General features: G+C 47.7%; 5 protein-coding genes across 6 annotated transcripts; all 5 read left to right on the top strand.

The window, feature by feature from the left end:
- Positions 1-1,772: 1,772 nt before the first annotated feature.
- Positions 1,773-8,096, top strand: Mrps21 (mitochondrial ribosomal protein S21). Its single transcript, XM_051156887.1, has 2 exons — positions 1,773-1,937; positions 7,895-8,096. The coding sequence occupies exons 1-2, from the start codon at positions 1,855-1,857 to the stop codon at positions 8,073-8,075; spliced, it is 264 nt and encodes an 87-aa protein (XP_051012844.1). The 5' UTR covers positions 1,773-1,854; the 3' UTR covers positions 8,076-8,096.
- Positions 8,097-15,670: 7,574 nt separating this feature from the next.
- Prpf3 (pre-mRNA processing factor 3) lies at positions 15,671-40,777 on the top strand. Its single transcript, XM_051157717.1, has 16 exons — positions 15,671-15,882; positions 18,465-18,595; positions 21,011-21,157; positions 22,173-22,256; positions 22,470-22,690; positions 25,067-25,373; positions 25,933-26,099; positions 27,081-27,090; positions 29,457-29,529; positions 32,246-32,389; positions 34,776-34,875; positions 35,044-35,157; positions 36,669-36,787; positions 37,018-37,101; positions 38,475-38,536; positions 40,461-40,777. Exons 1-16 carry the CDS (start codon positions 15,738-15,740, stop codon positions 40,605-40,607), a joined length of 2,055 nt encoding a protein of 684 aa, XP_051013674.1. The 5' UTR covers positions 15,671-15,737; the 3' UTR covers positions 40,608-40,777.
- A 7,384-nt stretch (positions 40,778-48,161) lies between these two features.
- On the top strand, positions 48,162-91,802 carry Rprd2 (regulation of nuclear pre-mRNA domain containing 2). The gene is made up of 11 exons (XM_051157714.1): positions 48,162-48,425; positions 66,874-67,003; positions 69,215-69,315; positions 70,184-70,261; positions 71,519-71,571; positions 72,622-72,748; positions 74,764-74,939; positions 79,268-79,550; positions 81,337-81,597; positions 83,378-83,578; positions 88,487-91,802. The coding sequence occupies exons 1-11, from the start codon at positions 48,209-48,211 to the stop codon at positions 91,225-91,227; spliced, it is 4,368 nt and encodes a 1,455-aa protein (XP_051013671.1). The 5' UTR covers positions 48,162-48,208; the 3' UTR covers positions 91,228-91,802.
- Positions 91,803-100,359: 8,557 nt separating this feature from the next.
- Tars2 (threonyl-tRNA synthetase 2, mitochondrial) lies at positions 100,360-116,579 on the top strand. 2 transcript variants are annotated; one of them, XM_051157715.1, is made up of 18 exons: positions 100,360-100,455; positions 100,686-100,882; positions 103,017-103,140; positions 104,905-105,029; positions 105,512-105,629; positions 105,707-105,771; positions 105,986-106,064; positions 107,659-107,805; positions 108,296-108,394; positions 108,738-108,955; positions 109,728-109,890; positions 110,232-110,369; positions 111,008-111,085; positions 114,065-114,165; positions 114,294-114,395; positions 114,573-114,645; positions 115,311-115,425; positions 116,364-116,579. In XM_051157715.1, the coding sequence occupies exons 1-18, from the start codon at positions 100,375-100,377 to the stop codon at positions 116,510-116,512; spliced, it is 2,172 nt and encodes a 723-aa protein (XP_051013672.1). In that variant the 5' UTR covers positions 100,360-100,374; the 3' UTR covers positions 116,513-116,579. The 2 variants fall into 2 exon arrangements, with proteins under 2 accessions (XP_051013672.1, XP_051013673.1); XM_051157716.1 differs by lacking the exons at positions 108,738-108,955; positions 109,728-109,890; positions 114,065-114,165; ... (2 more) ...; positions 115,311-115,425; positions 116,364-116,579 and having other exon boundaries at positions 111,008-111,121.
- A 791-nt stretch (positions 116,580-117,370) lies between these two features.
- Positions 117,371-123,125, top strand: Ecm1 (extracellular matrix protein 1). The gene is made up of 11 exons (XM_051157718.1): positions 117,371-117,440; positions 118,454-118,516; positions 118,683-118,790; positions 118,944-119,021; positions 119,080-119,181; positions 120,096-120,149; positions 120,400-120,683; positions 120,969-121,343; positions 121,843-122,063; positions 122,374-122,461; positions 122,803-123,125. Exons 1-11 carry the CDS (start codon positions 117,371-117,373, stop codon positions 123,031-123,033), a joined length of 1,674 nt encoding a protein of 557 aa, XP_051013675.1. The 3' UTR covers positions 123,034-123,125.
- The last annotated feature ends 1,998 nt before the right edge of the window (positions 123,126-125,123 follow it).

The following is a 125,123-nucleotide window of genomic DNA, read 5'->3' as shown; positions in this document are numbered from 1 at the left end:
GCCACCTCGCCCAGCCTATTCGTTATTTCTAAACCCATATAACCATACATGGATATGTGGGTGTAGCATACACATAAGGTTGTCAAGACAGTGAAGAAGAAATGAGAGAGAGAGAGAGAGAGAGAGAGAGAGAGAGAGAGGGAGAGAGAGAGAGAGAGAGAGAGAGAGGGAGGGAGGGAGAGAGAGATTTCTACCAGCTCTTACTAGGCAACAAATGGCAACGTTGGCATTTAAAGGAAAACAAAACACAATGATTTTTAAATCCTGCAAGTGTTTTCCATATCTGTGTTTAATGATTCTACTTTATTTAGTAAAATGGCTTAGGCAGATGATGCGATGGGTTTTTGTTGTTGTTCGTTTCTTAACTTTTAGGAAGATTGAAGGTGCTTTTTAGTTAGAAAATATTCTCAGGACCTTTCCCATCCACAACGAAATCGCTCAGACCTAGTCAAGGTTTGATAGGATTATAGCCACGGATCGGGCTGACCTTCCCGCAGACCCTCGGACACAGGAAGGCGAGGACGCCGTGGAGTCCAGCGCGGGCGCCCAGAAGCGAACTTTTTACAAAGACAAGGCTGGAGGAACCGCTCCGCAGACGTCTGCGCCCGACTTCCGGCTTCCTCCCGCGGGATTCCGTAGCTTCCGCTTCCGGTCCGGAGCGTCGGGGAGTCCGAGTGCTGAGGCCCAAGGTAAGGAGGACGCAGCTTGTCGGGCTCTGAAGTGCTTCGCGCGTGGGGCGAGAGGGCAGGAGTCCGCGTGGCAGCCTGGCCCCGGTGACGGACGAATAGTCCTTGCCAACTCGCAAGGACTATTATTTTATTTTTCGTTTAGTTTTTCTAGTCAGGGTTTCACTGTCCCTGGCTGTAGACCAGGCTGGCCTCGAACTCACAGAGATCAGCCTGCCTCTCAGTCTCCAAGTGCTGGATTAAAGGCGGGCGCCGCCATCGCGGGCTGTTTATCTACTTTTTGATGCGGCAGGGGATTAGGGGGATGAAAGTCCCAGCACAGCTTGCAGGAGTGCGGCTCGACCCTAGGTCGTCAGGCTTGGCGGCGGCAAGTGCTTTTATTTGCTGAGCCACACTGCCGCGCGGTGAGAGAAACGCTGATGACAATTCGCTTGTACTTTTTCTTCTTCTGCACTCGGGAGGCGGAGGCAGGTTGATCTCTGTGAGTTCGAGGCCAGCCTGGCGGGCAGGCACACATGTAAGCAGAATGTTGTATACATAATACATAATAAATAAATAAGTTAATAAATCAAACTTTTAAAAAGTTATTTAATATTTTATGTGTATGAGTGCTTTGCTTGCATGTATATGCCTGTGCATCACAGAGGCCGGAAGAGGGCCTGGGCCTGGAGTTACAGACGCTGTGAGCCGCCCGATGGTTGCTGGGAATAAACCCTGGATCCTCTTAACTGCTGAGCCATCTCTCCAAAGCTACATGTACTTTCTAAAATATGAAGACTCCCCCCTGCCAGGTGCCGTGGCTCCTGAGAGCGCCAGTTTCTAGATTGACTAAAACTACCCACGGCAATGTGGGACTCCGCTCAACTTCGTTTTCTTTCTTCTTCTTTTTCTTTTTTTAAAGACTTGTTTGTTTACTGTGTACACAGTGTTCAGCTTGCATGTACACCTGCATGACAGGAGAGCACCTATAGATCGCATTACAGATGGCTGTGAGCCACCACGTGGCTGCTGGGAATTGAACTCAGGACCTTTGGAAGAGCAGACAGTGCTCTTAACCCCTGAGCCATCTCTCCAGCCCTTGACTTTGTTTTCTTATATTGGTTCTCTGGCTTGCACACTCCTTGTCCGGTCTATAGGTCTTGAGGAATGAAGATTTGAATATAAGGCCATGGCTAAACACCTGAAGTTCATTGCCAGGACAGTGATGGTTCAGGAGGGGAACGTGGAAGGTGCATACAGGACCCTGAACAGGTAAAAAGAACCAGAGCCTCGCCTAGACCATCTGTGCACAATGTAAGGTTACCCCCACCCAACCTCCCACCTCAGAAACTGTTGGCACACTGGTGTCAGCCATTTGTTGTTTAGGCTCTGGACACTTCCCGGCCCCTCAGTTATTCGCTTCATCCAGCAAGCAGACGTTATTCTTTTTTTTTTTTTTTTTTTGGTTTTTCGAGACAGGGTTTCTCTGTGTAGCCTTGGCCATCCTGGACTCACTTTGTAGACCAGGTTGGCCTCGAACTCACAGCGATCCGCCTGCCTCTGCCTCCCGAGTGCTGGGATTGAAGGCGTGCGCCACCATGCCCGGCCTGCAGACGTTATTCTTAATGAGGACCCCGAGTTCTAGCCAGGGTTTTGAGAAGAACCCGTTAAAACCTGCTTGTGCACGTCTGTAATCTTGGTGCCTGGGAGGTGGAGGCAGGAGGACCCTGAGAGCACTGTGGACAGTGCTGACTGGACTCTCTCAGTTGGCCCCTCCCACATCAAAGAAGAAAAAAAGGGCCGGGCGTGGTGGCACACGCCTTTAATCCCAGCGGGAGGCAGAGGCAGGGGGATCGCTGTGAGTTCAAGGCCAGCCTGGTCTACAAAGAGAGTCCAGGACAGCCAAGGCTACACAGAGAAACCCTGTCTCGAAAACCAAAAAAAAAGAAAAAAAAAGCTGGAAGGGAAACGAGGAGCCAGAAGCGGAGGCATAGCGCATGAGAATCAGCTGAGACCGTTTCTGCAGAATAAAGCCACTGGAGACGAGTAACTCCTTTGTGGTTTTGTCCATCTCATGTAGCTCAGGCTGGCCTAGGCAGTGTAGCCAAGGATAGCCTTGACTCCTGATTATCCTCCTGCCTCCATCTCCCAGATGGTGAGATTATATGTCCCCCACCACTTCCGCTCCTGGCTAGAGGAGATGAAGTCTAACTGGGCTCTGGGAGAAACAAGTCAAATGGAGAGGGCACCGCAGATTCCAAGAAGAGTTAGCGCATGCAGGAGTACTCGGCGAGGGGCTGGACACATGGCCCGGTGGTAAGGAGCGCTTGCTACTCTCTCAGGCAGTCCAAGTTCAGTTCCCAGCACCAACCGCTGCTGTCAGGGATCTGCCGCTCTCTCCCAGCTGCCATCTGCAGTGCCCACATGTGACCCAAACAAGCAGGCATGCACTTAACAACATGACAGCAGGAGAGGAGGGCCCTGTGGATCGGCAGCTGACTGCCAGCCTGTGGGAGAGTGAGCAGCCCTGGTGAAGCTGACCCATTCTAGTTCTTTTAGGCTTCCCTAAGCTGGCATGTCTCATTTAACATTTCTTTTTATTTTTAATTATGTGTATGCATGTGGGGTGTGTGCACATGAGTGCAGGTACTGGAGGCCAGAAGCCCTGGGGCCCTGGAGCTGGAGTTCAGGAAGCTGTGGGGCACTGACTGGGCGCTGGAAGAGAAGTGCACCTGTAGCTAGCTAGCGAGCCGTTGGTCTGTGTGGCTCTTGTGTGTATTGTTTTGCTCTGGTTGTTGTTGTTTTGGTTTTTTGAGACAGGGTCTCTCTGTGTAGCCTTGGCTGTCCTGGACTCACTTTGTAGACCAGGCTAGCCTCGCGCTCACAGCAATCCCCCTGCCTCTGCCTCCCGAGTACTGAGATTAAAGGCGTGCGCCACCACACCCGCCCCCCCCCCCCCCGCCTTTTTTTTTTTTTGTTTTTGCTTTTTTGTTTTTCGAGACAGGGTTTCTCTGTGTAGCCTTGGCTGTCCTGGACTCACTTTGTAGACCAGGCTGGCCTCGAACTCACAGCGATCCACCTGCCTCTGCCTCCCGAGTGCTGGGATTATAGGCGTGCGCCACCACGCCCGGCCCGGCCCATTTTTTGTTTTAATCCAGGCGTGGACTATGGAGCTGCTTCAGACTGTCTACTTGCCTCGCGCTCTCATGCAGGAGTGTGGCTGTGCTAGCTGCAGATAGTTTCCGCAGGTGTGTGACATTTGGGATTCTGAGGACTTTTCAGAAGTGATAAATATCAGAGCCCAGAGAGAGGCCAGGGAGCTCTGAAGAGAGGCTGCGGTACTTATGGCTGTTTTTGCTGTTGCTCTTGGCTAGTTGGAATTTGTCAACTAGTCCTGTGCGAAGAGACAAGGAAATGGAATATTCTGGTAGTGAAGGTCAAACTGGCCCCAAGGCACCTGACACCCCATCAGCTGGAAGTGGCCTACAGAGCTCTACACTCCCTCCCACCTCTAACCTCCTTTCTCTCCTACCCAGTGTTGGGAGTTGGAGAAGGTGGTAAATATAGGAACCCAATAAAGTGGCTAACAGGCTCACCCAAGAAGACTTGTTTAAACAGAAGAGATGTTTAGAGAGTGAGTGAGGAAAATCAGGCCCCTGCGCTCAGAACCTGAGATTTAATCTTCCTCGTGAACTCAAAACTGGCTTGGGAACCAGTGTAGGGAATGTGTTTAAAGTCATACTTCAGAAAGCTGCATTTAAAAAATAGCAGATTCTCAAAAACAAAGGCTACATTGTTTTAGTATAAAAAGATAATTTGCAAGGAAGAAAAAAAACGCTGCATTTCTGTTCATTTTTTAAAGAAAAATCTTGGATTAGTATGGAAATGATTTATAAATTGTGTCTTCGCCTAAGGTGCTGGCTGGCGTGGGGAGTGGACACATCCTTTGCCCGTGGGGAACTTTCCTAGGCGAGAGCTTGTGAGCTCGCGCAGATACAGCGCTGGCTAAGCGCAGTCTGCCCTGACTTCGCACCTCCTTCCCTCGGCTGGTCCCTACCGCCTGCCTTCCCCTTGGGTCGCTCCTACACACCTGTCTCAACCTGCCTTCTCTCGTCTCTCTCAGCTTCAGATGGCAGTGGTTAAACTAAGTTGCTTGTTCTGTGATCGGATCACTGTAGCAGTGCAAGTAGGAGAGAGAAGGTTGGACCTTCACAGTGCTCAGGGCCCAGAAGGGAGCCTTTCAAAGGAAAAGCCAGTGTGTCTGCCCTGGGAGACTGCCGCAGAATGCCTGTTATGTAACCAGGGGCCCTCCCCGGAGCCCTGGAATGAGGATATGGAGAGTGGGGGTTGCTAGGAAGCCTTGTGTGATTGGCTGGCCCCCAAACCAGGAAAGACAAGCACACTGGAAACATGCCGGCTGACCCCTTTCACTCCTGAAGGGCCGTCCTGGGCTCACCCAGTCCTCGTACACAGCGGCTGACGTAGGCTGGCTACCCTGACATGTGAGTCTGCCGCCCCCAGGTTCCCCTTGTGAGCAGCCTGGCTCCTTTTACATAATCAGTTGAATTTTACTAAAACTGGCAGCTGGTTTCTCCTTCACGTAAGGTTGCCAGGCACCAGAACTCCACGCTGCTCTGTTTACACTAAGCTCATCGTCTGCTGGTCCTTGGACTAACTTTGTAAACAGACATGACACTAGCAACACCTTCCCCAAAGTGCCACCCCTGAGCTACATCCTCAGCTTTAACTGGCCTCCCCACCCCCAGCCTCACCCCCGGATCTAGGAACTAGGCCCAGGGCCCTTGCTTGTAAGCTATGCCCTCAGCACCATCAGTTGTTTAGCTGGGGTGTAGTTCTCGGATTATTTTGGGTTTGTTTATTTGGTTGGTTTTAGGGCTTTTTTTTTTGTTTTTTTAAGACAGGGTCTCATGTATCCTACGCTGGCCATGTATGACCTTTTAACTCCTGCGTCTACCTCTCACTGGCACTACGGGTGTGCAACACCACACTGTGTGGTACTGCAGATCAAGCCGGGGACGACTCCACCAGCCGAGCCACGCCCAGCCCATACTTCTGGAGTTCTGCTACAAAGCCTGACCCGCATCCTTGCCTGCTAGGGGTGAGGTTGAAGGCATTAATTGTAGGGTGCGTGTGCATTACTCATGTGCGTGCTCACGCATGTGGGTTTAGAGGCCAGAAGACACATCAGCTGGCCTTCCTCAGGCACTGCCACCCATTTTCTGTTGCTTGTTTAAAACAAGGTCTGTCTTAGTAGGCTGTGCTGCCGGGCTCTGTCTCCCTCCCCAGCGCTGGGATGACGCGTGCTGCCAGCACACCCAGCCTTTTTACATGGCTTCTAGGAGCTCAGACCCTGTGTCAGCTTCACTCTTTCCTAGCCTAATCTGTGCTTTCAATTTAATTTTTCTTTTTTGTTTGGTTGTTAGAGACAGGGTCTCACTGTACAGTCCTGGCTAGCCTGGAACCCACTGTTGCCAATCAGGCTGGTCTCGCACTCAGAGCTGCGCCTGCCTCTGCCTTCCACCATGCGCCACCATGTCTGGCCCTATTTTTTGGTTTCTCTCTCTCTCTCTTTTTTTTTAAAAAGATCTATTTATTTATTTATTTATTTATTATACAGTGCTCTGCCAGCATGTAACACCTGCAGGCCAGAAGAGGGCACCAGATCTCATTATAGACGCTTGTGAGCCACCATGTGGTTGCTGGGATTTGAACTCAGGACCTCTGGAAGAGCAGCCAGGGCTCTTTAACCTCTGAGCCATCTCTCTAGCCCCTATTTTTTGGTTTTTCAAGACAGAGTTTCTCTGTGTAGTCTGGGCTGTTCGGGAGCTAGCTCTGTAGACCAAGCTGGCATCGAACTCACAGAGATCCGCCTGCCCCTGCCTCCAGAGTGCTGGTATTAAAGGTGTGCACCACCACCGCCCTGCATTGCTCAGACTTTAATTTTATCAATTTTTTTTCTCTAAACCTGGGCCCATACTTATGAGGCAAGTGCTCAACCACTGAGCTATGCCGCTTTTATTTAGTTTTTTTAAACAAACAACAAACATGATGTAAATTGCCAAGGCTGATCTGAAGTGTGCATCAGCCTCCCCCATCCTGGGCTGATGGACCATCACATCAGCCTCCCACATCCTGGGCTGATGGACCACCACATCAGCCTCCCACATCCTGGGCTGATGGACCACCACATTAGCCCTCAAATACAAAGAGGAAGGAGCTGCCTTCTTCACTGAGGGCCAAGTAGCAGTCACCCCACTGAGCTCTTTTTCAATTACAGACGGTTTGCCCCATTTGGGGTTTGTCTTGGGTTGGTTTTTGTTTTTTTGAGACAAGGCCTCTCTATGTAGCCCTGGTTGGCCTTCAGTTCACAAGAGAGCTACCTGCCTCTGCTTTCCAGTTTCTGGAAGCAAAGGTGTGCGCCATCCCACACCCAGCTCCATACGTAGTTTCCCTCCCATGGTTGTAAAGCACTGGGCCAGGCTGGAGAGATGGCTCAGAGGTTAAGAGCCCTGGCTGCTCATCCAAAGGTCCTGAGTTCAACTCCCAGCAACCACATGGTGGCTCGCAGCCATGTATAATGAGATCTGGTGCCCTCTTCTGGCCTGCAGGTGTACATGCAGGCAGAACACTGTATATATAATAATAAATAAATCTTTAAAAATAAATATGTCTTACTTATGTATACAGTGTTCTGCCTGCATGTACACCTGCAGGCCAGAAGCTGTCGTATCCTTCAGGTGTGTTGTGGTATTCCAAAGTTTGAGAGTCCGACTCTTATCAGCTCGCAGGAGTAAGAGCGTCTTATTTCTAACTTTGCCTCCTGGCTTCTCACTGGGGCCCAGGAAAGGCTCAGTGCTACATTACTACTTCACACTCTAATTTTCCAAACACAAGTTGTTTTTGTCCCTTGACCTCTCCTGGGCTGTAAAGAACTGCTAAGCTGGCAAAGAGCAGCAATGAGGGGCTGGAGAGATGGCTCAGTGGTTAAGAGCGTCGCCTGCTCTTCCAAAGGTCCTGAGCTCAATTCCCATCAACCACATGGTGGCTCATAACCATCTGTAATGTGATATGGCACCCTCTTCTGGCTTGCAGGAGTACATGCAAGCAGAACATTGTATGCATAATAATAAATAACTTACTTAAAAAAAAAAAAAAAAAAGAGCAGCGATGAGCCACAGCCGCTAACGCCATCCCCTGCCTTTCTCCAGAATCCTCACCACCGACGGGCTGACTGAAGTCATAAAGCGACGACGCTACTATGAGAAGCCTTGTCGCCGCCGCCAGCGGGAGAGCTACGAAACATGCCGAAGGATCTACAACATGGAAATGGCTCGGAAGATTAACTTCTTGATGCGGAAGAACCGTGCAGACCCATGGCTTGGCTGCTAAGGCCTGGGGTAGACGGCGGCCCACGCTAATCCTGTGTCCCAGGGGTAGACGGCACACGCTAATCCTATGTCCCGCTCTTTTCTATCTCGCTAGTCCACAGTGGACACTTTCTTCTATTAAAAAGAAGAGTGTGAATCAAACCATGGAACAGGCTCAGTGTTATTGCTTGCCAGCCTAGGAGGGCCAATTAGAAGGCACATGTCACAGGTGCAGTCTGTGTTTATAAAGACTTGGAAAAGTTCTAGAAACCATGGAGAGATGACTCAGCAATTAGGAGCGCTTGCTGTTCTTTTGTAGCAGACCTTGGTTGGGTTCCACCACCCACCAGGTGGCTCACAAGGTCTGTTACTCCAGTTCCGGGTGACCTGTTGCCACCGCGTGGCCTCTGGGCACTTCATGCATGTAGTACACGTACTTGCAAAACACTCAAACATGCGAAATGTAAGTAAGACTTTAGTGAGTGTGGGGCTAGAGGTATGTCTCAGCTCTTTAAGAGCGTTGACTGCTCTTGGGAGAGGCTCTGGCTTCAGTGCTCAGCACCCGCCTGGCGGCTCACAGCTGTCCATGTCTCTCATCCCTAGGGAACCTTCTGGGCCACAGGCACCAGATACACGTGCACAAACATGCAAGCCAGACCCTCATCAGTTCCATCAGCGTACTGAATACACTAAGCGGGACACTTGCTTAAACTGCCGTGTTTTGTTTCTTTGTTTGTTTTTGGGGGGATGAGTTTTTGTTGTTGTGTTTGTTTGTTTTTTGTTTTTGAGACAAAAATCTCACTTTGTAGACCAGGCTGGCCTCAAACTCAGAGACTCCCCTGCCTCTGCCTCCCTGAGTGCTGGGGTTACAGGTGTGCACCACCATGCCCAGCTAAGTTGCCATTTTAGATTTTGTTTGTTTTTCAAGACAAGGTTTCTCTGTGTAGCCTTGGCTGTCCTGGACTCCCTTTGTAGACCAGGCTGGCCTTGAACTCACAGGGATCCATCTGCCTCTGCCTCCCGAGTGCTGGGATTAAAGGTGTGCGCCACCACGCCCGGCTGTTTTTAGAATTTTAAAGCCCCTTTCCAGAGTCTAGGAGAGGCAAGGAAAATTTTCAACTGTAAAAAAAATATACTGCATTTCCTGCGATTTTTACGAGCCCCAAAGCAAATCTCACTGGAAATGCAGATGTTATGCCCCTGAGCTACCGTTCTCTACCCTTCAGTAGAGAAGAACCATATGTATGCTTACTAAATTCTCCTAAAATACCAAACTACTAGAGCGCTGTGATCCTTGTCCGAAAGAATCCCAAGAAGAAAGCTAACCAGGCTAATCCTGTCCTGTCTCTCAGTTTTCCTGAAGGGGCTAAGAGAAGGATGGCAGAGGCAAAATGCACTGGATGGATCGCAACGCAGACGGAAGGAGCCGAGGAGGAGTGTCCGCACTGGACCTACCTGCGGACGGCACCTGCCGCGGCCCGGCCAACCGTTGATGGGGCCGTGGAGAGCTGTGTTTCCAGCTAGGGCGTGGGCCTGTGTCGCTTCTAGCTGAAATTCCCACCCCGTGTGCCTCAAAATCAAGTGTTCTGACACCAGCAAAGAAATTGCTGCAAGCTGAGTGGTGGCGCATGCCTGTGATCCCAGCACTCGGGAGGCAGAGGCCAGCCTGGTCTACACAGCGAGTCCTGGACAGCCGAGGCTTTACACAGAAACCACTACTCGAAAAAAGAAAGAAGGAAACGTGCTGGTCTTTCTCTGTTGCTGTCTGCTTCCTCCTTTCTCTTTCTCCAGGCAGCTGCACTTCCACCATTGCGGGAACTGGCAAGTCTGAAGGTGGCGGGATGGCTAGCCACCCACCCCCCAGCTCTAGGGTTAGTGTGTAAACACCGCCCCCTGGTGGTGGACTCACTGCATTGACTTCAGATTTGTAGCCTTCACTTTTATTCACTTTTGAGTTGGGGTCTTAGGTAGCCAAGGCTGGCCTCAAACTTGTCGCCTACCTGCCTTATCCCTGGCTCGCCCGTCCTTTAATGGCTAATGCTGTTGGGCATTTTTGTGAGTTTGTTTACGATTCCTCCTTTGAAGAAGCATTCAAACTGAGGCCACCTCTGAAATCTGTCATGGCTGCCGAATTGCTTTCTTTCATCTTTGACTAGACGCAGATGCAGATGTTGCCTCCCACCCTGTGGGGTTCCTTTTTATTACTAGTTTCCTTCTATGTTTGTTGTGACAGGGCCTCGGCTGGCTTGGAACTTGCCATCCTCCTGTCTCAGCTTCTCAAGGGCTGAGAGGACTGTCACCTGCCACTGTGCCCATCCAGTGACAGAGGTTTTACATATCCATGAAGTTCACTTTGCTCTGTTGCCTTTGTTTTTGGTGTCACAGCCAAGTCCAGTGTCAGGAAGACCAGCCCTGTTTTCCACTAAGAGTTGTTGTTTTCGTTTTGTTGTTGTTGTTGTTTTGTTTTTTGTTTTCCAGACAGGGTTTCTCTGTGTAGTCTTGGCTGTCCTGGAACTCACTTTGTAGATCAGGCTGGCCTTGGACTCAGAGATCCGCCTGCCTCTGCCTCCCGAGTGCTGAGATTAAAGATGTGTGCCATCATCCAGCTCTTCTAAGAGTTTTGTAAATTTTTTTGCCCTTAATTTTATTATAGTTTAAAATTTTTAGGTCTTTGAATCATTCAAACTAATGAGAGTTGAACTGCATCAGTGGGTGTTCTGGGTTTCAGGGTCTCTTGCAGCATAGACTGACCGCAAAGTCATAGTTGAAACTCGTCTTGAACACCTCATCTTCCTGCATCCACCTCCGGGTTTTCAGACAAAAACTAAAAAACAACGAAACAAAAAATACAGGGATTCACAGTATAGCCCTGGCTGTCCTGGGACCAATGTAGAACATCCTGGCCTAGAAATAAGATATCTGCCTGCCTCTGCCTCTCATGTGCAGTGGTTAAAAGTCTGCCAACATGCCTGGCCATCTTTCAGTGCTTCTTAAGGATCTGTGTTCGGGGCTGGAGAGATGGCTCAGTGGTTAAGAGCACTCGCTGCTCTTCCAGAGGTCCTGAGTTCAATTCCCAGCAACCACATGGCAGCTCACAACTGTCTGTAACTCCAGTTCCAGAGGATACGACACCCTCTCACAGATATACATGCAAGCAAACACCAATGCAAATAAACTAAAAAAAAAAAAAAAAAAAAAAGAATCTGTGTTCATGGGCTGGAGAGATGGCTCAGAGGTTAAGGACACTGATCTTCCCAGCAACCATATGGCGGCTCACAACCATCTACAATGAGATCTGGTGCCCTTTTCTGGCCTGCAGGCAGAATACTGTGTAAATAGTAAATAATTAAAAAAATAAAAAGAATCTGGGTTCAGTTTTCTACGGGAAAGGTCTTTGGAGGAACGGATTTTATTTTCTATATTTAACCAGATGAGTTTAAGGTAAGTCTGAGTTACTGGCTTTAATTCCTCCATGTTTTTTCTGAATTGTTTCCTGTTAGAAAATGACAAAAGGAGTCAGGCACACAGTGTCCTCATTACTCACACTGAGGAATGAGGACCACCTGAGCCCAGGAAGTCAAAGGCAATCTAGAGAGAACAGACCCTTTCCACTGGGAGAAGGGGGCGGGGGACTGAGGAACCTCTTCTTCAAAGGGGCAGCAGGAGGATTAACTGTAACATCGAGGCATACCAGAAGGGGGACTGGCGTAAGGGACAGATGTGGATGAGTAGAGCAGAGTGTAGACTGTGTGTGTGTGTATATATATCAGATTGTTATGTTGACAGTATGTTATGTTAATATATTAGATTTTTTAATTAATTAATTAGTTTATTTATTTTTGGTTTTTCGAGACAGGGTTTCTCTGTGTAACCTTGGCCATCCTTAACTCACTTTGTAGACCAGGCTGGCCTCGAACTCACAGTGATCTGCCTGCCTCTGCCTCCCGAGTGCTAGGATTAAAGGCGTGCGCCACCACACCCGGCCCTAGATTTTTTAAAGATTTATTTTTATTTATTACATATACAGTGTTCTACCTGCAACCAGAAGAGGGCACCAGATCTCATTACAGATGGTTGTGAGCCACCATGTGGTTGCTGGGAATTGAACTCAGGACCTCTGGAGGAGCAGACAGTGCTCTTAACCTCTGAGCCATCTCTCCAGCCCCAATATATTATATTATGTTGTTATATATATCAGATTGTTGATATCACTGTAGTGCTGGCATCAGACTCAGGGTCTGGAGCATTCCGGGCAAGTGCTAGGCCACTAAACTACATCCCAAGTACTGGTTTGCTGACTTCAAATAGTTTAAGATATGTGCACGTGTGCATATGGAGGGAGGCCTGAACACAACTTCAGGGGTCTGTTTTCTCCTGCCACCTTACTGCATCTCGGAAGTAAACTTGGGCCATTGTCAGACACCCCTGCTTACAGGGCAGGCCCTCACCCGAGTTTTGACAAGGCTGCCAAAACTACTCAAAGGGGAAAGGACAGCCTGGTGAACAAACATTGCGGGAACTAGGTTGGATGGTTCAGGCCTGTAATCTTAGTATTTAAGAAATGGAGGTGGGAGCCGGGCGAGGTGGCGCACGCGTTTAATCCCAGCACTCGGGAGGCAGAGGCAGGTGGATTGCTATGAGTTCGAGGCCGCCTGGTCTACAGAGTGAGTCCAGGATGGCCAAGGCTACACTGAGAAACCCTGTCTCAAAAAACTAAAAAAAAAAAAAAAAAAGTACCAAGTATCACACACAAACACGAAGGAGAGTAGAGTGCAAATCTAGTAGGTTTCTTACAGAAGGCGAAAAGCGACAAGCCAGGAAGTGGTCCAGATTCTGAGGCGGAGTAAGCAATCAGGATAAGTGTTGATGCCCAGGTGAGGAAGCGAGGCAGGTCTTGGTGTTTCGATGGCGAGTGGAAAGCCCGAGAAAAGCTCTGAACGTGTTCATTTTTGTTACGTGGTCTCTAGTGCCGCTATTAGGGAGAAAAAGCTAAGGAGAGATAGCTGATGCTAGTGATCATAACTTTTTTTTTTTGCTGCATTTTGAGCATGAACGTTTAAGTCCCCGCTTTTAGTTCTAGCAATAATCCGAGCGCAGCCACCCGATTTCTGCTCCGGGTAATAAATACTGGACTAAGCACCTCTCCTTCCGCATGTCAAGTGGCTTTAGGATCCCGGCGCGCATGCGCATCTCCGCCGACACCGCGCTACTGCGGCTGCGCGGCTGGGCCCCGCCCCCTGTGGTCACGTGCCGCAGGGGCCGCAGCGTGGCGGCGGCAGTGGCGGTAGCGACGGCGGGCCGTAGGGCGACCAGAAGGTTTCCGGTTCCGGTGTAACGTTCGGGCTCCGTCTCAGGGGCTGAAGTTTGTGAGGTGAGTAGTGGCCCCGGCGCCCCGAGAGGCGCTTTAGCCTTCGGTCGGAGCGGCTGGACAGGGCGGGAGCGCTCGGCGGGAAGCCGGCTGAGAGCAGCGCCGGCTCGTGTTGGGGGAAGGAGTCCGCATGGGCTAGCTGGAGGAGAAGGGCGGGGGCGGCCAGGAGGGCGGGCAGGAGGGCGGGCAGACCCGCTCTGAGGTGAGGAGTTAGGTCGCACTCGGTGGGGTGGGAGCCGGCGGGAAAGACTGTCAAGGTGGGAGCATGGCGGCTCCGGGGGCTTACAGCTGAGAAGAGTCAGGAATCCCTTCGGAAGATGGCATTCTGCAACCTGCTCATTCAGAAGGGAACGCTCCGCCTTCTCCTTTCCCTCCGGCCCCTTCCCCTTCCCTCCCGCCCACGCCCACGCCCCCTCCTTACCCCCCCCCCCCCATGGTTGGACATTTGGTTAGTGGCAACTCCAGGGATTCAAACTTTTCTTATGCGTTGACTGTTCGTTTGCACGTTTATGGAGAATCGGGTCGAGTTTAAAGTCACCCATTTGATAGGATCGAGCTTGGGCTCACATCCAATCTGCTAATACGCCTCGCCTGTTACTTTGGGTTTTGATACTGCGCAGACTTTCTAGCCTGTTCCTCAGTTGTGGTGGGTTGCTGAGTCCCGTTACCAAGAGGCTTCTTGCCTGGTTTTGTTCGCTGCTGTATGTGTCCCTACATGCAGTAAGCATTCTGCTTGCAAGTGATAGTTACTTAAGTATTTGTTGAATGGAGTGCTATGTCAGGTGTTCCCATTTTTCTAAGATGAGTAAACTAAAGCTCTGGGGAGTTAGCTTGCTTGCTAAGGGCTTATAAATGGTGGTGTTTGCTCTGCTGTCTGTTCAGTGAGCTTTTTTCCTCCACTCTTGTTAGTGCCCGAGTTTGCTTTCTCTTTGGTAGACTACACTGCTAGCTCATGACGGCCTAGAAGAACTATCACAGGCTTATTTGTAAAACTTGTCACAAAGGCGTAGCCTTCCCGCTTCATTCAGATATGTCAGACTTAATACTGCACGGTGACAGATCTTATGAGAGGTAAGTCTGTCAAGAATGTAGGAGGCACTTTGATTACATGTTTTTGTTTTATGTCAAGGTCTCATGTAGCCACGGGTGACTTTGAACTCTGTGACCAAGGCTGGACTTGAACTCCTGTCTTTACCTCCCGTGTGCTGGGATTACAGGCTTGTGTGAGCATGCTAAGGTTTTGTCTTTTAGATGTCGTTAGATATCTTTAACAAGTCAGTCCCAGGTTATGGTGTGATGCATGGCAGAGCTAGAGTGGGTCCGCTGGGAAGATGAGGCCCGTGTAGTTCACTGATTGCCATACAGCCATTAGGAAGAAAACCAGACGTGAAGTTCTCTCTATGCTTGTGAGGATGTTTGAGATTTAACATTTACATTTTACACAAATGTAAGCATGAATAGTGTTGAAATTTTATTCTAGCTTGCATTAAAACTAATAAAGGTAAGAAGGGAGAGAATTGAAAATGTGAATAGTCTTTTTCTGAGCTTAGGCTTTATTCTCATTAAGTCAGCTGACAGAAATCTTATAGACTATGATATGAATGACTGACATATAGAATGTTCACCACCATGGACAAACTACAGAGAAATGTGACAGCATTCTTAAACATGAGAGTTAACATGGGAGGACTGACTTGGATAGACCCTCTTATTTGCATCCCTTAGAAAAGTCTCAGGTCAAAGCTGGGCCAGAGAATGGCTTCCAGAAGTAGAAGGAACAGCGAAGCTGACGTCTGGGTTGACTCTGCGTGTTTTTTGTATGACAGGATCAGAAGTCAAAACTCATTTCTCACACTAGGTTGTTCGTAGTTTGTTTATTCTTTAGGTGCATTGATGACTGGTACTGAGTTAGAAGTAAAACATCAAATGAGAGGCCAGATGTGGTCGCGCACGCCTTTAATCCCAGCACTCGGGAGGCAGAGGCAGGCAGATCGCTGTGAGTTCGAGGCCAGCCTGGTCTACAGAGTGAGTCTAGGACAGCCAAGCCTACACAGAGAGATCCTCGAAAAACAAAACAAAACCCCCAAAACCCAGTAGGCGCTTCCTCCTGCTTTGAAGCTTGGCCTTCAGGGCGCGTGCTTCCCTTTGTATGAAGTGGAGGGACATGCCTGGGGCTGACAGCAGGACCAGGAACGCACTCGTGTTTACTATTATCTTGATATTTTTGCTTTGTTTTCCTGTTCTCTGAGTCTTGCTTGGTTGCTTTTAGGTGTAGTATTTCGTCCTGTTTGAGCTGGCGTTCTCCTTTCCCCCAGAATGGCGCTGTCTAAACGAGAGCTGGATGAGCTGAAACCGTGGATAGAGAAGACGGTGAAGAGAGTGTTGGGCTTCTCAGAGCCCACAGTGGTCACCGCGGCGCTGAACTGTGTGGGGAAGGGCATGGACAAGAAGAAGGCAGCTGGTATGTACCTGTCCGAGTCCTCTGACCTAACGTGTATATCGGTTCCCATCACTGACTTAAACTTCCCGTGTCTCTATTAGCGGTGTCAAGAGAAAGGTAAGGCTGGCCCCTCCCCGTTTTGTTTTGTTTTGTTTTTGAGACAAGACCTCCTGTATAGCCTTATCTGCCCTGGAGCTCGCTCTGTGAACCAGGCTGGCCTTGAGCTCATAGAGACCCATCTGCCTCTGTCTCCTTAGTGCTGGCATTGAAGGTGTGCACTGCTCCCTTCTCATGGAGCCCAGCCTGGCTTCCTACTCACTGTGTAGCCGAGGCTAGCCCAAGACTTAGGATTCTATCTACTTCCTCTCCTTCAGAGGTTCTCAGCCCGTGGATGTGGCTCCACAGGAGTCAAATAGTATTTACACCACAATTCCTAACAGTAACACAATTACACTTCGTAAGTCGACACAAAGTAATTTTATGATTGACAGTGACCACAACTGAGGAACTGTATTAAAGGGTTGGAGCCTTAGGGTGAGTGAGAACCGCTGGCCCACATCCTGAATTCTGGGATTACATGTGTGCACCACGCCTGATTTTGCAGTACTGGAGATTGAGGAATCTAGGGCCTGGACAAGCCTCTACCAACTGAGCCATGGCCCCCCCCCTTATTTGTAGTACATTATTCATTACAGTCTTTGGCACGAATGTCAAATTCACATAGGAAATATACTGCAGCCGAATGGCCTGATTCAGGCTGACGTCTCAAAATATAAACATATAAGATACGTGAAAAAGGTGGGCTGGACATGGTGGTGCACACCTTTATTCCCAGCACTCGGGAGGCAGAGGCAGGCGGATTGCTGTGAGTTCGAGGCCAGCCTGGTCTACAAAGTGAGTCCAGGACAGCCAAGGCTACACAGAGAAACCCTGTCTCGAAAAAACTTAAAAAAAAAAAAAAGAAAAGAAAAAGGTGCAGGGAGGTAGCTCTTATTATTGGTAGTCTCCCATCATTTGTTGTATAGTAAATGTTAAGATGATATTTATCTTAAGCTGTTTTTAGGGTTCTGGGGATTGTACCCAGGTCCTTGTGCCTGCCAAGCAAAGGACTCTTCCGCAGAGCGAGCTGCATCCCATGCCCTCATCTTGAACGTCGATGCTCAGTTGAAGCAGATTCCTCTGCTTACACTGCTTTCTACTCGGAAAAGAAAGAACCTTTAAGCCTCATGCAGCAGGGTCATTAAGTGCATCATAAGCTGGGAATTCTGCAAAGACAGCTATTTAGTTACTATGGAGACAGGTTTCACTATTTATCCCCAATTGGTCTCTGTCTCCTGAGTACTGAGATTAAAGACATGTGTTATCATGCCTCGCTATTTCTTTGTGTGAGAGTGTTTTGTTTACATTTATATATATGCCCCACAAGTGTGTCGGTAGCTAGAAGGTGTCATCCCTTGAAATTGGAGTTACAGCAGACTGATGGGAGCCTCCATGTGGGCACTAGGAATTGAACCTAGGTCTTTTTGGAAAAGCAGCCCATGCTTTTAACTGATAGGCCATCTCTTAGCCCCTCAGTTTTTGTTTTAAACTATGTGTCTGGGTGTGTGTGCACATGAGTGAAAGTGCCCTCAGAGGGATCAGATGTTTTTGGAGCTGGAATCATAGGCAATTGTAAGCTGCTCATTGTGGATTCTGGGTACCAAACTTAGGTCCTCTGCAAGAGCAGTATGGGCTCTTAGCCATCTCTCTAGTCACTGCAAAGAAGTTCTTAAAACATTTTTTTCTCTAGCACCCGGGAGGCAGAGGCAGGTGGATCTCTGAGTTGGAGGTTAGTCTGGTCTACAAAGAGAGTCCAGGACAGCCAGAGCTGTTACACAGAGAAACTCTGTCTCTAAAAAAAAAAAAAAAAACCCAACATTTTTATTTCTGCTGGGCAGTGGTCACGCACACCTTTAATCCCAGCACTGGGGAGGCAGAGGCAGGTGGATCTCTGTGAGTTCTATGTCAGCTTGGTCTATAGAGCATGTTCCAGGACAGCCAAAGCTATACAGAGAGACCTTGTCTTGAAAAACATAAACAAACAAACAAGCAATGAAAAATAATATTAAAAGCCGGGCGTGGTGGCGCATGCCTTTAATTTCAGCACTCGGGAGGCAGAGGCGGGCGGATCGCTGTGAGTTCGAGGCCAGCCTGGTCTACAAAATGAGTCCAGGACAGCCAAGGCTAACACAGGGAGACCCTGTCTCGAAAAACCAAAAAAAAAAAAAAAAAAAGAAAAGAAAAAGAAAAATAACATTAAGATAAATGAGGTTAGGTCAGGGAGGAAGATGGGAGATATTAAGAGGCGGCTGGGCGTGGTGGTACAAGACTTTAATCCCAGCGGTTGAGGGGCAGAGGCAGGCGGATCTCTTGAGTTCGAGGCCAGCCTGGTCTACAAAGCAAGTCTAGGACTACACAAGAAACCCTGTCTGAAAATAAATAAAGAAATAAGAAATAGTAAAACCATTTCTCTTCCTATTCTAGTCTGTTGTGTTACGTGTCTGGTCTTGGACTGTATAGTTTTCCTTTTCAGTCTGTGGCCTCTTTTTTTTTTTCCCTGTCAGATCACCTGAAACCTTTTCTTGATGACTCTACTCTGCGGTTTGTGGACAAGCTGTTTGAGGCTGTGGAGGAAGGCCGAAGCTCCAGACATTCCAAGTCCAGCAGTGACAGAAGCAGAAAACGAGAGCTAAAGGTAGGTTACGGTTCACGATCTCAGCTCAGGGGTGTCTGCAGTGACAAGAAGTGTGCTGAGCGCACCTGGCTCACACTCGACACCAGCTATTAGAGCTCCTAGTGGTGGGGCTGGGTTAGGTCAGGGTAAGAGTGCTTGCCTGGCATGCATGAGGCCCGGGCTCAATCCTAGTAGTGCAACAAGTAAATAAAGAGCTAAAACCAGGAACAACAAAGTAGACTGCCCAATGTTCAAGAGAGATCCTGAGACATTAGAGGGCTAGGATTTGTAGTATCACTTTCTTTTGGTTATGAGCAAAGTTTATTTGAAGTAGTTCAAAGAGGTAATAGATAGCTTTGTCCTTTTTTCCACACATGGTTTTATTTTCACCATTTCCTTATTACCTATAAGTTGATTGCTCTAAAATGTTGGACTACTTGAAGCCTACTAAGTTGCTTCCTGACTGTAGACATCATACTTGCTTATTAATAGATTTCTATTTAATGTACTTGCAGATAAATGCCTAAAACCAACTACCATACAGTCTACATTGCTGTGTGCCCTGTTGAGGGTCACTGGCTCCTTGAGTGATGTGTGAAAGAGTTAGAAATACTCCCTTTTCTACCAGGTGCTCGTTCTGTGGTTGCTGTGTAGTCGTGGCCATCTTGTATATGATTAGTGTCAAGTGGCTGATCTCTCCTACCTCAGTTCCCTAATGTGCTTTGTTTCTGTCTCACTTCCCTTTGGCTCTCTTGGATTTTTGGTTGGTTATAGGGTCTTGCTGTATAGCTAGCTTAGGCTGTCTTGGAACTGGGATGCGCCCAGTGCCAGGGTTGCAGGTGTGGACCACCATGGTTCACTTGTCTCTGTCTTCAGTAAGTCTCATTTGTTTGTGGATCTTTCTTAAGATTCACTTTTATTTATGTGTGTGTGTGTGTGTGTGTACACACAGGTGCCCATAAAGGTCAGAAGAGGACGTCAGGTCCCTTGGGGTTGGAGTTACAGGTGGTTGTGAGCGACTACATAGGTGTTGGGAACCAAACTCTAGTCTCTGGAAGAGCAGTGCTCACTCTTGACCTCTGAGCATCTCTCCAGTCACTCTTCTGAGTTTTGACACAGGATCTTGCTACCAAGCCAGGGCTGTCCTCAAACTCGGAGGTGCTCCTGGCCCTGCCTCCTGAGTGCTGACACGCAGCATGTCTGTCAGGCCCGCTCTGCAGTGCTTCTGATACTTGGGTGTCTGTGTTTTTCCTGAGACACAGAAAGGATAATCAGTGTCTGCTGGTGTCTGTGGCCATGCTGCAAGGACCACGACAAGGAGAAATTCCTATCCATTTTGGTTTTAGAGCATTATAGGGTGATTGCCCTACAATTTAGGAGTTGTAATAAATCAGCCGCAGGTTATACAGTCTGAGTACAGTTTTATATAAATTTAGAACTGACTCTAGAACTTCAGACTTGCGTTAAACTTAAATGATCAGTCCACATACTTTACAGAGCAACACAGTGAAGATTGTGTTAGGACAGTACATGCCGCTGTAAGTGCCAAGCTCATGTGAGGAGTGAGTTGACTATATTGGGTGGGAGTAGACATGGTGTCTTGAGGGAGATATCTAGATAGCATGGGATATGGGTCCCATTTTTGGTCCATTCAAGTCCCCACTCCACACAATATATTATGGGAGAGTCCTTTTTCTTGAACTGTAGGAGTTCCAGGAAGCGCTCGCCCCTGGCTGAGGATATGTCCTTGCAAAACACGAGCCCTCCTAGTGAAGAGGGGATGTCACCCAAAGCCTACCACCGGTGTGTACATTTGCTTTTTCCCATTGTCCCTTCCAGTTGGCCACTCTTGGTCCTGTTAAATTCATTTTGCAAATTATTCAACATATTTGAGTTCCCATTGTATGATAAAAAGAAAATGTTATTGGGGAATACTAAAAAAGAACAAGCCTCTTTTCTGGAAGAACTTAGGTTTTAATTGGGAGAAAGTACTACCTAACCCTTGGCAAACAGTGTCAGCAATGTAATGTAATCTAATACGAACCAAGCCCTAAGTGCTGAGAGAGTGTGAAAGAACAGTTTGATCAGAGTGGGGTGAGATAATGAGGAAACTTCATGGAGGAGGTGAGTTTTAGACAGGCTCTGTGGGAAAGGAGGAAGGGCTTTGCTAATGTAGACAGTAGCATTGGCGGAGACCTTAGGATGGGAACATTATAGAACATGGGATGAGGTTTGCTTGGATGGGGCAGGAGATTGATGGCGTTGGGTGAAGTGGTCACTGCTGGAGAGTCTAGAAGACCCTGCTTCTTGCCAGTAGTTATTTGGGAGCTTGTCCTAGTCCCCTGGGAAACCATGGGATGCTGGTAGAGGTGGGGCTGCTTCTCCCCTTCCCCCGTAGGGAGGGCTACAGCTCTTCTCTCTCTTGGGCTCCTTCAGGAGGTGTTTGGTGATGACTCTGAGATCTCAAAGGAATCGTCAGGAGTAAAGAAGCGGCGGATACCCCGTTTTGAGGAAGTGGAAGAGGAGCCAGAGGTGATCCCTGGGCCTCCGTCAGAAAGCCCTGGCATGCTAACAAAGCTCCAGGTTCGTCAAAGCAGCAGATACACGGGTCCAGGTTCCCCGTGATCTTGACTGGAATTAGTGTTAACCACTGGGGCAAGGCTTATTTTCTGCTGTGTGTTGGAGCAGTCCTTGGTTTGACGAGAACTGGTCCAGCTGAGGGTTATTGGGATCGTGGTTCTTGAGCGCCTGCTGTGTTACATTACTGTTTGCCCAGTTTCCTGCCGCATCATCATGGGAAACTGACACAACAGTGGCTCACAGGAACACCTCTAAAGCAGCCTGTACCACTACCCGTGGTTGCCTACAGTAGGAAGTTAGTGGCTGATGGCATGATTAATACTGTTTTTTGAGACAAGGTCTCACTATTTATTCTGGCCTATGACTCCCTGTGTGTACACTAGGCTGGCTGCAGACTCAGAGAGATCTGCCTGCTTCTGCCTCCTAAGTGCTAAGATTAAAGGTATGTGCCATCATGCCTGGCTGATAAACATGATTTTTAAAAATAATATGTATTTTATGCATATGTACATGTGCATGTGGGGGCCTCATAGAGTGTCAGGTTCCATGGCTCTCTGAGCCACCATGCGGGTGCTGGGAGCCGCACTCAGGTCCTCTGTGAGAGTGACTGGTGCTTTAGCTCCAGACTGTCTCTCCAGCCTCCTCTTCAGTGTCGGGCTTTGTTAGGAAGTGTGCATGCACCGCTGCTCCTCTTTCTAGGTTCTCGAGAGGTTAAGATATTTACACCTTATCCAAAGAAATGAGGCAGAACGTGGCCCAGGGCTAGGCTCCACTGTCTGAGTCTCAGGCATCACAGTGTTACTTGATACACCTACCAGTCCTGTCCTGGGGGAAAAGACTGACCAATTCCAGACGCTTAGGCGTACAGGCTTATTCTTACAGGTTTTCTAGTTGGTGGTGTGGGTAATCTGTGTGTTGTGGAAACAGCCATAAGCTTACAGGTCTGTAGAAGTGAGCACTGTTTCATTTAAAACATTTATGGGGAAAACTAATCTTTGCGGTTTCTCCCCTGGAACAGATCAAACAGATGATGGAAGCAGCAACACGACAAATTGAGGAGAGGAAGAAGCAGCTGAGTTTCATCAGCCCCCCCACACCCCAGGTACTGTGCCCACGCTACTCTGAGAGGGAGTACTTAGCACAAATTTTTTTTTTTTTTTTTTTTTTTTTTTTACTTAGCACAAAATTTGTTGTCATTCATTCACACGAGAGTCCAGAAAGTGCCCCAGTTAGCTACCGCATGCGCCATGGTGTGCGTGGATCTGTGTGCCTGCCTGTCACAAACCCTGCGTTTCTCTTCATCTCTGTCTTGTAGCCAAAGACGCCTTCTTCTTCCCAGCCAGAGCGGCTTCCCATTGGCAACACTATCCAGCCGTCCCAGGCCGCTACTTTTATGAATGACGCCATTGAGAAGGCAAGGAAAGCAGCTGAACTACAAGCCCGGATCCAGGCCCAGCTGGCTCTGAAGCCAGGCCTTATTGGCAATGCCAACATGGTAGGCCTGGCTAATCTCCATGCCATGGGCATAGCTCCCCCGTGAGTATCTTTTCACCAATCTTAGCACCTCTAAGATCTCTCGAGAAGTAAAGGCAATTTACTGGAATGTTATGTTTTACCTTCAAAGAATGTTAAATAATTTCCTACAGTTCCCCCCCTTATTTATTTATTTATTTATTTATTTATTTTTAAGACAGGGTTTCTCTGTGTAGCCCTGGCTGCCCTGGAACTCACGCTGTCAACCAGACTGACCCCAAACTCAGTGATCCTCCTGCCTCTGCCTCCTGAGTGCTGGGATGGAAGGCACACGCTATCATCGCCCAGCTATAGTTCCGTATTTTTAATAATTGATGTAAATACCAGTTACATTTAGTTTTGGCTTTGTTGTAGAGTTTGTTGGCTGTTTGTATGTAATTGGTAGAACAGTATTTCAAGAGGAGGTAAGAATAGAATCAGGTTTCTGCGCTTACCACTCAGGCTTTAGCCTTTGACTGGGACCAGATGTTGGACTTGTGTGGGACACAGTAGCACATCTGCAACTTCTTAACTTAGGAGAGAGAGGCAAGAATAGAGAGGCAAATATGAGTCTAGCCTGGTCTACATAACAGGTTCTAGGCCAGCAGGACCCTGTCTGGTTTGTGATTGATCTGCTATCCTAAGACCGATTCAAGAATTTAGGAGCAGTAGCCGGGCGCAGTGGCACACACCCGTAATCCCAGCACTTGGGAGGCTGAGGCAGATGGATCTCTGAGTTCAAGGCCAGCCTGCTCTACAAAGTGAGTCCAGGACAGCCAAGACTACACAGAGAAACCCTTTCTTTAAAAAAATAAATAAATAAAATAAATTAGGGGCTCGAGAGATGGCTCAGAAGTTAAGGGCACTGACTGCTCTTCCAGAGGTCCTGAGTTCAACTCCCAGCAAGCACATGGTGGCTCACAACCATCTATAATGTCATCTGATGCCCTCTTCTGGCCTGCAGGTGTACATGCAGGGAGAATACTGTATACATAATAATAAAATTAAAAAAAAAAAAATTAGGGCCTGGTGATAGAGGTGTATTTCATGTATCCAGTAGTAGAGCATTGGCCAGCATGCAGGAAGTCACGGGTCTCAATCCCCAGCACCACCACCACAAACGATGCGGCTCAGGGATTAAATGCCCTGGCTGCTCTTCCAAAGGACCCAGGTTCAATTCCTAGTATCTACAGCTTGGCTCACAGTTGTCTGTATCTCCAGTGCTGGGGGAATCCAACCCGTCATACAGACATACATGTAGGCAAAACACACCAACGCACATGAAGTAACAGCACGGGGTGGGGGCTGGAAAGGTAGAGAAATCGAGAATAAGCTGGGGTGGTGGGCACGCCTTTAATCCCAGCACTCAGGGAGGCAGAGGCAGGCGGATCTCTGTGAGTGCAAGGCTAGCCTGGTCTATAACTTGAATCCAGGACAGACAAGGCTACACAAAAAAGAAAGCACCCCCTCCCCCCAAAAAAGACTGTTTTCAGCCTCCACACCTAAAAGGCAGAGGTAGGACGTCTCTCTGGATTGGATGCCCACTTGGTCTAAAGAGCGTTCCACAGCAGTCACGGCTACACAGAGAGACTGCTTCCAAAAAAATTAGATGACAATTTTTCTCAACATGATTTTAGAATTAAGTTCGTTTGTCCGGGAACTCGAATGTGTTGTGCAGATGCTCCAGTCCTGAGGTATAGCCCCGCCCCTCCCCGTGATGGCTGTTACTCACTCCTAGCTAAAAACAGAACTAATTTACATTGTTGGGTTTTGGTTTGCTTGTTTTGTTGTTGTTTGTTTTTTGCTGCTGTTTTTTTTTTTTGAGATTTACTTAATTTGACGTGTATATGTATTTAGCCTGTATGTATATTTGTGTAGCACACGGGTAACTGGTGTTCTCAGAGGTCAGAAGAGGCCATAGGATTCTCTGCAACACCAGTTACAGACAGTTCTGAGCCCCAAGTGGGCTCCGGGAATCAAACCCAGGTTCTCCACGGCAGCAGCAAGTGCTCGTTTGTTTGTTTATTTAATGTATATACAGTGCTCTCCCTGCATGTACCCCTGCAGGCCAGAAGAGGGCATCAGATCGCATTATAGATGGTTGTGAGCCACCATGTGCTTGCTGGGAATTGAGCTCAGGACCTCTGGAGGAGCAGGCAGTGCTCTTGACCTCTGAGCCGTCTCTCCAGCCCTGCAGCAAGTGCTCTTAACTGAGGTCTCCCCAGTGCCCTGCTGTGGTGCTTTAAATCCAGACTCTGTTAAACCCTAATGAGGCTGCCTTCCTTCCCTAAAGCCCTTTAACAGTTGTCTTTGTTGGGCTTGGTTTCCTTAGTCTTCTGTTGGGTTTTACTTGCTTTAATGCTGTATGTAGATTGATTTCTTTGTGGGCTGTTTTTTCAGGAAAGTAGAGTTAAAAGATCAAAGTAAACCCACACCCCTGATCCTAGATGAGCAAGGCCGCACTGTGGACGCTACGGGCAAGGAGATTGAGCTGACGCACCGCATGCCCACCCTAAAGGCCAACATTCGAGCCGTGAAGAGGGAGCAGTTCAAGCAGCAGTTAAAAGAGAAGCCATCAGAAGATATGGAATCTAACACCTTTTTTGACCCCCGAGTCTCAGTCGCCCCTTCCCAGCGCCAAAGACGCACTTTTAAATTCCACGACAAGGGCAAATTTGAGAAAATCGCTCAGCGATTACGGACAAAGGTGATTTAGAAGCTGAGCTAACAGAAGACAGTGTCAGGTCCATATTTTGGGGAATTAGATGCATAATTTAAAACAATGAACAATTGGTTTAAGTGCTGTAATTTTTGAATATTTGGTGTTTACTAGATTTCTCTTCCTGACTATCATATGCTTGTATAGGATTTTTCTCCCATTGACTGATAGTTGAGGAAACAGTTCAAAACCACTGTCTTGACTTCTTTTGGTGAAGGATAGCCTGATGTTAAATTTACTACAGAAAACCCACGTACCTGGGAGAGTTGGACTGACTGTAGAGTCGGTTAAATTGACCTTTTTGTCTTCTCAGGGTGGGGTTTTTATAGAATTCCACTAATGCGCACCTACTGCAAACCCTTCGCAGTGAAGAGAGAGAGTGAGGCTTGTAAGTAAGCTGAGTAAGAAATAAAATAAAGCAGAATTCCTCTTTCTCACCTCTCAGAAGCTGTGAATACATTGCACTAGGTGTAAGGGCTTTGGTCAGGGGTGGTGTCATGTTGGTGACTCTGCGCTGACCGTCCTGTCTCATTTTATCTGCCTTTAGGCTCAGCTGGAGAAGCTGCAAGCAGAGATTTCACAGGCTGCTAGAAAAACAGGCATTCACACTTCAACCAGGCTCGCGCTCATCGCTCCTAAGAAGGAGCTGAAGGACGGCGACGTCCCTGAGGTGGAGTGGTGGGACTCCTACATTATACCCAGCGGCTTTGACCTGTGAGTGCGCCCTGCTCGGGAGGGCAGGCGTGCAGCAAGTTACACTGTAAAGCCGGCGGGAGTAGGCAGCTGCACAAACATTTTCAAACTGTCAGGCAGTATTTTTAGCTTTTGGGGTTAGCATACCAGAGTCAGAGACAAGTAATACAAAAGTGAGTCTGCAGGAGGGCTGGAGAGACGGCTCAGCGGTCAAGAGCACTGGCTGCTCCTCCAGAGGTCCTGAGTTCAACTCCCAGCACCCACATGGTGCCTCACAGCCATCTATAATGAGATCTGGTGCCCTCTGCTGGCCTGCAGGGGTACATGCGGGTAAATAAATAAATGAATCTTTAAAAAAAAAAAAAAAAAAAAGGTGGGTCTACATTTTTGTATTTCTTGGAGATGAACCCAGGACCTGTTTTCTTTTGGCATATTTTAGAGTTGGTTTTTTCCTTACTCTGTACTCTGTATATTTTAGATGTTTATACAGATCCATTTCTAGGGCAGCGGCCTAGGGTAGTGGCTGGACACTTGTCTTGTGTGTGGATGGCACTTGGGTTTGAGCCCCAGAACCAGGAGGGGAGAGAAAAGACAGGGAAAAAGTGCATCATTGCATTTTTTCCCTTTAAATTTATTTAGCTTGTGTGTGTACACATGGCTACTACATGTGTAGAGGTCAGAGGTCAACTTTTGGAGTCAGCTTTCTTTTCCACTTTGTTGAGGCCGGGCCTCTTTGGTCACCTCCAGTATGTTACACACAGGACTCTGCCCGCTCTTCCCTCCTGTCCCCATCTTGTCGGAGTGCTTAAATTTTAAGTGTGTGTCGCCACAGTCGGCCTACATGTGTATCTGTGTGCACTACATGCTTGCCTAGTGCCTGAGGAGGACAGAGAGATTTTGGATGCTGTGGACCTGGAGTTACAGCTGCTTACAAGTGGGCGCGAGGGACTGAGCCTGGCTTCCCTGGAAAGCAGAGTGTTTTTTTTTTGTGTGGGGGGGCAGGGTTGGTGGGGTATTTCTGTTTGTTTGTTTTATTGTTGGCTTTTTGTTGTTGTTGGTTTGTTTGTTTTTTGAGACAGGGTTGCTCTGTGTAGCCTTGGCTGTCCTGAACTCACTTTGTAGACCAGGCTGGCCTCGAACTCACAGCAGTTCTCCTGCCTCTGCCTTCTGAGTGCTGGGATGAAAGACATGTGCCACCACGCCCAGCTTGTTTTGGGTTTTTTAAGACAGTAGTTCTCTGTGTAGCCCTAGCTGTCCTGGAACTCACGCAGATCCACCTCTCTGACTCCTGAGTGTGGGATTAAAGGTGTGCACCACCGTGCCTGGCCCGCAGAAGTGTTCTTAACCGTTAGCGATCTCTCTAGTCTTCTTCAATTAAACTGATTTCTTTTGCAGTTTTGTTTGTTTTATTTTGTTGTTTTCCAGGGAAGAATTTTAGATAGGATGTCACTTTATAGCCATGGCTGGCCTGGAGCTTGTTATGTAGAGCAGGCTGGCCTTAAATTCAAGGACACCTGCCTCTGTGTCTGGGTTCTAGGGTTGGAGGTGTGCACCATCGCTCCTGGTGTCTTTTTGAAGTGTTGGTGATTGGACCTAGAGCCTTATCTAGTTGAGTAAGTCACAAAGGTGCACCCTACCTCCAAGTAGGTGCAGGGTTTGAAGTGTGTGGGGTTAGGGTTAGGGCTGGTGGTGAAATAACCATAATAAAGAGTTAATAAAGCTTTAATAAAAGCCTAGACTGGAGAGCTGCTTGGCTGCTAAACTGCTACTTGCTGTTCAGGCTAGAAAGTGAGGTCAGCAGTTAAAAAGCCAAGTATGGGGCTCAGAAGTTAAAAACACTTCTGCTCTTCCCAAGGATCTAGGCTCAGTTCCCAACATCCACACATGGCTTAGAACCACCTGTGTAATTCCAGTTCCAGGGTGTCTGACTCTCTCCTCCAACCTCAGCAGATACCAGGCACACACATGGTACACATGCATAAATGCATGCAGAGCAAATAAAAATGTGAAAACCTCTGGGGGATGTATGTGCCTGTGATCCCAGGGGGATGTGCCTGTGATCCCAGGGGGATGTATGTGCCTGTGATCCCAGGGGGATGTGCCTGTGATCCCAGGGGGATGTGCCTGTGATCCCAGGGGGGTGTGCCTGTGATCCCAGCTTAGGCAAGACAGGGACAAGAGGATCCCTGGAGCTCACTGCCAGCCAGTCTAACCAAATCAGCAAGGCTCAGTGAGGATGGACTTGTCTCCAAAGACAGAAGGTTGACAGTGTCCACCTGGCCTCCGCTTGTGTGTGCACACGTGCACGACATACACATGAACACAGGCAGGAGCTTTATTGGAGAACTTTGTGTCTTTTCCTTTATTCTGAATGATACATGACTTTAGGAGCCTGTGTCATAATGGTTTTTTTTTTTTTTTTTTTTAACCATTTGTCAGCCTGTTTCAATGGTGACTCGTTGTTACTAGTGAAAAACACATTTCGGGCTGTAGAGATGGTTCAGTGGTTAAGAGCACTGACCGTGCTTTCAGATGACACAGGTTCACTTCCCAGCACCCACATGCATGGCAGCTAGCCGTTGTTTGTAACCCACTCCAGAGATCTGTATGAGCTGTCTGGCACCTCTACACAGACATGCATGCAGGCAAGCATCAATGCACATAAAATAAAAATAAATTTAAAAAATATGCTGCCTCTCGGTGATACTGAGGTTGATGTTATGTTTGGGCATGGCTAGTATAAAAAAAATGTCCAGGGCTGGAGAGACGGCGCAGAGGTTAAGAACACCGCCTGCTCTTCCAGAGGTCCTGAGTTCAATTCCCAGCAACCACACGGTGCCTCACAGCCATCTGTAATGAGATCTAGTGCCCTCTTCTGGCAGGCAGGTGTACATGCAGGCAGAGCACTGTATACATAATAAATCTTTTTTTTTTTTTTTTTTTTTAAAGAAAGAAAGAAAACATGTCCAGCTTTTTTTTCTTCTTCTGGTTTTTTGAAACAGGATTTTTCTGTGTAACAGAGCTCTGGCTGGCCTGGAACTCTCTTTGTAGACCAGTTGTGAACTCACAGAGATCCACCTGCCTCTGCCCCCCAAGTGCTGGGATTAAAGGTGTGCACCACCATGCCCAACTTTTATGAAACCCTGTTTTCTCAGTTTGAAAAATATGTGTACATGATTGAACAAAATGTCATTTGTAGTAAAAACTAAAATTACAAAAAATTATGTGTAACCTAAGTACATAGTCCAGGCAGTACATAACCAGTCCACTAGAGCACAGAGAGAGTGGGAGTCCCTTCGTTGTGTTTCTAGGCTACACTTGATATCATCTCTGCCCAATTATCTTGTTTTCTCTTTATCCTCCAATTTTAGTACAGAGGAAAATCCCAAGAGAGATGATTATTTTGGAATCACAAACCTTGTTGAACACCCAGCCCAGCTTAACCCTCCAGGTAATGTATAGATTGTCCAACCAAGGCCCCAGCGCAGCCTTAGCCAGTAGAGCTTGATTCAGCATGGCGTGCCCTCTGCCTGGGACTGTTACATATTTAAAAACTGAATTGCATCAGTGAAGCGGGGAGCTTTGCGTTTAATTGTTTTTTTTAAGATTTTTAAGATTTATTGATTCATTTTATGTATAAAAGTGCTCTTAAATTTTAGTTTAAATTTGAGTTAAGTTAAATGGTCCAGCCAGCTAGTGGCTCCTGAGCAACACTGAGTCATCTGTTAGGCCTCACTGATGGCTGTTACAGGGGGAGTTTTGTTATAGTGCTGATTCCACCATCACTGAAAACTGTTGCCATTTCGTTATTGCTTTTAATATTTATTTATTTATTTTGGTGTTTTATTAGTTTGTTTTGAGTAAGGGTCTCGCTATGTAGCTTTACTGGCCTAAAGTTCACTATGTAGAGAATGCTGGCCTGGAACTTGCAGCAGTCCTCCTGCCTCTGCGTCCTGAGTGCTAGGCTCAAAGAAGGGTGCCACCAGGCCCCAAACACTTCCCTTGCTGTCTGTTTTGGTGTCTTCATATCCTGGCTTCTGTTAGCATTGTCAGCATCAAAGCAATAAAACCTGACTAACCCTCCAGATGTGCCCCCCCCCCCCCCCAGGAGGCACATTTCGTTACTGAGCTGTTTGCTGTTAAATGTCAGCCTCTTTGTTTGTTCCTGTGCCTGGTGGGGTAAGGGGTGTGGGGTGGTGACAAGTCTGTTGGAAACCCAAAGGTCTCTAGCCCGGGACATGTGTGCTAATTCATGTTGAATTAAAGTGTCCGTCCCCGTGCCCCCCCCCCCCCCGCTCCCCCCCCCCCCCCCCCCGCTCTAGCTCCGAAATAATGAGACAGAGGCCTGTTAGATTTGTTAGAAAACATTAGGCACTATAGCTGGGCAGGTGCTCATCTGTTCTAAGCCTTCTACTCTGCTCTAGACTTTCCCAGCCACATGTCTGCTAGCTGTCTTCTAGTCTTGCCTTGGTCACTCCTGCTCCACCCTGTCCCCATGGCAATCTCCTCCTTATAGCCCAGTGACTATCTTCTTCTCTTCTCTCTCTGCTTCACCTGTCCCCTCACTCCCACCCAAAACCAGGATTGCAAGTCCCACCTTAACTCTCCTGCCCACTATAGGCTGTTCAGCGCTTTATTGACCAGTCAGAGATGATGGAGAGCAAGTTTTACATAGCATTGAGACAGGAGATTCTTCATAGAAATGACAGTGCCAGAATCAGTTAGCAAATGCCAGTTCAGTTAACAATGGAATATACAGAGACGCACCTTAATACAACGTGGATGAAGGTCCCCTTTTAGTGCAAGAAGTAGCTTTTCGCCAGGCATGATGGCGCATGCCTCTAATCTCAACATCTGGAGGTGATTCGCTGTGAGTTCGAGGCCAGCCTGGTCTACAAAGTGAGTCCAAGACAGCCAAGGCTACACAGAGAAACCCTATCTCAAAAAATAAAACAAAACAGAAAAACCATCAGGTAAGAATTACATTCACAATGTCCAGTCCATTTGTATTTTGCAGCCCTGGAGAAAGTATTCCCTTACCTACCCTGTCTTGGTGAGCAAAGTTCTGTACCTAAGTCACTTTCTTAGTACCATCAGCACTGAGACAGAAGATTCTTCAGTAGTAATGACAGTACCAGAATCTGTTAGCATTTAGCTCCCTGCCATGCACTGCACGCATGCACGCGCATGGATGTATATACAGGTGCTTTTGGAAGTCAGATCTGCACAGCTGGAGTTCATAGGCATTTGTGAACTGCCTGATATGGGTGCTGGGAATTGAACTCAGGTCTCCTGGAAGAATAGTAAATATCTTTTTCTTTTTTTAAAGATTTATTTATTTATTGTTATGTATACAGTGCTCTGCCTGCGTATACACCTGCAGGCCAGAAGAGGGCATCAGATCTCATTATAGATGGTTGGGAGCCACCATGTGGGTGCTGGGAATTGAACTCAGGACCTCTGGGAGAGCAGTAGGTACACTTAACCACTGAGCCATCCCTCCAGCCAGTCCCTTCCAGAGGATTTTCCTTCATTTTCTAGTGCTGAAATTGAGACATTGGTTGAATAGTGGTTAGCATAGTTGCATTGCCAACACAACATTTATTATTAATGGTTTTCAAATTGAATTCCATGGAAACAAAGTTTAGAAAGCAGTAGTGCCTGAATGACATTCTAGATGATTCTAGATGATTCTAGATGATTCTAGATCTTCAAATCCAGTCCTTGTGCTACTCTTAGCACGTTGCATTTGGTGAAAGAAAACAACTTAAAATATTATTTATAAGAGATAATACTTTGATTTAGTAAACCAACCATATTAACCCTCTCACCACTTAACAAGCAACAATGGAGCTGAGTTGTGGTGGCGCACACCTTTAATCCCAGCACTCGGGAGGCAGAGGCAGGGGATCTTATGAGTTCGAAGCCAGCCTGGTCTACAAGGCAAGTCCAGGACAGCCAAGGCTGCACAGAGAAACCCTGTCTCGGAAAAACCACACACACACACACACACACACACACCACACTCAATAGGTCAGGCACAGTTAGTAAATGTCTGTAAACCCAGCAGTTTGAGGTGGAAGCAGCAGGACTGAGTTCAAGGCGAATGATGGTCGTCACCTGAGTCCCTCCGATTTATGCTTTGCTGACTCGTCTTTTTCTGACAGTCGACAACGACACACCAGTTACCCTTGGTGTGTATCTTACAAAGAAGGAGCAGAAGAAACTTCGGAGGCAAACGAGGAGGGAAGCACAGAAAGAACTGCAAGAGAAAGTCAGGCTCGGGCTGATGCCACCTCCAGAGCCCAAAGGTATGTGCGTGTGTGCGTGCGTGCGTGTGCGCGCTTGTGTGTCTCTCTGTGTGTGTGTGTGTGTCTATGTCTTCTAGAGAGACAGACACTTTAACCCCTTTTTCTCTGAATCATTTGCAGGTTCTCTTTTTACCTGTGCTGTGTTTCCTTGTGACAGAAGGAAACATTTCATTACAGAAATCATTTAGGGTTTATACGTATTATTTGTTGTACCTGCCCCAACAGGGTCTCTCTGTGTAGCCCTGGCTGTCCTGGACTCATTTTGTAGACCAGGCTGGCCTCAAACTCACAGAGATCCACCTGCCTCTGCCTCCCGAGTGCTGGGATTAAAGGTGCGTGCACCACCATACATGGCTTGCTGTATTGACTGTTAAATTTACTGGAAGGATAAAAAAAGTATGAAGACATCTAGGTGGTAGTGGTGCACGCCTGTAATCCAGCTCTTGTATTTGTATTTGAGGCCCGCCTGATCTACAGAGTGAGTTCCAAGACAGCCAGGGCTATTACACAGAGAAACCCTGTCTTGAAAAAAATCAAACAACTCTGGACGTGGTGGCGCACGCCTTTAATCCCAGCACTCGGGAGGCAGAGGCAGGCGGATCGCTGTGAGTTCAAGGCCAGCCTGGTCTACAAAGTGAGTCCAGGACAGCCAAGGCTAACACAGACCCTGTCTTGAAAAACCAAAACCCCAAAAAATAAATAAAAAACTGAAAAACACAAAAATATTCTGAAGACAATAGTTGTGTTACTTGTGGAGTTTTAACGTAACTGTCAGCATATAGACAGGTATGGTGGCACTGGCTTGGTAATTCTAGGACTTTGGAGACGAGGCGGGAGGCTCTCCAGTCTAATCCATGTTACACAGGAAGTTCCAGGCCTGTCTGAGCTGCTGAGTGAGACCCTATCTCAAGAATATATAAAAGAAGCACTCGGGGAGGCAGAGGCAGGCGGATCGCTGTGAGTTCAAGGCCAGCCTGGTCTACAAAGCGAGTCCAGGACAGCCAAGGCTTCACACAGAGAGACTCCGTCTTAAAAAAAAATTTTTTTTTTTTGAAAAAATTAATCAGGCGTGGCAGTAAACACTTTTAATCCCAGGATCAAGAAGTAGAGGCTGGAGAGATGGCTCAGAGGTGACGAGCACTGGCTGCTCTTCCAGAGGTCCTGAGTTCAAATACCAGCACCACATGGTGGCTCACAGCCATCTATGATGTGGTCTGATGCCCTCTTCTGGCCTGCAAGTGTATGCAGGCAGAGCGCTGTATACATAAGAAATCTTTTAAAAAAGGAAATAGAGCCCAGCCTAGTTTATATATCAAGTTATGGGACAACCCTGGCTATATAGAAAAAGACTCTGTCCTCCCCCTCCCCATAAAAAAAGATGGCCTTTAAGAAACAAACAAATACAGAGCTGATCCTCACCTGTATTCCCAGCACTCAGTCTGGGTCTGGGATGGTAAGTGTGGTGCCAGCTAAAGCTCTATAGGGAGACTCTGTGTCATGAAAACAAAAACGGAGACTGGAGAACTGACTGAGCAGGTAAGAACATTGCTTACTCTCGGAACAGACCTGCATCAGTTCCCAGTGCATAGATGGCAACTTGTAACCATCTGTAACTCAGTTCCAGAGGATCTGATGCCTTCTAGACCTCGTTAGCACTACACACACATGGTGCTGTTAGAAACACACAGGCAGAGTGCTCATCACACATAAAATAAAAATAATGTCTTTTTTCTTTGTAGCCTGGCTGTTCTTAACTTACTCTGTAGACTATGCTCCCTTCAAATTTAAGTGATCCCCCTGCCTCTACCTCTCAATGCCAGGATCACAGGCATGCACCACCGCGCCCAACTGAGAAATGTTTTTAAGGGAAAGAGGAGAAACAACCTTTTATCCCCCTTTTAGTAATATGTAAATGAACTGGGTACTAATTAAATACATGAGGGTTTTTTAATGCTGATGAATGAGAAATAAGAAATTAAGTTCGCCAGGCGTGGTGATGTACACCTTTAATCCCAGCACTCGGGAGGCAGAAGCAGGCGGATCTCTGTGAGTTCGAGGCCAGCCTGGTCTACAAAGTGGGTTCGGGACAGTCAGGGATACACAGAGAAACCCTGTCTCAAAAAACAAAAACAAAAGATTAAGTTCATGCTTTCTCATGATATAAATATGCTGAATTTCTTAGATAGCTTGAACTTGGACAAAATGTGAGATAACCAGGTGAGATTTCCAAGGTAGGAATTATTGTAGAAAGTGAATTTTGAGCAGAGATTTGAAATAAGCAGTGTTTGAAAGCAAAAAACAGCCAAACAACAATAAAAGCCATGTTGTCCTAGCTAGAGAAGTAACTCTGATCGGGAGATTGATCGCTGTCCTCTCCTCGTCGCAGTGAGAATCTCAAACTTGATGAGAGTGTTGGGAACAGAGGCCGTCCAGGACCCCACGAAGGTAGAAGCCCACGTCAGAGCTCAGATGGCAAAGAGACAGAAGTAAGTGGGTGCGGTGTGGTGGGGTGGAGCCAGGATGCTGCCTTCCAGACCCTCCTGGGGTCCGTACTGGAGGGAGGGGAGAGTCCTCTGTTGCTCTCTCTTTCCCTTAGCCCTGCCTCTGATCTGCAATGCCTTTCTCACTTGTGGATGTCCTTCCTGTCACGACAGAGCGCACGAAGAGGCCAACGCTGCCCGAAAACTTACAGCAGAACAGAGAAAGGTCAAGAAAATTAAAAAGCTTAAAGAAGACATTTCACAGGGGGTGCACATATCTGTGTATAGGTAGGTGTCCACACAGGCACATAGCTGTGTATAGGTAGGTGTCCACACGGGCACATAGCTGTGTGTAGGTAGGTGTCCACACAGGCACATAGCTGTGTATAGGTAGGTGTCCACACGGGCACATAGCTGTGTGTAGGTAGGTGTCCACACGGGCACATAGCTGTGTGTAGGTAGGTGTCCACACGGGCACATAGCTGTGTATAGGTAGGTGTCCACACGGGCACATAGCTGTGTGTAGGTAGGTGTCCACACGGGCACATAGCTGTGTGTAGGTAGGTGTCCACACGGGCACATAGCTGTGTGTAGGTAGGTGTCCACACGGGCACATAGCTGTGTGTAGGTAGGTGTCCACACAGGCAGCTGTCTCTACGTTTGTTTCTTTTTGAGATGGGTCTCTACATAATCCCAGCTATCCTGGAATTCACTCTGTAGATCAAGCTGGCCTTGAACCTAGAGACCCACTTGTCTCTGCCTCCCCAGTCCTGGCATTAAAGGTGTGCTCCATCATGACCTTCTTGCACTTAAATTCTCAGTATTTTCCCAGTGCTTAGGGCAGAATCATTGTGGCTTTAAAACATACCTACCGCATTATTCATCCTTTGTGAAATATAAAACACCTCATTTCTCTAGAAAGCACGGTCCTGTCTTTATCCTGATGCACTGTAGTAAGCCTTTCACCCTCCTGAATATATCTGTGCCCTGGAAATACAGTTTTACTTTTGTATTGGTGTAATGTTTTATTTTTCTAGCTTAAGTTCATGTATGCCTTCTATGTTTTAGATATGCTTATTCCTATTAACTAGTTTTTTATCGGAAGTGGCATATCATTATAAAACTAGTGTTTATTCAGATTAAACTTTCTGTACCACATGGGACCATACATGCCTGTAAATCCAGCATTTAGGAAAAGCAGGACAGTTTTGAGTTTGAGGCTCACCTGGGCCACACAGCAAGTTCTCGGGTAGCCCAAGTTGGAAAACCAGACAAATTCTAATAACACAGAGGAGCACTTAATGAAGAGTCCCCTTTCTATTCTCCGATCTCTTAGGACCACTAGCTATAGTTAATTACTATTTATAGTTTTTGATGTTTCTGTTTAGAAAGTTTGGTGAATATATGGTATCGACATTACAGGTATCTAGAGGGGACAATTTAAAGCTCTTTCTACCTTTTGGAACAAGGAGCTTATAAACATTTTTGGATGGTAGGTAGTATGTACCTCTCTCTCATTCATAGAAAAATATTGTAACTACTTACAATGAAGAAATGTAAGACCAGCACTTGGGAGACAGAGGCAGGAAAATCTCTTGGGCTCAAGGCTACACACATCGTGAGACCCTGTCTTTGGATGTGAACTAGATGTGCATTTACAAGAGCATAGGCAGGGAACCCACTGCCCCAGGGTCCTGACTATAGAAAGGTCAACATTTACATCCTTCTGCATCTGCCATTCCATCCCGGCAGCTTCTGGTGGCAAAACTGAAGACGTAACTAAACTTTCCCTGCTCTAGAGTTCGAAACTTGAGCAACCCATCCAAGAAGTTCAAGATTGAGGCCAATGCTGGGCAGCTGTACCTGACAGGGGTGGTGGTGCTGCACAAGGACGTCAACGTGGTGGTGGTGGAAGGGGGTGAGTGTGCACAGGGTTGGGAGAAACTGTCTCTAGACGGCCCAGCCTAGCGTGCCTGCCACTGGGGAGAAGGGAGAGAGACGTCTGTGAAACTGGAGCTCTGCCTCGGTTCCCTGTGCGCTGGAGGAGGAGGCTGAACTCTGCCTCCTCGGGTTAGTTCTCTTACCCAGGCCCATCTGGATTCTTTGTTCTGCGTCACCTTTGCAACTCTCCCAAAATTCTTTTTCCAGGCCCCAAGGCCCAGAAGAAATTTAAGCGTCTGATGCTGCATCGGATAAAGTGGGACGAGCAGACGTCCAGCACGAAGGGAGATGGTGAATTGGGCAGAAGGGCTGAGTGGGAGGCTGGGGAGGAGAGCGTGGAAGCCCTGCTGTTCTTCTCTCATCTGTCCAGAAATAGCTAGTCCGGAGACAGGTTTGTTTAATTGTGTGTGTGTAAGAAAGAGAAGAGAGACAAGGGCTCACTGCATAGTTGTGGCTGGCCTTGAACTCATGAGATCCGCCTGCCTCTGTTTTCTGAGTGCTGGGATTAAAGGTGTGTGCCACCATGCCCAGCGAGGCTGACTTACTTAGGCAGTCCTGATACATACTTATGAAGTATTTACTGCAGTATTATTCATATTTGCATGAAATTATTATTCTGTGTGTCCTTTTAAAGATTTCCTCCCAGCTGGCTGCCTTCTCTGTCTCGGTTATCAATCCTGCCTGCAAGAGTACAGTCAGAGCACTAGGCACTCATGTGTCTATTTGCTTTGTTTCTTTCTTTCTTTCTTTTTTTTTTTTCTTCCCCTTTTTGAGACAGGGTTTCTCTGTGTACCTTGGCTGTCCTAGACTTGCTTTGTAGACCAGGCTGGCCTTGAACGTAAAGAGGCCACTTAATCTCCTAGGAGTTTGAGGCCATCCTGAGCTATGGAGCAAATTTTTATTTATTTATTTATTTTTTGGTTTTCGAGACAGGGTTTCTCTGTGTAGCCTTGGCTGTCCTGGACTCGCTTTGCAGACCAGGCTGGCCTCGAACTCACAGCGATCCACTTGCCCCCCGAGGGCTGAGATTAAGGGTGTGCGCCACCATGCCCGGTTTATGGAGCAATTTTAAAGTAGCCTAGGCTACATGAATCCCTGTCTCAGAAAAAAAGTTGGTAATTGTTTTTAATCACTGTAGACCTAGTAGTTTCAACCCATAACTCCAGCACTCAGAATATGGAGGTAGGAAGATCTTGCATTCGAAACCAACTGAGGACACATGCCAACTGAGAGGAGATATGGACTGCTTACGGAGAGCCTGTCTTCCCCACAGCACGTCTCCCTTCCTCTGCCTCCCAGGGGCTAGGACTGAAGGCATAGGCCACCATGCTCAGGCACGGGAAACTAGGCTTAGAGTTTATTGGTTAAGCATTGTCTACACATTCAAAGCCCTAGACATTGGGGTTGGGGGTGGTGGGGGCACAGGGGAAGAAAGAAAAGATAACAATGGCTGATGGCTGAAGCTTGTAATCCCAGGAGGCTGAGCCCGGAGATGGCTCTCAAAGTGGAGCCAGCCTGAGCTACAATGTAAACCCTGTCTCAACCCTAACCCAGCAGCTGGGGGCTGGATGTAGCAGATCTCTAAATTGGAGGCCAGCCTGACACACATATGAGACCCTGTCTCAAAACACAGAACAAAGATGGAGCTCTTTTGTCTTTTCCAGATGACGAGGAGTCTGATGAAGAGGCTGTGAAGAAAAGTAACAAATGTGCGCTAGTGTGGGAGGTTGGTGATCTTCCTGAAGTGCTGAAGTACTAAGTTAGCTGGGGCGTTAGAGCAGCTTCTAGTAACTGCTCTTCAGCATGTACCAGCTGGAAAATACTGGAATTAGAAATACAAATTCTCAACTGGGAACTATATATTTCCAGGCTTGAGTGTGAGAGGGGAGTAAATGTTTCCCCCTCTGGGTGTAGTGAACCCTGGACTAAATCTAAGACTCTGATGTTGGGTGGGTGGGGCCTGGCAGTGCCGCCCAGGGGCAAAGTGCTTATCTAGCTTGCATTAGAGTTTGATCCTTAGCTCTGCAGAAAAACAGACTGGATGCTGGCAGTGTGTCAGGCAGTGTCATTTTTTGTCTATGAAATACGGGTGTCATTTGATGTCCCTGACTTGCTGGTATTGTTGGGAATAAATTAGAGCAGGCCAGACTCAACCCAGCTCCCTTTGGAGGCCTTTACAGCCTCCTGTGACTCCAGCTCAGGCTCGGACCACAAGCCTTTGACAAGTACCTGCACTCACAAGAACACACAAACCCATTTCTTACTGTTTAAAAAGGTTTGTGTGTGTGAGTGCTTTCCCTGTAGGTGTATCTGTGTATTTACATCACTTGCGCGCCTTAATCCTCATAGAAGCCAGAAAACAGGCCGTCCGGTCCCTGGGACTGGAGTTACAGATACTTACAAACCACTATGTGGGTGCTTAGAGCCAACCCTGAGTCCTCTGAGAGAGCAGTAGTTATCTTAATCCCTGAGCCATCTCATATATATATATATATATATATATATATATTTTTTTTTTTTTTTTTTTTTTTTTTTTTAATCTTTAAAAAACAGTTCTTAAGTCTGGTGCTGTTGCTACTGTAGAGTGCTTGCTTTCCTTACATGCCTGAAACCATAGGTCCAATCCCCAGTACTGAAGCAAAAAAAGTTGTTTTAAGTCTCTGGTTCTCTTTAAAAACGGTAATAGAGGGCTAGATAGATACCTTAGTGGTTAAGACCACCGCCTGCTCTTCTAGAGGTCCTGAGTTCAAATCCCAGCAACCACATGGTGGCTCACAGCCATCTATAATGTGATCTGATGCCCCCTACTGCAGATAAAGCACTCATATACAATAAATAAAATAACTCTTAAAAATAAAAGTGTCGGGTGTGGTGGCGCACGCCTTTAATCCCAGCACTCGGGAGGCAGAGGCAGATGGATCGCTGTGAGTTCTACGCCAGCCTGGTCTACAAAGCGAGTCCAGGACAGGCAAGGCTACACAGAGAAACCCTGTCTCGGATAAAAATAAATAAACAATAACAGAAAAAGACAGAAATGCTTACATATAATGATGCAAATATCTAAGACATGGGTTATAATTATTTCATATAGAATCACACTTCAAGCCGGGCGTGGTGGCGCACGCCTTTAATCCCAGCACTTGGGAGGCAGAGGCAGGCGGATCGCTGTGAGTTCGAGGCCAGCCTGGTCTACAAAGTGAGGCCAGGATGGCCAAGGCTACACAGAGAGACCCTGTCTCGAAAAAACCAAAAAAAAAAAAAAAGAAAAATAGAATCACACTTCAGTTAGGCATATTGCTACACAAATGTTACTAGGTCTTTTAAAAGAATACTATGTAGGGCTGGAGAGATGGCTCAGGGGCTAAGAGCACTGTCTGTTCTTCTAGAGGTCCTGAGTTCAATTCCCAGCCCTCTTGTGGTCATACATGCAATTAATTAATTAAATAAAAGAATGCTGTGTCCTCTCTAAATAAATTGAAGTGGTAGAGTGCTTGCCTAACATGACTAAGGCCCTTAAGTTCAGTTCCCAACACTGGGAAGGGGAGGTGTGTTAGGACGCTTAGGTAAGATTTTCAATTCAAGGGCAGTGTGGGCTAAATATCAAGCTATTCTTTTCAAATAAGTAAATAAATACAATGCTTCTTACCTAGGGTACAGCCAAAGACCGGAGCTTTGGAGAGATGAAATTTAAACAGTGCCCTACAGAGAACATGGCTCGTGAGCATTTCAAGAAGCATGGGGCTGAGCACTACTGGGACCTTGCGCTGAGTGAATCTGTGCTGGAGTCCACTGACTGAGGCCACTGCAGCCCTGTGTGTCCGTCTTCTCATTCTCCTTCCCAACCTCACCCCACCGTGCGTGTGATCTCAGAACTGTGCCAGGCTGTGATGGGTCACAGAGACACCGAGTCACAGCCTGGTGCTGCCTTCATCCTGTATGTGCATATGATTAAAGAGTTATTTTTAAACTTAGTATGATATTTTTCATATCGTCATAGGTGTTTTGTGGGTGATTTTTCCCATTGTTCTAGGGTCCCCGCAGTTGAAGTCTATAAATGTCTGACCTCTAAGCACAAGTGATAAGTACAGTTTGCTGGAGCAGGTGGTATCAGGTGGTGAGTGACCAAACACAATGTGTATTTCTTAACTTTCATAGCTGTGTAACAGGGTAATATGCTGGTTTCTTCAGGTCAGATCCTAGGAAATTAGTTCTTCAAATGGGTATGCATGTTTTGATTGAAACAGACACACATTGAGCTGGAGAGATGGCTCTGCAGTTAAGAGCATTGGCTGCTCTACCAAGGTCCTGAGCTCAATTCCCAGCGACCACATGGTGGCTCACAACCATCTATAATGAGATCTGGTGCCCTCTTCTGGGTGTGCAGGCACATATGTGGGCAGAATACTGTACAAATAATAAATTTGTCTTATATTTACACAAGTGTTCTGCCTGCAGGCCAGAAGAGGGCACCAGATCTCATTATAGACGGTTGTGAGCCACCATGTGGTTGCTGGGAATTGAACTCTGGACCTCTGGAGGAGCAGGCAGTGCTCTTAACCTCTGAGCCATCTCTCCAGCCCCCAATAAATAAATAAATCTTTAAGAAAGAAAAAGGCACATACTGTCCAAGGACACCAGTATATAAACTGTATGTGAAGCTGGGATTCTGTAATTTAGCCCAATTTTCCTGGTGGATCTGTTAATGATGTAATGTGACTTCTCTTGGCAGTATACCAAATAGACTTTTAAGAAAAAATTTAATCCCGGCACTTGAGAGGCAGAGGCAGGCGGATTGCTATGAGTTCGAGGCCAGCCTGGTCTACAAAGGGAGGTTCAGGACAGCCAGGGCTACACAGAGAAACCTTGGGGTGGGGGGGGGGTTTTAAGGTAGGCTCTCATGCAACTTAAATTACACTCAAAACTTGCAATGTTTAAGGGCTGGAGAGATGGCTCAGTGGTTAAGAGCTCTGTTTGCTCTTCCAAAGGACCTGAGTTCAGTTCCCAGCACCCACATGGTGGCTCACAACTGTTAACTCCTGTTGGAAGAGATCTGACACCTACATAACCAATGCACATAAAATAAAACTATTTTAAAAAAAAACAACTTGCAGCCGGGCGTGGTGGCGCACGCCTTTAATCCCAGCACTCCGGAGGCAGAGGCAGGCGGATCGCTGTGAGTTCGAGGCCAGCCTGGTCTACAAAGTGAGTCCAGGACAGCCAAGGCTACCCATGTACTGGGATTACAGCCTTTGTGTTAAGGATATTGAACTCAGGATTTTGTGCATGCTAGGCTAGCACTGTACCTGCTGAGTTCATCTTAGTCCTTAACTTAACATTTTGTCTTTGGGGGGGCAAAAAAATCAGGCATAGTGTTTTATTTAGGTCCGTAACTCAGCACTAAGGAGGCTACATCAAGCAGATCCCTGTACATTTAAGGCCAAGTCTGCATGATTCCAGGGCACCTGGGCTACAGAGTGGCATCTTTTCTCAAACACCCCTGCATTGTTGGTTGTGAGCCTGGCCTTTAACGGCTGAGCCATCTTCCCAGCCCTCAAACACCTCATGTATTAGTTTTTTGTTGTGATAGAACACCATGATAAAAATTTATTTTGGTTTATGGTTTCAAAGGAGTCTCTTGAAGGCCCTGCAACAGATGTACAGAACAGAACAGGAGCTGGCTCACTTATTTTACCTGCACACCAGAAGCAGGAACATCAGGAGGTAGAGAGGCAAAGCTGAGACCCTCAAGGCTGGCCCTCAGTGACATTCTTCCTCCAGCAAAGCTCCACGCCCCTCAACAGTACCACCATTAAATCAGGGGTCAAGTGTCCAAGTCCATGAGCCCACGGAAGTGTTTTCCCATTTGAACCAGAGCTCTCCCTCAAAAACACAACAAAGCCGGGCGTGGTGGCGCACGCCTTTAATCCCAGCACTCGGGAGGCAGAGGCAGGCGGATCGCTGTGAGTTCGAGGCCAGCCTGGTCTACAAAGTGAGTCCAGGATGGCCAAGGCTACACAGAGAAACCCTGTCTCGAAAAAACCAAAAAAAAAAAAAAAAAAAAAAAAAACCACAACAAAAAGCCGGGCGTGGTGGCACATGCCTTTAATCCCGGCACTCAGGAGGCAGAGGCAGGCAGATCACTCACTTTGAGTTCGAGGCCAGCCTGGTCTAAAAAAAAAAAAAAAAAAGGCTCTAACCATAACCCAGCAGAGCACCCACAACACTAGTACATGGGAGAGCCCTGTAAAGTACTACTGGAGCAAGTAAATATGGAAAAACGAAATTTTAGGGGGAAACTAGTACAATCTCTCAAGTTTCTGTTGTTTTCTGAAATAGCTGGCCTAGAACTCAAGATCTGGCATCTGCCTCCTGAGCGCTGGGAATACAGCCATGTGCCATCATGGGACGTATACACTTAAGTGACCCATCATGCCCACGTGGGATGTATACACTTAAATGAAACCCATTGCTTTGTACATTTCTAAAATGGTAAAGATCAGGGACTAAAGAGTTGGCTCAGCGCCTGAGAGCACTGGTTGCCCTTGCAGAGGACCTGGGTTCAATTCCCAGCACTCATACGATGGATCACAACCATATTTAACTGCAGTTCCAATTGACCCAGTGCTCTTTTCTGACCTCTGGACATTACATGCCAACAGTGCACATACACACAGGCACACACTTGTGCATGTGAAATAATCTAAAAATAAATGCAGATTAAAATTGCAAAGAAAAGTAATTATGAAAAGCTAAGAGGCTGCATGTTACAATAGATTTGTCCAAACGTAGAATGTTCAGGAGTGAACCCTAGCTGTGCAAGGCAGCACAAGTCTGTAATCTTGCCACTAGAAGGCTGAGGCAAGAAGACTATGAGTTTGAGTCCATCCTGGGCTACAAGAAACCACATGGGTTTTTTTGTTTTTGTTTGTTTTTTGGTTTTTCAAGACAGGGTTTCTCTGTGTAGCCCTGGCTATCCTGGACTCGCTCTTGTAGACCAGGCTGGCTTTGAACTTACATCTATCCACCTGCCTCTGCCTCCCAAGTGCTAGGATTAAAAGTGTGTGCCACCATGCCCAGCTGTTTTTTGTTTTAAAAAATATTTATACAGTATTCTGCCCACATGTATGCCCACATGCCAGAAGACAGTACCAGATCTTGCTATAAATAGTTGTGAGCCATCATATGGTTGCTAGGAACTGCATTTAGGACCTTTGGAAGAACAGTGCTCTTAATCTCTGGTCATCTCTACCTTGTTTTGTTTTTATTTATTTTATTTTATTTATTTGGTTTTTCGAGACAGGGTTTCTCTGTGTTAGCCTTGGCTGTCCTGGAACTCTCTCTGTAGACCAGGCTGGCCTCAAACTCTAGGAGATAAGCCTGCCTCTGCCTCCCAAGTGCTGGGATGAAAGGCGTGCACCACCATGCCTGGCCTTGTTTTCTTTGTTTTGTTTTTTTGTTTTTTGAGACAGGGTTGTAAGCGTGCTTTTTCTTTGTTTGGGTTTTTGTTGTTTTGTTTTTTGAGACAGGGTTTCCCTTGTAGACCAGGCTGGCCTGGAACTCAGTGATCCATCTGCCTCTGCTTCCCAAAGGCGTGTATTACCATGCCCAGCTGCTTTTTTTTTTTTTTTTTTTTTTTTTTGGTTTTTGGAGACAGGGTTTCTCTGTGTAGCCTTGGACATCCTGGACTGAATTTTTTTTTTCAATGACACAAAATTTTAACTCCATCAGTCGAGAGGCAAAGGGAAGTGTGTTTCTAACAGTTTGAGACCAGCCAGATCTTCATAGTTCCAGGACAGTCAGGGCTACAAAGTGAGACACTGCTTCAAAATAAAATCAAGGGCTGGAGAAATGGCTCAGACTTTAAGAGCATTATCTGTTCTTCCAAAGGTCCTGAGTTCAATTCCCAGCACACATATGGTGGCTTACAACTGTCTTAACACCAGTTCCAGAGGTTCTGACACACTCTCACAGATACACATGCAGGCAAAACACCAATGCACATAAATAAATCATTTTTAAAAATAGGTAAATAAATGGGCTTTGGGTATAGCCTAAGAAAGGCTGTGACTTTGACCCCAGGAATAAAAGGAAAAAAAAAAAAAAGGTGGTGGCAGGAAGGAAGAGATAGCTCAACCATTAAGAGCACTTGATGAAAGCTGGATGTGGTGGTGCACGCCTTTAATCCCAGCTCTCGGGAGGCAGAAGCAGGCAGATCTCTGAGTTGAGGCCAGCCTGGTCTACAAAGCAAGTTCCAGGACAAACAGGGATACATGAAGAAACCTCTTCTTGAAAAAAAAAAAAAAAAAGAATGCTTGCTATACTTCCTGAGACAGGACAGTCAGGGATACATGAAGAAACCTCGTCTTGGGGAAAAAAAAAGAATACTTGCTATACTTCTGAGACAAGCCTTCACCATGATATGTACTTCTCAAAGCACCCTGCATGCACCAAACTCATCTAATAATTATGGCAAACTGGAGAGGTTTTGAAAAGATACCTGAAATTGCAGCTGCCAGTGAAAATGCCTGAATTTTAGTGGTCTGATTTTTATTTTTTTTTCCTGGTTTTGTTTTGTTTTTCAAGACAGGGTTTCTCTGTGTAGTCATGGCTGTCCTTGAACTCACAGACCCACCTGCCTCTGCCTCCCAGAGTGCTGGAATTACAGGCATGTGCAACAGTGCCAGTCCCCCCACCCCCACCCCTCGCCCCCACTGTGTTTTGAGACAAGGTTTCTCTGTTAACAGTCCTGGCTGTCCTGGAACTCGCTCTGTAGACCAGGCTGGCCTCAAACTCACAGAGCTGGGATTAAAGGCGTGGGCCACCACATCCGGCCATGTCTGGTTTTTAGCTATCTTGTGTGATAGCCTGTATATGAAAGCTGTGAGTCTACTGTGAACTATCGATGGAGCAATGTGCAGAATGTTCGCCCCACAAGGTGGCCTTCTAGAAAGAATTGCATAAACTCTGATAATTCACTTGAGAGCAAGGACATGGAGGGAGTGCCCTGGTGTGTCCACTTTATCTCTGTGGGAAAGGCCGAGGCCTGGGAAGAATATTCTTGGCTCTTTTCACATGACCAAAGATGAAAATGTATCCTCTGGCTGTCCTTGGGTTCCTGTCACTGTAAACATCTCCTCATGCTTTTAGAGCTCACACAGGAGGTGCTTTGTCACACCACTCTTGCACTCTACAGTCTTGCTCTAAAACCTTTACACTATCCAACAGGAAAATGGAGAGTTAGGACCATAAAAGGCCATAGAGAAGCACTCCGTAAATCCCATCACTCAGGAGGCAGAGGCTGGTGTAGCTCTTTGAAGCCAGCCAGGTTTACGTTTCCAAGCCAGGCAGGACTACACAATGAGACTATTTCTCAAAAAACAAGGAAAACAAAAAGGCAAGCCAGTGCGGCAGCTAGAGTCTGTAAACCCAGAAGCCCAGCTTGGGCAGACAGGAGGACTGCTGGAGCAAAGCAAAACGGAGTGAAACTGAGACAGAGCAGGCCCCTGGTCCTCTTCTCGCCTCCAAGAGTGAACAGACACAGGCACACCCCAGCACTCTTCTCTGGGTAAAGGGGCTTGCTTACTCCTTCAGGTAAAGACTGTTAGAACCTAGAGACCACTATTGGTCAACGAAATCAAAATGGAGCCTCATGTTATTGCCCCATGTGATCAAGTGAAAATTTGCTTATTTTGCTCTCCCAAGAAACCAGGAAAGAGGTAATAGTCAAATTCCAACCAGGTCAGGTACAGCTGGCATCATAAATTCTGCTTTGGAAGGAAAATAACTTGAAAACAATCATATCTCTTTTGAGTTCTTTTATTTCTTTCTTTTCTCTCTCGCTTTTTTTTTTTTTTTTTTTTTTTCCCGAGACAGGGTTTCTCTGTGTAGCCTTGGCTGTCCTGGACTCACTTTGTAGACCAGGCTGGCCTCGAACTCAAAGAGCTCTCTGCCTGCCTCTGCCTCCCGAGTGCTGGAATTAAAGGCGCGCGCCACCACACCCGGCCATACTAAATTATGAAATAGCCTCCTTGCCTCAGAAATCTCTTGTCTATTGAGGCATACTTAAAATGAAGTCGCTGTGTTCAGCAGGAAGGCACGAACCTCCCAAATCTTCCCAAAAGGCTCACAGGGGCGGATGATAATGTAATGGTTGATCTTCACCTACAACGCACTACACCACTGTGAGGTTATCATAACCGACCAGAGAAGCTGCATCTTGTCAGTTACTCTCCCCTCGCTTCGAGAACTTCTCGGAGGATTTTGTTGTTTAATATTTTTAATCCCCCCCTTTCTAGAATGCCGCCGGCCAACGGGCTGAGAACCGTACCACCCGTTTAGTCTAGGAGTCTGCGTGGAGGAGAAACGGCTCCACTGGACCTGACGCATGCGCACCTCTACCACGCCGCCAAGATGGGTGCCAGCCATCTTGTCGCGCGTAGGTCCCTGACGTGGGGTGGTCACGGAGGACAGCAGCGGCTGCCACGGAGCAGCGGCCGCAGAGCGATGACGCTCTCCCAGCCTGGTGCGAGCTGCGTAAGGCTCCCAGGGAGCGACCCCGTCTAGGAAGCGAAAAGCAGGGCCGAGCCCCGCACGCCCCAGGCCTCCCGGGTCGGCCATCCCAGGTCTTCCTCTCAGCCCGCTTCGCGCACACCTAACGCGCAGGCGCACAAAACAACGCAGCGGTCAGGTCCCGCCCCGCCCCACCCCCGAGGACACGCGGTCTCGCGCGGGCGCGCGCTTCCCGGACCCTCTCCCTTGATTGGCCAGCTTGCCCCGCCCATCACGCCTGCCCCTCCCCTTCAAGGTTTGAGGCGGAAGCGGAGGGGGCGGGGCCTGCTCGCGCGCGCGTGCGCACTGCTTCCGCTGGTCCTCCTTGCCGCTATTGCGTTGCAAGGGGGTGGGGGGGAAAGGAAAAGAGAGAGAAAAAAAATATTCCGGCTAAGGTAGCTTTGGGGCCTTTCTCCCCCGTGGTAGAGAATCGGAAGGAAAGGCTTTCTGCAGCGGAGGGACGGTCGGGTAGTACTAACGCTTCCCGGTAGCACGGCCTCCCTGGCTCACGGGGCGGGCGGGGAGAGGTTGCCCGGCGGGATGACGGGGGCCTAGAGAGTAGAGGGCCGTAGAGGGTTAAATAAAAATAAAGCACGTTAGTTCCCGGCGGCCGGGCGTTGCGGGCCCCGCGCCGGCCTCTCCGTCCCCGCCCCCGCACACAGCCAGGCCGGGCCGCCCTCGCCAGGGAGCCTCGGCGCGCGCAGCGTCCCCACCCCCTGGCCGCCTCCCCTCGGCGGCCGCCTCCACGCACTCGCAGTGATTGTTTTGCCCGCTCTCCGCCTCCCCCCGCGCCGCCGCCGCCGCCGCCGCCGCCGCCACAGGACCTGCGGCGCTAGCGCAGACCGGGAAGATGGCGGCCGGCGGCGGCGGAGGCAGCAGTAAGGCCTCCTCGTCGTCCTCGTCGTCGTCGGCCTCGTCCGCTGGGGCCCTGGAGTCTTCGCTGGATCGAAAATTCCAGTCGGTGACCAACACCATGGAATCCATCCAAGGCCTGTCGTCGTGGTGTATAGAGAACAAGAGGCACCACGGCACCATCGTCTCCCACTGGATAAAGTGGCTCCGGAGATGTGAGTGCGGGGCGAGGGCAGGGGCGCGCACCCCAAACACTCGGGGGTTTTGGTGGGTTCCCCCCCACGGATCCTCTGCTGCATGCAGTCGCGCGGGGGGTCCGGTTCACGTTTAAGCTGGGACGCGAGTGTTCCCCAAGCCCAGGCTCCGCTCTCAGGCACGGTTGCCCCGATCTGCAGGAGTCGGGGTTTTGGGGGGCAGGGAGCCTCGTTGCTTGGAATCTTTCAGCCTCCCTTTTGGCGTGACCTTGGCCGTTGGGCCTGGCTGGACCCGGAGAGATTGACTTGTTTTCCCTCCGGAGCCCTGTGAGGTGTGGTGTTGGGTTTTAAAAAAAATTTTTTTTTTTTCCTGAGCCCTCACGGAAATTGTCGCGTGCGTTTGTTCCTTAAAGGCCTTTGACGTGTTACCGATCCCTGGGCTTCCCTGGTGGCGGGCAGGCTAGGTTGTAAGCTTTGCGCTTTCCTGGAGTGTGCTGGCCCGGGCCAGTGTTTTCCGCCGACGTGAAACTTGGCGATCTGTGAGAAAGGGGGCCTGCTCTAGATGACGGTGCGCAGAGCTTGGCGTGTGGGGTAAGGAAGGACTTCCCTGCGCGGACCAGAGCTGCGCGAGGCGACCACCTGTTTTCCTCTTACCTGTGTTTGCAACAGTAAAATACAGACTTCAGGACACTGCCGAGACACAACTGCGAGGCTGTAGTCAGGACCCTCCGCGGTGCCGAAGCACAGAATGTGTCCGGACACTTTTAACCACCCGAGGCACGTTTTACAGAATTGAGTCTGTTTGCATAGGCAATCAAAATGGGAAATGTGGATTTTATTGATTTTAGCATATGAAACACCCCCCCCCGTTATATTTTTTTGCCTTCAGCCTTTGGGGTTCTCACCACACCGCTACTTTAATATACAAATGATGTCTTTTTTAAAAAATACGGATTCTTAAACTGGGCGTGGTGGCTCATGCTGCTCTGGGGGCTGAGGCAGGATTGCCACAAGTTTGAGGCCAGCTTGGGCTGCATAGTCCAACCAGCCTTAACCCGGAACTCCATACATATTTATTTGAGTTTTAGTTTGCTTTCTATCTATAAAGCCTTTTGCCAGTGGTACCCATTTAAGTTTTTTTGTTTTTTATTTCATGACTGTCTTTGCTTCTAAAACATTTTTGAGTTTACTTGTTGGTGAAGAAATGGATAAAACTTAAAGATTAAAGGCCCCAAATTTGAAATATTTTGCATTTAAAGTTACTGATGGGACAGTTGTTTTGGTTCTTTGAAATGTAGTGCTGAGGAGGATGTCAGAGAAAAAGAGGCAGGGTCGGCCAGTCTTCATTTACGGTGACCAGATCTTTTGTTTATTTCTTGCCAAAAGGTAAACTTAGTATCTGCAGTATCAAATGTGCTGTCATCTTCAAAGACTCAAATATGCATCTGCCACATGTCAGCCATGTCCTTGTCCCTTATAATATATCTATTACATGACATACATAACATGTAACACCGTATATGTATATTATACACCATAGAGGCTACTGAAGTGTAGAGAGGAAAGGAGGGCGCAGAGACGTCAGGTCGCTATGGTTACTCAGGAAAATGTAGTCGGCGACATCAGTGTAGCAAACACTGTGAGGAGGAGAACATCTTCCACCCTGTTTTAAATCATTTTACCAAGTTAGGAAGCATTTTTACGTCCCCTCCCGCTGGTCTCCCCAACCAGACCTTACATTATTTTCACGAGTGGGTTGGTCCCTCTCTCAGCCTTTTGGGATCACAAGTGACAGGTATCATACTTTTTTTCCTAGTCAGCAATAATGAGAAATGCTAGGAAAATTTTCCTGCCTATGCTGTTGTTTTGTGTCTGAGCTTATTTCCTTTGTTGGCACTAAGGGTAGGAGGGTGATGTTTTATCTGAAAAGTGCATTCTGCATAATTTAAATTAGGTTAAATGCATTTGACTTTTTCTTCTTTTCTTTATTTTTTTATTTTTGGTTTTTTTGAGACAGTGTTTTTCTGTGTGTAGCCCTACCTGTCCTGGACTTGTTCTGTAGACCAGGCTGGCCTAGAACTCTCATCAGAGATCCACCTGCCTCTGCCTCTGCTTCCTGAGTGCTGACTCCCCCCACCCCCTAGGAAATAGGCTTGATTTATGTAATAATTACTGAAGTGTTTGACTTTTTTAAACCTATCAATTTCACAATGAAGTGGAATTTAGCTTTCTAAAATGGCTAAGAATAATTTGTGGACATTAGTATTTGCACATGATAAATATTTGTCTCATAGGTAAAGCCTGAGTGATGAAGGCTAGGATGCAAATAGTTGATACAGTAGGCCTCTAGACTTCACAGTTGGAGTTTGGTTGTTAAGTTTGTTTAGGCAAAACTGTGAGGTAGATGGATCCCAAGCCCGCCTGCCTTGGCCCATTCTCCAGGAGCCACCTCTGCTTCTCCCTCTTTTTCTTTTCTCTCTCTCTTTCTTTCTTAAAGATTTATTTATTACACATACAGTGTTCTGCCTGCATGTGGGTTTTTTTGTTGTTTGTTTTTTGAGACATGGTCTCTCCTGTGTAGCCTTGGCTGTCCTGGACTTGCTTTGTAGACCAGGCTGGCCTTGAACTCACCGGGATCCACCTGCCTCCGCCTCCCGAGCACTGGGATTAAAGGCCTGCGCCATAACATCCAGCTGCTTCTTCCTTTTCTTATGACATCCACTATTTACTCATTTAGGCTTCAGTTAAATTTAAGTGACTGTGCTAGGTATATCAGGAGACGTTTTTTTGTTTTGGCTTGGTTTTGGTTTTTTGAGACAGGGTTTCTCTGTGTAGCTCTGGCTGTCTTAGACTTACTTTGTAGACGAGGCTGGCTTCAAACTCACATCAATCCGCCTGCCTCTGCCTCCCAAGTGCTGGGATTAAAAAAGGCATGCGCTGCCAGGCCCGGCTCAAGAGATGTTTTATTTCTGTCGTTTTGTGGTGCATCTAATTCATTAAGGATACTGAGTGTACCCTTAGTCTGATGATGTATAATAAGAACAGACTTTGTATTCATTGTAAAGGAAAAAAATTAATGAGCAAGCATGCTTGTTTCTTACACAAGTTTCACTGATTTCATATTCTGTAACACTCACCTTCTGTCAGTCTGGGTTACCCTGGCTGGCTGGTTTGCTGTTAAGTGTGTAGCCCACATTGGTCTCCAGCATCTTCCTCTCTCAGCCTCCCTGTTGCTGGGTTTGTAGCTATTCACCACCATACTTGGCGGCCATCATTTGCTGAGTGGTCTTTTTATGGTATGAACAGGCACCGCGCCTCTGCTTTGTTGTTGGAGAGACTCAGGGTTTTCTGTGCGGTCCTGGCTTCCGTGGAACTTGCTCTGTAGACAAGGCTGGCTGGAGTAAAGGTGTTGGCTACCGTGCCCATCTCGTGGCTCCACTTTTAACCTTCCGCTGATACACTGTTGCAGTAGGAGAAGTTAGAGGTTTTCGTACTGTGGTCTCTGAGGGCCGGCATCACCTGTGGTGCTTGCTTCAGTCGCTGCTGCCTTCATCGAGAACATTACCCTCCTCAGGAACACCGTTTGTCATTACCTTCAATTGCAGTTACATCTTTTTTTTCTTTTTCGGAGACAGGGTCTCATTGTGTTGCCCTGGCTGGCCTGGGCTAGCTCTGTCTACCAGGCTGACCTCCAGTTCACAGAGCTCCACCTGCCTCTGCCTCCTAAATGCTGGCATTAAAGGCGCTCAGCACATTTGGCAGGCAGATCATCTTATTTTCAGCATGCTAAATTAGTGTATTTACTTGTTATTTTTTATTGCCTATTTTTCTCAAATGTCAGGGCGGTGTCTTGTTTGTCTCTTTATCCCCAAGCACTTGATAAGATCAGTAAATGTTCGCCAAAAGGCGAATAAAAATACTTGTTCCTGGCTTAGTGGTACATGCCTGCAGTCCTGGCACTTGGAATTCTGAGGCAGAAGGGTTATAAGTTTGAAGTCAGCTTGGGCTATACTGTTTTAAACCCCCACGCCCCCAAAGAAACTTGATCAATTTCTTTAAATTCCTTTTTATGAAGATACTTATATTTAGTGAAACTGTAGGGATGGCTTGCCTGCTGGCTCAGGATATGACTCTTACTTGGACTTGATGTGTCATTTAACCAGGTTATCTTGTTTGTTTGTTTTGTTTTGTTTTGTTTTTCGAGACAGGATTTCTCTGTGCAGCCTTGGCTGTCCTGGACTCGCTTTGTAGACCAGGCTGGCCTCTACCTCCCCAAGTGCTGGGATTAAAGGCATGTGCGACAGTGCCCAGCTACGTCTGGGTTTCTACCTTCCTTTACTGACTCTTGTTTTTCAAACTACAAATAAAATGATAACCTGGGGCAGACATTGTGGCTCATGCCTTTAATCCCAGCACTCAGGAGGCAGAGGCAGGCAGTTCACTTTGAGTTCGAGGCCAGCCTGGTCTACAAAGTGAGTCCATGATGGCCAAGGCTAACACAGAGAAACTCTGTCTCAACCAACCAGAAAAGAGGGGCTGGAGAGATGGCTCAGTGGTTAAGAGCACCACCTACTCTTCCAGAGGTCCTGAGTTCAATTCCCAGCAACCACATGATGGCTATAATGAGATCTGCTGCTGCCCTCTTGTGTAAAGCACTCACATGCAATAAATAAAGTAAATAAATCTTAAAGAAAGAAAGACAAACCAGAAAAGAAAAAGAAAAAAAAAAAAAAAAAAAGAGTAGATATAGATAGGTTAGATCTTAGCTCCATCCCTCCATCCTGAGGGATGCAGGGTGCCAATTACTTAAACCATGGACTCTATCTCTTAATCTACAGGGAGCATCGCACTCTCATAGAATTTGTGGCCTGGGTTTAATGAACTAATGCAAGTTAACCTCAGAAATGTAAATTATTTACTGTGGAGACCCTGAGCATTCAGGAGGGTCACAGCAAAGCCTAGCCTGGAGAACAGGGTGGGGTCATCCGGTCAGCGGGAGAGAGCCATCTTGTCTTGTCTGGGCACAGGGCTGCAGGCTGGCTTACCCTTACCCTCCTGCTTCCCGTGCGTCACCATAGCAGCGTGCTGCTTGCCTGGCTTAAAACAGCAGCAAAACCCAGGGCTGAACTGTGTGATGTTGGTTGTGGTGGAACTTAACACGACCAGGAGGCTAAACTTACTCAGAGATGCTCCTGCCTGGGCCTCCTGAGTGCTGGGTTGAAGGCCTTTGCCTGCACCACCACACCTGCAGACCTAATGGTGTGTGTATTTGTTTGTTTTTAAGTTGACATAAGATTGTCCATACTTACAGTCTGACTATATAGACTATATACTTGCACGTTTATATTGTATATAATGTTCAAGCCAAGGTGAATATTATCTCCTCAAACACATTTTTTTGTGGAGAATGTTGAAGCTTTAATTTTTATTTTATGTGTATGAGTGTTTCCCTGTGTGTGCACCACTCGAGGGCCTGGTGCCTGCAGAGCCAGAGGAGTGTTGGAGCCCCTAGAATTGCATACAAGTGGCTGTGAGCTGCCGTGGGGTGCTGCTCTCGTTTCGTTGCTGTTTGTTTGTTATTTTGACTGTATGGCCCAAACTAGCCAGAGTCCTATCTGTTGTCTCTGAGCTGTGCAGTGACTCTCCCCGGTCCTCAGTGTGAGCAGCGTTTGCTCTAAACACTAAACCCTCTTTCTAGCCCCACAGTTTTGATTTTTTTGTTTGTTTTATTCTTTCTCCACTGTGGTAAAAATAATTATTTGATGTTCTGAAAATCATGTTTGTTTTTAATCTAATAAAAAAGGGAAAACAAGTTGAATGTATTTAAGCTGTGTAAAAATCCCCGCTGAATGTGAAGTTTACTACATTAAATAATAAAAGGAAGTTTGGGTTATATAATGTTTGGAGTGCAGGAGGGAGTTCAGTCTGTTACACATATTTTGTGAGGTAAGAGTGTTTGGGACTGAGCCTCCACTTTGAGCTGCCAGCGTGTGGTCTGTACCACTGAGCTAACTCTCAGCCTCCTTACTTATCTTTGATTATTATGCTTACTGAAGACCCAGAACCATTTTCTGCAGTCTGGTCTCTGAAATGTAGCTCTTCCCTTAACTACTTATTTTCTATGATTGTTTGTTTGAGACAGGGTTTCTCTGTGTAGCCCTGGCTGTCCTGGACTCATTTTGTAGACCAGGCTGGCCTCGAACTCACAGAGATCCACCTGCCTCTGTCTCCCGAGTGCTGGGATTAAAGGCGTGCGCCACTGTTCCCGGCCTATTTACCTTCTCTGTAATCTGTCTGTTGTAGTAGCTAGCTTTAGGCTAGATCTGTAGAGTATGCCAGTACAGCTATAGCTGTGCAGTGAAGTAGATACTACATCCAACTTTGAGTTGAAATACTTTTTATGTGTTTTGAGATGGAGGGTTGTCTAGGCTTTAAGATCCTCTTTTTTTTTTTTTTTTTTTTTTTGCTTTTGGAATATTGAAAATCCTCTCCAAGAGGCTGGAAAGATGGCTCAGCAGTTAAGAGAGCTTGTTGTTTTATCATGAGAAGCAAGTTTGTTTTGCAGAAACTATATTGGATATTTCAGACACCTGCAACTCAGCTCCAGGGAATTGAATCTCTCTTCCTGGCTTCTTTGGGCACCGGCACGCACACGTGCATGTACGTTCACAGACACAGATATATGAACAATACAAATGAATATTTTAAAAAACAAAAACTTTTATTGAAACACAGTTAGTTGTTGTCAAGCTTAATTACCTGACTGTGCTGTAGAAGAGGGGATTTATTCCTCTCCTGGCTGCGCTCCTGTGCCTGTTGGCCATCAACAAATATTTACAGAACACCTACTGTGCCACATACTGTCTATGTGAGATATAGCAGGTGAGCAAAAACAGGCCAAGCGCTTTCCTGTCAGACAACTCAGTTGGTGAGGTAAGACAGACAGACACCGGATAAAGTGAAAACGTAGTTAAATCTGTTAGACGGTGGTAAATGCTATGAAGCAGAAATGGGGAGTACAGAGTGTTGGGGAGGCTCGGACTGTCAGATCAGAGGTAGAGAAACTGAGAAGGTGACATCTGAGTAGGTAAGTCCGCAGTGTTCACAACAGCCAGAGAAGGTGGCTCAGCTGGGAAAGGTGCTTGCCACCTAGTCTGACAGCCTGAGTTCTGTCCCCAGGACCCATGGCTATAAAATAAATACAAAAAAAGTTAAAAGCGGAAAGAACAGAAAAACACTAAGTTCCTGAGGCTAGAGTGTGTTTGGTGAGCTGACGAAGGTTGAGAAGCATTTGGGGTGGAGAACAGTTACAGAGGAGCCTCACCAGCAGACAGGTCACAGCTTGTGATGGGATGGAGAGAGTGCAGGGATTATTTTAAGTTTTATTTTTTATGTATATGAGAGTGTGTGTCTGTTAGTGTGTGCGCACACCCATGTGTGTGCGTGCGTGCACGTGCATGAATGTGCCCATGGAGGCCAGAGAAGTATCAGATCTGTCAGAGCTGGAGTTTCAGAAGGTTGTGAGCCACCTGACAGGGCACTGGGATCGGAGCTCAAGTCCTCTGGAAACATGAGCAAGCACTCTTAACTGCCTTAATAGGCAGTGTGAGGATTTTGGATTGGTGGGGGAGGGGGGAGGTTGTTGTTTTTTTTATTGTTGTTGTTGTTGTTGTTTGAGACAGTCTCTCATGTAACCTAGGCTGGCATCACCCTTACCTTGTAGCTGAGGATGACTTTGAATTTTTGTTCTTCCTGCATCCAGGTCCTGAGTGCTAAGATTGTAGTCATGGGCCACGATGCCCAGTGTGTGCAGTGCCTCAGATTGAACCCTGGGGGCCGTGTGAATTCTAGGCGAGCCATATCCTTGGCCCAGGACTTTTATACAGAGAGCCGTTTGCTCAGAGGAGGGATGTTATCTGCTTTATGATAGCCTGTGCGTGAGTGTGTGTGTGTGTGTGTGTGTGTGTGTGTGTGTGTGTGTGTGTGTGTGTGTACACACATGTGCACGGACATGTGATTGAACCAAGGGCTGAATATACGCTGAATGATGATTGGTTTTTGAATATATGCTAACTGATGATTGTTTCTGAGACAGTCTTATGTAGCCCTTGGTAGCCTTCATGATCTTGAGCTGATCTTCCTGCGTCTGCCTCCCAAGTGCAGGAATATTGATGTGTTACCGTGGCAGGGTTGCTGACGTGTTACCGTGGTGGATGTAGAATGTGGTGAGTGCTAGACAAACATTTTACAAACTGAGCTAGACGAGCACTTGGTGACCAGAGAGTTGGTGATTACCGGGGAAGGCTGAAAATGGAACAGATTTTGAAAGGTATGTTAAATTTGGGATGCTTGCTATTTAAAATACCTAGAGATATAATTCACAGATGTAAAATTCACCCGTTTGAAGTTGTTTTAGTGTATTCATAATAATGTTTAAGTCACCATAGGATCTGGGTAGTTGAGACATGGGGCCTGTGAACCTACAGCCAGCCAGAGCTGCATGCCAACAGCAGAAAGCATGCTTAGTGTGTTCTAGGCACGGGAAATTTCATGCTTGGGTGGGAGCTGGCTGTGAAGTCCATGGGTGGGGTGCTCACACTGAGACTGATTCGGAAGTCAAGAAACATGGAAAAATATCATCTGTATCTCCATGAACTTAGCACACTGCAATAAAGAAAAGGTGATGCAGACATTCAAAAGGACGACAGGGTGGACGGATGGAAGGATGGACGGATAGCCCTGGCTGTCCTGGGACTCACTCTGTAGACCTCAGTAAGCCTGGAACTCAGGGATCTGCCTACCTGTGCTTCTTGGGTGCTAGGATTAACAGCGCACCGCCATGCTTGGCTCCCAGCTCTTTTTTTTTAAATGGCTTATTTTTCTTTTTTATGTCTGTTGGTGTTTTGCCTGCATGTGTGTCTGTCTGTGTGTCCCTGAAACCTGGGTCCTTTGGAAGAGCAAGCCAGTGCTCTTAGCCATGATGAGCCAGCTCTCTAGCCCAAAATGCCTGATTCTTAGACCAGGCATGGCAGTGCACCAGCACTCTGCAGGAGAAGCAGGCAGACCTCTGTGACTCTGAGGCCAGCCTGGTGTACAGAGAGAGACCCTGTCTTAAAACAGCATCACCCCCACTTTGACCTCCCCCACAAAAGGCTAATTTTTCATCTCGGTCTCTGATTTTGTTGTTGTCTTTGTTTTTAAACAGTCTTTCTCTGTGTAGCCCAGGGTGGCCTTAAACTTGGAGTCTCCTGCCTCAACCTTCTAAATACTAGAATTGTAGTTGTGCACCTCACTGGGTGAGAATAGAGGCTTTTGTTTTGTTTGAGACAGGGTCTGTCTGTGCTAGCTTGGAACTCAGAAGATCTCCTGCCTCTGCCTCCTGAGTGACGCCTCAGTAGCTAGTGACAGAGTTAGATAGATGCTTTTTAGTGAAACAGACTACATGGTAAGCACTGGGTATGATTATGGTCTGTTTCCTCCTACTCTTCATTCTCTCCTCTGTCTTACTCTGCGCTAGAGCTCGCTTCTAGTTCTTGGTACTTACTAGCAGGGATACATGCTACTCTTTGGTAAAAGTTGCACTGCCCAGGTGTCCTGGCACACACTTTTAATTTCAGCACTTAGAGGCAGGTCAATTCAAGGCCACCCTGGTCTGCAAAGGACAGCCAAGGCTACACAGAAAAACCCTGTCTCGAAACCCCACCCCTACCCTGCCCCCAATAAAAAAGAATTCCTTGGAACTGGAGTTAGAGATGGTTGTGAACTCTCACAGGGGAATTGAACCTGTCTCGAAAAACCAAAAAAAATAAAAAAGTGTTAGTTGTATGTTTAGCTTGTTTTGTTTTGTTTTGTTTTTCCCCAAGACAGTGTTTCTCTGTGTAGCCTTGGCTGTCCTGGACTCAACTTTGTAGACCAGGCTGGCCTTGAACTAACAGCGATCCGCCTGCCTCTGCTTCCCGAGTGCTGGGATTAAAGGCGTGCGCCACCACACCTGGCCCTAAGAATACAGTGATCCTCCTGTTTCTGCCTCAGTGTAATCTCAGTGCTGAGATTACAGGTGTACACTACCAAATCCCTGAAACTCTAAGTGGATTTACTCAAAACCTTTAGAATTCATAAAGCTGAAATCAGTCTAGCAAGGCCCAAATATTTAATATATCCTAATGAAATCATATCTAGGATATAATAAAAACTTGAGTTTATAAAAACATAAGAGCAAACATAGATTATCATAACATGAAATCCACTGCTGGGGGTGGAGTGGTGGCTCAGCAGTTAGGAGCTCTTGCTGCTCTCCAAAGGACCCAGCATCCACATGGCCCCAGAACTCCCTGTAACTCTAGTTTAGGGACTCTCCTGGCCTTGGCACTGTGCACACATGTACATGTAACATAGACGTACATACAGGCAAAACACCCTTACTCATAAGAATAACTTTTAAAAAGATTCCATTTTAAGTCAACTGTTAGTGGCTGCAGTGGACTCCTGCGTTCCCTGTGGCTGCAGTGGACTCCTGTGTTCCCTGTGGCTGCAGTGGGCTCCTCTGTGTTCCCTGTGGCTGCAGTGGACTCCTGTGTTCCCTGTGGCTGCAGTGGACTCCTGTGTTCCCTGTGGCTGCAGTGGGCTCCTCTGTGTTCCCTGTGGCTGCAGTGGATTTCAAGGTCTTATGCTTCATTTACTCTTTTGAGGAAGTTGCTCTTTCAGAACCATTTGTTTGGTAAGCACTTCAGAATTTCTATATTTTTAAGTTGAGGCAGAGAAATTCAGGGTCATTTCTGGCTTCGTAATAAGTTTGAGGCCAACTTAAGCTACATGTCTCAAAAAAAAATAGAAAAAAATAAATAAAAAAAGGAAGAAAGAGAAGGGTGAACTTGTAATTTTCTCTTGTCTGACTTTGGAAAGATTGCCTTAGTCATGAGACACTCCCTTCTCCTCAGGTCCACAGTCTGTGAAGCGTGAGGGCGGATGCCTAGGGCGTAGTAGTGCTGGGCAAAGGCTCTGCCACGTGCATCTTGACTTGTAAGTCAGAAGGGTAACACAATGGAGAAAAGTGAGTGAGAGGGGTTTCCTGAGCTGGGTGGCAAAGAGGACAGGATTTGTGGTGAAAGTGGCATCCGGGATAGTTCACATTAGAATAATCAGGAAAGAAACTTAGTGTGGTGGCAGAGGCAGGTAGATTTCTGAGTTTGAGGCCAGCTTGGGCTAGTAGGTGAGCCCCCCCCTTTTTTGTTTTGTTTTTTGAGACAGGGTTTCTCTGTGTAGCCTTGGCTGTCCTAGATTAACTTTGTAGACCAGGCTGGTCTCGAATTCACAGCGATCCGCCTGCCTCTGCCTCCCGAGTGCTGGGATTAAAGGCGTGGTCCACCACACCTGGTTTTTCAGTGCTCTTTTTAATAAAGGACCACAGTATTTTTTCCTCCTTTTATTTGAGACAGGGTCTATGTAGCCCAGGCTGGTCTTAAACTATAGAATCAAGGCCAGCTTTCAGCTCTGGAACCTCCTGCCTCCATCCCCAGTGCTGGGCTACACAGTCTGGGGTACAACTGGCTTCATAAAACACAATAATGTTGATGAGATAAAACTGGAGCAACGCCGGGCGTGGTGGCACACGCCTTTAACCCCAGCACTCGGGAGGCAGAGGCAGGCGGATCACTGTGAGTTCTAGGCCAGCCTGGTCTACAAAGCAATTCTACGGCAGCCAAGGCTACACAGAGAAACCTTGTCTCAAAAAACAACAACAACAACAAAACAAAAAAAACAGGAGCAGCTTTGCATCTTTTCCACTAACTCAACGTCTAGCTCCGGCTGCCCTGTATCTTGGTCTGTAGCTTATAGGCTGGCTGGGATCTTGGTTTGGCTCCCTTGGTGCTGGGATTACAAGCATGCACACCAAGGGTCATTACTTTCTTGTCTTTGTTTTTAAATAGGGCCTCACAAGCCGGGCACTTGGGTGGCAGAGGCAGACAGGTCTCTGGATAGGAGACCAGCCTGACTTACAAGTCCAGGACAGCCTGGGCTACACAGAGAAACCCTGTCTGGAAAAACCAAACCAAACAAACCCTGTCTCAAAACAAACAAGACGAGGTTTTACCATGTACCCCTACAGTAACCCTCATTTTGTAGACCCAAGGTCACAGAGATTGCCTGTCTCTGTCGCCTGGGTACTGGAATTAAAGCATGTGGAATAATACCCAGCAAGAAGTAAATATAGTGGGAGAACCGGAGCTTGTCTTTCCCCTGAAGCTCCTGGGATTCACCTGTCTGTACCCTATATAGCACTAAGGTGAGTTACAGGCGTGTCTAACTTTTTTTTTTTTTTTTTTTAAGATTTATTTATTTTTTATTTTGTATACAGTGCTCTGCCTGCATGTACACCTGCACACCAGAAGAGGGCACCAGATCTCATTATAGATGGCTGTGAGCCACCACGTGCTTGCTGGGAATTGAACTCAGGACCTCTGGAAGAATAGGCAGGTCTCTTAACCTCTGAGCCATCTCTCCAGCCCCGTGCCTAACTTTATATGGGGACTTTAATTTAGACCCAGGTGCTCATGCTTCTGCAGCAAGCACGGCACCCGTTAAGTCATCTCTCTAGTACAGAGAGAGGTGTGTGTGTGTGTGTGTGTGTGTGTCAGAGAATGACTTGGTGGCTTTCTCTTTTTGCCATGTGAGGCCCAGCAAGGTGTTCAGGCTTGGCAGCTGGTGTCTTTACCCAATGAACCATCTTGTAATACTTTACTATTTTGAATTTTAGTTTGGATATGGTTCCCCCTACTTTTTTTGTTTTCAAGACAAGGTTTCTCTGTGTAGCCCTGGCTGTCCTGGAACTACTCTATAGATCAGGCTGAACTCAGAGATCCACCTGGCTCACCTTTTTAACATAGATTAAAATCAGTTTACTAAGAGGAGATTAGACTTGAAAGTATCTGATACTGTTTGCTATTTACAACAATCTATCTATTTATCTATCTGTCGTTTTTGTTTGTGTGTGTGTTTCGAGATAGGGTTGCTCTGTGTAGCCCTGGCTGTCCTGGACTCACTATGTAAACCATACTGGCCTTGAGCTCACAGAGATCCACCTGCCTCTGTCTCCTGAATGCTAGGATTAAAGGCATGCGCCAGCACATGTTTGTTAGTGTTATTTTTATAAAGCTGTGTTTGCTTCTCAGTTTTTCTCTTAACCCAGTTATCACACAAATAATTAAGATTCTTTTTTTATTGGTCTAATAATAAAGTCCGCAACACAATAACTGAATAGTTATTAACTTTTTTTTTTTTTTTTTTTTTTTTTTTTTGAGACAAGAGTTTCTTCTGTGTAGACCAGGCTGGCCTCAAACTCACAGAGATCCGCCTGCCTCTGGCTCTGCTGGGATTACACATGTGTGCCACCATACCAGCCCTATTACTCTATTCTTTTTTTTTTTTTTTTTTTTTTTTTTTAAGTTTTCGAGACAGGGTTTCTCTATGTAGCCTTGGCTGTCTTGGACTCGCTTTGTAGACCAGGCTGGCCTTGAACTCACAGCGATCCGCCTGCCTCTGCCTCCCGAGTGCTGGGATTAAAGGCGTGCACCACCACACCCGGCTTCTCTATTACTCTATTCTTAACCCTCTAAGCTAATCTGGTTTCCTCCAGTTTTACATCCCAGAGATGACTTTTCTTCTCCAACTCCTCCTGATGTCTCCTGGACCTCTCCCTTGGCTGAATCCCTTACTTTGTCCTCTGACTCCTCCTCCCCTGCTCAGCGATTGGCTGTCAGCTGCTTTATTGGCACATCAGGGGACAATTGGGGAGCAGTGTTTACACAACATTGAGACAGGAAATCTTTAGAACAAGGATTGCAACCAGATATGTGGGGTACAAAAATCAGCATTTGAATTACCTTATGCCTACACACCCAGCTAATATTTTTCATAAAAATATTTTTAAGAAATATGAGAATATATAATGTAGTTGGTAGTATTTCATTCATCAGTAAACAGCTTAATTTTTTTTTTTAAGATTAATTAATTTATTTTGTATACATGTGAGCCTGCAGGCCAGAAGAGGGCTTTAGATCACATTATAGGTGGCTGTGAGCCACCATGTGGTTTCTGGAAATTGAACTCCGACCTCTGGAAGAGCAGCCAGTGCTCTTGACCTCTGAGCCACCTCTCCAGCCCCAGTTAAATATTTTGCTTCTTGGTACAGATTTAGGAGGAAGGACTGCACATCCTAGTCATTGTCTGTCTTTGTAAAGGGAATAACTTGCTTTTCCATCTCTTTTATTAGTATTTCACTATGGCCCCAGATTTATTTATTTATTTATTTATTTATTTCTGTCTGTCGTCTGTCTGTCTGTCTGTCTGTCTAGTTTTTTCCTGACAGGATTTCTCTGTACTGCTAGTTGTATTGGAACTCACTCAGTAGACCAGGCTGGCCTTGAACTCAGATTTGCCTGTGTCTGCTAGAATTAAAGGTGCACACCAACGCTGCCAGGCCAAAAATGTACGTGTGTATTGGATGAGATGTGTATAGGTATTTTGCCTGCATTTATGTCTATGGACCATGTTTGGGTCCACAGAAGCCAGAAGAGGGCATTAAATGGCCTAGGACTGTTGTGAGCTGCTATGTGGGTTCTGGGAATCTAACTCAGGTCCTCTGAAAGAACAGCTCTTAACTGAGAAACCATTTCTCCAGCCTCCATTTAACTTTTTTATTTTTTTTAAGGATTTATTATTATTATTATTATTATTATTATTATTATTATTATTATTTGCTGTGTGTAAATGCCTAAATATGTTTGTACTATATGTCTGCAGTATTCGCAGAGGCAGTAAGGGGGTCAGATCACACAGCCACAAGCAGTTGTGAGCTTGGTGGTATAAGTGCTAGAAACTGAACCTGAGTCTCCTAGAAGAGCAGCATTGTTCTTAGCTGCTGAGCCATCTCTCAGTTCTGCCCATGAACATTTTTGGCAGGTACACGGAAAATGTTAGTTTATAAAAAAAAATATATATATATATATATATATATATATATATATATATATTAGTTTATCATTGTTAAAAATTACCCAGCCTTGGTGGCGCACGCTTTTAATCCCAGCACTTGGGAGGCAGAGGCGCGTGGATCACTGTGAGTTCCAGGCCAGCCTGGTCTACAGAGTGAGTTCTAGGACAGCCAGAGCTGTTACACAGAGAAACCCTGTCTTGAAAAAGCAGAAAAAAGGGGAGCTGGAGAGATGGCTCAGAGGTTAAGAGCACTGGCTGTTCTCCCAAAGGTCCTGAGTTCAATTCCCAGCAACCACATGGAGGTGCACAACTATCTATAATGAGATCTGGTGCCCTCTTCTGGTATGGAGGTGTACATGCAGGCAGAATATTATATACATAATGAATAAATAAATCTTTAAAAACAAAAGAAAACCCGGAATGGGGGGGGGGAAGCCAGCCTTTCTGACACCAGATTAACAGCTTTATTTTGATATTGCTTAAATTTAAATCAGCAGCTCAGGAGTTGGGACTGTAACTTATTTGATAGAGTGCTTGCTTGGGGTGCTTCCCAAAGCCCTGAGTTTATGCCCCAGCGCCTCTTCAAACTGAGGAGGGTGGTGCACACTCACGCTTCCCCTACTAGGGGAGTGGGGAGTTCAGATCAAGGTCGTCCTTAAATACATAATAAATTCAGGCCAGCCTGAACCACATGAGACTGCCTCAAACAAACAAAAGGAGCGAGCAGCCTCACTTCCTGCTCCTCCTCTCTTCCTAACCCTCGCTTCCTGCTCCTCCTCACTTCCTAACCCTCGCCTCCTGCTCCTCCTCACTTCCTAGCTCTCGCTTCCTGCTCCTCCTCACTTCCTAACCCTCGCCTCCTGCTCCTCCTCACTTCCTAACTCTCGCCTCCTGCTCCTCCTCACTTCCTAACCCTTCTACTTGTCTACAGTGATTTATTACTGTTGTTGTTTTTGTTTTTGTTTTCCAAGACAGGCTGGCCTTGAACTCACAGCCACCCATCTGCTTCTGCGTCCCGAGTGCTGGGGTTTAAGGCATGCACCACCACGCCTTTAATGCTGTAACAGCAGTGGCTTTGTGTCTGGGTTCATTTCTGCTGTCAGCTCCCTACCTTGGACAGGGTGAGGGCTCTGCTCAGCCTATAGCCATGCCAGCAGCCTTACGGGGTGACCGACCGAGCTGCTTCAGAACTACTCATTCTCAGCCCAGCACTTGGGAGGGAGGCCGAGGCAGGAGGATCGCTGTGAGTTCGAGGCCAGCCTGGTCTACAAAGGGAGCCCAAGACAGCCAGGGCTACACAGAGAAACCCTGTCTTGAAAAACAAAAAACAAAAACAACAAAAAAGCTACTCATTTTCTTTCTTTTCCCCTGTATTTTCCTTCTCATTGTCCTTCACTGGTTCATTTAGGAAATAGAAACTGGAGTAAGGTGGCCCACCCTGGAGGCCAAGACAGGGACACCCCGAGTTCAGCCTGGGCAGCTCAAGGGAAGGAGGCCCCCCGTGTGACTAGCAGAGTGCTGGTGTGGTAGGGCTGAGTCCCTGAGCTTCTGAGGACTTAGCCCACCACGGCGGCCTGAGTGCTAGCATTTGCAGATCTACACTTCAAGAGCAGCCTGGGCTAATTTAGCAGACCCTGACCCGAGATGTAAGGTGGACTAGCAAAAAGTAGATCCAACAATAAGTAAAACCGGCAAAAAAGCAAAACAAAGCAAAAAACCCAAAAAACTTCTCCCAGTCAAACCAGAGTCTCAGTGCTCTTGCTTTTATTTTATTTTATTTTATTTTTTTTGAGACAGGTCTCTCTAAACCTTGGTTGCCCTGGAACTTGCTATGTAGACCAGCGTAGCCTTGAACTCCTGAGTGCTAGTATTAAAGGCATTGCCACCAGCAGCTTTCATTACTCTTAATGTAGGTATCTGACCAAGTCACTGTATCTCTAGTCTGGTTTTGGGAGCTTAAAGTTCTTGATGGTGCAAGACAGGGTGAAAAATAAATTAAATATAGAACGTTGAGAAATTATTCTTGAAATGTGAAATTTAATCCCATCCTGTAATCCAAGCATTTAAATTTCACGTTTCAAAAATACTTTAAGAATGTTACAAAGAACATGTTGTCCAGTAATTAAAATTTTAGAAGTTTTATTGTTTCAAGACAGGCCCTCAGACTTGGTATGAATGGCCCTGAAATTCTAATTTTCCTGCTTTTGTTCACTCCCCAGGGCTGGGAATGTAGGCATGTGCCTGGCCAGGTGTTTGGTTTTTTTGTTTTTGTTTTGATGGTTGGGCTTGGGTATAGTGTTGCACGCCTTTAATCCCAGCACTCAGAAGGCAAAGGTAGGCAATCAGATCTCTCTGAGTTCAAGGCCAGCCTGGCATACAAAGGGATTCCAGGACAGCCAGGGCTATACAGAGAAACCCTGTCTCAAAAACAAAAAACAAAACACCAGAACAGAAAAGAAAAGTACAGTAAAAGCATTCATTTAGAGTAATCTAAATTTAGGATTTTGTTGAATACATGAAAGGTAAATTAGGTAGAGAAGGAAAAGAAAATGAAGGTTTTAATAGTAGTAATTTAAATAATTTATCAATATTCTGGAATTAATGGAAATAAGTGTATCCTAAATGAAACTGAGGAGGACAAGTGGTGGTGGCACACAACCTTTAATCCCAACAGAGGGGACGGGGTTTAGGAGTCATGTGTGTTTTATGTATCATCTGGATTGGTTGGTCTGAGGATCTGTGTATAATTTACTATTAAGCATTATTTGCAGTTATCTTCTGATTATAGTTCAGTGTTACACCTTTTCTACTATTCTTGATAGTTTATTCAACTTTTGGAGGGCGTCTTCACAAATATTTTGGGAAACAATTTTGTTTTACCGTCTCTGAAACTAATGAATTGTTTCCTTAAAAAGGTTTATTTTCTTATTATGTGTACAGTGTCCTGCCTGCACACCAGAAGAGGGCACCAGATCTCATTACAGATGGTTGTGAGCCACCATGTGGTCGCTGGGAATTGCTTTTGGAAGAGCAGACAGTGCTCTTAACCTCTGAGCCATCTCTCCAGCCTGCCGAAGGACTTTCCCCCTTTAGTACCAGATACTTAAGAATGAGGCGGTCTGCTTGAAGAGTGCCTTGAACAGAAATTTAACCTAAAATAGTTAAATGTTTTGTACATTTGCTAAATTAATCCATTAGCTAAGTGCTTATTCATTATTCTATGCATGTAATTATAATTAGTTCATGTAAAAGCCGTTAACTGGGGCTGGAGAGATGCTCAGGGATTGGGCGCACTGGCCGCTCTGGTGCCCTCTTCTGGCCTTCGTGGCTACTGCATGTATGTAATGTATGGGCAAAATTCCCATAAGCATAAAATAATAAAATGTAATTTTTAAAAAAGTTAGCGTTTGAAAACTATATATTTAAAACAAGTTGTACTAAGTATAAAATAACTTTTTTCCCTGTCTTTTATCTCCAGCTACCTATCCCCACCGTTTGAATCTCTTTTATCTTGCCAATGATGTCATACAGAACTGTAAAAGGAAAAATGCGATCATATTCCGTGAGTCATTTGCTGATGTGCTTCCTGAAGCGGCCGCTCTAGTGAAGTGAGTAGATCCCTGATGTGCTTTGGGCTTTAAAAAAAATTTAACTTTTACTCTGTTTTTGGGGTTTTTTGTTTTTTGTTTTTCATTTATTACCAAAACTTAAATAATTGTACATATTTTAAGATCCAAATAAGCCGGGCGGTTGTGGCGCACGCCTTTAATCCCAGCATTCGGGAAATAGAGACAGGCGGATCGCTGTGAGTTCTAGGCCAGCTTGGTGTATAAAGTGAGTCCAGGACAGCCAAGGGGGGAAATTGTTCATGGCCAAGTGTAATGGTGCTTGTCTTTAATTTCAGCACCTGGGCAGCAGGGACAGCCAGACTCCTCCTGAGTTTGAGGGCAGCCAGGGCTGCACAGTGAGGCCTCGGCTCTTCATCGCTCTCTGAACTCATTCATAGTTTGATTTTTAGTGTTCTTCAACTTAATGTTTTTTAAAATAATGAATGAATCTCAGCATAAAAATGTAAAGAGAACGAAGACTAATGTATTCCAGGTGGTAAAGCTCTAGAAAACACTAGGGTTAGAGTTTTACAAAAGTTCAGCACAATTTTCTGTTTTGTACATATGACACTGTTCAGTGTCAAACAGTCACCTGTGAACCTGTGATGCCACAGACTCGTAGGATGAGGCAGGAAGGGGGCCAGGTCAGGTTGTTAATTTGCTTGGTTTTGGGTTGGCAAGGTTTTGCTTGCTGTCTTGATTTATTTATTTTAGTTTTCACTTATTTTTACATGTTTGGGTGTTTTGCCTGCATGCATATATGTATGCATGCAGAGTCTGCTAAAGCCATGCACATGTCAGGTCCCCTGGAACTGGAGTTAATAGATGGTTGGGAGCCACAGCGTGGGTACCCGAAATTGAATCTGGGTCTTTGGAGGACCCAACTCCTATTTTAATATTTTTAGGGCAAAATGTTGCCATGAAGCCCAAGCTAGCCTTCATTTATGGCCGTTCTTCTTTCTCTGCTGCCTAAATATTGGTATAATCCACTGTAACCTATTGGATTAATTTTTTTTTTTTTAGTTTTACCAATTGTCTAATTTATTTTTATTATTTTGTTATGTATGAGTGCTCTGCCTGCTATACACCTGCAGGCCAGAAGAGGGCATCAGATCCCGGTATATTTGTTTAAAAAGTTAGGGTTCTGTTTTTGTCTTTTGATGGGTATATTGGGTATTGAATGTTCATCCAAGCTTGATCCTTCCCTTCTCTCCTTTCTTTTCTCCCTCACCTACCTTACCTTCTTTCTCTCTTTTCTTGTGTGCGTGTGTGCATCTATTTATTTTTCTGAGACTGTCTGTCTATAGAACCCTGGCTGTCCTAGAACTCACTATGTCAAACAGGCTGGACTTGAACCAATATCTACCTGCTTCTGCCTCCATTTTGTAGGGATTAAAGGTGTGTGCCACCATGCTAAGCCTGGGTTTGGTTTGTTTTGGTTCTTCTTTTTTCTTTTTGTTTGTTTTTTGTTTTGTTTTGTTTTGTTTTTTTTGTCTGTTGGTTTGTTTTGGTTTGTTTTCGGTTTTGTTTTTTGAGACAGGGTTTCTCTGTGTAGCCTTGGTTGTCCTGGACTCGATTTGTAGATCAATCTGGCCTCGAACTCACAGTGGTCTGCCTGCGAGTGCTGGGATTAAAGGCATGTGCCACCATGCCCGGCTGTTTTGGTTTTTCAAGACAGGGTTTCTCTATGTAGCCTTGGCTGTTCTGGACTCACTTTGTAGACTAGGCTGGCACCGGGCACACATGTCTGCAGACAGAACAGACATAAAGTAAAATAAGTAGGCCCTTTTTCAAAATTAAAAAATTTATCAGCTGGGCGTGGTGGCTCTTGCCTGTAATGCCAGCAGCTGGCAGCCGAGGAGAGTTCGAGGGCAGCCTTGTATAGAAAGCAAGTCCAGGACAGCTAAGTCTATACAAAAAAAGCCCTGTCTCAAACAAAGATAAAAACAAAAATGTAACACAGAACAAATTTGGGTAGTAGTTAAGTTGTTCGTAACTACGTAAGAATTCTAGTTTGAGGGTAAGCCAACTTTCTGATTTTGTTTTTTTGAGACTGAGTTTCTCTGTGTAACAGCCCTGCTGTCCTGGGATTTGCTTTGTAGACCAGACTGAATGCCTGCCTCTGCCTCCCAGGTGCTGGGATAATGGCTTGCATCATCACACCCGGTCCATAAGTCTGCATTTTTATATTTTACTTTCCTTTTCTTCCAGGGATCCGTCCGTCTCTAAGTCTGTAGAGCGAATCTTTAAAATCTGGGAAGACAGAAACGTGTACCCAGAAGACATGATTATGGCACTGAGAGAAGCTTTAAGTAAGTCCATTTTCTTTACTAAAATAAGAAGTCAGTCTTCTGTCTGTATCTGTAGATCTGGTCCTGTCACGGAACACTCAAGGGGCGGAGGGATCTGGCCTGATTTGTTTAAAACTGAATAAATAAGTATATGTTTTACTCAGAATGAGCTGGTTGGCCCAGAGAGTTGGAGCTCTGTCTTTGCTGACTAAAGACAAGCATGTTAAATGACGGTGACTGTCTGATTATTTCCCTGTTTTGCTTTTATTAAGTATTTCAAGCTATTCATTGATTGTGTTTAATAAATACTGCTCTGTCTTCCTACTGTTGGAGAAGGTTTGGGCATGCTTTCCCATCGTTAAGCTGTTGGTGAGCTTGCTTGTGTCGTCTTTAAGCTCCATTTGATTTAGATTTGCAGTAAGTCACATCTACTCTTGTGTGTTTGTGTGTGTGTGTGTGTGTGTTTTAAGTAAATTAGTTTTTATAATTAGATTTATGTAGTTAAGTCACCAAATAGAAGCTGATAATAACTATTGCCGCGACCATCATCAGACCATCACTAGACATTTGCTTTGAAAAGAGCACCTTCTAAGAAGCTCTTAAATCCTTCATAGGAGTTTGTGCTCTATTCAAAAGTATTTTATTTTTAGCCTCTGCCTTTTTTTCCCCTCAGAATCAGAGGTTTCATTAATTATAGAAATTATATTTATTTAATAGCTTCTTAGATTTGGTAGGTGTTTTCTGTTTTTGTTTTTATAAAAATGAAAGAAAAGAAATGAAGGAAACTGCACAGTCTGGGATTGCCTTTTTCATGCTACAACCCTGGCACTGAAGTGGACAGACGCAGCTTCCCATAGTGCCAGGCTGCAAACACTGCAATGTTTTCCAGGTACCACTTTCAAAGCTCAGAAGCAGCTGAAAGAAAATCTGAACAAACAACCGAATAAGCAGTGGAAGAAATCACAAAGTAAGAACAAAGTCTCAGCTAACGTAGCATCACCTTCTCCTTTTGGGGCAGAAGAAAATGTAGACCGTTGGCATCGCGCCTGGCATGAGCCACGGGCAGCCTGTGTTTCCCAGGCCTGGGAGGCTCTTAGACTAATCAAGCCAGCATGAAGTTACTTCTTTTAAAACTACTGTTAATCAAAGAAAATACAGGAATAAAAAAAGGGGGGGTGTAATTGAGCGAAGACCCAGGAGTAGTTGGGGGTTTGAAAGAAGAAAGAAAGAGGAAAAAAAACAAAAAACAAAAAAACAAGCACTTGCTAGTACCCAGGCAAATTCCCACATTGAAAGATGTGTGAAGTTAGAGGCAGCTGGCCTCACACCACAGAGCTGAAGAGGAGACTAGGCGGTAAGAAGCATTTCTCTGGGAGCCATGAAAGCCTTCAGATTTGGGGATACGCTGCCAGATTAGACATGGGCCTCCAATTTTGGCCAGAAACATTCTCTGTCTGGAGCTCCTGTTGTGCTTGGCCTGTTTACTCAGCGTGAGGTCAAGGGAGTGGAATGCTGCATGCGATGGACTGTGGTGGGCGAACAGGGATATCGAGAGACTGGAAAATTTGGAGGGAACGAGGTGAAAGACAGTGGAGAACTGGGAGGTGAAACGAGGAGAGAGTTGGGATGTTCTGCTCCGTCAAGCGTATGGCACGCATCATGGTTGAGGGCATCCTCTAGCACCTCTGGTCACACACTGCATGCTGAGGAACACAGGCCATCAGCCTGACTAAAGTCATCACAGTGAGAATGCCTTTAGACCTTCTGTTCCTATGAGCTGAGTCAGCTAAAAACAGTCCAAACTTAACCAGATGGGATTTGATATTTGTAAGTAATTTTCTTCACCAGTGCTCAGGATTAATTGGATGTCTTATTCCTGGACACTTACACTGGGATGCTGAGGTTTTCTTACACTTGATGAGGCTAGGAGAAGGTGCTTCACGTACCTGCCTCAGTGTCTCCAAATCGTTAATTCTGGGACATAGCAAGTCTGCTGGAGGTAAGTGGGTTAGACTGTCTAAGTAAGTTTATTGTTCTATTGGCCATATTTACTTTCGAGTGTTTAAATTTCATGGCCAGTTATTTACTGCAGGAGTGTATCGTGATTTATGTGTGCATGGCTGCTGTATGTTTGCACAGTGTGCCCTGACTGGACATCTCGGCCTTCCCTGCCTTTGGTGGTCTTTATGCTGTGTTCTTAATGATTTTTTATTTCATTCAACAGCGTCCACGAATCCAAAAGCTGCTCTCAAGTCTAAGATAGTTGCTGAGTTCCGAGTAAGTTACAGAATGTGCTGAGTACACCGGAGATCATTTATTCGCCTTTGGAGCCACAGTCCCATCGTGTTTATCGCTGCTCACTTGTACATGGGGATCCAGAGTAGGATTAGACTCCCTAGAGTTTATGTTCCCCTAATGGAGAAATGCCTGCTGCCAGCTAAGCTCTACACATCCCTTTTGATATCAGGAAGCCTCCTTTCTTTCTTTTTTATTTTAAAGATTTGTTTACTTTATGTACACAGTGTTCTGTCTGCATGTACCCCTGCAGGCCAGAGGAGGGCATCAGATCTCATTACAGATGGCTGTGAGCCACCATGTGGTTGCTGGGAATTGAACTCAGGACCTCTGGAGGAGCAGCCAGTGCTCTTAACCACTGAGCCATCTCTCCAACCCGAGCCTCCTTTCTTAATTCAGCACTACTAAATTAAAATTTTCTTAGAGCAGACAGGACTGTATATTAAGGAGGGTTAGGGTGTAAGGGTTTGTTACAGTGTTAATACTGTGTCTGTAAACTAACTTGATAATTAGGGGCTAGGCCACCAAGCCTGCTGACCTGAGTTTGACTCCTGAGACCCACATGAAAAGAGAAAGCTGACTCCTGCCAGACTTGGTGCTTGGCCTCTGTCCATTCACTGTGGGCACCTGTGCCTACACATGTGTAAAGATGGAAAATAAGTACAGATTAAAAACATTGTAAATTTAAAGACAAAGTTGTCTTTTTTTTTTTTTTTTTTTAAGTATATAATTTTCTGATTGTGATGGTGAAGGCTAATCCTAGCACCCAAGAGGCAGAGACAAGTTTGAGGCCAGCCTGGCTTATGGAGCAAGTTCCAGGTCTACATAGTAGACCCAGTCTTCCAGAACTTGTTTTAAACAAGTGTGTAGCGAAGCATATGGTTTGACATGAGAACTGAAGATTGGTTTCAGTTGCTCTGAGAAAAAGCAAACTTCTTTTTTCTTCTAAAGCTTTGCTAGTCATTAGTCTTACATTTCTAAAAAACAGATATTTGATCCTATGAATAAAATTTGCCTGTGGTCTGTGTTCAGTCTCAAGCCCTCATTGAGGAATTGTTGATGTACAAACGCTCAGAAGATCAGATAGAGCTGAAAGAGAAGCAGCTGTCAACCCTGAGAGTGGACGTCTGCAGCTCAGAGACTCTCAAATGCTTGAAAGGTAACGAGCGTCTCTTCAGAGCAGCTCAGGGTTTTCTTCCTCAGTCCCTCTTTTTCAGTAAGCTGACTGGTGTGTCCCATGAAAAGACTTTTACACTTGGTTCTGGGTTGACACACCAGTAGAGAATTTAAAGACAGGCAGGGAAGATTTTTTTTTCCCCAGGTGAAAACAACTTTCAGAAGCAGTTGTGGTTCCATTGATTTCCAGGTAGCAGTTTGATTTGTATATACCTCATAAATAAAAAAATTTCCCAGAGGGGGTAGGATTGCTTGTTTTTGTGCATTTTTAAAGATTTTTTTATTTTATATATATCAATGTTTTACCAGAATGTATGTATATGTACCGTATCTGCAAAAGCCTACAGAGGCCAGAGCAGAGCACTGCGTCCCCTGGCCTGGAGCTGAGGACGGCTGGGAGCCGCCATAGGAGTGCTAAGAACGGGGTCAGGGCCCTCGCAAGAACAGCGAATCTTCATAACCCCTGAGCCCCTGGGTTTGGTTTTTGTTTTTGGCCCGGGCAGGGGTTTCACTCTGTAGACAGTGAACTCCCTGCCTGTACCCCTGCTGCACCACTACACCTGGCTGTGTAGATAAATTCTTATTCATATTGTTTTCTTGCTTTATTGAATTATAAACAAACAGTTGTGCTTCCCCTTTGTGGTTAGTTGGCTAGGATATATCTTGTAAAGTCTAATTAATGCCTCCTCCTTTTATGTTATAATAGTACATAACCATGCTCATAATTGAGTAGGCTCTTCAGCCTCTGCAGTCAGAGCTATCTTTTACGTGACTATTGCTATGTGCTAATGCTTGAACAGATTCATGCGATGCACATTTGACGCATATCTTAGCAAAGTCATAATGCTATTAATGAGGGCTGTGATGTGTGTTTAATGTTCCCACTTTGCTTTGCACAGTCACCTACAGTTAGACTTGGCTAGAGAACATACTCTATAAAGAACTGGGTGGCTGTGTTGAACCACTGCGGCGAGGGCCTATAAAAGATGGTGATGTGGCCACCAGCGGGCCTTAGCGTGGACTGTCCTTAAACAGTTCACAGCGACACACATGATGGCTCCAGCCTCTGCTCATGCGTTACAGCAGCGGCACAGGTTTGCTAATTTGCATTTAGTCCCCAAAGATGAAGACGCTTGGGCTTTTATTCTGTAATGTTCCTAAGCATGTGTCCATTGATGTAAATGAGAAGAGTGAAGAATTTTTGTCTCATACCCACAGAGATAGTGTCTCTGAACCCCAGTTTCTCGTGTTAAGATAAATATTTTAGAACCTCCTGCATGACAGAAAGCAGATTTAAGTGAAGAGAATGGAGCTTTATGCTAGGAATCCTTCGGAGGGGTATGACTAAGTTTGCAAAAAGAAGTGATCAACTGCAGTGGACAGGGAGGCAGGGCTGGCTCCGTGGTCCCTGAGAGGACCTCCAGTCAGTTCCCAGCACCATCGGCTGTAGCTCAGTTCTTCACTTGCTCATGCACTTAAAATTGTAAAACAGGGATCGTTCAGGTGAGCTTTATCTGAATTACAGGCATCTTCATTCTGGAGTCACTCTAGCGAGTTCACATGGATCTGTTTTGTTAATCTTGTGTGCATGCGTGCGTGTGTGCGATTAGCTTCTTAAAGGGCGATTAGCTTCTTAAAGGTAAAACTGATCAGAGCCTGGTGGCACAAGTCTATGTAATCAGCCACTCAGGAGAAGGTGAAGGACAACCTAGACAACTCACTGGAACGCTGTCTCAGTAACAGTTGAGACTAGAAATACTAGTGGAAGACAGGTGTGCTGGCACATGCTCGTGCCCTCAGTGCTGAGGCAGGGGAACATGAGTTTGAGGCCAGCATCTAGTCTACAAAGTCACACTCTTAAAACAAAAATAAGTGCACACTAAGGCAGCAAGAGTGTCACAGAACAGTAAGAGTTATTGCATGGAAAGGAATTTTACTCAAAGGATTAGTGTCTTTACTTTTCTAATCTTGATATAAGTACTTTCTCCATTCTTTTAGATAAAACAGGGGGAAAGAAGTTCTCCAAAGAGTTTGAAGAAGCAAGTTCAAAGCTGGAGGAGTTTGTGAATGGGTTAGATAAACAAGTGAGAGACGGGCCCTCGCTAACGGAAGCGTTAGAAAACGCCGGGATTTTCTATGAAGCACAATACAAGGAGGTGAAAGTGGTGGCCAATGTAAGTAACTACAACTGTTTTACATGGAGTACTTGACCATCGTCAGACACTGCTCACATGGATAAGCATTAGAATGTCCACCTCACAGGTGAAGAAATTACTCTTCAGGACTTAGTATCCTTACACAAGACGCTATAACTGATAGGAAGTGGTGTAGAGTGGATGAAGACATGTTTCCCAGCTTGCGTGGTGGCGCACGCCTCTAATCCCAGCACTCGGGAGGCAGAGGCAGGCAGATCTTTGTGAGTTCAAGGCCAGCCTGGTCTACAGAGTGAGTCCAGGACAGCCAAGGCTACACAGAGAAACCCTGACTTTTGGGGGGGGGTGGGGGGGGGACATGGATCCCTCAGATGCTGACCCTCTAACCAGTCTGTCTTAGTCTGTCTGTCTGTCTTTCCTTTTCTATAGTATCTTGTACATTTGGAGTATTACAGATTTTTTTTTTTTTAAGCTGGCGTGCATAATGACTAGAGATACCCCAGTTTTGTTTTCTTTTGATTTGGTGTTTTTTTTTTTTTTTTTTTTTTTTTTTTTTTTTTTTTTTTTTGGGAGGGGAGGGGTTCGAGGAGACAGAGTTCCTCTGTGTAGCAGTGGCTGCCCTCAGACTCACTCTGTAGACCAGGCTGGCTTCAAACTCAGACCTGCCTGCTTCTGCTTCCCCAGTGCTGGGATTAAAGGTGTGCACCACCACTGCCCAGTTTACCCTAGTAATTTTTAACATGGGAGTGGTCAAACATTTGATAATTCAGGATGTTGGAGGAAATTAGTAGGGTTCTTGAAGGTGCAGTGATCACTGATCCCCAGGTCGTATATATGTGTGCACACAGAAGGCATAGACATAGAAAAGTTGGTGGACTTTACCCCTATGCGGGACAAACCTTAAGGAAAGCCTGCAGCCATTTTCTAGTTTTGTGGTTTGCTGTTGTTGTTGTGTAGCCTTAGCTGTTCTCGAACGCTCCCAAGTACTGGGATTAAAGGAGTGCCCCTACTGCCTAGCCTCCTAAAATGTCTTAATCAAAGGATTGAGCTTCAGCTAAAAAGTGATTTCTCCAACCTTTAGATGTCCCTGGGTTACCATAACAACTCACATTGTCACTGGTTCCTTTGCTTTAGAAGTTTTTGATTATCATGTCTTGGTGTTTCTTTTTCCTCTTTGTTTCTTTTATTCTCTCTTAGAAGTTCAAAGTACTAAACGAACACTAAGACTAGAAATATATATATAAATAATCTTCAATATTGCATAGAATGTAATAGAGTTGGGGGCCTGCCTTCAGTCCTGGGACTCACATAGGAAGAGAAGATCAGCCTTCCCACCATACTCACCCATGTGCCCACCCCCAAAATAAGTGTGTAATGTATACATTACTTACTGAAATATGTGTTTACTATTATTCTATATAGAATATAATGTATACAATATATTATAATATAAATTAGAGAGAGAGGTGGGGAGCAGGGAGGGAGGAGGAATGTGTGAAAAGCTAAGTGGTGCAGCACACCTTAATCCCAGCCCTCGGGAGGCAGAGGCAGGTGGATGTCTATGAGTCTGAGGCCAGCCTGGTCTACACAGTGAGTCTAGAACAGCCAAGGCTACACAGAGAAACTTCATCTCGGGGGGGGGGGGGGGGAAGTTATTTTCTTTGTTATGGGTGGTATGTATGTAAGAGAGAGTATGGCCAGGCTCATATGCTGTGGCATGTGTAGACATCAGAGCATGACCTTTGGGAGTCAGTTCTCTTTTACCTGTGGATTCCAGGAACCAACATTCAGTTGTCGGGCTTGTCAGCAAGTATCTTTATCTGCTGTGCTTCCTGGGCCCTCAGAAAATGTCATGAAAGAAAAAACAAAACAGTCAAACAAAACCTGTTGAGTCAATTCTGTCTTTTCTCTTGTCAGAATCTTAGCCTTAGAGTACCTAGCTTTGTTTCCCTATGCTGAAAAAAATGCTAGAAGCTCTGCTCATTAGTGTGCCTCTGGCTAGCCAAGGAGTCCTGGCCTGGCCTGCCCACACTAAGCTTATAAGTGAGTGTCTGAACCCAGGCCCTCGGGCTTACACAGCAGACATCTCCCCAACTTTGGGTTCCATCCCTCTGTCTGTTTATTTTAATTTTTTAAAAATTGTTTGTTTTATTTGCGTTGGTGTTTTGCTTGCATGTATGTCTGTGAGAATGTTTTGGATCCTCGAACTGGAATTATAGACATTGTAAACTGCCGTGTAGGTTGCTGGGAATTGAACTCAGGACCTCTGCAAAAGCAGACCGTGTTCTTAACCTCTGAGCCACCTCTCCAATTCCCCTATCTGTCTATTTTAATAGATATTTGTTTTGGTTTTTTTGGGTGGCTTTTCTTTGACACCCCCCCCCACACATCCCCCCCCCCCCCCCGACAGGATTTCTCTGTGTAGCCTTGGCTGGCCTAGACTCACTCTGTAGACCAGGCTGGCCTCAAACTCACAGAGACCCACCTGCCTCTGCCTCCCGAGTACTGGAACTATAGGCGTGTGCCACTATGCCCAGCTCTTTGATTGCTTTTTTTTTTTTATAGAAAGTTTCTCAGTGTACTCCTGGGATTCACCCTGTAGACCAGGCTGACCTCCAACTCAGAGGCCTGCCTCTGCCTCCTGGGTCTTGGGATTAAAGATATGTGCCACCATGCCAACCCACCTCAGATTTATTATTTTTGTATATGGGTGTTTGTCTGCACGTATGTCTGCGCACCAGAAAAGGACATTGGAACCTATGGGACCATAGTTACAGACAATTGTGAGCTGCCATGTGTGTGCTGGGAACTCAGGACCCCTGGAAGAACAGCAGGTGCTCTTAACCACTGACCTCTCTCTCTAGCCCCACCCCCTTTTTTGTAAGCTTTCTGTTTGTTGATATTTTATTTATTTTTACTTTATGCACGTGAATATAGGCCTCTGCATACATATCTGTGTACTGCATTCATGTGGTGTCCTTGGAGTGTGGAAGAGGGTGTCAGGTCCACTGGAACTGGAGTTCAAGATGGTTATAAGCTGCCATGTGTGTGCTGGGAATTGAACCTGTGTCCTCTGGAAGAGCAGTCTGTGCTCTTAAGCTGTTGAGCCTAGGTTCATTTCTCAGCACCACATGGCAGCTCACAACTGTCTATAACTCCAGTTCCAGGGGATCTGACACCCTCACACAGACATACATGCAGACAGAACACCAGTGTACATGAAATAAAAATAAATAATGGGATGTTTTAAAAGCACCCACTAAGCCAGGCATGGTGGCGCATGCCTTTAATCCCAGCACTCAGGAGGCAGAGGCCAGCTGGTCTACAAAGCAAGTCTAGGACAGCCAGGGCTACACAGAGAAACCCTGTCTCAAAACACCCAAAAAAGAAAAGAAAAAACAAATAGGCATTAGCAACAACCTTGAGGAGCGTGTTGAGGTGACAGCTCTGTGGTCTCCTAAAACCTGACATTTGTCTAATGGAGACAGAATCACTACACAAGTAGCCATCGACAGCAGTCGCCCTTTCCAGCAAAAGCACAAGAGCTGTTTTGCTGCTTTTGTTTTGGTTTCGGTGTTGTGGTGGTGGTGGTGGTTTTTTTGTTTTTGTTTTTTGTTTTTTGCCCAGCAAGAGTTGTTTAGGTATTCAGAGGGAGAGTAATTCCAACAAACAAGAGCAGCCTGGGCAAATATAATTTCTGTGGGATCTTGAATGCAATACTGACTTAGAAAAGGGGTTTGGACAAAGTGAAAACTTTAGTAAGGGGCTGGAGAGATGACTCAGTGGTTGAGAGTACTGTCTGCTTGGGTTGGGTTCCCAGTGCTCATGTGGTAGCTCACAGCTGTCTGTAACTCCAGTTCCAGGGCATTCACGGACATACAGCATGTAGAGGCAAAACACCAATGCACACAAAATAAAATAAATTATTTAGTAAAAAACTTAGTAATTATCCGTACTGGCTCGTGAATATGGCTGGTGTAGCGTTTCTAGTATGTGGAGCGCTGTCAGGAGCACGAGGCACTTGACACACAAGCCTGTTGAGCCCTGAGTCTGGTCTCTGGAACCTGCATAAAGATGGAAGGAGAGAAGTTACTTGGGTTTTTCTGTGACCCCCATGTACACACAATGGCCTGTGCTCCCACACCACCATACACACATTCACAACAGTGATACAGTCTTTAAAGATGTCTGACACAGAACTGTGGGTAGTGGTATCCACTGAGCACAGTAGATGCTTGAACTACTCTGTGCTCAAGAGATGGTAATGTTCTTGTTTTGTGCTAGTTTTGTCAAAATGGCACCCGTTCCTTATCTCAGAGAAATAAGCTCCCCCCCCCCCCCCATTTTAGGCTTATAAAACCTTTGCTAACCGAGTGAACAATTTAAAGAAGAAGTTGGACCAACTGAAGTCAACCCTTCCTGACCCTGAGGAGTCACCAGTCCCTTCTCCCAGCATGGATGCTCCTTCCCCAACTGGTTCTGAGTCTCCATTTCAAGGAATGGGAGGTGAAGAGTCCCAGTCACCCACCGTGGAGAGTGACAAGTCTGCCACACCTGAGCCAGTGACAGATAACCGTGATGTGGAAGACATGGAACTCTCAGATGTGGAAGATGATGGGTCAGAAATCATTGGTAAGTCTTGATGGGGTTAATAAGTAGCTTCCTGTGTTCCCACCACTCAGTCAGCTGTGCAGAGGCTCCCGCTGACTCTGCACAGCACTGGAGAGCAGGCCAGGGCTTTGCACAGGCACTTAGCCTGGGGCTGTACGCCTGGTGCTCATTATGCTTTCCTGAAATAAAAATATTCTGGATTCCCCAGCGAAAAAAAGAAGAAGAAAGAGAAAGAGGAACCAGGTTCAGCCACAGTTTTTTTTTTTTTTTTTTTTTTTTTTTAAGATTTATTCACTTATTATAATGTATACAGAGCTCTGCCTGCATGTACACCTGCAGGCCAGAAGAGGGCATCAGATCACATTACAGATGGCTGTGAGCCACCATGTGGTTGCTGAGAGTTGAACTCAGGACCTCTGGAGGAGCAGGCAGTGCCCTTAACCTCTGAGCCACCTCTCCAGCCCCCTAACCACAGTTTTTAAGACTTAAAACAGGTCTGGAGAGATGGCTCAGTGGTTAAGAGCACTGGCTGCTCTTTGAGAGGTCCTGAGATCAATTCCCAGCATCCATATGGTGGCTCTCGATCATCTATACGGAGATCTGATGGCCTCTTCTAGCATGCAGGTACAAATGCAGATAGAGCACTCATACATAAGATAAATAAATAATTCCTTTAAAAAATAATAACTCAACTAAGACTTAAAGCATTGTGGTAGGCATGGTGGCACATGCCTATAATCTTAGCACTTGGGGAGGCAGAGGCAGGTGGATCTCTTGAATTTGAGGCTAGCCTGGTCTACAAAGTAAGACAACCAAGACTACACAGAGAAACTCTTTCTTTGAGAAGAAAGAAAGAAAGAAAAAAAAAGACTTAAAATATTGCAGTTTCAAATCAGTACCTGGGGGCAAGTAAGAACATTGGCTACTCTCCCAAATTCCCAGCACTCAGTGGCAGTTGCAGCTGTCTGTAAGTCCGCTCTAGGGAATCTGATGTTCTCTCTGACCTCTTGGGCCACTGCATACACTTGGTACACAGGCATACTGACAGACCCCCCCCCCCCAAAAAAAAAAAACAAGCTCATACACATAAAGTAACTTTGAAAAAGAATTAGTGTTGGTCATACTCACTGTTGGACAATTCTAGAAACAAAAACAATAATGTGCATTTGGAATTTTTGTTACCAAGAAAGTTCTCAATGAAAAAAAAAAGACATGATACCTTGTGGCAAATACCATCTCCCTAAAACAACACAAATAAATAACGAAAAACAATGTTCCAGAAATATGCGTATTTAGAAATACAGCACTCAAAAATTACAAGTAAATCATTAAAAAGTAAGATAACAGAGGCTGGGCATGGTGGCACATGCCTTTAATCCCAGTACTCACAAGGCAGTGGCAGGGGGATTGCTTTGAGTTAGGGGCCAGCCTGGCCTACAGAATGAGTCCAGAATGGCCAAGGCTACACAGAGACAGCGGATCTCAAAAAAACAAAAAGAAGAAAGTGAGATGTAGGTGACTGATGGTAACTATGCAGACTGGGTTTCTTCTTTGCTTTGTTTAAATGTTACATTTCTTTAGTGTATCAGTTACATCTGTGTGTATTCTCATGTGTGCATGTCCCACAGAGGACAGACAGAAGAGGGCATCCAATATGGCTGCTAGGAACCGGTTTGTTTTTACTTGATTTTAAAGTATAAAGTGAGTGTAGGGCATTTGCCCTCAATTAGGACATAGCATTGTTTCATTTTGGAAGTAAAATCTAGAAAATAGATCTTAAAATTGTCTTCTTTCTTTGTTCAAACAGTGGAGGACAGGAAAGAAAAGCCTGTGGAGAAATCGGCTGTCTCCACTTGTGTACCCACAAAGTCAACAGAAAGTGTCTCGAAAGCCTCGCCCTGTGCTCAGGCGGCTGTGCCCACAGCAGCCGCTCCACCTCTCCCAAAGCCTGTGAACACTTCTCTTCTGTCCCCTTCCCCAACTTTGGTTTTGCCAAACCTGGCAAATGTGGATCTGGCAAAGATCAGTTCCATCCTTAGCAGCTTAACATCAGTCATGAAAAACACGGGTAAGTGAACCCAGTGAAGATGGTAAAACACTGATTTCCATCTATTTTAACTTAACCATCAAGGGGTTTTGTTGATGATGATGGTGATGGTGGTGGTGGTAAACTTTTTGTAAATTTTTGTATTAAAAATGAAATTATGAACAGACACCATAGGAAAGCCAGAAAATGACCTTAAAACACCAAACCAAGCCACCCATGTGGACTTGAGGGCTTAGATACTTGGGATATTTTTTCTTTTAAAAACTGAAACATTATCTATACTATTTTTTAACCAGATTGTTTAAAACTTTAAGTATAGAGTCGGGCCTGGTGGTGCACGCCTGTAATCCCAGCACTCAGGAGGCAGAGGCAGGCGGATCCAAGACAGAGAAACCTGTCTCGAAAAACCAAAAACCAAACAAACAAAAAACAAAACTTTAAGTATATATCACATATTTTATATAATTAATATTCATCTAATCAGCTGGTTGTGATGATGCACGCCTGTAATCTCAGCACTTGGAAGAAGAGCCAGGACCATCAGGAGTTCAGGGATAGCCTAGGCTACATGAGACCCTTTCGGGGAAAAAATAATGGAAGGCGGGGTAGTGAGGTTTTTCAGTGAGTGGTGAGCTTGATCCATAAGCTTGAGCACCCGTGTTGAGCAGCACCCACGTAAACCCAGGCTTAGCTCTGTGTGTCTGTAACCCCACTCTTTGGCCTCAGTGGAGACAGGTAAATCCTGCAGAGTGGCAACCAGAAACTTCCAGATTTAGTGATCGACACCATCACGAAAAATTAGATAACAGCAAAGGAAGACCCTCACTGCCATTTGGTCTCCACGTGCACATGTGGGATTGTATGCCTGGAAACATGTGGGGTGGGACTAAAAACTTCATCTAAGTCAACTCGAATGGCTGCTGTGGTGTGTGCTAATCCTTGTCATTAGACATTAGAGTGTTCTCATGCACAACCTGCAGAAAGCCTCGTGCCATCTGTGCCCTCCCTGCCCACTCTGAACTAGAGGTGCCGCTGCTGTGTGTCACCCTAACCCTGAGGAAGCCAAGCAGAAGGATTAAGAATCTGAGGCCAGCCTAGGTTATATTGTGAGAGTCTGTTTCACGAACACAAAAACAAAAAACAGCATGTGGATTTTAAGTTGTTGTCTAAGACCATACTATCTTACAGGTCTAGTGGTTGGAAATTGAATTGTTCCTAGCCCGTTCCATTGTCAGGGTTAGTCTTGAAAAGATAATATCTATATTTTAATTAAAGATTTTTTTTTATTTGCTTACTTATATTTGTAATGCACCTGCTCCACGGTGGTTTAAGAAATCAAATGTGTCCTCATGTCAACATTACCTTTCTACTGTGTTAATAACTGACCCAATGTTTTGAAGTGTAAAAGTGTAAAGGAGCTTGTTTGTATAATGTTGTATAAGGCTGTTTTTGGAGAAAAACCCTTGCCACTCTCACAGACATGTGGTGACAGCGTTGCCCAGTGTAGTGCCTTTGACCCCATCACCCTGCAGCTTTGGTGAGCACTGTGGGAGCAGAAGCAGGCTGCCTCCCTCTCTGCAAAGCAAGGAACGTGCATGAAAGGAACACAGTGCTTGTATGTCTTAAGAATATTCCAAAAGGAAACAAGAGCTCGTATCTTCTGATGTTTTTCTTTGTATGTGTTAAAATGGGCACTTGTTGTAGATCAGTCACAAGAATCACTATTAAACACACCCTGGTTGAGTGGAATGTCTCATGAACTGAGTACTGCATTCTCTTGAGTTCATCTCTCTGCCACCAGGGGTCAGTTCTGCATCAAGACCGTCGCCAGGAACTCCTACCAGTCCCAGCAGCCTCAGCAGTGGCCTGAAAACACCTGCACCCGCCACAACACCATCTCACAACCCCCTGGCAAATATCCTCTCAAAGGTGGAGATCACCCCAGAGAGCATCCTCTCTGCTCTTTCTAAAACCCAGACACAGTCAGCCCCTGCACTCCAAGGTAAACGCCATGTGCCAGAGGGAGTGAGTTGCGAATGTCTGTCTGCAGTGTGGCCGTGAATTCTAGTTGTGAGGAATTCGAAGCCGTGGACGTACAAGCATGAGATGTGCAGTTAATTCACTGCCGTCTTTACGCTCGCCGTGTATGAAGTAAGCGTCATCACTAAAACACTCTGATAGCACCCTCCGCATTCAAGTAAGGAAACCAGGCTCAGTGAGGTCATGTGGTTGGCTAAGGTCATGAGTCTTGTCTGATGTGTGATGGACTGAAACTAAAAACCACTCTGGCCAGCACCATGGCACTACTGTGTGCTTTTTTTTTTTTTTTTTTAAATGTTATTTATTATTCATACAGTATTCTGCCCTCACGTGTGCGTGTATGTCAGAAGAGGGCACCAGATCTCATTACAGATGGCTGTGAGCCACCATGTGGTTGCTGGAAATTGAACTCAGGACCTTTGGAAGAGCAGGCAGTCCTCTTAACCTCTGAGCCATCTCTCCAGCCCTTCTCTGACAAATAAGAATGTGGAACTTTAGCTGCACATAGTGGCACACTCTAATCCCAGTACTCAGGAGGCAGAGGCAGGTTAGTCTACAGAACAAGTTCCAGGGCAGCCAGGGCAGCCACGTGTGCCTCAGTGGTTACAGGGTCAAAGGACAGCTTGTGGAAATTGGCTCTCTGTTTACAGTGTCTGGGCTGAGAATCAGACTCCTGTCATCAGGTGCCTTCCCCCTGGAGCTGTCTCACTGGCCTGACAGTGACTGTGGAGACACCGTGGCCTGCTAGAGAACGTGGGCTGTGGACTCCTCAATTCATACGCACATCTGCAAGCCCAGCACTCAGGCAGGGTTGCTGTGATTTTGAGGCTAGCCTCGGCTGTCTAGCAAATGCCTGTTTGAGAAAACAAAATAATCTTTAATCGTCCCAGCACTTAGGAGGCAGAAGCAGGTGGATGGATCTCTGAGTCTGAAGCCAGCCTGGTCTATGTAGTGAGTTCTAGGCCAGCCAGGACTATATAGTCCCCAAAACAAAACCAACAAAAGAACAAATAAACAAAGGACAGTCATGATGTGTGTGACCTTCTCCTGGGAGGCAGTGGCAGGAACATCACAGGTTACGCCCGTGTCGCCTAAAGAACAAGTGCGAGGGCAGCCTGGGCTGTATGGCAAGACCGCCTGGAAAGGACAGACTGGACTCAGTATAGAGCACGCGCCTGGCACATGTGAAGCAAAAACATCAGTAAGAGTAAAGTGTATGTCCAGTGCTTGGAAGTCAAGTTGAGCTCTTTCTAAAAACACTGATAATGGAGCTTTCATAGGCTCAGATGCTGTTGCTCCTGGGTCTGTATTTGAAGAACTCAACACATCGCAGAGGCTTTGTTGCCTCGCTTTCAGTAGTCAAGAAATGGACCCACCCAGCCTAGGAACCCAGCCATAGACAGACAGAAAATGTGCGCACGTTTGCATTTAGTTCAGCTTTCTAAAGCAAATTGAATCTATGTACACGTTACGATAGAGAACCATGAGAGGGGAAGAGAAGATCTTGGTTGGGGTGAAATGTGTATGACATAAAAGCAGACAGAATTGTTATTTGCAAAGACAGTGGCCAGCAGAAGGGGTTGTGGGGAGGAGAGGAAGGTGAGCAGTGAGGAGGAGGAGTCATGGTGTTTGCATATGGCATGGTAAGGGAGTGTGCGTGAGACTCTGTTGCAGTAGTGGGGTGTTTCTTGTGAGCACGAGGACCTCAGCTCAGTCCCCAGCACCCACAGAAGACAGCCCAGCATAGGGCACACGGCCTGGTCAGTGAGTGGGAGACCCTGCCTCAGGAAAGAAGGTGGATGGCACCTGAGCTGACCTCTGGCTTCCACATGTGACTGCTACATATGCATGTGCATACAGGGTTAATTTCAAATTTTTGAAGTCAAAGTTTTTGAAATTCAAACTTTAAATCTCTTAATAAATATGAACTTAAATTGGTATTTTATACTTACTGAAATATCAGGGGTTTTGTTTTTTGGTTTTTTGAGGGGTTTTTTGTTTTTGTTTGTTGTTTTGTTACAAGTAAGATACTTTTAGCTGGACGCAATGGCACACGCCTTTTAATCCCAGCACTCAAGAGGCAGAGGCAGGTGGATCTCTGTGAGTTCGAGGCCAGCCTGGTCTACAAAGTGAGTCCAGGACAGTCAGGGCTACACAGAGAAACCCTGTCTCAAAAAAACCAAAAAAAGAAAAAGAACTGAACATTTATTTCATTTATGACCAAAAGGTAAGTAGGATTGAATTAGTAGGCTCGTACGTCACCACCTTGTCAGTTTTTTGTCTTTTAGACTATTTTCTGCCTGGACATCATAGTACACGGTTATAATCCTCACAGGCAGGCAGAGCAGGAATTGAGTCCGGCCTGGCTATGTGGGGAGATCATGGTGTTTTATTTTCAGGAACACTCTGGTTTCATCAACTTCATCCTGCACCAAAGAATTCCTCCTCTGTAGCTCTGAGGCTCGTCAGTCAGTGTATGTAGAGGGTTGGTCTCCTCATTGTCAATTGGGTTTCTCTAGCTATATAACAGGAATTGTGCATTTATGTGTGAAAAGATCAGTACCTCTATTGGTCTGGGTTTTTAAGTCTTTATAAATGTGTTTTTCTATTTATCATTGTCTCCTTTTACAAGCAGAGTTAGTCTTGTCACAGAAAGCAATTTTTTCTTAATGCACATCTGTCATCCCTACTTTTTTTTTTTTTTTTAATTATTAAGAGAAAGGAAGACTGAATTTTTGAGGCAAGCAAGCCTACATAGCAATATTCTACCTAAAACAAAAAGCAAAAAACCACCTAGGAGAAAACCAAAAGAGGAGCTGGAGCAGCACTCAGCAGTTCAGAGTGTTCCTGACTTCCAGACGGCCCAGGCTCTGTCCCAGCATCCGTATCTGGTAGCTTAACAACCACCTGTGACTCCAGGTCCAGAAGATCTGATGCCTTCTGTCCTTCCCAGGTTCCTGAACACATACAGCATACATCTACACACACATAAATAAAAATAATTTTGAAAAAAGAAAAGATCCAGGCTGCAGGACTCCAAAAGCAGAAACAGGCAGATCTCCATGCATTCAAGGCCAGCCTGGCCTACACAGCAACCCTCAGGCCAGCCAGAGCTGTGTAGTTAAGACCCCACCTCAAAAATAAGTAAGTAAATAAACAAATATTTTAAAGGAAAAAAAAAGAGCTGAGTGTGATGATACACACTTAAAACCCCAGCGTGTAGGAAGTGGAATCAAAGAGATTAAAGAGTCCAGCCTGTGTTATATGAGGAACACACCTCGCCCCCCAAAAAAGGAAAGAAAACAGGGCTAGGGCGCTAGCAGTTCCCAGCGTGGCAGCTTATAGCCAACCATAGTTCAAAAGACCCGACGCCCTTCTCTGGTCCCCATGGGTACCAGGCGTGTGCATGGTGCGCATCATCCACATATGCAGACAAAGTACACATAAATATTTTTTCCTAAAGATGTATTTATTTATTCTATATACAGTGTTTGACCTGCACATTAGAAGAGGGCACCAGACCTCATAATAGATGGTTGTGAGCCACCATGTGATTGCTGGGAACTCAGGACCTTTGGAAGAGCAGCCAGTGCTCTTAACGTCTCAGCCACCTCTCTAGCCCCGTTGATCTCCGGGAGGCAGAGGCAGGTAGATCTCTGTAGGTTGAGGCCTGCCTGGTCCAGGACAACCAAGGCTGCATGGAGAAACCTTGTCTCAAAATAAATAAATAAATAAAGTAGGCAAAATGTCTCAGTGGGTAAACACACTTATCACCCAAGCCTGATGATCGAAGTTCAATAATGGATCCCATATAAAGGTGAAAGGAAAGAATTGATCCACAGAATTGTCTTCTGATCACCCCCACTGTGCTGCAGTACATGCGCGAACCCACACACTAATACACAGAAAAAGATAAAACTGTAAAGAAAAAAATGTTGCCAAGCCATGTGGTGTGCGGCGGCGCACACCTTTAATCCCAGCATTCAGAAGGCAGAAGCAGGTGGATCTCTGTGAGTTCGAGGACAGACAGGGCTACCGAAGGAAACCATGTCTCAAAAAACTGAAAAGAAAAAAGAAATGTTTCCTAAAAGTAATACCGGTCACTGGGTGTGGTGATTCACACTGTGGGTGGGTGGGTTGGGGTGGTGTAGAGGTCTAGGTAGGAATGTGGGAATACATAGTGAGGCCCTGCCCCAGAAAGCAACACCAGGGAGTGGCTCCTCTTCCAAAACACCGGCATAGCAGCTGATAGTGGTCTGTTCTGGCCTTCTTGGGGACCAGACATGCATGTAGTACACAGATGTACATAAACTGCATGAGCAGAAAACACCCACACATACATAATAATCTTAAAAGTTAACATTGATCTAGCAAGGGATAGACTTCGTGAGAAGAGTGCTCCCTCTTGAAGCATCTTCTGAGTTTTGCATCTGTTCTTTCCCTCTTGAGAACGACAGTGCGTGCTGACTTAAGGCATCGGGGTGGGGAGACAGGAGCGTTGATTTGCCGTTAGAGGTTCCACAGCGCAGGCACAGATGCGGGCTTAGAGTCTCCTTCCTTTCCTCTCCTTTGTTTAAGCACTGAATGATTCTGACATTAAAAATCCCTCTCTTTTCCTGTGTCCCTTTGTTACTGGGCTTGTCTCTGGATTGTTCTGAGGATATTTGAGTGCTTTGCTATCTTAGATTGGTAAATAGGCCTGATATTTTCTGTTTCATCTAGACACAGCCTGTGTAGTCTGGATTCCTTTTAACTTCCTATTTTAAAAATCTATCTGGTTCCCACCAGAGTGGATGATGGTGTCAGGTGGCCTTGTTTTCATTATCCTGCTGGTAGTTGTTCTTAACCCCTCTAATCTGTGTTTCTACAGGCCTGTCATCTTTACTTCAGAGTGTGGCTGGGAACCCAGTGCCAGCCAGTGAAGCTGCTTCCCAGAGCAGCACCGCCTCCCCCGCCAGCACCACAGGCTCTGCCGCCAAGGGGAGAAACGTGCTCCCCAGCACCCCGTCTTTGATTTCCAAAAGCTTCACCTACTCCCCTAGTTCTTCAACTGCTGAAGTCTCTTCGACTTCAGCAAACAAGGCACCAGTTGGGCAGAGCCCGGTGCTCCCAAGCACGACCTTTAAACTGCCGTCCAGTTCTTTAGGATTTGCAGGTACCCACAGTACTAGCCCTGCTGTCCCACCTACTGAAGTTGCTGTGCCACAGCCCTCAGAGGTCTCCAAGCCAAAGCTGGAATCAGAGTCCACCTCCCCGAGCCTTGAAATGAAGATCCACAACTTCTTAAAAGGTAATCCCGGTTTCAGTGGCTTAAACTTGAACATCCCAATCCTGAGCAGTCTGGGGTCCAGTGCCCCGTCAGAAAGCCATTCCTCAGACTTCCAGCGTGGCCCTACCAGCACTTCAGTGGACAGCATTGACGGAACTCCTGTTCGGGATGAGCGCAGTGGGACACCCACGCAGGATGAGATGATGGACAAGCCCACGTCCAGCAGTGTGGACACTGTGTCCCTGCTCTCCAAGATCATCAGCCCAGGCTCCTCCACACCCAGCAGTACACGGTCACCCCCCCCTGGGAGAGATGAGAGCTACCCCCAAGAGCTCCCCAATTCCGCATCCACGTATCGCCCGTTTGGCCTGGGCAGTGACTCTCCCTTCAAGCAGCCTTCGGATGGAGTTGAGAGACCGTCTTCTGTGCTGGACTCTTCACAGGAAAAGTTCTTCCCGGATACTTCTTTCCAGGAAGATGAGGATTACCGAGATTTTGAGTATTCAGGGCCTCCACCCTCTGCCATGATGAACCTGGAGAAGAAACCAGCCAAATCCATCCTCAAGTCCAGCAAGCTTTCAGACGCCACTGAGTACCAGCCAATCCTGTCCAGCTATAACCACCGGGCCCAAGAGTTTGCGGTAAAATCTGCCTTCCCTCCATCTGTCAGGGCTCTCCTGGACTCCAGTGAGAACTGTGACCGTCTCTCGTCTCCCCCTGGGCTTTTTGGTGCCTTCAACATTAGAGGGAATGAACCTGGGTCTGACCGGTCACCATCGCCGAGTAAGAATGATTCGTTTTTCACCCCTGACTCCAACCACGCTGGCTTGTCTCAGTCTTCCACTGGGCACCTCACTGTGCCGCAGAAGCAGTTCCCAGACTCTGCTCACACAGCCCCACATCGTCCCCTTTTCTCTGCGCAGAACACCCTCTCCGCTCCTACGGGCCACCCACCCACATCAGGCGTGGAGAAAGTCCTCCTCTCTACGATTTCCACCACATCGACCATTGAGTTTAAGAATATGCTTAAGAATGCCTCACGCAAGCCCTCAGATGATAAGCATTTTGGCCAGACCCCCAACAAGGGCCCTTCAAGTGATGGTGTCAGTCTGTCAAACCTCACACAGCCCAACTTGCCCACCACTGACCAGCACCCAGAAGAACATTATCGCATAGAAACCCGTGTTTCCTCTTCCTGCTTAGACTTGCCTGATAGCACAGAAGAAAAGGGGGCCCCCATAGAAACTCTGGGTTATCATAATGCAGCTAATAGGAGGATGTCAGGGGAGCCGATACAGACTGTAGAGTCCATACGAGTCCCTGGGAAGGGAAATCGAGGACACGGGCGTGAGGGTTCAAGAGCGGGTTGGTTTGAGCTGAGCACACCAGGCAGCTCTTTTGACAATGGTCCCTCAAGTGCCTCTGAGTTGGCATCCCTTGGGGGTGGGGGCAGTGGAGGCCTCTCTGGCTTTAAGACAACACCGTACAAGGAACGGGCACCCCAGTTTCAGGAGAGTGTCGCCAGCTTCCGTTCCAACAGTTTCAACTCAACATTTGAGCATCATCTCCCCCCAGCCCCTTTGGAACATGGGGCACCCTTCCAGAGAGAGCCAGTGGGGCCGTCACCTGCCCCACCTGCCCCTCCTAAGGATCATGGTGGTATCTTCTCTCGAGAGGCGCCCACTCATCTGCCCTCTGTGGATCTTTCGAACCCCTTTGCAAAGGAGGCCTCTCTGGCTCATGCCGCCCCACCACCTCCTCCTGGAGAGCACAGCGGAGTTCCTTTTCCTCCTCCACCCCCTCCACCACCCCCTGGGGAACTTAGCAGTGCGGGGAGTGGTGTCCCCTTTGCTACTCCACCCCCTCCTCCGCCCCCTGTTGACCACTCTGGGGTGGTACCTTTCCCAGCTCCCCCACTGCCAGAGCATGGAGTGACTGGGGCTGTGGCAGTTTTTCCCAAGGACCATAGTTCCCTCCTTCAAGGGACCCTGGCTGAGCATTTTGGGGTGCTCACAGGACCCAGGGACCTCAATGGCCCTGGTCTTAGTCGTGCACGAGAGAGCCTGAGCCTGCCTTCCCACCCTCTGGAGCACCTGGGCCCTGCCCTTGGAGGAGGTGGGGGAGGCAACACCAGCAGCAGTGGCCTTCCCTTGGGTCCCGCACACAGAGACGTCATCGGCCGGAGTGGTATGATCTTACGGAGTCCCCGGCCAGACTTTCGGCCTAGGGAAGCTTTTCTTGGCAGAGACCCATTCCACAGTCTGAAGAGGCCCAGGCCGCCCTTTGTTAGAGGCCCGCCGTTCTTTGCACCAAAACGCCCCTTCTTCCCTCCCAGGTACTGATGGAAACCAGGGAAAGGTTATTCTTGCAGTCTAGAGAGCGTTTGGAAGTAGCAGTTTGGTTTCTTGTTTTTGTTTTTTCTTTCTCGGTTTCTTTTGTTTCATTTCTTTTGTATTGGCCTCCCGTCTAAATTCAGAAAGCATACATGGTAACATTTTACTATTATCTCCTCTTTCTGGACTTAGGACCTTTCCCAAGTTGTTTGTATTTTTCTTTTGGAAAAAAAAAAAAGTAAACATAACCAAAGCCACTTTATTTGGCTGGGGTTTGGGGAGTGGGGAAGAAAACAATATTTTATCTCATCTATTGGAGATTACTTAATTTGAAATAAAACTTCGGTCAGTACAGGTGATAACATGTGCGATGTTGAGGTGTTATTTGGGGTTTGGCATTGCTAACAGTCAGCGGAAGGACCCCTGTCTCCTTCCCTCTGCAGCTACACAACTTCTGTGACCAGCTTGGCTCTCTCTGTGTGTCCTCTGCCCTGCTGAAGGCCAAGAGGTGTTTGCAGAGGGCAGAACGTGGGCGACTTTGAGCCTGTCAAGTGCAAATGCTTTATTCTAAAAGAAGGTTGGAAAGAAGTTCTTTATTTTTTGTTTTGTTTTGTTTTTTTGTTTTTTGTTTTTTGTTTTTTTTTTTCTTTTTTTCAGCAGCTTCCTCTGAGCTGTTACTAGGCAGTGACCTGAGGCCATATGCAGCTTCAGTCTGTGCGGTGCAAAGTCTTCTCTTGCTGGGTGTGGCAGCACATACCCACAGCCCCAGTGCCGGGAGGCAGCAGGAAAGAGAGGATGGCAAGTGTGAGGCCAGCATGGGCTGTTTAGTGGAACTTTGTCTCAAAAAGGAAGGGAAAAGTCTCTTCATTAAAAGAAAGAGCTGGATATAGTTTCAAGGTTAAAATGGGAATTGATGACAGTGTGGAAAGCTAGGGAAGGGTCACTTCATGGTGCTCTGTGACCAACTGCCCTTTGTAAACAAAAGGAAGTATGTTGATGGCTCTGGCCTGTGTGACGCCCTTGTCCTCCTTTCCCTCTTTCTCCCTCAGTTATTAATTCAAGCTAAATTGTATTATCCCTGCCTTAAATACTCAAGTTCTTGACACTCCCTTTGCTATGGTGCCTCACTAGTGGTTTCCAGCAAACATTAACTATTAGAGAAAAGAAAATATTTTATCTATAATTATCACAACCTGACCCCTTCTCTGTTCTGTATTTACCCCTGTTGTTGCTATTTCAGAGGAGATTGAATGGTGTCCTTAACGTGTCTTAGAGGCAGGTGGGTATTGCTGGCCGTGGAGTCTTTACTACAGGAAATCGGGGTCCTGGTGAATCTGTATTGGCCCTGAGCAGATGACAGCTTGATGCTCTCAGTGCCCACCCGCCCCCACCCCATCCCCAATCAGCTGCCTTGCCTGAGTTGTGGAGGAGAGAGCTTGCTTTCCTGTATTGAAGGGCTGCTCTGTATCTGCACCTTATGCTTAGGGAAAGACAACAGCTGTGCTCGCAGCGCTTCTGTCTTTGTATCTGGGAAGCAAATGCTGCTTAATAGCATTCCTGTTAGTGTGTTGTTGTGCCAAGGTACACGCTGATGATCTCCAGCCAGGTCACTAGAGAACTATAAGGGCATAGAGGGTGTGTTGAGTTTCTCAATGAGGCGGCAAAGACGGAGGAGTGTGCAACATGTGATGGTGACAACCACCGTCTCAGAACAAGCTGCTTCTCAGAAGAAAGGCTGCTCAGCACTGCCTGGGAACGGTGTTCTGTGTGCAGACGCTGCAAGACATCCTCCGCATTTACATCCCAGTCTGAGCCAGCTCTTCTTTCCTCTCTGAAGCCTCTGTGCCCTGTAGTTCTCCCCACAGAATGCAGAGCACCATGCCCTCATGTGGGGCTTGGGTATAGAGCATAGCAGAGCTGGGGAAGCCTAGTGACGCCAGGCGGAGGCGTGGGAGGGAGTGGAAGCAGAGGGAATGTGGCTGTCAGAATTGATTCTTTTTTCTCCAGAAATTAAGTCAGGAGGTGGGGGTTGTTTCTCAGTCTAGAATAAAAGAATGTGAATCCTTTCTACTGCTCTTGTTTAAGCTAAACATGCTGTTTACTTGAAAAGGCTCTCTGACCATTTGATTTTCTAAGAAAACTTGGGAGTATCAGGAAAGTAGTTTCTGGAATGTTGAGGCAGGACGGTTGTCCTCAAAGCATAATAGCCAATATGTGAAAAGAACACTTCATAGAGTTCAAGGGTGGGCTTTCCAGGGCTGGGCTTCTGTGAGGTATTTTCTGTTTTGTTTTTGCTACAAGATCTTCAGTGTGTTTGTTTCAGGGTGAAAGTGAGGGTTGTATGAATCTCTCAGATATTTTAAGGAAATCTGTCTACAACAGAAAATGAAGACAACTGTATATATGTGACATAGTGAAACGAGACATTTCTGGTGTTCATAAAGACAAACAAGGGATTTTACTCTTTCCGTGTCTGTGACTTAAACTTCTTACCATGCTCTGACTTTTGTATTTCACCCTGAGTTTAAAAAAAATAAACAAGATATTTTTTAAAGAATTAACAACATAGTTTGTCTTAGTAAGGACATGAGTCACGCAAAGCAGAGTGACTAGTTATCACTAAGGTCCTTGGTGCTCACGGTCAGCAGAGCTCGATGTGACTCCTGGGAGGGCGTTGTGAGCAGTAGGACTTCAGTCCTTTCTGATACTGAATCAGTGTTGGTGATAGGTGTGGTTCGGCAAGCCTGTCTAGACAGTGTGAGTAGGCTCAGCCTTCTTACTGCAGAGTATCCACTCAGTCCTAATGTTACCTGTTGACGCAGTTAAGCCTCAGCTGTTAGGTTTTGAAGCGGCTTGTACATTACTGCTCCCTCCCCCACCTCCATATTTTAATTGGTGGGGTTACCTGTTAAGATATACATATTTAAAAAGAGTCGTATGTTGGATTGATATTCTCACGTGTTCAGTGTGGAAACCAAGTACATGCTTTAGAGGCAACAACAATGAAACCCTTTGGAATGTGTATTAATATCATTTAATAAAATAACTAGTTCTAAAGGTTTGACATTTTTCTTTGAGACTGGGGCTTTGACCAAGGGCCCTGGCCTCTCTGGTGAGTGCAAGCAGAGGCCGCTTCTCTTCTCCAGGAGCCAAAACTGCAGCTTTGTAGCACAGTCCTGTGGTTAGGGGTGATAAGCTTTCTGCATGGACGATACAGCCTGACTGTCCAGGGCCAACGGGGAGGCAGGCTACAGGGTGCAGAAGGAAAGCCGGGGTAGCCCTGAAGGTGCTGCTAGACTGGCTCTTCACCCAAGGGTGTGCGGGGAAGGACAAAGGGTGTGTGCACCCACACATACCTGAGGCGCAGGTGCCAGCCCCTCGGCCGTGTTCCTTACAGCCACGTGTTCTTACCTCTCCTAGCTTTGTCGGGTATTGGGGGGTTGTCTACAATATTTTGTTTTCCAGCTTAATAAAACACTGTTTTCTTTGTTGTGTGGTTAACTTTTCCCCTCTCGCACTGACCCTTTCCAGCTGTCCTCTTGTGTAACCATGTCACTGAAGTCTAGCTGAGCCTCTTAGATCTTCATGGCTCATGGGGTTTTAGTTGGATTGTCTGTATTGGAATGGGTGGGATGAGATGAGCGTGTTCAGGGAGTGACCACTGATGATGTGGGATGTACTGTATAGATTATTGTGTGTTTTCCAACTGTTGTACAATTGTACAAGAAAAAAAAGGTGGGTTTGGTGATTGTGCTTGCATCGCTGAGCTCCTGCCGTCGAAGGACAGCCCTAGCGTCTGGAGGGACATTTTTAAATCAAGCGTATAATTGGAGGGAGTGTGTGGAAATGGGTCTTCTGGTCAACTATCCCTGTCTGTCCTTGGTCACATATTGGCGATTGATCTGTCATGCAGAAACTCTTCTCTCTCACTTCATCCGTTTTCATAACCCAATGCGGCTTAATAAATGGAATGCTGGCTTAAAAGGATCAGAGGGCATAGTCAGTACATGAGGCCCAGGCCTGGGTCACTGGCAGGGTAGAAGGCCCTGAGTAGCAGGCCCTGATTCCATGAAGCTCCGTGTGTCACAAGACTTCAGCGATGGCAGCAGTCTCGGGGACACACCCAGCTGCTGGGGTGTACCCCTGTACTGACTGTGGAATCTGGCTGTCTTCCTAGTCATCACTGCAGAGCTCAAATGGCTACCTGAGCGCCCTATCCCTGAAGGAGCAACAGTCTTCAGACTTCCTCATTGGCATGTTACTGTAAACTACATGGAGACCTCCACCCCAGCTTGTTTTATTCAGGCCAGTCTTACAGTGCAGGAATGAGTTAACTCCTCTGTGTGGACTTAGTAACGCCATCAGAATGGGTTTGGGGGTATTAGGGTGTCTCTCATACTTGCTTATGAGTAACTATGGACAAGTCTGATCAGTTGCTGTTCACAATTGCTGAGGAATAACTCACTGAGGCTCTGAAGACAAGGCTTCTAGAAGGTCACTGTCTAAAATAAACATCCTGTTCTGAGTAGAAGGGGAGAATTTGACTTAAGTGTGATAGAAAACTAGACATCAGTATTAATTGTGAAAAGAGGCAAATTTTTCCTCAGCCACAAAGTTGGGGGTGGGCGTGGGGCAGGACAGGCTAGTTTGTAATAGAGCCCTTAGCACAGAAAAAGCCCTGGGTTTGATTCCTCAGCACTAGGAAACAGGGCTGGGACTTTTTTAGACATTTAATTAATTATAGTTACCTTGGGGGAGGGGGCAAAGGGACTGGTTCGGGATTTTGTTTTTGTGCCTGGGATTAAATTGAGGACCTTATACACACAGCCCTTCCAGTCTTTGTTTTCCTAATCCCTTTGTTCTCACTTAGGAGAATTCTCTTTATGTGGGTGGAGGCACTAAGGAGACAACCCAGAAACAACAGCCACATCTGTTCACTGACTCAAAAGGATGCTGGCTAAGCCAGTATACCCTGAACTTGTTTAGGTTCATGGCAAACTAAATGTTACTGAAATTTTTCTCTCCTATCTCATTGTATCCTTAATTTGTAAGATGAGGCTCAAGTCACCTCTCTGTGGGGAAGAAAGGACTTAGTGTTTACTGTGTCTGAGGATGGGAAGAGCGTCAACAGCATCCACTCGTTTCCCCTTTCATGTGCTAAGGTCCTGGCTAAGGGCAGCGAAGGGTAGAAAAGTATAAAGTTGGCTGCATGCTAGGCCTCCCATGGATGTTACTAACCAACCTTTCTGTAAGCCGGACTTCCCAGCTGGAGCTGGGAAAGTGGCAGAGTACTCATTTTTTAAGCTCTGAGCCCCAGTGTCCACTGGGGAAAGTGGCAAAGACATTTCATGTTCTGGGTGCCAGTAGGTAGAATTTGTTTCTAAGAGCTAAAATGGATTTGGAGGCTATGTACTGATCCCAATAAATGAAAAGTACTCATTGGAGTTAGTTGAAGTAGTCGAAAGCCTATTAAAGCCAATACCTTCACCACAACTTGGGTCAACTGAGGATGTCTGGTCTCAGGGTAGAAGAAACGTGAGAACTCCCTAAAATTTGGCTTAAGGATCTAGAGTGCCTTTCCTTGCAGATTTCCCGTGTACTGTGCAGCTCTCGTTTATTCACTCTCTAACCAGTCTGTAGAAGCAAGTTGGGAGGACATCACATTTCTTGACTTTTTCTTGAAAGTACTTCAGTCTAAAAGTCCTCTTTGGCCACAGATCTCTGAGTCATGTGCCTCTGGAAGCAAGTGTATGTAGGCAAGTAGGCTCCGTGAGCAATCTGGCCTCAGAGGCACTGTGGCAGTGTGAGCAGCCTAGGCTGTGGCTTGGACAGACTAGGATTTGGCCTTGAGAGCATTTTCCATGGTGTAAAGGGAGCTGAAGAACACTACTGACCGAGTTGTTCCAGGAATGAAATGGAATTGTGAACCAGCACTGCCCCTCAGGATGCTTGCAGGCGGGAGTGGGCTGGGCAGGAACGTTACAGAGATGTTTCCCAGTTAGACCAAAAGTCCAATATCCCCTGGGGCCAAGGCATGTACTAGGAGAGTCAATAATATGTATTGGCCTTGGCTGCCTGGCTTGCCACAGTGGGTGAGGGAATACCACTACATTCCTTCCTCCACTGCAACGCAAGTCACATACGTGAGGATGTGGTAGCTGATCAGTCCGCATCAGCCCAGCGCAATGAAGGGCGAGTGTCGCAAGGAGCTGGCATTCCAGGGTGGCATTCCTTTGTGGTCTCAGCAAAACAACGCAGTGTGGAGTAACGTTTTAATGGAATCCAAAATCCCTATCTTTTGAAGTTTCCAGTCAGTACGTGACCAGTACATATTTATATTTATTGAGTTATGTTGTTGCTTGTGGAATGATACTACATATCCTCTGCTATAGTGACAGAAGAAAACCTCGGTCTGCCGTTGCCATTATTCCTCAGTGCTACTTAGGACAACTGCACCCTGACCACAAGAATGTGTGCGCGTGCAGACACACACACGCACGCACGCATGCACGCACGCACGCACCCCTTCCTCCCCACAGCCTTGATTCTTTCTTTGTATTTCAGGATGGAACCCCAGAGTGGCCAGCTGCCCTCCCCAGACAGAACGCTGGGCCTCTCTGGAAGCCTAGGTTTCTGACAGCTCTTCCACAAGACCCCTTGATCCTATCACCACTGCAATCTGGGAATGGACTAAGTGTCCCCACCCCAGGGAGGGACTCGTTGGGCCTCAACAGATGCTAAAAGGTCATTTCCCTTTGTTTTTCCACACACCTGCCCTCTTCTGTTTTTGCTGTGGAAAGCTAGCCCTGTATCCTGGATTTAATAGGGATAAAGGAAAGAGGAAAGGAGGCTGGAGGCTGGGGTGGTGATGAGAGGCAGAGACCTATGCGAGGAGCAGAGAACTGCCCCAAGTTGGATGCCTCTGAGAGGACCAGGGAGTCTGTTGGGAGTAAACTGTAGAAAGAACATGCTAAGCTGGAAGAGGGCGAGGTTTGGCTTCATCAGCACTCACTTTTTGACCTTAAACTATCTTCTGTAATTGATTGATTGATGGTTTTTCTAAATAGGGTTTCTCTGTGTGTAGCTTTGGCTGACCTGGAACTCGCTCACAGAGATCCACCTGCCTCTGCCTCCTGAGTGCTGGGATTACAGGTGTGTGCCACCACCCCGACTGTGATTTTTTTCTGTTTGTTTGTTTGACACAGGGTCTCGCTGTGTTAGCCTTGGCTGTCCTGGACTCGCTTTGTAGACCAGGCTGGCCTTGAACTCACAGCGATCTGCCTGCCTCTACCTCCAGAGTGCTGGGGTTAAAGGCGTGCACCACCACGCCGGCAGACTTAGGTGATTTTTAAATTCCACTTCTGGGACCAGTAAGATGGCTCAGCCTATGGGCTGGAGAGATGGCTCAGAGGTTAAGAGCACTGACTGCTCTTCCAGAGGTTCTGAGTTCAATTCCCAACAACCACATGGTGGCTCACAGCCATCTATAATGTGACCTAATATGCACTGTATACATAATAAATAAACAAATCTTTAAAAAAAAAAAAAAAGATGGCTCAGCCTAGCAACATGACTTCATCCCTAGGGTACATGTAAGGTAAACGGACAGAACTGGCCCTGACTACCACAACTGTGCCACTCACACCCATAAAGATAGTTCATCCGGATGCATAATAATACTAGAAGATGAAGCCCGGACCTATAGGATTTCTCTAAGGTCCATCTGCCATGACTACAAAGGATAAAGGAAAGGCCTCAGATCCTGTCTCAGAGTTTTATATCCAAGAGTAAGTAGTAACAGTGTCTGGCTGCTGGTTGTCATATAACAAGCACAGAGTTTAGCAGTTTACATAAAATGTACCTCAACAATTGGAACATTTTCCCCCCAAGACAGGGTTCTCTTGTGTTCTCTAGCTGTCCTGGTATTCGCTCTGTAGACCCAGCTGAGCTAGATTTCAGAGAGATCTGCCTGCCTCTGCCACCCCCACCCCCAGTGCTGTAATTAAAAGCATGTGCTACTACAGCTGTATAGATTTTTTTTTTTTTTCATTTTTCGAGACAGGGTTTCTCTGTGTAACAGCTCTAGCTGTCCTGGAACTCTATGTAGACCAGGCTGGCCTCAAACTCACACAGCGATCCACCTGCCTCTGCTCCCAAGTGTTAGGATTAAAGGTGTGCACCACCACCGCCCAGCATGTTTTTGTTTTGGTTGGTTGTTTTTTCGAGACAGGGTCTGTGTAGACTTGGCTGTCCTGGAACTCTCTTAGACCAGGCTGGCCTTGAACTCACAGCGATCTGCCTGCCTCTGCCTTACCGCCTGAGTGCTGGGATTAAAGGCGTTCGCCACCACTCCCAGCTAAAACATATTTTTATTCCTGTTTTATAGATGAAAAAAATCGAGATTACAGAAATTTACCAAATTACACTAGATGTTTAGTTCCAGTGTCTGTGCTCTTGTTCCTGCCAGGTGGTTTTCTCTTGTCCCCAAGACTGGGCTTCTCTGTGTAGCCTTAGCTGTCCTGGATTTTGTAGACCAGGCTGTCCTCTAATGCAGAGATCCTCCTACCTCTGTCTTCCAAATGCTGAGATTAAAGGCGTGTGCCACTACGCCCATCTCTATAAAGATATTTTATGATTAGCCAGGTGGTGGCGCACGCCTTTAATCGCAGCACCCAGGAGGCAGAGGCAGGCGGATCGCTGTGAGTTCGAGGCCAGCCTGGTCTATAAACAGAGTCCAGGACAGCCAGGGCTACACAGAGAAACCCTGTCTCAAAAAACCTTAAAAAAAAAAAAAAAAGAAAGAAAGAAAGAAAGAAAGCAATTTTATGATTTACTAACTTTCACTTCCTGCCTTTCTCTCACTCTTGCTCTCAGGAGGTCGGGCCCCTGTCCGCTCTGTTGGACGACTTCCTGCCACTCTGGGCTTCAGGGCTGCAGGTGTGTGCAACAGCTTCCATTTTCCGGTCAACCGGAACCTTTCCCAGAGCGACTACTGCTACGCGGGACGAGCCTAGGCAGAGTTCCTGGGGGTGGTGCCCGACCTGAGTGGCAGCAACTTTATCCAATAGGAAGAGACGTTATTGGCTCAGAAGCCAATGAGGAGCCTGGTGAGGAAGAAGCGGTGATCTGAGCATGGAAGCACCGACCTGAAGCAACATGGGTCTCTGTCTGATGCGGCGCCGTGTCGGGTTCCCACTCCCGGGTTTCCGCCGCTGCGAGCTCCACACAGTGCGTGAGGTACTCAAAGTCCCCAGCCGTCCAGCCCAGCCGAGGCCAAGGAGCAGGCTGTCCCAGCCTCCCCGGACTCTGCCGCCCTACTCCGAAATGTGCCTCCCCCTAAATCCCTAACCTGAGACCTAGTTTGACCCAGCCCCCTCCTTAGCGCTACTTAAACGTCCACAGCCCCCTACACCCCCTCTCCGGAGTGCTGGGCCCCGCGACACCTCCTCGTGTGCCTTTCTCTTCAGCCCTCTGTGCCAGCTCCTCCACATTGGTTGGCAGAGCGATTTGGCCTCTTTGAGGAGCTGTGGACCGCTCAGGTGAAAAGGTTAGCAAGTATAAGACAGAAGAAACCCCAGGCGATTACGGTATCACTCCCCGAAGGCCAGAAGGTAGATGCTGTTGCGTGGAACACAACCCCTTACCAAGTGGCCCAGCAGATCAGGTACCTACAAGATTTATCTATTTGTCCTTTTATTTTCTCTGTACCTGATCAGGAAAAGAAAGCATCTTTTTATTTGTTTATATTTTTCTTTGTTTTCCTGTCAGAAAGGTTAGTCTTTGGGCAGAAGAGGGGCCAGTGATTGCCACGCGGGTATAAGGACCCGAGACCAGAGTTCGGTCCTTGCAGTGGAAGGAGGCTGACCCCTACAAGTTGTGCCCTGGCCCCCACATGGACTGTAGAATGTATGCCCCACCCATAAATAAATACAGTAGTAGTTTAAGATTGAAAATAAAAGATGTGATGGCATGTTGTGACCCAGCACTGCATAGGCAGAGACAGGCAGGTCCCTGCACTATCTGGCCAGCTAGCCTAGCATGCTGCGGGACCCACCTCCTTGCCAATGAGAGACCCTGTTTCTAAAAACATGGCTGATGGCTCCTGAGGAAGAATACACACCTGTTCCTCATTTTTTTTTTTAAAGGGGGAAAAAAGGATTCCCCCCCCCCCCATCTGGGCAGTGTTACCACACACCTTTCATCCTAGCACTCTAGAGGTAGAGATAGTCAGACCTCTGAGTTTGAGGGGACTTTGGAACTCCCTCTGGAGTTCCAGGACAGCCAGAGCTAAAACAGAGGAACCCTTTGGCGAAATAAATAATAATAATAATAATAATACCTACTACTATTATTATTAATTTCAGGTGGGTGTGGTGGTGCATGCCTTTAATTTAGAATTTACAAGGCAGAAGCAGGTGGATCTCTGAATAAGAAGCCAGCCTAGGAGATACCATGTAGAAAGACCTTATCTCAAAAAAAAAATTTTTTTTAACTTAATGTGTGTGTGCACGCGTGCGCGCACATCCTTGTCTGATGTTCACATGTGTGCCTGTGCATGTCCACACAAATGCATGCCACAGTGTACATGTAGAGGCCAAAGAACAGCCTTTGGGAGTAAGTTCTTTCCTTCCACTGTGCAGATTCCTGAGGGTGAACTCGTCTCATCACGCTTGGCAGCAAGCGCCCTTACAGCTCATAAACATTTTGAGCACCCCAGTGTTGAGCTGTCTCGATCCTTCTGCCTCTACTTCCTGGCTTCTGAGATCATAGGCGCGCACCACCACTCCAGTTTATATAACGCTGGGAATCAAGCCCAGGCCTTCCGTGCTGGGCAAGAACTCTGCTGCGTGAGTCCCTCCCCTACCCCTGCCTGTTTGAATTTAAAAGAAGAACCTCCAGGGCAGGCATGCCACACATCTGGGCAGCTGCCCGGAAGAGAACAAGAGAGAAGTGGGCAAGGCTGGGCTATTCAAGTTGTCATGGACGTCATCAAAGGTGAAGAGGCCAAGCAAATGTGTGCCTTTGTGACTCTGAGAGGAGTGCTGAGACTCAGCCAGACCTCACAGGAACTCATAAGGACTGCGCTCCATGATCTCTTTATTGAGACAGTCTAACTCTAACCCAGGCTGGCTTTGAACTTGGGGAAACCTTCCTGCTTAAGCCCCCCAAGTGCTGGGATTCAGGTGTAAGCCACTAAGTTTAGATAGCCTTTCTTGCCAAGTACAGTGGTGCAGGCCTGTAATCTTAGCAGAAAGTGGAGACAAAAGATTCAGAATTCAAGGACAACCTCAGCCATGTAGCAAAGCAAAATGGAGGAAACAGGGTGTCCCACCCCCAAGACAGGGTCTCTCTGTGTAGCCTTGGCTGTCCTGGACTCATTTTGGGACCAGGCTGGCCTCGAACTCACAGAAATCCACTGGCCTCTGCCTCCCAGAGTGCTGGGATTACAGGTGTGGGCCACCACGCCCAACTGGGGCTTCTTTCTTGAGGATTTGTCTTTGCTGTTTCAGAGTTTCTGCCTTTCTGCCATCCATTGGGAAGAGAAATAGTACTGTATTTTTTGGACCATAAGAAGAACTTATGGTCTACCTCCAAAAGTGGAGGAGAAATTCGGGTGTGCTTTATGGTCCAAATACAGTTTTTACTGTTTTTCTTTAAAAATTAGGTGTGTCTTATGGTCAGGTGCGTCTTATAGTCCAAAAAGTACGGTAGGTTTTGTTGCTGTGGAAACTAAGACATCTGCCTCTTGTTCTGTGGACTGCAACACTCTCTTCATCCCTGCCCTCCTCCTGCTATAGTCTAACACTGGCTGATACTGCAGTGGCCGCGGAAGTAAATGGAGAACTCCGTGATCTGGACCGGCCCTTAGAAACAGATTGTCACCTCAGATTTCTGACGTTTGATTCCCCAGAGGGCAAAGCAGTAAGTTTCCTCTGTATGACAAATACAGTGCCTTTAAGCAGGAAATTGTAATTTTTCTTTTACCCCAGTTTCTCAATTCAGAACTGGGAGGAAGACTTATCACAGAGTCTGTTAACCATTTGGTTATTCCTGATGAAGCTGGAAGCCTTGATAAAGACTTTTTTTTTAAAGATTTATTTATTCATTATTATGTATACAGTGCTCTGCCTACAGGTACCCCTGCAGGCCAGAAGAGGGCATCAGATCTCATTATAGATGGCTGTGAGCCACCATGTGGTTGCTGGGAATGGAACTCAGGACCTCTGGAAGAGCAGGCGGCGCTCTTAACCTCTGAGCCATCTCTCCAGCCCTTGATAAAGACTTTTACTTAGCTTTGCTCTACTAAGCAAACATCGTATATGCTAGTGAAAGGGAGCGAGTGAATAATCTGAGAAAGGCTGTTCAACCTCCGCAGCTCCTGAGCGCATGCAGTGGAAGTCATCCGTGATAATGTACTCAGTTCTCATAGGTTCCATAACCGAGCACAAAACCTGGGGGCCTTCCGCTTCGTTCATTTCATGTCAGCTCAAATATCACAGACTTTTGTTTATTAGAACATGGGAAAATGCATTTCTTTTGTCATCTAAATTTGAATAGTGAACAAATCCAAGAATAGTTCCATCTCACTAGATTCCTGGAACAGAAAAAAAAAAAATGGCAATAAGAGGCAGAACAAAAGGCTGGGATAGCTGGTGTGCAGGTCCTTCCTCGTTTATAGCACCACCTGCACAGACAACGTCAGCAGCACAGCAGAACTCCAGGGAGCTGCCGTTTGGGGGTTTTGTGTGTGTTTGTGTGTGTTTGTGTGTTTTAAGATGGTGTTTCTCCCAGCAGCCAGCACATCCAGCTAGGAACCATGTTCTTTATAAGTAGGACACGCTAAGCCCTAAAGCTCACAGGAACAGCAGAGCCCAGTGGCCACCTGCCTCTGTGCCCCTGGTCTAGGAAACACCGAGGACGTGTAGGGCGGACCCACACTTCCTTCAGCAGCAGAAGAAACAATACTAGCCCTCTGCTTTCTTTAAGTTCTTTTTATTTGGGGCTGGAGAGATGATGGCTCAGCAGTTAAGAGCACTGGCTCCTCTTCTAGAGGACCAGGGTTCAATTCCCAGCACTCACATGGCAGCTCACACCTGTCTGAAACTCCAGTTCCAGGGGTCCATGGCACCAGGCATGCATGTGTACACAACCCTGCACAGGAAGGCAAAATACACATACACATACACACACACACACACACACACACACACACACACATACAAAAGTAAAATAAGGCTTGGGGATTTAGCTTCGTGTTAGCGTGCTTGCCTAGCAAGTGCGAGGCCCTGGGTCAGTCCTCAGCTCTGGGGAAAAAAAGTAAAATAGATAAATTTTTAAAAAATATTTGTGTGTGTGTGTGTGTGTGTGTGTGTGTACATGTGCGTGCCTTCCTGTTTGTACGTGTCTGCATGTGTGCCTAGTGCCTATAGAGTCTAGAAGAGAGTGTCAGACCCCCTGAGTTACAGATGGCTGTGAGCTGGTACCCGGGTCCTGTGCAGGGACAGCTGCTCTTAGCCATTGGTCCATCTTCCCAGCCCCTGTTTAGAACAGCTTTTCACTATGCACAGAAGTCGCTTCATACATCCAGGCTATTTGTTTGGTAGCAGCCAGCCTTCCCAGAGCCTCCCTGAGGAGAGTGTCGGAGCTACGGCGTGAGCGGCTGATGTGCTTGTTCTTTGCACGCAGGTGTTCTGGCACTCCAGTGCCCAGGTGCTGGGTGCAGCTGCCGAACAACAGCTGGGGGCTGCTCTCTGCCGAGGTCCAAGTACAGAGTCTGGCTTTTACCACGATTTCTTCCTGGGAAACGAGCGGTGAGCAGTCCAAGGAAGCAGGTTGACTCTGGGTCTTGGGGCAAGCTCAGTTTGGAGGAGCTGAAGGGGTGTTTAGGTGCCAAGCAGAAACACGCACCCTTTCCAGTTGGCCTCCCTTTTGAGCCTTTTCTACTCCTCATGAATTCTGGTGTTCCTTCACCCCTCTTCCCGTCCTCTACCATCTTCTCTCTCCGTCCTTCCTCCCTCTCTCCCTTTCTCATTTTGTAGCCCAGGCTGGTCTTGAATTCATGATCTTCCTGCCTTGCCTATAGAATGCTTGCTGAGGATGAGCAAGAGCCTGGGTTCAATCCCCGATACCACACACACAAATCTGTACTTAATTATGCTTTCTCTGAGTTTGTCTTTGCCAGTAATAACAGGTGTGTTGAAAGGCAGGAGCTGACTCCCTAGCTAGCATGTCCTCACGGGTGCCAGCTCAGGGCTGTCTCTGAAGAGGCAAGCCAGCAAACTCCTTTTTCCAGGACAGTGCGCAGCTCAGAGTTGCCCATTTTAGAGCGGATTTGCCAGGAGATCATAGCTGCTGCACAGCCTTTCCGAAGGCTGGAGGCCTCCCGGGAGCAGCTGCGCCAGCTCTTCAAGGTGACATGGCAGCATGAGGGAGAGGGTAACGCCCAGGAGGGCCTTGTAGCTTCACCTCTTTTTCTGCCGTCTTCTAGGACAACCACTTTAAGCTGCATCTGATGGAGGAGGAAGTGACAGGACCAACAGCAGCGGTGTACGGGTGAGTCAAGAAAACAGGGATGCTCCGAGGAGGCCAGAGCTTCAGTAAAGAAACGGTGATGGCGGGTAATCTGTATTGCTCCAGAAAGAGAGATGGGAAGAGCACTGGTCTGTGTCTGTCTCTGCTCTCCTTCCTCAATACCTCAGGTGCGGTGGGTGGGTCGACCTCCGCCAGGGCCCCCTTCTTCTGTCTAACCAGCGGCTCTCTGTCTCAGGTGCGGCATGTCGGTCAACCTCTGCCAAGGCCCCCTTCTTCGGCACACTGGACAGATCGGCGCACTGAAGCTCCTGACGGTGAGCGGTTTGGCTAGAGTGCTGCTCCTGCTTTCCAAGGAGGATGGAACGCGCACTCCTCCGCAGCCGCTTCTCTGCTCTCAGGGCTCATGAGGGAATCTAGGAAAAAGAGTTTTCTCTGTTCTGGAATCTCAAAGTTTCATGGCAGATACTGGGCCTGCCAGGGTACAGAATGCAATCCAGACCCCTGTCTGGATCTGCATTAAGGGAAATAAACCAAGAGATCATGAGCTGGCTAGACAGGGTCATATGGAAAAGGAAGGATGGGTGACGCTGTGACAGATACTGAAGAGAGCGTCCAAGGGCAGGTGTGCCTGCTGTGAAAGTGCTGTGAGGGATGGGGTGGAGGCAGCAAGAGACAGGCAGATGTGTAGAAAAAACCTCCTGAAAACTTAGCCATCTGCACAGTCTCCTTCTGCCAGGTGTGCCGCTTGGGCCAGATCTCCTTCTGTTGCTTCTGTCTGTCAAAGGAGAGTGAATATTCCTGTGCCACTGGTAAAGCCACACCATAGAACTAAAGCCAGGTAGCAAGAAGAAAGTGCTTAAGGCGAAGGCTATAAATTGTCAGTTCTTTCAAGGCAAGCATGTTAGTACATGCCTGTGAACCCCAGCACCTGGGAAATGGAGGCAGGAAGATGAGAGCTTCAAGGTTATCCTTGAGTGAGTCATCAGGTCTGAGGTCAGCTTTGCCTGCTTGAGACCCTGTCTTAAAAACAGAAAAGGCTCTTTCTTAATAATATTGGGGGAAGGTACTTGGGAGGCATAGGCAAGTGGATTGCTGTGAGTTCGAGGCCAGCCTGGTCTACAAAGCGAGTCTAGGACAGCCAACGCTACACAGAGAAACCCTGTCTCGAAAAACAAAAAAAAAATGGCGGGAGGGGTTGTTTTCTTCTTTTGGCCAGTGGGGTTTGCTTTCTTTTTTGAGACAGGGTTTCTCCGTGTAGCCTTGGCTGTTCTGGACTCGCTTTGTAGACCAGGCTGGCCTCGAACTCACAAAGATCCACCTGCTTCTGCCTCCCAAGTTCTGGAATTAAAAGCGTGTGCCATCATGTCTGGCTCTTATTAATACTGTTAAAGAGCAAGCGGGGATATTTGAATTTCATGTGGCTAGGAGTAGGGGGTTATGTAGGAGATTGACTTTTCTAGCTGTTGTATGGACTTTGGTTTATTTGGTTTTTGGTTTTTGTTTGTTTGTTTGTTTGTTTCTCTGTATAGCAGTGACTGTCCTAGACTTGCTGTATGGAATATTGCTAAGGAATGGTGGACAGACTGCTATTTGATCATAGTTTAGTTTTTCTTGTAAGCAGTAATTAATTAGGAGATGGAACTATACACAAGGGTACAGGAGAACTGGTGGGCTGTGGGAACGCGGAGCAGAAGCTGTGTGACACTGCGCCTGACCAGGATGCACAGAGGACAGAACCAGGGACCAGGCAGGAAGGTGCTGTCCTGCTGTTACCGACAGTAGGGAAATGATGAGAGGCGCTGATCTTCACGCAGTGACGTCTGAACCGAGAGGGTCATAGATTTGATAGGAAGGCTGAGGCCTCCGGCCCTCTTCACCTTCCCTTTGATTCCCTCTGCTGTCTCACAGAACTCCTCAGCCTTGTGGAGGTCCTCAGGAGCGCCAGAGACACTGCAGAGAGTATCGGGAATTTCTTTCCCCAAGGCAGAATTACTGAGGAATTGGGAAGCACAGAGGGAGGAAGCAGAGTTAAGAGACCACAGACGCATCGGAAAGGTATGGGGCCTGAGGAGCGGAAGGGTGGTGGTGAAGGGGGAGGAATGTGATGTCTTTTTGTTGGTTTTGTGTTTTTTGTTTGTTTGTTTGTTTTTGTCTTGATGTTTCAGGTTTGAATTTTTTATAGACAGGCCTCATGTCGCCGGGCTGGCTCTACCTCCCAGGTACTGGGAGTACAGGTTCAAAAAGTATGCCTGGCCAAAGAAAGCGATTGTGAATTTGCTGGAAGATTCAGTCAGTTTATCACTTGGTTTTTTGTTTTGTTTTGGTTTTGGTTTTTTTCCTTTTTTGTTTTTCAAGATGGGTTTCTCTGTATAGCCCTTGGCTGTCCTGGACTTTGTAAACCTGGCCTCTAGCTCACAGCGATCCACCTGCCTCTGCCTCCCTGAGTGCTGGGATCACAGGTGCCACCACCTCGCCTTGCTATCACACACTTCTTTAGTTCCAAATCCCTCCCCTCCTTGAGTGACAGGTGACATTCTTTCCCCAGGAACAGGAGCTCTTCTTCTTCCATGACCTGAGCCCCGGGAGCTGCTTTTTCCTTCCACGAGGGACAAGAGTCTACAACGCTCTGGTGGCTTTTATCAGGGTGAGGAGCGAGCTCCGGAAGGGACGGAGGCCAAGGTGCTTGCATTTGATAGGTAGTGCCGGCACAGACACTAAGGCAGAAGTCCATGAGCTGAAGGACAGCCTGGGCCACATCACAAGATCCTGTCTCAGGAAAAGGAGAGCGGGGATTGAGACATGAGCCTGTGGAGTCCTGGTGACTTTTCACATGGCATTGCTGTCTGTGGTAAAGCAGCTTAGAGACATGGCATTCAGTGGCTTGCGGCTCTGGTCAGCATGGCCTGAGCCCCTGAGAGAACCACGAAGCTCTTGTCCCCGCTCCTTCCAGTCTCACTGACTTTTGATGTCTGTATCCACCCTCACAGGCTGAGTATGCCCGCCGTGGTTTCTCAGAGGTGAAAACTCCCACGCTGTTTTCTACAAAACTCTGGGAACAGTCAGGACACTGGGAACATTATAGGGCAGACATGTTTTCCCTGAAGCCCCCAGACAATGTCGGTGTCGACAGCTCCCAGGGTGGCCGCCCCGCTAAGTGGCCCGAAGACACACTTGCTCTCAAGCCTATGAACTGCCCTGCACACTGGTGAGTTGAGGACCAGGCGCACGCCTTTAATCCCAGTACTCGGCAGGCAGAGGCAGGCGGATCTCTGTGAGTTGGAGGCTAGCCTGGTCTACAGAACCAGTTCCAGGACAGCCAGGGCTACACAGAGAAACCCTGTCTTGAAAAACAAACAAAAAACAAAAAGAAGTATCTTGGAAAGAATACTGAGGCATCTAACTTGGGCTTTGAATCTACCTCCGGTGAATTCAAGCTTATCCAAGTGAATTTTGGGAAATTATTCCATTTCTTGGGCCTTTATGTCCTTAGGCGATGTCAAGGCTCTGTGCCCATCACGGAGTACAGACATACTAAGTGATGTCTACTAGGGTGTGGCTGAGAGCTTACCTTTTTTTCCCCTAGACAGGATCTCACTGTGCAGTCCTGGCTGGTGCCAGACTCACTACACAGACCAGGCTGGCCTCAAACTCACAGAGATCCACTTGTCTCTGCCTGGTGGTATTGAAGGCATGTCCCACCATGCCATGCTCAAATGACTCTCGACTACACACTAATGATGAGTCTGGCAGGTCGCAGTGGGAGAGCATGCTAAGGGGAGAGAGTGATAGCTGCTAGTATTGCAGAGAAAGTGGGAGTCGGTGCTGGGCATGGTGGCACACAGCTGTGTTCTCAGACCTGGAGAGGCAGACGCAGGAAGATCATGAGGTTGAGGCTCAGCCTAGGTTACATAGCAAGTTCTAGGTCAGCCAGGGCTCATTTTCCCTGTAGCCCTAACCTCTTCGCATCCCAACTTCAGCCTGATGTTTGCCCACCGGCCCAGATCCTGGCGGGAGCTGCCAGTACGACTGGCTGATTTTGGAGTCCTGCACCGGGCAGAGGCCTCTGGCAGTCTGGGAGGATTAACACGGCTCTGGCGCTTCCAGCAAGACGATGCTCACATCTTCTGTGCACCCAATCAGGTGGCTTTCCATGTTCTTTAAAAGTGTCAACTGCTTTTGCCTTAAAGACGGGGTCTCCTGATCACCTCAAGCGTACAGTGTAACGGAACTCCTGCCTCACCTCGTGATCCGTGAGATTTCTGCTGTGTGCTACCAATGCCTGGTTTACACAGTGTTAGAAATCAAACCCAGGGCTGCATGCACGCTAGCCAGGCGTTACACCAACCACACTGTATCCACAGCCTCAGTCACCTTCTTTGTATTTTGCGTGACTGCATACCCCTCTGGTTTTCCCCAAAACCAGCCATCCCCTCAGACTTCCTAGTTGGCACGCAGCTAACGTCCTGACCTCCTGTCTCTAGCTGGACACAGAGATCCGGGGCTGCCTGGACTTTCTCCAATCTGTCTATGCTGTTCTTGGTTTTTCCTTCCGCCTGGCTTTGTCTACTCGACCATCAGACTTCCTGGGAGAGCCTCACCTATGGGACCAGGCTGAGCAGGTGGGTATGAGAAAGGGAAGCCAGGCAGATGACCAGGTCTCCAGTGGAGAGAGGCAGCGCTGTTGTTGATTTACTAGTAAGACCTAGTAATTGTTTAGTATCTGGCCTGTAATTATTATTACGTCAGTATAACCCGCTAGCAATCAATCAAGACACAGACACCTGTTACATTTCAAAACAGCCTTAGTTAACCTGGGGTAGGGCAGACATTAATCCTCTAAACTACTTCCCATGCCATCTGCTTCTAATAACTTCTGTTGCGCTCCCTCCCATCCATAATCCCATGAACTGCAAATGTTCTTATCTGGGCCAAGTCCCCATCCACGCCGGCCATGTGCTTCTCCCACCTACCCCATGATGGCGCGACCGCCTTCTCTTTTTTTCTGCAGTCTCTCTTCCCAAGATTCTGTCTTTTCAAGGCCAGGAACTTTAGCCACGTCTATCTCATTTGCCCTGCCAAGGTGTGATGGCTTTTTATTAATTAGCATCAAAATACATCAGACCAACACAGGGGCATGGTAGCCGAGGCCCTCAGGTAACAGCATTAACTGTGGGTGTTCATTTTCAGAGAGCAGCAGGTGGTCACCTTGCTCAGTAGTCTCCTGACATCATCATCCTTCTCATCTGTTCCCTCAAAGGTCCTACAGCAAGCCTTGGAGGAGTTCGGAGAACCCTGGGACCTTAACCCTGGAGATGGTGCTTTCTATGGGCCTAAGGCAAGCGGGAACCACACTTGAGAGTTGTATTTAGCTACCTTGTTATTAAGTTGTATCTACAAAGAATTGTTTTAAACTAGGAGCTAGGCAGTGGTGGGGCACACCTTTAATCCCAGCACTCAGGAGGCAGAGGCAGGTGGATCTCTGTGAGTTCAGGGTCAGCCTCGTCTGCACAGAGAGTCCAGGAGAGCTAGTCTTGAAAATACAAAATAACAACAACCTGTGTTGGATATAAAAGAGAACAACAGCATCTCTCTGCCCCACTGAGCTGGTGCTTCAGGAAGGCTATGGTAGATAAATAGGCCCTGTCAGCTCAGTGGCCTGTGCTGTGCCTCCTGTGAGAGTGCAGTGGGTACAGCATTGCTTACAGATGGGAAAGGCCTCCTGCAGGGATCATTTTCCAGTCAGCACATGAAGAGCCCTCTCTGGGTGGGAGTATTGTAGGCAGAGGTTGGCAGATGGGGTGAGAAGTCACATAGCAGGTTAGAAGGAATGAGAAGGTAGAAAGGACTTGGCTCACGTCTGCTGGATTCAGCAGACACGCTATAGGAGCCTGCTGTGGGCACCAGCCTGCGTTGTAGCTGCTTGGGAGATTCAGGGAGGATATCTTGAGCCTTTGAACTTGAGGTCAACTGGGGTAGCGAAAGGCCTCGTCTCTGAGGCCGGGCAGCAGGGGCAGGTCCAGTGGTGAGTAACCTGCCAAGTTGCACAGCCTCTGGGTTTGATCTCAGCAGCACAGGAGACAGGAAGGCAAGACGTTAGCTGTCTTGTGAGCTTACATATGGGGCATCTGCTTTGTGTTCTCGGGGTCTCTCTTTATGAGACACACACTGGCTTGCAGCTTTCTGTGTAACCAGACTGCCCTCCTGCCTCTGCTTTTGGGTGCCAGGGTTACAGGTGTGCCCCACACCTAACTTAGCTTTTGAGTTTGTTCAGTTTTGTTTCATTTTTAGGGTTGTGTTGTGGTTTGGTTTGGTGTTGGGTTTGGTTTGCTTTGGTGTTTGGTTTGCCGAGACAGGGTTTCTCTATGTTATCTTGGCTGTCCTGGACTTGCTTTGTAGACCAGGCTGGCCTTGAAATCAGCAATCTGCCTGCCTCTGCCTCCTGAGTACTAGGATTAAAAGCGTGTGCCACCATGCCTGGCTTGTTTTTAGGGTTTTGTTTGTATTGTTTTAAAGATTTATTAATTTAACAAGGTGTAATGGTGCATGCCTTTAGACCCATCATTAGGGAGGCAGGTGGATTTCTGTGAGTTTGAGGCCAGCCTTGTCTACGAAGTGAGCCCAGGACAGCCAAGGCTACACAGAGAAGGCCTGTCTCAAAAAAACAAAGAGTTATTTTGTTTTTTTCGAGATGCAAGCAGATCTTAGTGAGCTCGAAGCCAGCCTGGTTTACATATCAAGCAATCTGCCTGCCTTCTGCCTCCCTGAGTGCTAGCATTAAACCTGAGCGCCACCACTGCCCGGCAAGATACTGTTTTGTGAAAAGGGGCCTAGAGAGATGGTTCTGATTAAAGAGGGTTTGTACACAAGCATGAGGCCCTGAGTTTGGAACCCAGCACCCACTTAGCAAGCTCGCTGTAGTCTCATGGGTGCCGGTAGCCCAGTGTTGTGGTGCCGACCTAGTGGGGAGAAAAGCTCCAGGTTCCGGGAGAGACCCTGCTGCTGTCATCAGATGCTCTTGATAAAAGCAACTTAAGGGAGAACCAGTCAGTTCTGGCTCACAGGTGGTTACAGTTCCGCTGTGCCCACCATCAGGGACAAAGAGCAGCGGGTGGGTCCAGGACTTAACTCAGGTTCGTTTTATACAGTGGAGGAGGCCAACAGGACATGGTCCCACACAGTTAGTTGACCTGCTCAGGGTAACCAACAAGCACGCTCAGAGGCCTCTCTCCGAGGGCAGCCTGTCCACACTAACCATTACACTGCCTCAAGAGAATAAGGCCAGAAGCCGGGCGTGGTGGTGCACGCCTTTAATCCCAGCACTCGGGAGGCAGAGGCAGGCGGATTGCTGTGAGTTCGAGGCCAGCCTGGTCTACAAAGTGAGTCCAGGATGGCCAAGGCTACACAGAGAAACCCTGTCTCGAAAAACCAAAAAAAAAAAAAAAAAAAAAAAAAGAGAGAATAAGGCCAGAGAACAGTAGAAGACACAGGACAGACACATCTGGAGCTTCGTGCACATGTGTATGTATAGGCACGCACACCATGACATTTAAGTCTCAGGAAGGCAGAGGCAGGTGGATCTCTCTGAGTTCGAGGCCAGCCTGGTCTACAAATAGAGTCCAGGACAGCCAGGGATACACAGAAACCCTGTCTTGGGGTTGCGGGGGAGGTTTCATGTGGTTGCCAGAGGCAGGTGGAGTCCAGGTCAGCTGCAACTCCATAACAGGACTGTCTTCCCCAAGAAAAGAAAATCAAAATTAAATAACACTTATGGCAGCATGGCTGAAAGACTTTGAAAGTCCCCAAGGAGAACAAGGCAAAGGGTCACAGTGGGGCCATTTGGGTCTTGACACTGATTTCCACAGCGGCATCAACCTCTGCTGTGGCACACGTGACATGTTCGGTGGCACTAGGCAGGTCTACCACAGGGCTAAGGACGAAGGAGACTGGAAGACTAGCAGGGTGGACTTTTGCCAAATTGATCTGACAGCAAAACAATTGGAAATGGAGGGAGCTTGACAATGCTACAGTTGAGTAGGGTGGGCCGGGGGCTAGGAAAATGGAGCTGCAGGAAAGTCACCAGGCTGGGAGTGAGCCTCTGAGGGAGATGACAGGATGTGGTGGAGCGTGGGTGGGTGCAGGTCTCTCTGAGAGGAAGAAGCCGGGAATGAAGGCTGGGGTATGGGTAGCCCCTCATTAAGTGGAGCAGAGGGCAGGCGTGTGGGCCTTGTGGGTGGCACAGCTCTCCCACAGCCTGGGACACGGGGAGAGAAGAGTTGGCTGCTTTCTGTCACACCCTTCCATCTCTCTTCTCTAGATTGACGTGCACCTCCGAGACGCTCTTGGTCGGCCCCGGCAGTGTGGGACCGTGCAGCTTGACTTCCAGCTGCCACAAAGATTTGACCTACAGTACAAGGGGTACAAAACCCACCTCAGCCCTCTGCTGCACCTGTGAAACTCCCCAGACTAGCCCATCAGGAAGGTGGTTTGGGGTGCTCAGTTCATGGCACCGCCACCATTCCACTCACTCCCCTTTTCCTCCCAAGGCAAGCAGGGACCCCAGAGCGTCCAGTCCTTATTCACCGGGCAGTGCTTGGCTCCGTGGAGAGGATGTTGGGAGTGCTGGCGGAGAACTGTGGGGGGAAGTGGTGAGTCACCAGACACAGCGTGCTGTCCTCTCCAGCCAGGCCACTCAGCCGTGGACACCTCACGCCTTCTGACCTTCCTGTCCTGTATCTTTCCTTCTTGGATCTCCCTGAAGCTACGCCTAACCCTGATGGCTGGAGCCAAAATGAATAACTCCCTGTCCCGTTTCCTCCCACCAGGCCCCTGTGGCTATCTCCGGTCCAGGTGGTGGTCATCCCTGTGGGGACAGAGCAAGAGGAATATGCCAGGCAGGTGAGTATGGCAGCATCTGACACCATGTGGTCAGAAAGAGGCTTTACAGGAGAGTGGGAAGGGCATGAGAGGCAGCTGTCCTGTGCTGGAAAATTCTCTAAAAAGTGAAACCAGTTCCTGCCTCGTAGAGATGCATGAAGCAGACAGGTCAGTGGGTGCTTAACACTGCTGACGGCACGTTGAACACGTTTGGCTTATTTTTCCTCTCTGAAGAGAATTGATGGCCAGGTACAGCAGCACATAGGCCACCAGTACTTGGAAAACTGAAGCAGAAGGTCACAAGTTTGAATCCAGCCTGGGCCTGACAGGGGTGAGCCTCGATGTGCAGGTCACTCACCTTGTGTTTACCCAGTGTGCACAAGGCCATGGGCTCCAGCACCACACAAGCCAGCACAGTGCAGTCCTAGCACTTGGGAGGTGGAAACAGGAGATTCAAAAAGCTCATGTTTGCAGAGCAGGCTGGATTGTTTGTTTTGTTCTTAAAGACAGGGTTTCTCTGTGCAGCCCCGGTTGCCCTAGACTCATTTTTGTAGAGCAGGCTGGCCTTGAACTCACAGGCCCACCTGCCTCTGCCTCCCAGAGTGCTGGGATTAAAGGCGTTCACCACACCCAGCTAATGACCAAGCTTCCATTAAAATGTACTCATCTCTAAATCTCTGTCCCAGGTACAGCAGTGCCTACAGGCTGCAGGACTAGTTAGTGACCTCGATGCAGATTCTAGCCTGACCCTCAGTCGGAGAGTCCGCCGGGCCCAGCTCGCCCATTACAATTTTCAGTTTGGTAAGAGGGGTTAGCCGTGGGCTGCAGTGCCCCAGGCTCTACATTCTCAGTAGGAAGTCTTTTGTTCGGCTCTGTGTACATTGAATTAAGTGGGACTCATTACCTGGGCTGAGTAGGAGCCTGACTAATCTGCCTCCACTGCTCCTTCCCGGCCCTCAGAACAGTTTTCTTCTCATTAGCCCTCCCCTAGGATGCTTCTGTTGATTAACCAGGCCAGCATCAGAGGTGGCAGGCAGGAGAAGCCGGGCATGGTGGGCACACCTGCAGTCCCAGGACTGGGCCGGGAGTCAGTTGTTTGAAGCCGCTTTGGGCTATATGCAGCCAGGTTATCAGTAAACCAAGCTGGGCTGCAGCGCTGGTGGAGCGCTGGCCTGCCATGACTTTGACCCCAACACGAAAACCAACCCCTGGCATTAGCTAATTAGCCTTGTTTGTTGTTATGTGGGTGGAGGTGGCTCTGGGGAACAAGAAAGCCTTAAGGAAGGAAGTTGCCCTAGCTATTGGGCCACTGCAAGCAAGCAGCAGGAACTGCCCAGCCAGACCGCCTGACTGGGGATCGTACATGCCAGTTGCCTTGCCAGCACTAAGACAAGCTGTGCCTCAGCCCCGCCCCTGCTGTTTCCCCTTCCTGTGTTGTACCCTCCCCCAGGTCACACACAGTTTTCTTTCTGTGTAGCTCTCCATCTGTTTGTCTTTGTCTTTGACCCAGCGCTGGCTCCTGCCCTGCAGTAATAAGGCGAGTGGGGCTGGGGCCATCATCTCCTCATCTCCTCAGAATGGACGACAGCAGCTAATACCACATCTCTCCTTCTGTAGCCTTGCTTGGCACTGCTCCCACCCTTCCTAAAGACTCAGACTTTGAAGTTTTTGCAAAACAAAAGGAAACAGCCCATAGGGTGACTTTTTCCTAGGCTTGCACATCTTTCCTCTTCCTGCAGTGGTTGGCCCGAGAGAGCAGAGCCAAAGAACCGTGAATGTGCGCACTCGAGACAACCGGCGGCTGGGGGAGTGGGACCTGGCCGGGTCTGTGCAGAGACTGCTGGAGTTACAGGACGCCAGGGTCCCCAATGCGGAAGAGGTGTTCTGAGTCTTTGCTCACTGGTGAGGTGAGGACTCCTGAGCTGTCCGTCCCACCCCATCCAGCAGCCCAGCATGTCCCCGAGTCCTCAGAACAGCTCTCCTGAAAACAGGCTTGCTGTGCAGGCTCCCCAGGGACTAATGCTGTACTGCTTGGATAGAAGGAGAATAAAAAATGGACTCAAGGCCGGGCGTGGCGCACGCCTTTAACCCCAGCACTCGGAGGCAGAGGCAGGCGGATCTCTGAGTTCGAGGTCAGCCTGGTCTACAAAGTGAATCCAGGACAGCCAGGGCTACACAGAGAAACCCTGTCTCGAAAAAAAGCAAATAAACAAACGAAGCTGGGGTTGTGTCTTCATCTGACTCCAAATGTTAAGGGGCTCTGTTCTGATCTCTTGCCCTAGAGCCAAGGCCTTAGGGGATACTGAGGCCTCTGAGCAGCACAGAGCTGCCTCAGCCATCACCAAGTGCCCTTCTCTCACTCCCATTAAGACTGTCAGATTCCTTCTTATAAAGGAAGTATACAGATGGGAAACTGAGGCACAAATTAAGGGCTCAGATGTCAGCTTGCTCCGTGAATCTCTGTCCGTTTTGGGGAGCCTGAATGTTCCCTCCATCACCCCCATTATCCCCAGTCCTGTAAGGAGGCTCCAGAAGGCATTTGGGAGGAGTGGCTGTGAGAGGAGGGGCAGCTGGGACTGAGTCACAGCAGGCAGGAAGCGGAGGGCGGGCGGGAGGCAGATATAAAGGGAGCCAGCAGGGCCTTGAAGTTCGCAGCAGCAGTAGCAGCAGCTAGAGAAGCAGGCTTGCAGCAAGTGCCAGCCCTCAAGTCCAGACCTGCCTGGGACAACCAGCTTCTCGCCCCAGCATGGGGACCATGTCCACAGCAGCCTTCATCTTGGCCTGCTTGGCTCTTGCTTCTGTTACCTCTGAGGGAGGTGAGTCGGGGTGGGGTCAGCAGTTGCTTAGGAGCCTGGCCCCAAACAGCTCATGCCCAGTTGGGTGATTGGCTTCCTTTCCCTGGGCATGCTCACAGCAGGGCTGGGACACCTAACCCTTCAGCCAGGGAGGCTGGAACACAAGAGGGACAGACAAAGAGAGTTGTTAAACACAAAAATTGGGAGTCATGCAGACAAAGACAGGTGAGTTGACAGGCTAAGAGCCCCTTGTCTGGAGATGTGTGAGGAGGAAAAAGGCCCTCGGGCTGCTCAGAGTCAGTCCACTGACCTCACTGGTTAGAAGACAAGTGGGGTGTCCACCTGTGGTCACCCTCTGCTGTGCACGTCTGAACAAAAGGGAACTCTGGGAAGACTATGGGATTGTCCAGTGGATACAGCCTGCATCTGCTGAAGCTCCGCCTCGTCCTTCAGTTCAGCTCTAGGTGCCCCAAGCTCTAAGTCAGATACCTAAAGTCGGGCCGGGCTTCTGAGGAGGCTCGGTGTGTAGAGGTGCTGGCCAGTAAGACTGGTGACCTGAATTCAATCCCAGTAACCCACGTGGAAGGAGAGAATGGACTCCCTCAAGTCCTCTGACCTACGCACACTCCCTGTGACGCACCGGCCCCCTCCACACATACACAAACAACAGACATTGTAAAGAAACCCAAAGCTAGAAGCCGAGATTGGTGATTGATGGGTGATGGGGGTGTCGGGGGAGGGGTTGTACTTAAACATCTGACTGGGCTTCCTACACAGAGGCCTGGAGAAAGGCAGAGGGGGAGGTTTGTGGACAGGTGGGTCGGAACCTCCCTTCACAGCCACATTCCCTCTAGACCCAACGTCAGGTTTTCTCAGAACCCAGCTGCTCACATCAAGGTCTGTGTCAGAGACTGGAGGGAAGGTGGGACCACACAAGGGGTTCCCTCCCTCATGGCGGTCTTTCTACACTCTTGGCCTCCACCAGAAAAGTGCTCTCTCAAAACTGCCCCTGACTTGTTCTTCCTTCTTTCCAGCCTTCAAGGCTTCGGGGCAGAGAGAGGTGAAGCCAGAGCGCCTCTTCCTGCACCTTCATGAAGGTAAGGTTCCACCCAAGAACCAGCCAGGCCACCCTCCTCAGCTTTCCAGCTCAGAGCAGGACAAAATGTTCAGGGTGGTACACTGTGGCATGGGGAGGTGGGGGACGAGCGCAAGGTCGGGAGTCTAGCTGTGGCTCTCAGGGTCTTCCCTCCCTCTTGCCTCTAGTAGGCTACGCAGCACCCCCTGCCCCTCCGCCTCAAACCCAGAGACTCCGCATGGGCCACTCTGAAATGTCTCTGCATGACCCTCCTCTTTTTGAGGAACAGAGAGAAGGTAAGGCCATCACGAGCCCCCTCAGTTTCCCTGGGGACCTCTAATTTGGCGTACTTCCTGTTCACCCGGTGGGGAGGAAGGGCCCTCCCTACCCCCTGCCCCACTGTCTGGCTAGAAGGGATCGGCTGCTCGCTCACACTGCCCATTCTGCAGTGCAGCCCCCTCTGTCTCCAGAAGACATCCCAGTCTACGAGGAAGAGTGGCTCACTTTGCAACACCCTGGCGACAAAGGTGAACACTTCCCTATCCCCCTGCGGTAGGCACCCCACTGTGATCTCACTGCTGCCAGCCTCACCTCTACTCCCTCTTACAGCGGACTTTCCTCTTCAAGAAGCCAAGCCCCTGCAGGAAGAGCAGCCTGACCCCCAAGTCCCTATTGAGCAGAAGGAAAGTAAGTGGCCCTCTTCACCCATAGCATGGGCTTTGGGGGCAGAGTGCATGGAGGCCCCAGCCTCTTGCTGCCTGTGTAACTCCGGGTGAGCTGCTTACCTGCCTGCACCTTGCTCTCTACACCCATGCCATTGGCTGGCAGAGTGCTTGCCTGGCACTGGTACAGCTCTGGGTTTGACCCCCAGCACCCTATCAACGTGGTGGTGGCACTCCCCTACGATCCCAGCACTTGGGAGGGGGGTATCCTTAGGCTGGGCAGCGCTGGCACATGGGAGCCTGAGAAGGATGGATCTCTTTGAGTCGAAGGGCAGCCTAGTCTATAGACCAAGTTCTGGGACAGCCAGGGCTACACAGAGAAACCCTGTCTCAATGTCTCCCCGCCCCCCAAAAAAAAGGCTGTCTTCAGCTTCAAGACCAGCCTAGGGTAATTGAGGCCCCTGTCTTTAAAAAAGGAAGAGAAGGGCTGGAGAGATGGCTCAGAGGTTAAGAGCACTGGCTGCTCTTCTAGAGGTCCTGAGTTCAATTCCCAGCAACCACATGGTGGCTCACAACCATCTATAATGTGATCTGGTGCCCTCTTCTGGCATGCAGGTGTGTGTGCAGATAGAGCACTCATATACACTAAATAAATAAGTAATTTAAAAAAAAGAAAAAGGAAGAGAAGGAAAGGGAGGGAAGGAAGGAAGGAAGGAGGGAGGAAGGGAAGGGGGAGGGGGGAGGGAGGAAGGGAGGGAGGGAGGGGGGAGGGAGGAAATAATGGCTATGAAATAGCTATATGATTAAATGATATAAAATAGCATTTGTTTCCACTTGCCTCTCCACTGAGTTCCTTCGTGCTGGGAACTAGCAGGCAGCTATTTTATAGATGCCCCCATCCCAACAAGCCTTTCGCTTACATGTCTCCTTCTGCCCCAGTAGACCCACCTACCCAGGATCCAGAAGAGATCATCCAGTCCAGAGAGAAACAGGGTAAGTGACAGCACTGGTCTGTCTGTCTGTCCCCACACATTACCCCTCAGGCTCAGAACCCTGGAGCAGGAGCCTCAGGAAGGAGCTGATGCCAGCCTGGTGTGCAGGTCTGTGTGTCAGTTTACCTTTTCCTTTCAGTGACTCTGAAGGGAAGCAGACCAGATAGCTCCTTGTCTCCCACCCACGCTCCCAACCCCCCTAGCTCCTCCTACCTTAGCGTTGTTACTCCCCACTGTTTCCTCTGCTCTAGAGAAGCCAGCCACCTTTGGGGCCCAGCACTGCCAGCAGAGCCGGAGAGGTGTCTGGGGCCACCGGCTGGATGGCTTCCCGCCTGGACGGCCCTCTCCAGATAATCTGGGTCAGATCTGCCTTCCGGAGCGTCAGCACGTGGTATATGGCCCCTGGAACCTGCCACAGACTGGTTACTCCCACCTCAGTCGCCAGGGAGAGACCCTCAACTTGCTGGAGACTGGGTATTCCCGCTGCTGCCGCTGCCGCACCCCCACAACCAGCCTAGACTGTGCAAAGCTAGTGGTAAGGTTTGGCTGCTGGTACTGGTATGTGTCCGCTAACCTGAGAGAGAGAGAGAGAGAGAGAGAGAGAGAGAGAGAGAGAGAGAGAGAGAGAGAGAGAATGTGTGTGTGTAAGGGCTAGACACCTCACCCTGGGTACGAAGGAGACCCAGGTCCCTTTCACTGGCTCTACCACAAAGGCCTCCCCAGTGTGCCCTGAGAGTCCAGGACAGCCATGCTGTTTCCCTGGAGTCTGGGAGGCAGGCAGGCATGTGGACACTGGGCTGACCCACCCCTCTCACTCTAGTGGGAGAACGCAATGACCCAGTTCTGTGAGTCCGAGTTCTCTGTCAAGACCCGACCCCACGTGTGCTGCAAACAGCGTGGGGAGGAGCGGTTCTCTTGCTTCCAGAAGGGTGCTCCTCGGCCACACTACCGGCTCCAGCCCTGCCCCATCCACCAGACTGCCATGTCCTCGGGGCCCCAGCTGCCTTTTCCCCCGGGCTTGCCCACACCGGACAATGTCAAAAACATCTGTCTCCTGAGACGCTTCCGCTCCGTGCCACGCAACCTTCCAGCTACTGACGCCATCCAGAGGCAGCTGCAGGCTCTGACCCGGCTGGAGACAGAGTTCCAGCGCTGTTGCCGCCAGGGCCACAACCACACCTGCGCGTGGAAGGCTGTAAGTGGGCGCCCCAGCTGCCTCCGGAGCCCTCCCGCCCGCCCGGCTCCAACTGCTGCTGCTACAGCCATCTGTCCACAGCCATCTGTCCACATTCGTCTGCTTGTGACTGTCCATCCGTCCGTCCGTCCGTCCCTCCGTCCGTGTGTCTGTCATGAGTCTGTTCACCTTGAGCCTTCCTGCTTCCATTCTGGGCTCAGCCACCCGTGATCCCGTGTGCACACCTGCCATCCGTCCAGTCCAGCCCCGGCTCGCCTGACCCTCTGTGTACCTACTGTGCCAGCTCATCTCCGGCGGCCAACTAGGAGATTCTGTCATCTGTGTTGCTCCCTTCTGCCTTCCCAAGCCCACACAGCCAAAGCTGCCTCCTGGCCCTCCAGTCCTTCACCCTGCCCCCTTTTGGCCCCTAGGGCCTCATCTCCTAGCCGAAGTGACAAGATGGGGGAAGGGGAAGGGGCCAAGTAGCCAGGCCTCTGACGTGTCTCTCTCTGGTCCACAGTGGGAGGACACCCTGGATGGATACTGTGACCGGGAGCTGGCCATAAAGACCCATCCCCACTCATGCTGCCACTACCCTCCTAGCCCTGCCCGTGATGAGTGCTTTGCCCGCCAAGCTCCCTATCCCAACTATGACCGGGATATCTTGACCCTTGACCTCAGCCGAGTCACCCCCAACCTCATGGGCCATCTCTGTGGAAATGGAAGAGCCCTCACCAAGCAGTGAGTCTTGCCCAGAGATCTTACCGACACTCCTGCCTGTCCAAAAACCTCCTCCCTCCTGGGGTCCCCTCGGCGAGGACAAAAATCATGATCTCCCAGTTGCATTAGGGTAGTTTGCAGAGAGAGGGGTTATTTATTTTCAAAGAGTTTCACTCTGCGATCAAGGCTCGCTTTGAACCGGGCCAATCCTCTCCCCTCAGTACTCCAAGTAATGAGATTGCAGGTGTAAGACACCCCTGCCCCTGACAGCCTGTGGGTGCTATGGGATGCACAGAGACCCTGGGCCCCACCTCTTTCATACCTCCCGCAGTAAACAGATTCCTGGACTGATCCACAATATGACTGTCCGCTGCTGCGAGCTGCCATTTCCGGAGCAAGCCTGCTGTGGCGAAGAGGAGGTGAGTGCTGAGTGCGGGGAGAAGGGCCAGGGGAGAAGGCAGGGGTGGAGGCCGCCCCTTCTTCTCAGCACCTCAAACCTGCTCATCCCAGAAGTCTTCCTTCCTCACTTGACCTCTTCTCCCTGCCCTGGGCTTCAAGCTTCTGTCATTTCCAGATGTGCACATCTGTCGGTCACAAGGAATCCCACTGTGCTAGGGACGCGTGTGCAGTCCCTGGGCCTCGGGAGGGAGTCCAGCGGGTCAGCAGTGGAAGCTGACCAACGGAGGGCTCAGGGCACCCGCCCTGCCTAACCTCTGACCTCCCCATCCCTGATCATCCCTGTTTCACGTCTCTCTTTCAGAAACAAGCCTTCATTGAAGACCTCTGCGGTCCCAGGAGGAACTCCTGGAAAGATCCTGCTTTGTGCTGCAGCCTGTCTCCTGGGGATGAACAAACCAACTGTTTCAATACTAACTACCTAAGGACCGTGGCTTTGGTGCCTGGAGACACTGGGGATGCCGCTGTCCAGAAGGAGCAGGGCCCAACTGGGGAAACAAATGTCAGCTCCACCCACAGGCCCAAGGAAGAGTGAGTCAGCGTGAGCCTGGAGGATTAGATGGGGGACTCCACCCTGCTCCACCCTCCTTGAGCGCTCATTCCAATAAATGCCTCTTGGATGTGGCATCCTCAGTGTCTTTAGCGCGCGAACACACCCTCGTAAACTCCTGGAGACCTGGCCCAGTGCCTTGCTCCCACTGACTGACCAGAGATGTTCCTTAGGTGGGGGGACCACACTTAAGTGGCTTGACTTCACCTGTCATCATGACCTTGATCAAATATCTTATAAGAACACTTCCCTGGTAGCTAGCTGTTGGGATTCAGGGTGGAAAAAAATGTAGTCTATGTTCTTGCTGAGTGGCAGCCCACCCTAACTTTTCTGTTTGCTTTTTGTTTTTCTAGACAGGGTCTCTGTGTAGCCTTGGCTGTCCTGGACTCACTTTGTAGACCAGGCTGGCCTCGAACTCACAGCGATCCACCTGCCTCTGCATTCCTGAGTACACCCTGACTTTTTAATGTTGCTGGGCCTGAGCTCAAACCAACATCTTCACCTTTAATCCCAGCACTCAGGAGGCTGAGGTGGGTGGATTGCTGTGAGTTTGAGGCCAGTCTGGTCTACAAAGCGAGTCCAGGACAGCCAAGGCTACACAGAGATACCCTGTCTCGAAAAACGAAACAAAACAAAAAACCAACAACAACAAAAAAAATAACCCCAGCATCTTCACAACTAATCACTCTGCCACTGAGCTACACCCCCGGCCAGCCTGTGGTCTCTTGGTATATTTGTAAGTGTGCACATGCGCGTGTAGATATGCACACATGTGGTTCGAACTTTACGCTCTCCACCTCTGACTAAAGCTGGAATTCACCAATTCCAGTGGCTGCCCGGTTGTCCAGTGGGATCCTCAGGGATCCACCAGCCAGAACCTCTGGCCTTCCCTCAGGTGCTAGAGACCCTGACTGGCTGGCAAGCACTTACTATCTCCCCAGCCCAAACTTTTGTTTCGTTAGTTTTTCCAGACAGGGTTTCTCTGTGTACCCCCCGCTATCCTGGACTCGCTTTGTAGACCAGGCTGGCCTTGAACTCACGGAGATCCGCCTGCCTCTGCCTCCCTGTGCGTCAAGCTACAAGGTTTTGTTGTTGCTTTTGCTCCCAGCCTGATGCTTTTAGTCACTTCTGACCCGGAAGAGCTCCCGCTTGGCTCATCAACTTGCTGAGCGATCGTGTTAGACTTGGGAAACACACATTTTAAAAACACGCAGCCTCTGCCCTGGCTGTTCACAGTCCAAGAACCTGTTTGCAGGTGTGACAAACGTATAGGGTAGACAGGCTGCCAGTGTGTTCTGAGCAGGACAGGACCTGAACGGGGCGGGGTTGGGCTGGAGGCAGCACACTCTCGACAGCATCTCAGCCCTGTCCCTGTCCCAAAGCTTCCATAGCAGAGAAGTGGAAGAGCCTGGGGACTCACGCAGGACCAGGCAGGGTGAAGGCCTCAGGCACAAGCACGTAAGCCTTACCCTTCTGAGCTAGCTGGACCTATAAAGGCCATCACGAGTTTCCAGCAGAGGGTGTGCTCGAGTTTGCCTCTGTAAACATCTAGTGAGCAGACAGACAGACAGACGTGCCAGATTCCCAGGCAAGATGGCTGAACTCTAGTCCTGAGATGAACCAGAGACAGGTAGTGATGGGCACCCTCAGGCCTTGGAAGCTGCCCCTAACCCTGAGCTGAAGGCTGGGTGGGGCATGCAGGGATCCCCCTGAGGGAGAGGGTTCTCTGCGACGCTCGTGCCAATGCATCTTTCTAAGAAGCACAGTTTCCGAGTCTCAGTTCTGGCAGAGAGGGAGGACCAAGGCCGGTCATGCACTCTGGCTAGGACCCAACCCACACCAGCCGCTTCCTGCCTGGTCACAGCCTTCTATTTATTTTTTGGTTAGTGGATGTTCCTAAGCAACTTCTTAGCAGATCTTTCCTGTCCGTCAGCACTAGGCCCAATGAGCAGGTGATCACAGCCGATTGCCCCACCTCAACCCCGGCCCGGACTGCAAGAGCTCTAGTACGCCTGTGCTAGAGCTGACCAGAGGGAGAGGGCTGAGGAAACTGAGTCACGCTTGTAGACACTTCT

Source organism: Acomys russatus, chromosome 15, assembly GCF_903995435.1.
Source record: "Acomys russatus chromosome 15, mAcoRus1.1, whole genome shotgun sequence".
NCBI lineage: Eukaryota > Metazoa > Chordata > Mammalia > Rodentia > Muridae > Acomys > Acomys russatus.
Note: the sequence above shows the minus strand (reverse complement) of the source record. Positions and strands in the feature narration are given on the sequence as shown.

Bases quoted from the DNA above. Each gene is read 5' to 3' on its own strand.
- Mrps21 (XM_051156887.1), top strand. From the start codon at position 1,855: ATGGCTAAACACCTGAAGTTCATTGCCAGGACAGTGATGGTTCAGGAG. The intron at 1,938-7,894 runs GTAAAAAGAACC...GCCTTTCTCCAG, and splicing joins GCATACAGGACCCTGAACAG to AATCCTCACCACCGACGGGC.
- Prpf3 (XM_051157717.1), top strand. From the start codon at position 15,738: ATGGCGCTGTCTAAACGAGAGCTGGATGAGCTGAAACCGTGGATAGAG. The intron at 15,883-18,464 runs GTATGTACCTGT...TTTCCCTGTCAG, and splicing joins GGACAAGAAGAAGGCAGCTG to ATCACCTGAAACCTTTTCTT. The intron at 37,102-38,474 runs GTGAATTGGGCA...TGTCTTTTCCAG, and splicing joins GTCCAGCACGAAGGGAGATG to ATGACGAGGAGTCTGATGAA.
- Rprd2 (XM_051157714.1), top strand. From the start codon at position 48,209: ATGGCGGCCGGCGGCGGCGGAGGCAGCAGTAAGGCCTCCTCGTCGTCC. The intron at 71,572-72,621 runs GTAAGTTACAGA...GTCTGTGTTCAG, and splicing joins AGATAGTTGCTGAGTTCCGA to TCTCAAGCCCTCATTGAGGA. The intron at 79,551-81,336 runs GTAAGTCTTGAT...TTGTTCAAACAG, and splicing joins TGATGGGTCAGAAATCATTG to TGGAGGACAGGAAAGAAAAG.
- Tars2 (XM_051157715.1), top strand. From the start codon at position 100,375: ATGGGTCTCTGTCTGATGCGGCGCCGTGTCGGGTTCCCACTCCCGGGT. The intron at 103,141-104,904 runs GTAAGTTTCCTC...CTTTGCACGCAG, and splicing joins ATTCCCCAGAGGGCAAAGCA to GTGTTCTGGCACTCCAGTGC. The intron at 105,030-105,511 runs GTGAGCAGTCCA...TCCTTTTTCCAG, and splicing joins TTCTTCCTGGGAAACGAGCG to GACAGTGCGCAGCTCAGAGT.
- Ecm1 (XM_051157718.1), top strand. From the start codon at position 117,371: ATGGGGACCATGTCCACAGCAGCCTTCATCTTGGCCTGCTTGGCTCTT. The intron at 118,791-118,943 runs GTAAGGCCATCA...CCCATTCTGCAG, and splicing joins TTTTGAGGAACAGAGAGAAG to TGCAGCCCCCTCTGTCTCCA. The intron at 120,150-120,399 runs GTAAGTGACAGC...CCTCTGCTCTAG, and splicing joins CCAGTCCAGAGAGAAACAGG to AGAAGCCAGCCACCTTTGGG.